Here is a 109352-nt window from a genome sequence, read left to right as displayed (position 1 = left end):
TACAGCCCACCTGGAGAAACCTGAGAGAAGACCCCAGTAATAATCATGAAACACCCTCATTCTGGGGTTTGCCAATTTCCGACTTACAAATTACTAGCCCAGATCTTTAACGATTGGGATAGTACCATTAATTAGACACAAAAATTATCTGAGGCTCATCCATTGTAGGCTGCAACAAAGAAGATTCAGAAAGGTCAGAATATAGAAAGCTGATAGAGAGATTTACATTTGAGTTTTGGAAACCAACATGACATGCATGAGATCCTGACATATTATATATTGTTTTTTGAGTATGTACCATGGTAAAACCATGTTTTTTGGGACATGTACCATGTTAATACCATGTTTTTGGCATGAACCAAGGTAACAGTTTTGGACATGTACCACGGTTATACCACGTTGTTGTGAGCATGTACTATGGTACAACCACATTTTTTGGACATGTACCATGGTATTACCATTTTTTTGTGAGCCTGTACCATGGTTTTACCATGTTTTTGGATATGTACAAAAGTAATACCATGTTGTTGTGTGCATGTACCATGATATTTCCATGTTTTTGGACATGTACTCTGGTAATAACATGTTTTTGCGCGCATGTACCATGCAAATACCATGTTTTTTTGGAAATGTACCACAGTAATGCCATGGTGTTGTGCGCATGTACAACAGTAATACTATGTTTTTGGCATGTACTATGGTAATAACATGTTTTTGTGTGCATGCACCATGGTAATAACATGTTTTTGTGGGCATATACTAAGGTTATACCATGTTTTTTGGAAATGTACCATTGAAATACCATGGTATTACCATGTTTTTGGACATGCACTATGGTAATACCATGTTTTTGTGTGCATTTCCCATGGTAATACCATATTTTTTTTAGACATGTTCCATGGTCATACCATGTTATTGGACATGCACCATGGTACTTCTAAATTTCTTGTAGTATTGTAAAACAATGTTTTCTGGAGATGTACCTTGATAATACCATAGTTTTGTGCACATGTACCATAGTATTACCATGCTTTTTTGCACATGTACCATGGTAATACCATGTTTTTTGTTTTTTGTATGTTTTTTGTTGTTGTTGCTGTTTTCTTTTTTGACAAACCAACATATTCAGAGAATACTTCAACAACAGTAGAAAACATATAGCAAAAATACATAGGAAAGGCTGGTCAAGCAAGGCAAACAAGGAAAATTATTTATACTAAAGAATGAGGCAGGGTGATAACTAATGAGAGAACACCATTAACATTTAATACATTACAAATACGTTAACTGTAGAAACTTCCATGGTGCTAGGGTGTTTCTGGTGGTTGCCAGGGTGCTAACTATGCCACTGTGCGATTGCTAAGTTGTTCTGAATAGTTTTTAGCATGTTGCCATGTGGTTGATAGGGTGTTTTGGTGGTTGCTTCAAAAAAGTCAAAAGAACTCACCCCCAAGTCTCCATTATATTCTGGTCCCAAGAAATGACTGGGCCAGTCCTTCCATGTAAGTCCATTAGATTTTTTTTTTTGCCTTAGCAAGCACCACTATTCAAAATGACAGAATGTAAACAGGAATGTAATGGGGAGACAGACCTCTGGTGGAGAACTGAAGAATTTTCAGACCCTGACATGACAGCATTTGCTTTCATTCATTCATTCATTTTCTCTCTTCACCATGGGATCACATAAACAAGGCGTAATTTGAGTTCTGTTCAGTTTTTTTGTTCCAAACATCTACAAATACAGTAGATGGAGTGGTTTGCATGGCTTCAATTGGAATAGTTTGTGTGTCACAAGATAAGAAAAAATTGTTTTGTTCCGCCTGTCTAGGCAAGAGTGGCTGATTTTGATCTCAACAGGACTTGTTTGCGGTCTACTTCCTGAATATACAGGTGCATCTCAATAAATTAGAATGTCGTGGAAAAGTTCATTTATTTCAGTAATTCAACTCAAATTGTGAAACTCGTGTATTAAATAAATTCAATGCACACAGACTGAAGTAGTTTAAGTCTTTGGTTCTTTTAATTGTGATGATTTTGGCTCACATTTAACAAAAACCCACCAATTCACTATCTCAAAAAATTAGAATACATCATAAGACCAATAAAAAAAACATTTTTAGTGAATTGTTGGCCTTCTGGAAAGTATGTTAATTTACTGTATATGTACTCAATACTTGGTAGGGGCTCCTTTTGCTTTAATTACTGCCTCAATTCGGCGTGGCATGGAGGTGATCAGTTTGTGGCACTGCTGAGGTGGTATGGAAGCCCAGGTTTCTTTGACAGTGGCCTTCAGCTCATCTGCATTTTTTGATCTCTTGTTTCTCATTGTCCTCTTGACAATACCCCATAGATTCTCTATGGGGTTCAGGTCTGGTGAGTTTGCTGGCCAGTCAAGCACACCAACACCATGGTCATTTAACCAACTTTTGGTGCTTTTGGCAGTGTGGGCAGGTGCCAAATCCTGCTGGAAAATGAAATCAGCATCTTTAAAAAGCTGGTCAGCAGAAGGAAGCATGACGTGCTCCAAAATTTCTTGGTAAACGGGTGCAGTGACTTTGGTTTTCAAAGAACACAATGGACCAACACCAGCAGATGACATTGCACCCCAAATCATCACAGACTGTGGAAACTTAACACTGGACTTCAAGCAACTTGGGCTATGAGCTTCTCCACCCTTCCTCCAGACTCTAGGACCTTGGTTTCCAAATGAAATACAAAACTTGCTCTCATCTGAAAAGAGGACTTTGGAACACTGGGCAACAGTCCAGTTCTTCTTCTCCTTAGCCCAGGTAAGACGCCTCTGACGTTGTCTGTGGTTCAGGAGTGGCTTAACAAGAGGAATACGACAACTGTGGCCAAATTCCTTGACACGTCTGTGTGTGGTGGCTCTTGATGCCTTGACCCCAGCCTCAGTCCATTCCTTGTGAAGTTCACCCAAATTCTTGAATCGATTTTGCTTGACAATCCTCATAAGGCTGCGGTTCTCTCGGTTGGTTGTGCATCTTTTTCTTCCACACTTTTTCCTTCCACTCAACTTTCTGTTAACATGCTTGGATACAGCACTCTGTGAACAGCCAGCTTCTTTGGCAATGAATGTTTGTGGCTTACCCTCCTTGTGAAGGGTGTCAATGATTGTCTTCTGGACAACTGTCAGATCAGCAGTCTTCCCCATGATTGTGTAGCCTAGTGAACCAAACTGAGTGACCATTTTGAAGGCTCAGGAAACCTTTGCAGGTGTTTTGAGTTGATTAGCTGATTGGCATGTCACCATATTCTAATTTTTTGAGATAGTGAATTGGTGGGTTTTTGTTAAATGTGAGCCAAAATCATCACAATTAAAAGAACCAAAGACTTAAACTACTTCAGTCTGTGTGCATTGAATTTATTTAATACACGAGTTTCACAATTTGAGTTGAATTACTGAAATAAATGAACTTTTCCACGACATTCTAATTTATTGAGATGCACCTGTATGCCATGAATAGATGCCCTGTTAAAATATTTACACTATATATATATATTCAAACTAAATGTCTAATGTAATGTTTTTAATTATTACCCTTATACAACTGCATACAATAGGGATGATGTGAAATATGTTATCAGAGAAAAAAGACATCAGACATAATCAACATACATATTAAGTCAACTTGAGTGGTGATTGAATGCCCACCTGTCATAAATCAAACAGCAGAGTCTCTATTCTGGTAAACATGGTTTCATGAGTGCATGCATGAGGAGTCATTGAGGTCCTTACAGGTAGACAACTTCTTTCGACCATTGTCCTCTCTCCTTTGGACTAATCCCCCAGTGCCTGCATGGAGACACCACAACAGAGACATCATACGTATGAGATGGGTCATTCCTATTCATAAAAATGGGAAAAATTTAAACAGTGAATATGATGGTTGTAGAAATAGAAGTCCCACTTTACAATGAAAAGAGCCGGCCACCTCACAACGTCTTTCCGTTTACTCAAGAAAGTGCATGCGCATAAGCTGGACGAGCCTGAAAAATATAATTTTTGTATGTGATTTGAGCTAAAGAAACCCAATTTATGAACGCTGATTTGAAATATGTTGTTTGAACGTAATCTTGACCAACAGTTGTTGAGATTTTGGTCTTTACTCATTTAAGTAAATATGAGCTGTACTTGCATGACCAGAAAATAGCTTTATTTAGAAAACAGCCGAACCTATGTCGAAACTCTCTGATCCATTTTACTGTTATTTTTAACAATATAATCACATGAGAAGAGAGCAAAGAGGAGAGGCTTTGGGACATTTCCAGTGCTCTTATCCTGCTGCTTACATGTGTAACGGTAGCCAGCTGGTAGGTAGCTGTGCAGTGTGTAAACCTCACTCCCCTGGCCTCAAGAGACGCACTAGCGACTGGCCTTAGAAGCTATAGACTTTAGCCTCCTTGTTAGTGCGCCTGCCTCCCATGCCGGAGACGCCGGTTTGAATCCCGCTCAGAGTGGGTCAAGCAGGACTGGTTACAGAGGTGCCGTGACCCGTATGGGAGTGAGGTTTAGGGGGGTGAGTGTAACGGTAGCCATCTGGAAGGTAGCTGTGCAGTGTGTGTAAACCTCACTCCCCTGGCCTCAAGAGGCGCACTAGCGACTGACGCCAAAGGCTATAGCCTTTAGCCTTCTCGTTAGCACGCCCGCCTCCCATGCCGGAGGCGCCAGTTCGAATCCAGCTCGGAGTGGATCGAGTAGAACCAGTTACACGTGCACACAAATTAATTTTTAGATTTGGTAAGGAGGATTTCCTAGACAACACATTTAAAGATTACAACCACCACTACGATAGTTATTCTGGCTCGTATTGTTATGGTTATAACCAGGGCTGGGGAGTAACGGAATACATGTAACGGATTACGTATTTAAAATACAAAATATAAGTAACTGTATTCCACTACAGTTACAATTAAAATAATTGGTATTTAGAATACAGTTACATTCAAAAAGTATTTTGATTACTGAAGAGATTACTTTGCATTTTATTGTCATTTCTTTCATTTAATATTTAGTCCTTTCAGATGGAAAACATTTATACATGTAAATGATGCGATCCAAAGTGCATTTGAACAGCGGTGAAACACTTTCTTATGATGTGTTACATTCATACGAGCAGACAGAGAAGTACGTTTGAAGTAAGTTTGCAACAGAAGAAATAGAAATAAACCTTGTGTAAATCGTCAGCTTTATGCTAAGCTAAAATGCTATTTCTAGGCATTTTACATGCACAAGTTACCAGACACGATCATAGTTTTTTTATCAAGAAAATTCACATTGGATCATAATTTCTTTTTTCTAGTAAGACCTTTGATATTAGGGCAAAAATCGTATTCTTGATGATAATTTTTATATTGTTTTCCTGTAAAAATATCTAAAAATCCTTAAAACAAGATCAATTTGATTTATTTTGTTTTAGAAACAACACTGCATAAGATATTTAGATTTTTCAGAGAATGTATTTTTAACATGTGTATTTTGTCTTACTGTACTGGCAGAGTTTTTATAGTCAAAACAAGTGAAAAAATCAACCAGTGCTGAAGAAGTAATACAAAGTATTTAGAATATGTTACTGACTTTGAGTAATCTAACGGAATAGGTTACAAATTACATTTTACAGAATGTATTCTGTAATCTGTAGTGGAATACATTTCAAAAGTAACCCTCCCATCCCTGGTTATAACAGTGATGTGCACAAATGCTGAAGTTAAGTTTTTATCCTCAACTGGACTGGGTCTAGTCTTGTGAAAATGTTATACTTGTGTATAATGTTATGACTTGCACAGATAGAGCTTTTAAATCTCCATATCCATAAAAAGCTGAGAATAAAAGGGAACTGCTGAACTCTGATCACTTTTAATATAGTTATTTTATTTATGTAGCATTTGGTCTGCTGTAAAACTAAACAGATTAAGGGGATGATAAGTGATAATATATAAAAGTGTGGGTGAGAAACAGGTCAATATTTAAGCCCCTTTTATTATAAATCTCCACTTTCACATTCTTCTTTTGTTTTTGGCAATTCACATTCTTCGTGCTTATCGCCACCTACTGGGCAGGGAGGAGAATGTATAGTAAAAAATTACTTAAATTGATCTGTTACTCTCCCACTCCTATCATATCACTTCTGAAAATATGGATTTAATGCTTTTTGGACCTTCAAACTTCTGGCCACCATTCACTTGCATTGTGTGGACCTACAGAGCTGAGATATTCTTCTAAAAATCTGTGTTTGTGTTCAGCTGAAGAAAGAAAGTTATACACATCTAGAATGGCATGAGGGTGAGTAAATGATGAGAGAATTTAAATTTTTGGGTGAACTATGCCTTTAAGATAATAGCGGACATGAGGAATAATGATCAATCAAATTGTCCTTGATATTTTGACATACAAGAGGTCATTCTACAAACTGTAAACATATAAAAACAAACGGTAAATTTCAGAATATAAAACTATAAAAAAAGAGCATTTCATGACCTCTTTTACCAATTCAGTGGTATACACTGACAGTATACAATATAGTAAGATCTTTGTCCCCATGTGCACTTGCAAACTGTAGTCTGGAATTTTTATGGCAGTTTTGTAGCAGTGGCTTCTTCCTTGCTGAGCAGCCTTTCAGGTTATGTCGATATAGGACTCGTTTTACTGTGGATATAGATACTTGTCTATCTGTTTCCTCCAGCATCTTCACAAGGTCCTTTGCTGTTGTTCTGGGATTGATTTGCACTTTTCGCACCTACGTTCTACTCTAGGAGATAGAATGCATCTCCTTCTGAGCGGTATGATGGCTGCGTGGTCCCATGGTGTTTATACTGTGTACTATTGTTTATACAGATAAGCATGGTACCTTCAAGCGTTTGGAAATTGGTCCCAAGAATGAACCAGACTTGTGGAGGTCCACAACTGTTTTTTCTGAGGTCTTGACTGATTTCTTTTGATTTTCCCATGATGTCAAGCAAAGAGGCACTGAGTTTGAAGGTAGGCCTTAAAATACATCCACAGGTACACCTCTAATTGACTCCAATTAGCCTATCTGAAGCTAAATTAGGCTTGACATCATTTTCTGGAATTTTCCAAGCTGCTTAAAGGCACAGATAACTTAGTGTATGTAAACTTGTGACCACTGGAACTGTGATGTTGTCAGTTAAAAATGAAACAATCTGCTGTAAACAACTGTTGGAAAAATTACTCGTCATGCACAAAGTAGATGTCCTAAACGACTTGCCAGAACTATTGTTTGCCTATATGAAATCTGTGGAGTGGTTTTAAAAAAAAGTTTTAATGACTTCAACCTAAGTGTATGTAAACTTCTGACTTCAACTGGATACAATGACTGTAACACCAGTGTAATAGGCCTACTGTGGCAGTACCATGGTACATAACATGATGGTATCAGATTGTAATACCATAGTACTTCGATATATAAAGTGCCATTCAAGAGTTAGGACACACTTGACGGAATTTGACTTTCTTGAAGTTAGTTTGGTAGACAATAATAAACTGGACCAGATAGCGAAGCCATTTGGAAGAATGCCCATTGTGGCAGGACAACTCTGGAGAAGCTATAATACAAGACAGTTTTAATTTGTTAAACATTTATGGTCACTAAATATTTCCCATACTCCCACCTTCACTAATACCATGGTGCATGGTAAAAAACAAAACAAAAAAAAAACAAACAAACATGGTAGTACCAGAGGTTGGTAGTTGGCCTTTGCAATGCAAGGACAAACAAATGAAGCTGCATGCCACAGTCAATGGGCCGTCTAAATTATGTTGTGTTATTTTATTATATAGTCTTTTATTTTTAAAGTCAGTGTTACGATGCATTTGACAATGTTTACTTCCAACGCAAGCACACACGGAGAGTGAGCGCAGCAGAGTGACGCGCTGGTGCACGTCCGCAGCTCTCCATCCCCATTCAGCCCGCACCAGCAGGAAGTGTGCTGAATACGCCGAGAAAAAGACGGTGGAGCCGCCCGCGGAAGAGAAAAATAAAAGAGTTAAAATAATCATGGCGAGCGACTAAACGTGCATTATATCCAGAAAGAGCACAAACCCCCATCCCTGATCTTTGTGCACGTCTGTAAGTCGGTAAGTGGTGTTTTTTTAATTGCACACAATGGCCACATTTATTGAATCAGAGCTCGAGAGCCTCCGGATCTTTGTGTCGCTCGAGCGCTAGACGACTAGCACTGACATTACGGCCAAGCAGAGACCATTTCATGAATGTACATGGTCGGGTAGGGATTTTAATCGGTTAAATCACACCCAATCTGGTATATTTATCTAAAAACCCTTATTTTCACTTCCAGCCTTCAAATGCGCTTATTTTCTGTGAGACACCTCAGAGGGAGGGAACATGTTAGCACGGCTAGTGCGTTAGCTGCGGGGGGGTTTGTCGCTGTCAGACGAACTGGCACATTAAAATAATCGATGCTTTTGCGTACGAGCGCGGGATGTATTCCACGCATAAGGTAGACCGAATATGAGCGTGAATATTCGAGCAAACGCGTTTGGCGCTTCGGGAAATAATCGTGTTTTCCTCTCCTCAAATACGAAATGGCTGCGATAGCTCACCAGCTAATATTTGCACAAGGCGCATCATGTGAATAACATAAACGGTTTGGGATGTGCACAATAAATAGTCTCCCTTACAACAATATACACACATTGCATTCTATAAACGCAGAATGATATTAAATTGATACTAATAGTCATTTTCTCCCGATCCGGGGGCCTGTCGTCTAATTTGGTGAGTCTGGGGATGAAAAATGACACGGAATGTCGGGCATCTGCTTTTGTCCGGATAAAAAGCGGGTGTGGGAGCTGCAGGCCAAGGTCACATAGAGCCATTGTTTACATAGATTTGATTTAAAACACAGTCCGTTATTTGCACTTAACGGTAGTGAATATTTTAAATCCATAATATTTTGGTGGGGGGTCTGTAGACGTTGTTAGGCCCACCCTGATTGTTTCTTTGTAAGCTGCGCCATTGTGGAATAACAAAATACAAGGCATAACATCATATTTCAGTGTAATTCTGTTTAGAGGTTTAATATTTAGATGAAGAGAAATATAATAGAAAATGTGTTACAGGACATTTTAGGGGAAAAATTAGTGTTTTATGTTCTTTTTCACCCAGGTGGTATTTACTAGGGGTGTAAATCGGACGATACGATCTTATATCGATTCTCTTGGACTGCGATCCGATATTTGCCGATACTTCAAATCTGCCGCGATATGATTTGGATTTGATTTGATTCGATTCAGGGTTCTGCGATTGATATTCTGATATTATGTGCCCATTTTACACATTATATTAAAACATTTTTGCCCTCAAATGCAACCAAAATATAATCTGAATATTTTATTGAGCTCTCTGAAAAGTGCAAATTCAGTATCCACATTGGGAACAAAATAAGGTACTTAAGATGTTGAAAAAAATTATACAGACAGTAATATAAAAAATAATAATGTCACACACAAGTGATCATCACTCATGTGATGACAGCTAATTTTTCAGTTTCATCCAATTCAAAGTACTTACATACCCATGACTTGTTTCCAACTATCTGTGCTATCCGCAGTTTTCTTGGCTGCAGCTTCTACAGTTGTAATGAAAAAGTATGTTACAGTTAATTGGGATAAATGTTTGTAAGGGTGTTGATGTGTAGATGTTTAAAGTCTTATAACTGATGCTGGAGCTGAGCAGGCATTTCTCTTTCCCACATTAGTGCTATTCAGAATGTTGGCGTTGCACGCGCAACGATATCGATGGAAGCCCGAATTATTCGTGTATGTGAGCCGCTCTGCGCCCGGTTGACTGATCCTGTCACTGGTCTGGAGCTCGCGTTTCGCAGGAAGCTCGGTTGACACGGACGCACTGGATAGCAGAGCACAATTTGGCTTCACAGACCCCTTTGCACATCCTTTTTCCACATGAAAAGCGTATTTAGCACTCATAAAATGAAATTAATGTAATACGGTTGCTTTATTGCCTGACGGATTAAATTAAAATAATTTTTTTATTAAAATAAAGGTGCATCTTATGCAAATATTGATAAAATGTCTATATCGATATTTACGTGTTGTATCAATAACATTGGATCATTGGTTATTGGATCGATGCATGGTTACACCCCTAATATTTACACCTCATGGAGCCACCATCTTTACCTGTAGTTTTTATAAAATAACTGAAGGTCTGCAAACTAAAAATTGTTTAATTCCTAAAATGGCCATATTATATCACGAAGAAGAGTTATCAGTACAAAACAATTAATGTTTCAGATGTTTTTTATGGACACAATAGCATGATAATTCAATAGTATTCTGTGGAGTACCATTTAAATACCATGGTGCATGAATATGGGAATCATTTAGTACCGTGGTATATATATCAAAATACAGTACCATTGTATTACCATATAAAACCATCACTGTACCATGTTACCGCCACTACTTTTTTTGTAAGGGTTACCCTTACAAAACGTATGCACTTTACTTGCAGTTACACTGTTTTTCTTATTGTTTATATTTTTCTACCATTTTCTACCATTTTTCTACCACAAACACCTAATTGGATTATTCCTGTTCCTTGTAGAATTGCCATGAAGTGATCCCCCCCCACTGCTATCAAAGAAATAGTTCACCCAAAAATTGAAATTCTCTCATTATTCACTTACCCCAATGCCATCCCAGATGTGTAGGACTGTCTTTCTTCAGCAGAACACAAATGAAGATTTTTAGAAGATAGAGCTCTGTCAGGTCCTTATAATGGAAGTACACGGATGCCAGCACTTTGATGGTCCAAAAGTCACATTTAGTCAGCATAAAAGTAATCCATGCGACTCCAGTCGATCAATGAATGTCTTCTGGAATTAATTGATAGGTTTATTTAAGAAACAAGTCGATAATTAAAGCATTTTTAACTTCAAATCGGCGCTTCCATCCAGGGCTCTGATGCTGTTTGAAATGGCCTAACTCTCACGTGACATTCGTTCTTCTGTTGTAAATAAGCGCCGCCTTCGAATTCTCGCGTGAACTCGCCGACACGCTTACGTCATACTTCGCGTCAGCTGCTGGCTGGAAGCGCTTTTTAAAAGTTAACCCATGGACCCATCTGGCATTTTGGAGCATGGATCTTGACAGCCTTGATGAGACTAATACATCCAGATGGTCTTGAATCAGAGACCACTGGTTTGTATATGTACTCTAAGGTCATACAATCTTAACTCAATTCACAGATGTATGACTAGATTAATTCCACATACTGCAGACTGGAATGCATGAGTGATCACATCATAAACACTTAGTCTGTAGATGAAATTATAGCACAAAACGTACTCACAAATATTGACTAGAAAATTTCACATTCAGTGAAAAAACAGTAGTGAAAGCTCTAAATTAGTTTTTAACCATTTATATCACACAATATTTGTTAAAAATGACACAATTCAGAATATTTGTTCATCTCTGTTATTGTCTATATAATTTCATTGAAATTGAAGTATTGTGAATTTACGGTAAATTGCGTTGGTTTCAGACAAGTAACGTTGTAGATTATGGGACCGTTAGGCTGAATGGAAAATTCCTGCTTGTTATTTCACGACAATATTTTTCATTAAGTGAGCACGTTTACAAACCAATTGTGTTTAATATGCAGACAACGTGTAAGGTTCTGTTAATGCCTTAAACGACATTCCTTTATCAGGGTATGGTCATAAACGGTTTAAGAAAAAATGTATGTGCACAGGTAGATTTTCGGCCATTACCTGATCTCGCTCAGCATGTAAACACCTTTACCGGTTTATCCAATGTGCTCAAGTTTTGTGTGCATTCCTGTTTATATTTTGACGTCAAATGCAGGGAATAACCTGACGATTTCAAATCTCATGTAAATGCAGATTTCTTGAATTGTTGGTTTTCTTAAATAAGCAGATTTTTTATAGTTATCTGCGTATTGCTGTGCATGTAAACTAGTGGTCGACCTATATGGGTTTTTTAATGGCCGATGCCGATATCCAGAGAGCAGGATGGCCGATACAATGCCGATATATCACACAATGTGGTAAATAAGCATAAAATTGCAAAACAATAAATCAATATTATTATTTAGCACTATATTTACTCAATCCGCACTCACGGATCCATCTCCTGACAGTTTAAACGGCCTGGATCGCCTACTTGGATTGTCACAGACAGACCGTCATGATTTGTGAATGAGAGGAGCTTTTGATCCTGATCTTGAAGTTTTTGATTACGGCTGATAGAATACGCGCTTCAGAGGAATATATTAGATGAGCGCTCGACGGGAAGAAAACGCTGGATTTTCGTGAGGTCTGTGAATTACATCTTTTTAAACGGAATATGTGCATATTTGCAGATGGCATATGATATTAGTTTTATTGATATTTGCCTTTTTATCATTAGACAAGACAGTTAAAAGTTACAGGGAACTGTTGAGGAGAGAGAAGGAGAATGAAACAGGCGAGCACTTAAACATTATGAGCTGAAACGCATCTGCCGCGGCTCTGATATGCGGACCGTTTAAATGACAGTGTGTTGCACACCGGTCTATTATTGTAGTAACATGATGGCATGTAACAACAAAATGAACCATGACTGGTTGTTAACACGTCTCAGATGCTTCACATGCAAGTAGGTGATTTTCGGCACCCTCAAGAAAAAAATCGTCCAAACGGAAAAATGTATCGGCCAATGCGATAATAAAAAAAGTCAGAATATCGGCCGATTTATCGGCCTCGCCGATATAGCGGTCACCCACTAATGTAAACACGCTCAGTGTAATTTAAATCAATCATTACAGCAGTGTAATTTTCTTTTTACCTGACTTTGTATTCATGGGTAGTGTCCATCATACTAGTTTTGATTATTTGCCAAGCTGCAAAGAAGTGGTATGATCTGACCCATTCTAAACAAAGGAGTTAGCTTACTTAACCCAAACTATTTTTATATTTTTATTTTATTTTTTTCCAAAATCAGTTGCAGATCTGAACAAGACTGATCTTGCCATAATGGCCCCTTTTCTCCTACCAAATCACTTTACATTGAAAGGTTTTGATATCAGACACACATTGTCTGAACACAGGGTTATTGTTGAGCTTGCTTGCTTGAAGTTATTGTACTGACGGCAAAATAATGGCATACAGCAGATTTGAGAGGAGGGAAAATAAATAATCCAGTTTAGTTTTCTAGTGTTTCAGTGTTCTGATGGCTATTGTGTGTGGTAAAGGAACACTATTTCAGGCTTTCTAATTGTGTGGAAAACAGAATTGTTCCCCAATGTGGGGACAAGCCTAATTGAAGCAAATTTGTGGTCAAGCATTTTATTCAGAAAAGTCTGCTTAAATTATTGCTGTGTGATTTATGGTTTATTGTGAATGGAAAAGTTGAGGCACTAATGGCAGAAATACATAGTTTGGTTGAGCTCAGACTCAGGTGTAGCATCTAAAGAAATATGTTTGGTTTTGGAGTGCAAGTTGAAAGTAACCAACTTTCATTTGCTTCAGTGATGCCCTTGGCAATGGGACACAGGTTAATTTAAGGAAAAGTTATTTTGCAGGCAGTACCAGCACTTAGTGACCACTGTAAGGAAAAAATAAAAATAATTGTGCATGTGCTTTGAAGAGCGCATCTGCTTGCTGTTAACCTCTTTGAACGAGTTGAAATTTAACTTTTGAAAGGACTAGTGTAAGGGTAAGGGTAATATTCTGTTTTAAAATAGGGTTCATCAGTTCACAAAACCATTAAATGTGAAAATGAAATAGAATCTTGAAGACTAAATCAGACCGCATCACACGTGGCTTTGAATAAAACATTTTTTGCTTGTAAACCAACTGTCGTGCCAGAATTATTAGTAAAACAGCTGTAGTATGAATCTCAATACACATATGGAAGGTGGGACAGACCATATTATTGGAGCAATACTTTCTCCTTTTCACCTTTTAATTTGGTGGCTGGTGTAGCCTCGTTTAATAGCAATCATTTCAGCCAGGTGTTTTCTGTATCTTTTAATCAGTTTTTCCCCTGATTTATCTGTTGAGTATTGAGTAGTTTGAAAAGATACAAATGCACATCCCTATTTGAAATATTTTGACCATTTCTTGTTTAAAAAGTGCTTCAGGTAATTAGCGTTCTCAGTGCATGTTATAGGCGGACCGAACTATTGATCTTCTACATCTGAGATGGAGTTTGTGTGGAGCGAACACATATTGCACTGAGCAGCGCATCACGAGCCTCTGCGCGTATTTATGTGTGTGTCGGTAGAGCGGCACTCGTTCAGTAAAGCATGGTGCCAGAGACTACTTAGCTGTGCATGCTGACTGCAATTCACAAAGCTTTTGGACGACTGTCAGAGCCTGAATAAAATGCACGAATTATATGGACTACTTTAATGGTGATTTGAATGTTATTTAAGTCATTATTTGAGCTTGACTGTAACATCAATGACCAACATGCGGTATCGGATTTGGATCGGGCTCGTCGGACCGATACCCAATATGGGTAAAAACGTCAGTATCAGATCCGATACCGATCCAGGTATCGAATCGGTGCCATCCCTAACATTCACATAGTCTTTTCTGCTGTGTAGTTTCATTGGCCCCTTAGGGTAAAACTACAAAAGCTTATAATGTGTTGACCTTTGTTTTGTTTTTTTCGCAATCCATTTTTCCTTCTATTTTAACAACATTCCTAGTCGCTGCGGATGAAAAGCGCCTCCCCACTTCTTTTGTGCCATCCTCCAATACATGCCAGTGATATGGTTTACTGAGACACCTTTACACTATTCTCAGCTAGTGTATGTATCTACTGTGATTTTAAGTGATATTGACCCCTCTGTGGCCACTCTTACAAGTCTTGCTGTTTATGCAAAGAGTTTTGTGGGTTGACATTCAAGTCTGGGTAGTTTGATGTAGCCAATATTATGGACTGATAACATTGAAGTGGAGATGGTGTAGTAGTGAAAGAATGTTCAGATTCAATCAGCAGCATTTGTGGCATAATGTTGATTACCACAAACCTGTTTTTTTTTGGCTCATCTCCTTTATTTAAATAATTTAAAAAAATGCAGTTATAGTAAGGCACTTACAATGGAAGTGAATGGGGCCATGCCTTAAACTTAAAAAACAAACTTTTTCAAAATTAAAGCCATAAGACGTAAATATTGTTAACATGATTTTAGTGTGATAAAGTTGCTTACTAACCATACTTTCCTTTCCCAACACAACACAAACATTGAGAAATGACTTTTTTAATTCAAGAAAAGGGGGAGCTCATACCATAAACCATTGTTTTACCAGCAGAGAAGAAATCCATCTAAATTTTGAAAACATCTTACAGCTGCAGTTGGCTTTGGAATGCCTTGCTAGCAAGTAATGAAATTTAACCTGGTTTCCTTAAATTATGTATTGCATAGGTACTCTACCAAGATAGCCTTAGATTGTACCTTACCTACACTCCTAGCTGACAACCTTTTTTATCTGGATATAATAGCTGTTGTTTAGGCTTTCATAGACTATACAGGTAATTCACTTACCCTAGGTAAAGCTTTGCTAATGCTGGCTTTGTGGCTGTGTAAACATAGACAGCAGAGTTATCAGCAGTGCTGTGTGCTGTCGATGTCAAATGAGTGATGTGCAGGTACACAAAGCAGACTAATTTTTAGCTATTTTGAACCTGTGCGGCTGTCATGTGACCTAAATGTGAGATCAAATGTGTCTCCACATAATATGGCCACATGGCTATCACAGACAGTTAATGCATTTGTCAAAGGCTGTGATTACAATCTCTTAATTAACAGCTTTTTAACTACACAAGTCATTTGGACATTTGGATTTAGACTTGTTTAGAAAAAGCAATAAAGCGTGGGAAAGATGTTTGACTGTTCAATTATAAAATGTTATATAATTATATAATTACAGTTATATAATATTTTTGTCTTTTAAAAAAGTGGTTTCTTTTCAAAGGTGCATAAATAACAATACATTGATAGATTACTTGGGTTAAGGATTAATGTACTTTCTTTTTGTATCTTCTCAGCTCTCATCTGGTGCCCTGCAACTGTCCATACCCTCTCTGAACTGGTGCGACCGAGTGGAATTGAAAGGCTGATTGGAGAGAATATCTGCCACCCAGGTAAAATGGCTGATTCTACAGAAGCAGAGAGCTGAACATCACACATTGCCCCCTTTTCTTCTTTGTTCGAGGATCATTTTATGTGGACATTTCCCCTTCCATTTCAAATTTTTCATCATGGCTATGCATGATATGAATCGTGCCAAGGGTTTCCCTTGCAAAGAATGCGACATGATTTGCCCAAGTACACCTAGCCTTCTGGAGCATATGAAAGCACACTACCATCAAGAAGAGAATGGCAGATTTGAATGTGAGCAGTGTGGACGCATTTTTAAGCATGCCAGTAGCTTGGCTTCTCACAAAAAAACTCATGAGATGGGCTCCTTCCAATGCCCAGTGTGCACCAGAACGTTGCCCAATGCAGTGGCACTAAAAAACCACCTCCGCATCCACACCCTGTCTCCAAGTGCCCAAGCTGAAGAGGAGCACGATGACAATGCCGATGAAGACAGGGATTATAATCTAGCACACGATCTGTCTGACGCAAATTTCAGGAGTCACATAAACAACAGTGGAATGCTGCCTGGCCATGATCCTGATAAGCAAAAATCTCCAGGATCTGAAGATGCCTGGGACAGACCATTTAAGTGTGACCAATGTGACAGGACGTACCGACACCATGGCAGCTTGGTTAATCACAAGAAGTCCCATCAAGAGGGCACATATAAGTGCAATGTCTGTTACAAACAGTTCAACAATCTCGCGGCCCTTAGTGCTCACGAGCGCACACATTCGAAATTTAAACTCCCTGGAATGTCCATGGGGGCCCTTGTTCCTGAAGCAGCATCTGACCCTCGCCCCCCAGGGCCCCAGAATGATGACATGACACCCAGCTTTTGCCACTTATGTCAGGTGGCTTTGCCTAATAAGAATGACTTTCAAGAACATATTTTGTTACATAATGCTGCATCATCTTCGTTGGGGCTGCCACGTAGTTTCTCCAGTATAGTGTCACATAATCTTAGCACTGTTCGCTCCCCCACAGTCAATTTGTATACACCTGCTTTAGGTGACCCTCTACCGCTTCCTCCATTACCAGACAAGCGTTACGACCCAATGCTTGGGCCTCCTGTTAATAGTTCCATATACACCTGTGCGTATTGCGGAACAGGACATCGTGACTTAGAGAGTCTCAAAATTCATTATCTTACCCATGACCCACACACCACAACACATGTGCATGGGAGCCCTGCTATTTTAAATTCAGATGAACTGGCTTCAAATTCGCAACAATCGGTATCGTCATCCAATGGCGGGACGCGATCTCAGAATGAGTCCGCGGCCATTGATGATGCTGAACGTAGATTTAAGTGCCAAGAGTGTGGGAAAAGCTATCGACATGCAGGGAGTCTAGTTAATCATAAACGCTCCCATCAGACAGGTCATTATCAGTGCACTGTTTGCTGTAAGCAGTATCCACACTTAGCCGCCCTTCACAGCCACCTCCGCAGTCACAAGACTCGGCCGAATTCGCAGTCGATGGGCACAGAGGGAGATTGGCTTTCCTCTGAGCCAATGACAGGGTTAGACTCTCAACAAGGCTTTGTACATTCTCAGGACCAGGAGAGTAGTGCTACAACACCTATTTCGCTCCCTGGTAATCTTGGTGATGCAGCCCACTTTGTCCCAGACGGTGGCCATAACAGTGGCCTAGATTCATTGGAATTCCATGACCGATTTGACGGCACTCTCACTCAAAGCAGTTCTGGCCATTCCCCTCTTCCACAAAATCATCGTCAAGCAAATAGTGTCAACCAGGGCGCTATGTCCAATGGTTACCTGGGTAACATGAGCTTCCATAGTGCAGGTGGTGCCTCCCTGCCAGCAGGGAGTGCCAACCTCAAAGAAAGTAGTCGACAGCGGCGTGGTCACGAACAGATGCCTTACGGTGGAGGACAGGCTAACTCCCTGAGCAACAGTAAGAGAATGGATAACAAAGACGATGATGATGATGGAGAGGTTTACCAGTGCACCATCTGCGGAAACCATTACGCCAGCTTGAGGGCGCTTCGTAGCCACTTGCGAAGCCATGGGGTCAACCAAGGGGCGGGGCCCTCCTCTACCTTCTCTCCAATTGGTGAGCAAGAGTGGAGGAGGCGACAAGAGGGTATTGCAGCCGGTCTTTTGATCTGTAGCACCTGTGGCCAGAGCTTCAGCAGAAAGCAGGACTTGCTAAACCACCAGCTGGTCCACGGACCTGCCAGGCCAGATGGATCTGCACAAGACTTAGGTGGTGCTAGCTCTAATTCTAATGGCAAAATGGATGGAAGGAACCACATTTGCGTTGACTGTGGCATGTTCTTTGCAGATCGTCATCAGCTGATCACTCACCTGTGTCCAGGCAAGGCGAGAGCAGGGGGATTGAACAAGAGCTTGAACGGAGCTAAAGGGATGACGGGTAGTGCTGGTACCAGTGGTGACGGGGGCACCGTAGACCCTCGGCAGATGCCAGACTCTGATGATCGGCCCCACAGGTGCGACCAGTGTGGCAGAAGTTACAGGCACCCCTGCTCCCTGCTCAACCATAAGAAATCTCACAAGACTGGGGTCTTCCGCTGCCTTGTCTGCCAAAAACGCTACTACAACCTACTGGCTCTCAAGAACCACCAGCGGACTCATTTTGACTTAAAGAGGTTAGCCAGCATTGCATGTGCCCTTTTCTACTCTAACTGTTTAGTTCTCTTTGTATACTTTGAATGCTTATGTGTTATCATGAGTTCCCACTCATGTGATTACCCAGGTCATCACTGAATTAATAGATTTTAATGAAATTCTGAGGGTCAAAGCAGTGTGCACTTGTGATTTCTTTTCCCATTAGAGAAGATGAGGGCAACAAGCATAACTCATACTGATATACCCACATACATGCAGTTGAAATTGAATTTCATAACATCTGTACCTCATTTGAGCATTGTGTAGTCTCCCTCTGTCTGTTTCTTTAGTTTTTTTTTGGAAGTGTATTTTAACACCGCTTTCTTATCTTTTAGTTTTTGTGTGTTTTGTCTCTTCACAGGCACAAGTGCGAGGAGTGTGGGAAAGCCTTTAAGATTCAGAAGCAGTTGATAAATCATCTGCGCTTGCACGAAGAGCACAGAGTGAAGACTGGAGATCAACGAGACCAACAGGTTCAAGGCATGTCTCATCCCAACGGTGCCCACTATGAGGGAGGCCCATCACAGCTCCAAGCTATGAGGATGGGGGAACCCAAAATTCCAAACCCTCCCATGAACACCAATTATGGTGAACCTCAAGGTTACAAGAAACCATATGCGGGGGCCAGGGCTCAGCAAGTTGATGATGGCAGCGGCCGCCGCCCCTTTGCGTGCGATCAGTGCGGACGCACTTACCGTCATGCTGGCAGTCTGGCCAATCATAAGAATCTACATAAAATTGGTGAATACCACTGCAACGTGTGCAACTCCACTTATCCGAATCGACTGGCAATGAAGAACCACCTCCGCATGCATTTCGCTCTTAAGAAGTATACATGCACTGATTGTGGTAGGGGCTTCAGGAACCAGCGGCAGCTTGAAACGCACACCAGCAACCAGCTCTGCAAAGATCTTCCTGGCCCCCTTCCTGGTCCCAGTGTGCAGAGCGCTCCTCCTCCATCCGAATATGAATGCGATGGGTGCTCGCAGATCTTTTCTACAACCACAGACTTGGCCTCACATAACTGCAGTTCCCAGCTTCCATCTTCCTCGGCCTCCCTCAACAGCTCTAGTATGAGCATGGAGACGGGTGACCTGGGTTCTCCAGAGCGTGAAGAACGCCCTTTCACCTGTGACCTTTGTGGCTGCTCTTACAAGCATGCTAGCAGTCTGCTCAACCATAAAAATACACACAAAATAGGCAACTTCAGCTGCTCGTATTGCGACAAGCCCTACTCCAACTACATGGCCCTGCGCAACCACATGCGCATCCACACGCAGAAGAAGCGCCATATCTGCTCGACGTGTGGCAAGGCTTTCCGGTTGGCCCGCTTCCTACGGAACCACCAGAGAGTCCACGAGGAGGGCCACACACGTTTTGGCTGCCCCACCTGTGGGAAGAGCTTCCAGGGTCGATCTGGGCTGGCCAGGCACCGCTGCGGGGACAACCAGGTAGGCAGAGAGGGCGTGAGGAAGGCCACTTCAAGCACAAGAGAGGAGTGCCGGTTCACGTGAGTTTACGTCTGTTGTTCGTGATTTTTGAAGTGAACTAGTAAAGATCACAGGTTTCTACATGTCTATTACAGGTATATGATCTCCAATCCGGCTTCCTCGGGACCATACGCGTGCCGGAATTCGGATTTTTCTGAAGTTTGGACAGTATGATTAGTGGAGACCAGATAAGTTACCCCCCTTTGCTTTCAGTTAGCAACATTTTCAAGATTGTTAGGATTGTCATGGTAATAATAGGTACATTTTGATTTAAAATGTGTTTGTTTTGTGCTAAAGACAACCAAATCATTGATTCCCTCTTTGTTAATGTCTGATTGATGATAATATTCTATAATGTATGGTATAGTTTTACTGTTGTTAGCATTTGAGCATTCATGAGCACACATACTGACCATTTATTTTCAAATTAGTCATCTTGCATCAACTAGTGGTTCCAGGAATAAATACTGATTTGGGCCCAACAGCACTGAGCAAACCATGTCATGGGACTTTGAACCATTTATTAAATGTATGGTTATTAAATCCAATAAATATAGCTACAGTATGTTAGTTATTATGGTACAGCCTAAACAACCTCAAGACAGAAAAAAAAAAGAATAAGCATTTTAATGTACAAACATACTAACACAAAACTACAATACTAACAAATTCCATTCATAATCACCCCAAATATTTATAAAGGAAAAGTTGACAAATTCTGAAAGAAATGTTCTTTCCCCACATGTGCTTGATGCTGTTATACATGATTCTGGTCAAGATTTTGTCAAATCCTAAAACATTATATGCTGTACAATTATTTATGCATCTTGATAGGCTTCATTGAACTGTTTAATCTAATTTTAAATGCCAAAAGTTTGAAAATGAACATAAACAGTAATATACAGGAAATTGCTCATGAAATTCTCATGACCAGGTTTGTCCTGCTGACTATTACAAGTTTGTGCATCAGCAGTTCATATATTACCAACATAAATTATATAAACTAATATACCACTGCCTTTTTTTAAACATTTAACAGAATTGTTTGATACTTAAATTATTCATATTTAGTTTATTCACTGCCTTCGGTGGCATGTTATGCAAGATATCTTGTCCACATTATTTTGAGTTTTGGCAGCTGGATTCAAGATCATATACCTGTATTTGTGTATCCGTCAATGCAGTTACAATCCAAGTCAACTGCATATTGTCAGGTTACTTTCAGAATAATCTAGGTTGCTAACTAATGAGGGGTTAAATAGGACAATGGGCAGATGAGATTTACTTTTCCCCCTCTTTGTCTCTGTCTTCACAGATGTGACCAGTGTGGCCGTTCCTATCGGCATGCCAGTTCACTCCTTAACCACAAAAATACCCACACCGTCGGCATCTACCACTGCGCAGTGTGCCTCAAGACCTACTCCAACCTGCTCGCACTCAAGAACCACCGTCGCATTCATTCTGAGACTCGGCGACACCGTTGCCCTGAATGCGGCAAGGCTTTCCGTGTCTCTTCCCAGCTACACAATCACCGCCGTGTGCACCAAAAGGAGCGTGAGCTTGCCTGCACTCTGTGCCAGCGGAGCTTCCCCACCCAGACTAGCTACCGGCTCCACTTGGAAATGCAACATAACCATGCCCCGAAATCATCGCAGCAGCCTGGGATTTCGTCCAGTCGCTCTGATTTGAGTTGGAGCTCTGGGCTTGACCTTACGCTGATGCAGGCCCAGGGAATGGATCCTAATGGGCTCCCAAAGCATAACACATCACACCACGGTCCCAGTGCCAATGGCTCATCTGGGCATCAGCAACAGCATTTACCTCAGAGTTGCAATGAGGCAGGGTGCAAGTCGCATGTCTGCGATCAGTGCGGCCGTGGTTACCGGCATGCCAGCTCGCTTCTGAATCACAGGAACAGCCACAAGATGGGCACCTATTTCTGCAGTTCCTGTCAGAAGGAATTCTCTAACCTCATGGCACTCAAAAACCACAGACGTATCCACACAGAACCCAAACGTTACCAGTGCCCGGACTGCTGCAAAGCTTTCCGTGTTTCCACCCAACTCATCTGCCACCGACGCATCCACACCAAGGAGAAGCCTTTCTCGTGTCAACAGTGTGACAAGTGCTTCTCCAGCAAGTCCAACTTAAGACACCACCAAAAGGTCCATTGGAATAGTTCGGCACCTTCTAGTGGCCGGAACATGGGCGCCACCAACTTCTTGGGTATGCCCTCTGGGCCTTTTGTATAAATGGAAGCAGAACTTTTGGTTTGTTATGGTGGTTCATGCCAAGGTTTTTGGAGGTGCCAACCCCCCCCACGTCCCCTTTTGCTCTCACCCATCTTCATCTCTGTTGCTGTGAGGCTTCTGTTGAGCAGGTTGTTGCTTAGGTTAAGAGAATTGTCCCTGCATGTAAACATTTGATTAAACAATGGACTCAAAGTGGGCCGTCACATCATTTAAAGACTGTTAGTTTTTAGGTCATAACACATTTTCCAACACTTACCACCGGTGACCTTAGTTGGATTTTCATAGTTCCCTTTGGGGGTGGGGGACACTGAGGGCCCCTGCCTTCATTTTCTGATAACAGCCTTTTAAAGTAGTGCAAACTATTCAAAATAGAGTCCTGTTTTAATGGACTCTATGCACGGAACGAAGCCTACGTATTTCCTGTCAAATCTCAGGGGGCTAACAATCTTCTGGTATCGTATCCAGCTAACGCTAAAGTGTCAAGAGCTATAGCAAACTAATATTCTTTCTAAAATAAAGCGATTTATCACAACAAATGTGATTTTATTTAGTAGAAGTATAAAAATGATCTCCGTAATGAGCTTCAAAAGTGTAAATACATATGTTTTAAAGCTTGCAGTATGGCCAAGCTCTACTATACCGTTGTGTAAGGCTTCTTCTGTGTGCAGAGTATTTACATCCAGTGATTGTACAGTGATTTGCAAGTGAGAAATACAGCAACAAGCGATTCGAGAGCACAAACAATCACCTGAAGACGACGTGGGACAGTTGCTCTGTTACTCAGCTTAGGTTTTAGCACCATCTGCAGGGTGACAAAACATCACTGAGAACACACACAGTACTGATTTCTTTGTAAATTATTATATTTTCCCTCTATTCAAAGCATGAGTTTACACATGAGTAAAGCACTGCTGAGAAGAAAAAAAATGTACAGTTGAGGATTAATTCGTTTTTATTCATATAATCTATAATATCACACCACAATATTCAAAAATATAAGGACTGATACAATAACACAATTGGTAACACTTTACAATAAGGTTATTTGTTAACATTAGTATTAGTAAAATACTTTTACAGCATTTATTCATCTTAGTTAATGTTAATGCCAACATATTAATAGATTTAAAAAATCAAAAGCTGTTAACATTAGTTAATTAATGCACTATGAACTAACAATGAACAATTCTATTTTTAACTAATACTGACAAAGATGAATAAATACTGTAAAAAATTTATATTATTAATTGTTTGATCATGATACCTAATACATTAATGCATATTAACGACTGGAACCTTATTTTAAAGTGTTAACACATCATTTAGTCTATATTTATTGGGTCAAATTACTGCGTCATTGTCAAATGTACTTTTTTTTTTTTTTTTGCAAATAAAAGGAAAAAAGGAGAATAAAATGTTCACTTCTCAAAAGCATTCGGCCATCATCAGTGTTCTCTTCAGTTCGGCAGATCCCTGCACAGGCACATGACAAGTCTCTCAGAAACGGGACACGGTTTTTATTAATGTAAATTTTACTGAAAGTGAAAATGATATTATGCTGCATAAATACAATACAATAAACTAATATTGATCACTATTAGACAAAATGTATGGTTAAAGTAAGAGTCACTATGTTAAGAAATATATTACCATTCACTCCAGCATTTGATGTGAAGCTGGAGCATCATCAATTATTATATTATATTAACATATAAAATCACAGACTTTATCTAGCAAAATAAATCAAATTAATTACATATGTAATACAGTCAGAAACAGGGACCATGCGAAGCCTGTGCTGGTCTATGGCTTGTGAATATTCACCCTCATTTTGATCGAAATATCTTAAAATGCACATTGTTAAAACACTTCTTTTTACTGGATGGAGCAACAGCTCCGTGTCTCAATGTGCGATGGATATTGTCCAATGTCATCCGCAGAAACTTGTAAATAACGCGTGTGAAAAGTAATTTTCCTCCGAGTCGTCTTGACAGCATTTATCAGCGTAGGAAGAAATAGTTAAGTGTGGTAAAGTAAGTAAGTTCGGAAGTAAGTGTACCCCATGAGGCGAAACGCGGAAGTGACCGTGCATAGAGTCCATTCTTAACTTTTAGATGAGGCATTTCCATTTATATGGGAAATAACCACCGATTTCCACCGGACTCATATTAGATCAGAATTGTTTTTGGGATTTCACAATGGGCAGGCTAAATTATAGCGATTGTATAGTGACTGGTTCAAGATTAACACGAAAAAAGCACGCCTGAAAAATCAACCATATTGAAATCATACGTTTCATTTTATGTCCAGCTACCCCTTGAACCAGCCTTGAAAGCATTCACAATTTCCAATCCTAGACTATACAAAGAAAACGTGTTGATTGTCCAATGAATTAACAAGTAGAAGTACAGTAACTGTTTAACAGTGTATAGAGCGTATTTGAAAAGTCTTCAGTTATTGGAGGCAACACATCTCTGTGTTGTGCAGAACTGTCCACGTTCTTTTATTTTGTATTTTACCCCCGTTCTTTTGACGTTCTAACTTTTCTAACATGTGGGTTTATTGCAGCACGGAGATGAGCTGCAAACCTTATTATTCAGCAGATGACAGCATTGCGCTTACTGGGCATCATTTGTTTGTTCCCTTTTATAATTTCATGATGTTGCTCAGAACCCATGTTTTAAAACTGCAACTAACTAGCTAGTGTATAGAAATGATAGGTTGTGCTATGAAAAAAAAAAATGGGAAAAAACAAACGGGGGGGAAAGATGTATATTGATAGGCTTGTTATTGCATTTGGTTTTACCTTGTATTGTATTGTACCTCTGACTGTATTATTTACAGGAAAACTTTTATCAAAGATCACTGTAGTATGCATTTTATTTATATTAACACTTGTAACTGAAAATGCTAGTTTTAGAACTTCCCAGTTTTAGGGTCTCTTGTTCCAAACCCTTTTTGATTCGACCCTTCCATTCTCCAGAGGCTATCAGACACGGAGTCAGAAATGGCAGGACTCCTAAAGAACACTTGTTATAGTGTATATCCTTTTTCATTGCCATTATTTGTTATGCTTTTAAACGAACATATCTGTCCCTTGTGCAATAAACAGGGAACTGTTATAATGTGTGTTTTGATTGCAGTACAATGAGTGTAAACATATCACTGTATTATTATTATTATTGCCTTTCTCACGTATTGTCGTGACAGTCCCCTACGCTCATGTCAGGATTAGATGTGCCAGTTTCACTTTGTAAGCTCACACGTTAAGAAACGATTTTGTGATCAATCAGCACGGCAATCTTATTCTAACTTCTCAGTTACACCGTTATGGTAACCCATGTATTTATTAGAATTTTGTTTTGTCTTTTTTATTTAATTGCATTTTAATATTTTGAGCGTGTTTTGTACCAATATTACCTTGGAGCACTGGTGCTAGTAAGTCATAGTATTCTGAGTGAAAATGAAGTTGTATGTGATTATGATCAGAGCTTGGGAAGATTTTATATTTATGTATACTCTTGCAAATTCTGCGCAATTGGATAATTAAAAAAAAAAAAAGCAAAATTCTTCCCAGGTGCACAGTTGCTACTTTGGTGATGATTGAACGATTCAAAATATAAATGATAAAAAATTGAATATTTTTTTCTTCCTTGTTTATATATATATATATATATATATATATATATATATATATATATATATATATATTAGTTTATATATATGCACACACTCACACACACACACACACACACACACACACACACACATATATATACATACAGTATATGTGACTGTACACTTTTTTTAAACTACATTTTGATAATTCATTTCCTAACAGAACATGTTTGAATTATAACCTCAATGCTCTCAAATAATAATAAAAAAGAAATAGTTGGAAAATGAATGTAACATTCACTTCAAATTTATGTGTATGTCACTCATGGTTGATGTTCTGAAAGAGTCAACGCCCACCATCTGGTTTCAATGCCATGGTATCCTTGTTAGAGTCTTTGTTTGTTCTGATGTTTTTATGAATTGTTGGACATGCGTAATGCTTTTGATTACAAGCTCAAAAAAGTTTCGACTTTAAAACATACCTAACAGCTGGGGTAAGTAGTATGTTTATGATGCCAGACCAATGATGATTCTTGGAACTCTAGAAGTTCAAAAGATATTAATGGAGTATGAGAACAGATTCCTTCACTATTACTTATTGTATACAGTTAAAACATTTCATGTATAGCTTTTGAAAGTCCTGTCACTTGATTTCCCAAAGCATAAGAATAATAAGACTCTTCTATAAGCTCTTCTATTCAGAGATAAATATCTTGGTATCTCTCAACTATATCACTTGGTTCATGACTCCCTTATTGTATCCATAATGCTGAAGTCTGCTTCACGCTCAACCTCCAGAAACTGTCCAACATGATGCTTTTGATCAAAGATCCAATGTTAAAATTGTGGTTGAATGCAGTTTTGTCAAGTTCTTCGTTTTTCTTTCCTTTTTAAAGTACTCGCCTCCAGATCCAGAGATTTCGCCATTCTTGCAAATTTGGAACATTCTACAAGTTTCAATGCAAGTTATAAAACATTTATTTATTTAAAAAAAAACATCTTTTGATACACGGTTTTAAAATGGACCATGACTAAACTGAAAATTAAGAACAAAACCTTAAAACGCCCATTTATATTAATATGTAATGAGTCATTGATGTTGATTGATGCCATTGGTTCTCATTAATTGAGCGTGGTGTGCCAGTTCAAATAACAGCAAATGAGATTTCAGAGCTGCAGTAGAGGGAAAGATTTTCAGTGAATAACGACTTATATATTGGCCTGTTTCTCACACAAAGCTATCGTATGGCTTTCACAATACTTGGAATATAGAGCACAAGTAATATAGACTACTTTTATGATGTCTTTTGAGATTGACTGTTGTCTACAAACTCATTGAATGGAAAATAACTGAAGTTTCACATCAGGAATGACATCAGGCTGAGTAATTCATGGCCATTTAAATTTTGCGGTGATCTATTCTGGGTTCAATACAAGTTAAGCTCAATTGATAGCATTTGTATCACAATGCCGATTTACCACAAAACCTAATTTTGACTTTCCCCTCTTTAAAAAATAAAAAAATAAATCTGGGTTACAAATAGTGAGGCACTTACAATGGAAGTGAATGGCAATCTGTAAACGTTAAAATACTCTGTTATATATACCCCGAATTTTCCTTTAAACAGATTAATATAGGTTACTATCAATGCTAGAATTAATGGATTACACCATTAATATAACTGAAACATGAAGCTTTAATAAAAGGGGAACTGAATATCTCTCGATGATGCATCTGTTCATGTTAGGCAAATTTCCACACTTATCTCCAGATGAATACGGTAATGTTCAGGTACTGTAGCTGTAAATAACGGTTAAATTCCCCTCAACAGACCTCTCGTGCCTGTTCTGACATGACGTTGGAAACCTTTCATATATATAAATCGAAGACTTTATTTTCCTCATAAATATATTTTGAAACGTGTCATATTGTGAAAATGTGACAATTTAGTGAGACCATTCATCCAAAATTTCTCAACATTTTCAGATATGTTTAGTTTTGTTAGATTTGCGGTTCAGTGTCTTGTTGTGTGACACATTCACCAGCTACAACGGTTTTCTATTTTCTGTGTAGTTATCGCAGTTTTACAAACTCATATTAATTAAGAAGGTACATTAAATAATTGTACTTTAAAAAATCATTTGTGTCACCACCACTGGACAATTTAAGTAAACTGCACAAAGACTAAACGGTGAACTTCATTTAAAAAAGTAGCCTAAATGTTAAACTGTCCACTACTTTACTTTTTTTTTAAAGGAATATAAATTTTTTATATTTTAATATAAATTTTTTTTGGCTTTAAACCTTCCAAAAATTGGCCCCATTCACTTCTATTGTAAGTGCCTCACAGTAACCTCGATGTTTGCTTTTTTTATTTTTTATTTTTTGTATTTTTTTTTTTTTTAAGAAAAGACAGGACAAGTTGAAATGCATTTTTGTGGAAATAACATTGTGCCACAAATGCTGTTGATTGAGCTTAACTTGTACTGAATATTGCTTAATTTCTTAGTGTGCATTATTTGTTTACAAAAGCAACAAACGAAGACAGCACAAGCATATTCAACTTTTTATAACCGCAGTGAAAAATGGAAAATTCTTCTTTTACATACTTTTTTTTTTTATTTATTTTTTATTATCACTCATTTAAACTTATTAGGCCCGTTTGCTCAATATAGTGAATTTCAGATTCATATCATATGAACTTTTCAATCAGATCTTCAGATATTTCACAAATAAGTTTACAAACCTTTTCCTGCTCCATGATGCTTTTTGGCTACTAAGAAATGTTGGTGTGAGAGTTCAAGATGTGTGCTTTAAAATGACTGTGATTCATAGGTGAAGACAGCAGAATTGGCTATGAGTTCATTGGAGGTCTTGTAGTGTCCACTAGAGGGTGAAAGATACTTTGGGAAGTATTCACCTTGTCCATTTGACTAATGCTCTGAAACCACATATGACATATTTAGTTAAAGGAATATTCCGGGTTCAATACCAGTTAAGCTCAATCGACAGCATTTGTGGCATAATGCTAATTACCACAAAAAATAATTTCGACCCATCCCTCCTTTTCTTTAAAAAAAATAAATAAATCATAAATCGAGGTTATAGTGAGGCACTTACAATGTAAGTAAATAGGGGCCAATTTTTGTAGGGTTTTAAAGGCAGAAATGTGAATCTTATTATTTTATAAAAGCACTTACATGAATTCTTCTGTTAAAACTCACCATTTTTACAGTGGTTTTAGGGTTTGTTGAGATCGTCATGGCAACAAAGTTGTAAAATTGGCTATAACTTTACACAGAAAAGGTTTGTAAGTGATTTTATCACACTAAAATCATGTTTATAAGCATATTGTTTATGTCTTGTGGCTATACTTTTGAAACAGTGAGTATTTTAACGTTTTTGGATTGGCACCCATTCACTTCCATTGTAAGTGCCTCATTGTAACCCAGATTTTTAATGCTGTTGAGTGATCTACTTGTATTGAACCCGGAATATTCCTTTAAGACCCCTTTCATTCATTTGATTTCAAAGAAACTTCGTTTCTTTGAAATCAAATGAATGAAAGGTGTCTAGTTGTTTGAGAGAAAGACAATGAAGAATTTCATCTTCACAATGCAATTCTAGGTGAGACATTTCTGTGTCCTTGGGATTCTCCATTTTCCAATGCATATGATTTTATTTACAACTTAAACCTGTTTTGAAGCTGTGAAGTCCATGTTTCAGATGATTCAGATGATTTTCCCTTTAAGTGTAATGGTTAAGGATTTGGGCTTCTAACTCATGTTGCAAGCTCAGCCCTGGCTTTATGCAACTTGATTAACACCAATAAATTAAATATAGTTATAATACAGTTCTTATATACTTTGCAAATACATTCATCATTCAGGGTGTTATGTGCATGCATATTGCATGGTCTGTTTAAAAATAAAAAAAAATGCATTCTTCAGAGGAATATCTCAAACTCAGGAAAAAAATATTAGTGTATAGCAGTGTACAGTGGCTGAATTATTTTTAAAGACAATTTACAGCCTGTTGCTTAGCAACTGGAAAACCTGCCCTTCATACCTGCCAAGTTTGGCAAGTTTTAACTGGAAGGACTAAATTAATTAATTTAGAGTAATGATAATCTTTGCACAAGTCCCAAGGCATCTACTGGAGCAATCAATAACTGTAATTGACCAAAACCCCATTATCTTTCTGAATAACTTTATCTGCTTTGCACACAAGGGTCTGGAGGTGAATATGGCTTATAATAGTTAATTGAAAGTGTGTCCAGACTATTATAGTAAAAGAAACATCTTTAGCACTATTTGGACAGGATTAATTTTCCTAAACAACATTCGAGTTGCAATTATTAACAAATGACCTCTGTCATTTCATGTACTGATTTGAACAAGGTTTGGATCTCTGTAGTTCTTACTAAGGTGGGAGTTTATTATCTGGATGTGGGCATTACAGAAAGTCGTGCTGTGGATGCGTGCATCATAAAAACAACTGAATGATAAAAGATGTCTATATGGGATTAATTGTATAATAAAAACATTAAGTATATAATTAAAGGAATATTCCAGGTTCAATACAAGTTAAGCTCAATAGGCAGTATTTGGGGCATAATGTTGATTACCACAAAAATGTATTATGAACCCGGAATATTCCTTTAAGGGAAGTACTTAATGAGAAAATCATACCTGATGCGACGACCGAACATTGCACAATTTCTGGGACTCTTCTTATTTATTTAGTTTTCTTTAAAAAATAATTCTCACAAATTTCTCAATTTTAAAATTTTTTTTTTTAACAAAGGTTGTGCGAGGAAAAACACAGATGAGGAACTGAACACAAAGTGAGCCTGCAAAACCAAGTTTCCTGACCTTCTCACAGAAAACTAGTCCTGTCCATATAGAGCTTTTGTCTACCAACCCAATACATGAAAACAGTTTTATAGCCAACTATAGGATTTGACTCCAATTTAATAAGAGTACAAAAATAATATACATGGAAAAACTAAAATTAAAATACATTCGTTTTTCTTTAGTTTTATTTACACCCCCTAACCCCCATTAATCTATGTTTTGAGCATTTCAGTAGATTGAAATGTGAAAGGAGAAAAAGTAGAGAAGATGACTACAGCAGTTGTACACTGGACAATCGTTTTTCTTTATTTTTTGTTTCAGTTCATAATATCTGTTTGTTGGGGTTTTTCTTTTTTCATTTCAACGTAAAATTTTGACACACTTATAAAAGACAGCATCTGCATAGAGTTCTCATCTTAAAGATCCATGGAGAAAAGGGGGTAGAGAGATCGTGAGAGAAGGGTGGAAGATAGCAAAGGGTTAAGGAGAGGAGAGGAATACTGGTACGCCACACTAACCAAACAGAACAGCAAACAGTATTACAAGAGAGAGGGGAGAGAGGGACAGTTAGGTTGTTTGTTTGTATCTTTTTCCTTTTTTTTACAATACAGTACACACATACACACACAGAAAATAAAAGACAGAGGTTGCAATTTCAGTCAAAGTTGCAGAAATCGATTAGATTTTTTCCTTCCTTCCCATCCTTGGTGCCCATCGCATTGTGGATTCTGCCCTGATTGCACTTTCAACTTAGATCCTAGTGGGGCAAGAAGACGTTTGGCGACACATAAAGCAACGGTTGGAACCACGGTAAGTGGCTGCAGTTTCCCACAAGTCAGCGTCCATCAAGTGCTTTCGTATGCATGTGTGAGAAAGCCCTTTTCTTTGTATTGCACAGATGAGTGTTGTTCTGCTTGATTTATTGAGCATTTTTCATTGCTGTCTTATTCTATCTTCATGTTCCAAGTAGTTCAAGACCGAACGACATTCTTTGTATACGACCAGAGCTCGTTTAATCATCTCCTGCCAAAGATAAGATGCTTAACTACATCAAAGCTTACGAGTTTGTCATGCTACTATCGATGCACTCAAGGTTTTTCTAACAGGTATCGACAACACTAACCAAAACCAATTGCAAAAGTGTCCTAAAATACACCACGCAATGGGCCTTAGTCAGAAAACACGAGCGAATTTCCAGATGTAAAACCATTCTTACGTTTACGTACGAATAGATTTCTGAACGATGAACAAGGCCCAGTGTACATAAATTGATATACATTTCACAATACTAATGTGGTTGACCTCTGCAATGGCATTAAAGGCAAGAAAAAAAAAAGCGGTCAAGGAGCCTGGAAGCTACGGATGGCGACGTGTGCATTTGACCTGTAGACCTATCAATGGCGTACATGGAAGGAAGCACTTTTGCTCAGAGTTGAACCGTTAACGGCTCACTGAGTTAACACATTATTTTGTATTGAATCTGATGGTAAAGCGTTTTTCCACTTTTCTCCGTAATAGAGCATCCTTGACATCATCAAAAACGAAAGATGTTGCTTTAAGATGAGCGAGCGGTCAATAGTAAAGAGCTGACCATGGCAAAGAAAAAATCAATCAACCTCACAACTTTGACAGGAACTATTTTAGTAGTTTTATACATGGACATGCAAGTCATTTTTTCCCTCTTTGAAATATTTACAATAATTACAAGACAAAGATTCAGTTCAGATTGACAAAATCGCGAGCATTCAATATTACTACTAATATAACACAACTTCTCGGGATTCTTTAAATCATCGTAGTTATATTATTTGATAACGTTATAATTCAATTATGTCATCCTTATCCAATCAGCCAATGTTTACGGTGTCTTCCCTTGCTTATTTTAATAATATATTCATCACATCATTACAGGTCATCCTTTGTAATGACCATGCTGATGATCATTTTGCTGAAATCACAGTTTGAGCACCATCTCTACCAACCGTTTCCTCATCCTAAATCTAACACTAAAACAAGAATACTGGTATAAAGTTCAATGGGACTATACATCAAAGGAATGACACAAAAGGGCATGAAATTAAGGAGGATTGTGGCTGGGGCTGTTGAGAAAATCACTATCGCAGGTTGATCATTTTCATTAGCTGTGGACGAAGAAGAAGAAATTTGTTTGTCATAACGTAAATGTCTTTGAGAGCTGTCTGTCGGGTGCGATATTTTGCCAAGTAAAAATTGGTTGCGTCACGCGAGCGAGTGAACTAGATCGTTCTCGTCATAATCAACGGAGCTGTTAAGTCGCATACTTGCAGAGTAGACATCTTTGTTGATTATAACTGAAATGTTCTAGCTTTTGTCGCGTCACTTCGCTCGCTTGCAGCGTGTAAGGGATTTTTCTTTACCCGTAATATTGCGGCACTCAACAACCCCACCCAAAAAGACTATAATGCAGTTAAGCTCTAAAAGATACATAGTTTTTCTCTTATATATAATTAGTTTGTAATTATCACTCATTTACAAAATGCCTTCTCAATGTGCTGTGTTATGCCAGTGCTGTCTGGTCATATCAGTGTTCGTGTGACGATGAAAAAATGAAAATAAGACAACTGAGAAAACTTTCATCCAGATCTGTGCCCATGTTATTATACAATTTTTATTTCATTTAATTTTTTACCAGAGCTGACCTAATGTCTACGTCTAATGTATTGCCAGCACAGAGGAAGCAATGCAAGTGAGTTCAACAAGTGTATATGGCAATATAAACAGCATCATTTGGGGGTGTGGGAGGGGAGGGGAGGGGCAACATACACACAAAATTGGAACATTGTTGGGAGATATTAGTTTTGTACGTAGCTGATTTTTGAGAAAGTGCTTTAAAACGAACAAGCTTGTGTAGTATACATTACACATATATTCTTCAAAACGGATAAAAAAGAACAAACTCAAAACCTTTATAATGAGAATGCAGTGGATCTGAAAACATAATAATGTATACGCAAGATTGTTTACAAGATTTATGGGCGGGAAGGACTATACAATACAATTGACTGTAACATTGTGCTCTGTACTCGCATAACGCTTTGGCTTTTTAGTTTTATTACTTTTCTTAACATTTGAATGAAGTCGGCACAAAACTGGAACGCTATAGCTGCATACCATAGACCTGCGGACCAGAGAAAGCCCTTGCGCCGGACACGGTGATCCGGTGCGACCAAGGGCTCCAACAGCAAACGAGCACATACACACACAACCACACACACACACACAAATGCTCATGCTCACATATACAGCAACATATACGTAAAAAAGGAAAGTTGCGGAAGGGACAGGGCACGCACACATGGCCTTTGAGTTGCACAATTCGACACTGCAGCACACGACTCACGATAAAGAATAGTATCTTTACAAAATAATTCACATGTCATCACCAGTTAAGCACAACAATCAAGATGGGAAAACATCGGGAAATGAAGAAGATGCGCAAAAAATGGTTTTACCCAGAGTGTTTCTGGGGGTGGGGGGGGGGATACAAAGTTTTACACCATGGACGTTGTAAGGAACAAAACACCTGGCAACAAACAGAGATTTTGTATTCATGTACACATCCACCGGGAACATATTCATGGGGACTACAGTAAAACTCCAGCATTGTTAGGGTAATGATAAAATAGGCAGCAGAACTATTAAATAAATTCAATCCCCCCCCTTCCAGCCAACCCCTAGTGATCAGTAATAAATAGTCATAAATAAAAAACAAACATTAAAACGAAACAAAGAACAGTACAACCCAAAAAATATGGCGGCATAAGACATTGTTTTCTTTGATTGTAAAGTGCACACATGATCGAGAGCCATGCAAACTAACAAAGCGAAAGTTGCATGCGTTAACAAATAAGGGCCTTCCAGCAATATCTTCTACTAAAAACAACACCGACATACATATTTACCTCATTTTACCATACATGTAAGTGATTTGACACTAAATACACAGAAGTTTCAAAGAAAACATGCTGGACGTTACTGGAATGATTAAAGCAAAATAGTCCCGGCCCTCTGCCTCAGGCTTTGTAGAAAGTGTACAGTATTTATCCCCAATTAATTCTTGTTTCCTACTACTTTGCTTTGGGTAGGTAAAGGGGTGGTGGGGCGGGGGGGCTCCTGTTATATATTCTGTGCTAAGCAGTACGTGGGAAATAAATTTAATAGATTCTGTTTTTAAAAAAAGGAGTGCACTTTCAGAGTTGGTACAGTTGTACATGTTTTTTAACGGAATGAGAATGAGGACAAGGGCTAAGTGTATAATCTCGCAAAGTCTGAGACTAATCTGAATCAAGCGAAAAGGGATTCTGAACTTGTGTAAATGGAAACAAAAAACAGAGCTAAAATTTGGTTTAGAATTTTTAGCCCTTGAATTTCAATCAAAGCAGTACATAATTAACTCAGCTGGCACTTTCTGTCCAACAAAATCATAAGAAAAAAATCTATTGAATAATACAGCTGTTTGATTTGTATTTCAACAAAATCTTTGGCCAAAAGCATGGCAAAATCTAAGCTTCTTATTCTAAGCTAGTGTTATATCCCATACAAGATGTTGTCTCCCTTTAACGGATCTGCTAGGATGGGCGTTCAGAGCTAAATTTGAGTTTGAATTTGTTTTATGTAATATAAAATTTGTCTCCATATTTAGTCACTGTATAATACGTGTTTTTGATCAGTTCTTGTTGAACATAACCATAGATAAACCCTACTATACACACGTTTCTTCAACTGAACTGAAGAATGCACAAGTGCCCACTGAAAAATATTTAGTCAGATTGCTCATCAGGGTCTGTACTGCCCCAGTCTAGTGTTTCATATATGTAGTATTAAATAAAGGGACCTTAGAGTATCTATCTTGTCCCTAATTTCAAAATGTATCATTTTATGAGCCTTTCTCCATGAACTAGCACCAAGGTGAAAAACATCAAGCAAGATCTCAGATGCAGTCAATCTCTTATACCCAAAACTGTCCTGTTCAAGCCTTTCGTTTATATTGAAGTAAATATAAATAAATATGCAATTTATGAAACAAAGCAAATGAAAAATGTAAAATCAAATGTTGAGCTGTAAACTAAGAAGATTATTTCAGCAGAACTAACCACCTTCCAAAATGTAATGTTTAGGCTAGGCATTGCTTCAAGTATTGAAATTTCCCCTAACCCTAACCCTTATTTTAAATAAGAAATCGTGAGAACAGTGTAGACAAATAAATGTTGTCTCTGAACTGTCTCATTCTTAATTCTTCCCTCACTATTAGTTCCTCTAGCGCAATTTCATTAAAAAAAAAAAACGGGCAAAACACAATCAAAACTGCATAGTTTAACAGTTTGCACAATGTCATGCTATCCCTCCCATTGTAACTTTTTAAATGCGTAAAAGTGTGGCGACATTTAAAGTGAGAAACGTCAGGTCCTTCACTGCCTACTATCTAAAGTACAGTAAATGACGATAATGGCAGGGCCACAACAAAAAATAAATAATCATCTTTATGTACAATCTTGTTGGCGTCAGTAATTAATTTATGTGCTTCTTAGTGTTCTTTTTTCTCTGCTTGTTTATGGTTGCCCACAAAAAATTATTACGACTATGAGGTTAATAGTGCTGTTACACTGTAGCACTCCAATGTCACTGGATGTTAACGATCTGTAATAAATCGGCTAACAACGTAATAATGAGAGATTTCATTTGAATGTAAGCAACCACTTTAGGCCATTGAAATCTGACTGGTTCTACAATCTATAACTATCTAGGTACTGTAAGTATTCTTAATGCTATTATGGTTTGCCAAACACCAAGTTATGCCTGAACGTAAAGAAATTTAGCAGTTGCTGGCACTGTCTTGGAAGCCCCCCCAAAAATGAAAGCAAAACAAATTATAATAAAATAAATAAATAATAATAATAACAAAAGTTGATTTTTATTCCTTTACAGGTAGTAACCCATGTGCTGCTTTTATGTTCAATACATTTACATGTACAGTTTGTAAATATTATGTTTATTTGTACCCACTTTTGTATATATTTAAATCAGCTAGTACGTAACATCTCCTTTGTTATTTGTTTTTTGTTTGTTTTGAATATTCGATTTTTTTAACCCTACCCAATCTACGTTTTTAGACAGTTTCCTTATCTCATGTGTTAAGTGGATAAAACACTCAGCTTTCCAAGTGTTAATCTGTCTTCATGTCGATTAGAAGCCCAGGGTTCCTCCGATAGTGGATGCCAAAACCACTCCCAAAATTACACAGCAAATGATGATCATAATTTTCTTCTGCAGAGGGAGAAAGAAAGAATGACAGACAGACAGACAGACAGAAAGAAAAGATTTGTAAACAACAAGCTAACAGAACAATAGTCTTGTTTTGTTCATCTAGCTACTCAGTTATAGGTTCTGGGCTATATGGCTATTAAATCAAAGATCATTTTTCAGATGAAAATGTTATTGATCAGAGGTTTCTCTTTCATGGCCCAGGAGATTTAATGAGGTTCTCGGTTCTCTTAAATATAAGTATCAACTTGAGCTCTATAATAAAAAGCCAAACAGAATTAACATTAATTTGAAATGACTGTTGATACTATTAAAAAGCTGTTGATTGGTCATGCCGCTTGGTCATGCACGCAGACATAAAACTGCGTAAAAGGAAACATGCAGATTTGGGTGGCAATCAGTAAGCTGTAATGTATCCAACATTCATGTTGTTTCAAATTCCAATTAAACAATCAGGTTCATTCTAATAACTGACTTCCTGGATCTGTGTATTGCGATATTTGGTTTATGAAAGGAAAAAGGTACAGTAGATTGCTGTAACAATTAGCAAAACAAGCTGTTAGGTACAAGAAAATGGTGGGCCAATGTCCTTAATGGAATAAGCAATGGATGAATTATCTGGCACTGATTTTGTCATAATGTTTACCCAGTGGTTCACTAAAGGGCAACCACACTAGATCTGCAGTTTGACTCAAGTCAAATGGAAAGCATAGAAGTAGGTGGGACCATCTCTGCAATGGCCATTTGCAAAAAGCAACAAAACTGTCCTAGGGGTTCTGGGAGCTCACCAGCAAATGTTTGCTGGGTGCAGAGAACATCTGTTGAAGAACTTTTGAGAGCCAACTACAAAATCTAGTTTTTCTTGGCATGGTTTATGTCTGGTTCTCAATTGGTTTTGCTTCCATCAAGTGGCTACCCAACACAGAACCAAATTGGTAACCTGTATATACAGTGATATATATATATATATATATATATATATATATATATATATATATATATATATATATACAGCTATGGAATAAATTAAGAGACCACTGCAAAATTATCAGTTTCTCTGGATTTACTATTCATTTAGAGCATTTATTTGCAGAAAATGACAACTGGTCAAAATAACAAAAAAGATGCAGTGTTTTCAGACCTCGAATAATGCAAAGAAAACAAGAATATGAACAAGAATATGTTTAAAAATGAATATGAACTTGCTTCCTTTGCATTATTCGATATATAATATATAATATATATATATATATATATATACTGTATATATACAGTATATGTGTATATTATTTTTTATTTTTTTGCCGTGCATTGGATGTGGGCACATAATGCATCTGCTAATTTTGGCTAGGCTCTACCAAAAGATTTAGTGAATTAGTGCCATAATAGCATAGGGTTTGATTGGAAGCATAGACTTTTGACGCCAACAACAAAAGATATGGGAAGCGTTTTCTCCTCCCTATTATTGCGCAATCTTAAATGCACAATTATATGTTTGGTTGCTTTTCATTATTCGCATTAAGCATTGTTTTTCCTAGCTGTCTACTACCCTTTCAGAACAGACCTGTGGCTCAGTTTTGGGTTGCAACCCACCAGTTGAGAACCACTGGTTTAACTCAAAGTTAAACCGTGTTTAGGAATAATTTCAAAATGCTCCTCTTGTTTTTGTTAAACTTGGTATATGACAGCTTATGACTGAGCTCTTGTATATCCTCTAAGTACTGAAAGCATGAATCATTGTACATAAAGGGCATATAAAGACGTCAGGTGTAACAGCTGAGAGGAACAGCAATTTTCATGTCTTACCTTGCGTGCCTGACTCTGGTATTTGACAGCCTTCTTGGTGTCAGAAACTGCTCTCTCTACATAGTCCACAGAGTGTTCCACGTTATATTCAATTCTGTCAATCATCTCTCCCTGAAAATGACAAACACAGGTACATGAAAAAAAAAATGTTGAAAGAACATAATTATATTTAATTAGTTAATTAAATATTTAGGCTAATCTGATTATGCCTTAAACTCGCAAATAATAGTGTAGTACTCTCAGCTGTTTAACACGTTTTACCATGTTTACCGTGGTACCACATTTCCCCTCAAAATCAATGCAGAAAATGTGCAAAAGTCTACAGATTTCATCTGGGCCCACTCATCCCTTTCAATCTTTGTGCTTGATGTACCCTAAGAGTTACTACTCTTGATAACCAAAAAGTTGCAGGTTCGAACCAACCATATTCTATTGTGCTCAAGGATCACCCTTGAGCAAGGCATTTAACCCCAGGTTGCACCAGGGGAACTGTCCTTGTAACTTAACATAATGCCATTCATAATGTCACGTAAACAATTTCCAATGGCCTTGCTTACAAAGATCCTGTAAGCATCACTGTCCCCTATAGACTGAATCTAAAGGGTTCAAGGCATGGCAGTCTTATTGGTACACCCTATACGAAGACGTCACTGATAACTTATTTTAAATGGGAATGTTACCCTGATGATATAGCTGCAAAATTTGTGTTTTTAGCTGTTAAGATTGTTGTGGCAATAAGTCGCAACATTGCCCGCCCACTTCTTCAGCCATCTTGGTTCTGGAAGTATGTTTCCCATTCATTTTTTTCATAGGGATTTCATAAAGTAAAAGAGTTTTCCGAGGTGAATCACAACGTTACAAACTTTGACTTGAGGCCAAAAAGTATTTGAAAATTAAACAAAAAGACAAATGAGTCCCATGAATCCCATGAATTATGTAATCAAATTATAAACTTTGGAAGAATATAAAACTGTTGAGTGTAAAATATTAAGATATACAAATATATATGTGATTTGAGAGTGTAGGGTGAACGACTCGATTGCGTAATTCACAGCACGTCATGGGAGTGGGCGGTCGCTGCAGAGCTCTTTTGCCGCAGTTTATAAGTGGTGATTCTGTGATTGTTGGATTTTCCCCCTCAGGCTCATGGGTAGTGTAGTACTTCACCAAGGATTCTGCTATTAAACACAATTTTTAAAAAACTGAACTGAAGCATATACCATTGATCAACATCCTCGGAGCTCACGGCAGATCTATCTTTAAAGGTTTATAGGTTATCGTTAATAATCAACTCTACCATGGAAACAATAAATGGGATTTTTACTTCCAGAACCAATCTGTTGTGGTCTATAAAAACTTGTCATAATAACTTACCAACGGTTGCAAGCTTGCCCCAAAGTCTTACATTTTAAAAGGCCGGTCACACTACACTTCTCGCTCTGTTCACTCCCATTCAAATGTTTCTGAACGATGGTGACTGGAAGCGCAAGCTCATGCGAAGAAATTTTGCAATACTCTGCAGAGGAAAGTTCAAGTTTGTTGAACTCTGAACTGCGAATCCATATGACGAGAGGACGTGTGACCAATAGAAGATCGAAAAGTCACATGCTGACCTCTTGGCTCAATACAAAAAAATACATATTTCAAAGCTGCATGTTTTATTGTTGCCAGAAAGTGAGTAGGCAATTTATTTTCTGAGGTAATCGACAGTAGGCCACAGATGCTGTTGATAGAGCTTAACTTTAAAGGAATGTTCTGGGTTCAGTACAAGTTAAGCTCAATCAACAGCATTTGTGGTATAATGTTGATTACCACTAAAATCAATTTTGACTCGTTCCTCCTTTTCTTTAAAAAAAGCAAAAATCGAGGTTCCAGTGAGGCACTTACAATGGAAGTGAACATGGCCAATTTTTGGAGGGTTTACACAGAAATGTGACATTATGCCACAAATTCTATCGATTCAGCTTAACTTGCATTGAACCCGGAACATTCCTTTAATTAAGCTTAACATTAACTTTAATTAAACTGCCTCAGGTTTTGGCGTGGAATAGCCAGCAATGAAAACATGATCACAAAAGGCAAAATTACTTTCTTAAAGTGACGATCCTTTGCTAACAGCCTGGTGGAAGGGACCTTTGTAAAAGGTTTCCATTGCTTACTTGTGTTTTAAAAGACCTTACGAATAGCCCTTTCCGCAGTGCCCTTCATAGGTGCAAAAAATGACATTTGGAAATCGCTGTATTTGACTTTTTTAGTTTTACCTGGCTCTCCACCAGCATGGCCATGTCCACGAACATGTCGTGCAGCTCACGGATGCTGTTCTCCAGTTTAATGATCTCAGTGTGCCGGGTTTCAATCTCGTTTAGAGCCTGCTTGGTCATCTGGGAGTCCATTTTGATCTGTTCAACAGAGAATTTGAGAAACAGGTCAACAGCAATTCAATTCTGTGTTTTACAAGTAACTGCTATTAAACAGGCATTTGCACAACAAGCAAGGATGGTTCACTGCTAGAAGACCATTTTTTTAACCGTACAGAATATAATTCTGTTGCAATTACAGTAAAAACAGACACCAAATCATGAAATTTGCTGATTACGATTCCATGAAAATATACAAAGGTCAAAGTCATAGTATAATTAAAGGAATAGTTCACCTAAATATTTTTATATTTTCATTATTAATTCACTTTCAAGTCGTTCCTACCTCACATTATTTTGTTTTTCGGTGAAACACAAAATGAGATGCTCTTTTTCCATAAAATGAAAGTGGAAAGTGACTGTTCCTCACACAAAGCTATCTGAAGACTTGGAATATTGCACATAAGTCATATGGACTACATTTATGATACATTTTATTATGCTTTTCTGTCCTTTTTGGAGCTTGGCAGTATGGATTAATATTCACTTTCCTTGTATGGACAACAGACGCTCTGACATTCTGCCTAACATCTCCTTTTGTGCTTCATGGAAGAAAGAAAATAATACAGGGTTAGAACAACATGAGCCCAAAATTTTCATTTTTGAGTTTACTATTCCTTTAAATTTGAAAATGTTTTTGTCAACTATTTAACTTACATCATCAGTGAAGATGGCAAGCTTCCCACTCTCCAACATGTCTTCCAGTTCCTCATTGGTAGTTGTTCTGCCAGCTAATTAAAGGTATTAGAAGTATATGGTATCATTATGTCGCATACTGGGGTATTTTAATAATGTGTTTAAAAGGTCTTAAACATACTTTCCAGTAATGTGGAGGATACTTTTTAGCCTGTATTTGTGCGTGTGGGTGTGTTCGTGCTTGTGAAACTCACTAATTTCCAGTTGTCTCTGAATGCGATCCTTGCAGCGATCCCTATATTTGGACTGCGTGGTGTTGTACTCCGTCATGACTTCCACAAACTTGCGTGACAGCGTGGAATGCTGTGGGAATATGGTAGAGGGGATTAGGAATGTGAAAATGTTGCTGTTTTTTATGGGGGGGGGGTCCATTTAGCAGATCGGGATGTGAGTGTTCTCGCGAACAGTACGCAGCTCAGGATAATATTGTGGGCTAAGTGTGATCGCAGTGAAAATAGGGTCCTGTTTTACTGCAGTTTGAGAGGCTATCATGCTTGTTCTCGTTCTAAACAGCAGATGGCACTAAGGAGGGTGTTTCACAGCTCTGCTCAGTGGGAGGGCAGAGGTCACAGGAAGTGTGATTGTCTCTGCCTTTCAAAGAACATACTGAATATCCCGAAGGTCAGAGTTTTTAATTAATTTTTATTTATTTTTTTATTTCATTTTAGAGAATCACAACATGATGACTTTTATAAAACTTTCAAAGTCATGAATATTCCTTGACCACATCCTATATGATTATTCCCAAGTGAATAACGTTTTGAATAGATATTATTTTTCCCTAATTTCAAAAGTAGAGAACTAAGCAAAGCAACTGAAAACACCCCTGATGCCACACATACATCACCCAGACGTCTATTTGACGTGTGTGTTTGCATCTGGAAGATGTATTTTTTTTACATTGTTTGCTCATCTGCAATACATCTCTTAAGACGTTTCCTCTCAGATGTCAATAAGACATTCAGTGGATGTTTTTGAGACATTTGTGATTTACAATGTTTGCAAATCTGATCTTTTTAAGATGTTTAGCAGATGTTAATTATATTGTGATGCTTTCCAGATGGAACGCTCGTAAGTTGCACAATATATAATAAAGATGCAATATATTTTCACATTTCTTAGGCTTTGAAAGTGTTACTTTGTACATTTGAGGCTTTCTTTTCACCTGTTACACACTGATTGTTGTGTGAAGTCACAATAATTTTATCAATGCATTGTGAAGTAGCTAGGAATATTACTTTTAATTACAGCGTCAGAAATAACATTTTACATTAAGGGACAATATTTCCCTTAATTTTTTTAAGCATTTCTTTTTTTTTACCTTTAACCATTTTTAACCATTTAAAACAATCTGTGTCTCATCCGTTTATGTCAAATACCTTAATTTATTAGATTCATTAATATAAACTCTCAAGTTTGAGAACGTATTACCTCTTTTCCTTTTATGCCATAATGTGTATAGGACTATAATAACATATTACGAACTCTAACAGAGAAATCCCTTACGAGGGGATTTTTTGCCCCCACAGTGATTTTTTTTTATTTTTATTTTTGACTGTTACCATCATCGTATTTTGCGCACCAAGTGTTCAGGTCTGCGTGATTAGCCCTGTATCGTGTTTCTATTGCCATTAAAGCAAGGTGATGTTGTCTAATAGACTACATAGCATGCATTAAGCTGCCCTGTGGAAGGCTTTCGTGTGTCATGTGGTACATGACTAAGTACGATATATAAGCATTGGAACGCTAATATGCTTTTAAAAACATGGCTTAATTGAGTGCTACATTGTTTAAGTAAAATGTACAAACAAATAGTTAGTAAAATGAACTAGTGATGGGAAGATCGGATCATTTTACTGACTTGGATCTTTGAGTCTCGTTCAGCAAAATGAACAAATCTTTATTCAAGTCATTTCGTTCATTTGAGCAGAATTAAATCAAAACGTTACATTTTCAATAGCCAAATCCCCCCCCAACACGTCTTCTTACGCAAACTTTGATTATAGTACCAATAAGGAAAAAATGGTAATGCAGCCAAGGACAAATTATGAGAAACAGAAAGATTAGTTCACCTCTGGAATCTTCTTGTCCAAGTCGTTCGTTCTTTTGTCACGTGACAGCCGTATACGCTATCGTATATGGCTGTCATGTGACAAAAGAATGAACGACTTGGACAAGAAGACTCGAGAGGTGAACTAATCATTTCTGTTTCCTGTGTGAGCAATGCATAGTGTATACGGCTGTCACGTGACAAAAGAACGAATGACTCGGACCAGGTGAACTAATCATTTCTGTTTCCTGTACAGCGCCTATGCGGTTTTCACGTAACAAACGAACTGTTCATGAACGACCCATCATTATAATGAACATGAAACAGAGTATTGCAAAGTAAACTTTGCTTTTAGAATTTCTACTTAAAGCCACCATGAATTGTGTGTAGCCTTTACTTGAAAAATACGGTCTGTAAAATTTACTAGCTATTTCTGCGTGGAAATTGTTTCCTAGGTTTTTTTTTTCCACAACACACTCTCGCGGCAAAATCTTTAATCACGACTTTTCTAAATTGTGGAGTGGTGATGGCATAGCGGGCTAAAGCACATAACTGGTAATCAGAAGGTTGCTGGTGTGATCCCCACAGCCACCACCATTGTGTCCTTGAGCAAGGCACTTAACTCCAGGTTGCTCCAGGGGGATTGTCCCTGTAATAAGTACACTGTAAGTCGCTTTGGATAAAAGCGTCTGCCAAATGCATAAAATGTAAATTTGGCTAATTCCTATCATATCGTACGACTGCACTACAACCAATGATGTCGCTGGACATCGTTTCCATCTAATACGCGACAGTTACTTGCTTCTGTCACACACAACAGCTTCCTATCATGTTTGCACACTCTACTGATTGGTTAGATTTAAATAAGGGGTTTGGGTAAGGGCAAAATATTAATAAGTATGTCCTTAACGCCTCATACGTGGAACTTGCGCTTACTTCCGCATTAGACATCCAGGCATTTGCACGTGATGAAACTGTACGATTTTATACGAACGAACTCGTACGAAATCATACGAAATAGCCAACTTGTAAAATATGTACAAATTTTCATGTGATCTGATTGCACTGATTTTTTTCAGTGCACATTTTACATTTTAAGGGCATTTTTGTCATTTTTGCTGGCATTTATGCCCTGAGCCCCCCAAAATTCTGACCCTGTTAGATTCACATTAAAATTTTCACATACCTGCGTCTTGCGGATTCGCAAATCTGCAGACGATCTGTTCAACCCCTCCTCCTGCTCGATACTTTGTTCGATTGCTGAAACACAGGGAAAAAACTGTTTTAGCAAATTATCTTCAGTGTTCCTACGCCAAATCTAAGTTTATGAATATACTGTAAGCATAGGAATTATTACCTACTCAACACACTCTAAAGATTGGCATATCATATAGCAGCTGTCAAAGCATGGTTACCAGGTTTCAGCAGTTACTAAGGTTGCAAAGCAACTACCACATGATCAAATTCACTGATGACACAAAAGCAATTGGTCGACTGAGCTGTTAGAATGATGCATACACATAAGGTGTCAGACAAAATTGTCCTAGTTGTAATAACAAGTCTATTAATCTCAGAAAAACAATAGATCTCACTGTCCACTTGAGGAGACAATAGGGATTCACACCTTATTCACTTGTGATGGAGCAGTGTGCACCATTAAAAAAACGAATGACTCGCAAATACACCAAATCGCAGTCTGTGGACATAGGAATTTTCCTGCTTTTGTCGCCAGATAGATGAAGCGCAACAAAAGTAATTTAATACACACAACTAAGTATCGACTAATCGATACACCCCCCTAATATTCAGCTACTTGGCCCGCCCTGATGAATGATAATATGATCTATGAGCTTGTAATGCTGATACGATTTATCTGCTGAACCACTCCATGCTGCCAGTTTATGTAATAGAACAAATTTTTAATTTACTCATACTGTCAATGTATTGGTTAATACAATTTTGATCTTGTTGTTGGGGTGGGGTGCAACTTTGAACGTTATGTTGTTTCCAGGGTGACTAGAAGGAGAACACTTCAAAAGAGATTAGTCACACCCCCTACTTGTTGAGAATTTTCTATTGCATAGCTCACTTTGCCTCCCTTGCATAGCTGCTTTATGAATCAAAGATCATGTCTAAATTAGCACTGCCTACGTGAGGAACGTTTTAGGAGCTTTAGATGACTTAACTTCATTTACACTTTCTCTCACATTGAATTAAAAGAGTAAAATATAATTTAAAGAACATTTACCCTCTCATATCTGTGAGATGTAACAAGGTGACATTTTCACTGTGTGCGTGGAGTGCAACATTATTAGATCTTAAAGGTGAAGTGTGTAATTTTTACGATGTTACAATACTTTCTCCTACCTCAGCTTAATATGCAGAGACAACTGTAAGTAAGCCATGCGTAGGTTGATATCCCCGAAAAGTATAAGCACTGGGTCTCTGTGGTGCTATCAAAATGTTGTTTGTTTGAGCATTCCAACCAGCCTAAAATTGCAATACTGACTCAACCAATGCTGTGCGCTTGGGGCGGGACGATCTGTTTGACTGACCCACAGTGTTAGGTAAGTTACTACAGAAAAGTAATTCAATACAAAATACTAATTACTACTTTAAAATTGTAATCAGATTACTGACTTCACTGATTACTTTATTAATCACATTACAAGTACTCTTACAGTACTTTCTAAAACACTTTTCACAGAAAAGCATTTGTTTTTCTGCTCAATGAATTCAAAGGGGGCGCACACCTTTCAGCTGTAACAGAAATGCAAACAGATGTACTATGTGCAATGAATTACTTTGCAATTAGATTACACCCAACACTGCCCACCAATTGCAAACCTAATAGAAAACAGACGTTCTATATGCATTTCGATTGTTGCCGCAGAAATTACACACTTTGACCTTAAATGTTTTACAATATTGAATCTATAACTGCTCAAATGCACATAAATATTCACTATTGTGGCTGTTTTTCTGAAATAAGCATACACTGTTATAAAAGTGTTAAAATTGCTGGTTTTATACCTTTTAATTTAGAGCGCACTTTATTCGCTGTCTTCTTAATGTCAGCTGTGAGGTCCTCCAACTCCTGCTTGGTTTCTGTCGAACAAAAATACAAGGGAATACAAAAGAAAAGTCTTGTAAATACATATGATCTTAAGTTTTTAATATTACAGTAAAGAGCACTAGTTACATTATATATTGAGTACAAAATCAGGTGACAACACACTGTCACCATATATGCATTACTTTATATAATTAAACGTGTGCTAAATCAACTTCCTCATAAACCTACTGGTGTCATTTTAAATGAGTCTAAAACAAGTGTTTTATAGACATCTGAGGGGTTATGGAGCCAGTCAGATGACAACCTATAGTTTGAAAATGTTTCATATGTCAAGCAGATAGATAGAGAGATAGATAGATAGTGATCAGATGTGAATGTACAGTGGATCATTAACATTTTTTAATACTTTAACCTTTGAAAATATCACAGGCTATGTTCTCATTCTTTAAAATAGAAAAATGAGTCTTCTCCGGTAAATGGTGGAAGTGTGTACAGACTGAGAATGCAGGCTGCAGTCATATGTTGATTGATAGTTACCGCAGTGCCATTCACTCCTTGGACACCAGCTCAGCCTTTTCAACTCCCCACCTACACACTCCCTTTCCCTCTGACTAATTCAATCCCTTGCTACTTTCTCTCATCTCTCCAGCCATGAAAGTTTGATGACCATGACATTTCTTCCTCTACGAGTATTAATGCCAACATCGCTATATCACCAGGGAGCAATCATGCATTTATTAATAAGTATAATAGAATAATGCACTTACAAATGACGATTGGGTGAAATATTATTCTCAAGTTTTGTCAAAATCACTAAACGAACATGTTTTAGATGTATTTCCTATTGAAACAGGAAGTTGCTGAAGGATATAAAATATTAGATGGCTCGACCCTTTTTTATAGGGAAAAGGCATCAAAATTAGCGAATAACTTTCAGTTCACTTCACAGCTGAAAACCATGATTTGCTACTTGCTATCGCTAGTCCTCAATCTAGACAGCATTGCATTAGACAAAAATGTGGATATGCCCGTGAGTGCATGATGATGTCATCAATGTTTTTTGTTCGTTTTCTCCGAAAAGAAAGACTACATTTTAAATGCGTATATCTATTAAAAGATACTTTCATCAGTTTTTTAGAGTAAACTAGCATATTGATGACACGTACTAAAAGCCACTCCAATTTCAATTTTGTGGACTTAAAGTTATATAATACATGTACTTACAGATAAGCTCTAAACATGGGCAGTAGCAGTCAAACGATTACATGATCTAGCTCATAATGATCATAAGATCTGTGAAAAAACAAATGAACTCACTCTGCCCTACTAACTCTCTGAACCTTTTTTGTCATGCATATTTAATTCCCTAAACTGCATACAACATTTGGAAACACATACCACCACAGAAAATGATTTAAGATGATAAGAGTTGAGGATTTAGTAATTATACGAGCCCCACACTTCAACACGTCTATGCCTGGTCATCAGTATTCTGACTCAAACTGATCACTTTCAAGGGGTTTGATGGTGGGCTGATTGTGGGGGAGGGGTGATAAATTATACATCTACACATTGTGCACTGTAATCAATCACACTGATTGTCATTTCAAAGGATATACTAGTGTCAATTCATGTTTGAGCAAACATTTTCTTGGGTATTCCTCTGACCTAGGATTTTTTGTCAAATATACAAGCAGAAATATATATATATATTCTATTATAACACCGCTCTCAGGAATCTTGGGATTCTGATTGGTCAATCACAGCATTTTTTTGATTAGATATTTTTGTATGAGTGCTAAACTGCATAATATACCACTGTTCAAGGCAACCGATTTCTTACAGTAGCTGTGCTGCTTTTACTTCTCTTGTATCACTCCTTGCTTTCTTCTCACATAATAAATATCTATTTGTATTGTTCATTTATTTATTTATTTGGTAAGTAGCCATGTAATAAGTAGGATAATGTACTGTCAGCCGGTCATTATCGCAAAATATCCCCCTTTAGGGTGATACAAGACCTGATCATCCTGTTGGGGTTTAATATCGTAAAATGACTGGCTGAATGCATTACACTGAAAAAAAAATGAAGTAAATATAGCAAAAATTATTAAGTACTTTTTACATTGAATACAAAATGTAGACAAATTAAATGAATGAAAAAAAAAAAGAATGTTCTAGCTTATATGTAAATATAATTCATGATTGTTTGTTTTCTTTACAATGCATCATCATCTATTAATCTTAAAGTAGTAAACCTTGTGATATGTATTCTCTAATTGATTTATTTTTTTACAGGTAAATAAAATAAGCAAATGTTCCTTTGCTTGAATAAATTTGTTTGCAAGTTTATTTACACCATTTTTATTGTTGATTTTTCTGTTATGTTTGGTACTTCTTGTGTTGTGAAGTTCATTTTATACTCAAAATTTATTCAAAATAAATTTCCTTTTGATTGTTACCGTCATCGTGTTTTGTGCACCAAGTGTTGAGGTCTGCGTGTGCAGCCCTGTATCTTGTATCTATTGCCTGTTATGCAAGGTGATGTTGTCCAATAGACTACATAGCATGCATTAAACTTCCCTGTGGAAGGCTTCTGATGTCGTGGTACATGATTAATCATGTGTTTATAAGGAAAGTTCAAAATGTAAATTGTTCCAATAAAATGTTTATTTAAATTTGACTAAATGTACATCAGATGTGTTAGTAAAAGTTACTGTGTTAAAAGAAATGCTTAATCTAAATGTACTCACTCACTTTAATCAATATTATGTTATGAAGTTAAGTAGATTTTACTTAATTTTATACCATTAAAATTTACTTAGAAAAACTGTGCAAAAAATTGCGAAATAAAAATTAAGTAACTAGTAGTTTATTTTTTTAGTTTCTCCCCTTTTTCTCCCCAATTTAGAATGCCCAATTCCTAATGCGCTCTAAGTCCTCGTGGTGGCGTAGTGACTCGCCTCAATCCGGGTGGCGGAGGACGAATCTCAGTTGCCGTCAATCCACGCATTTTATCATGTGGCTTGTTGAGCGTGTGGAGGCTTCACGCTATTCTCCCTGGCATCCACGCACAACTCACCACACGCCCCACTGAGAGCAAGAACCACATTATGGTGACCACGAGGAGGTTACCCCATGTGACTCTACCCTCCCTAGCAACCGGGCCAATTTGGTTGCTTAGAAGACCTGGCTGGAGTCACTCAGCACGCCCTGGATTTGAACTCAAGACTCCAGGGATGGTAGTCAGCGTCTTTACTCATTGAGCTACCCAGGCCCCAACTAGTAATTTTTTTAAGTGTACATACAGTGCATCCGGAAAGTATTCACAGCGCTTCACTTTTTCCACATTTTGTTATGTTACAGCCTTAATCCAAAATGGATTAAATTCATTATTTTCCTCAAAATTCTACAAACAATACCCCATAATGACAACGTGAAAGAAGTTTGTTTGAAATCTTTGCAAATTTATTAAAAATAAAAAATGAAAAAAATCACATGTACATAAGTATTCACAGCCTTTGCCATAAAATTGAGCTCAGGTGCAACCTGTTTCCACTGATCATCCTTGAGATGTTTCTACAACTTGATTAGAGTCCACCTGTGGTAAATTCAGTTGATTGGACATGATTTGGAAAGGCACACACCTGTCTATATAAGGTCCCACAGTTAACAGTGCATGTCAGAGCACAAACCAAGCCATGAAGTTCAAGGAATTGTCTGTAGACCTCCGAGACAGGATTGTATCGAGGCACAGATCTGGGGAAGGGTACAGAAAAATTTCTGCAGCATTGAAGGTCCCAATGAGCACAGTGGCCTCCATCATCCGTAAATGGAAGAAGTTTGGAACCACCAGGACTCTTCTTAGAGCTGGCCGCCCGGCCAAACTGAGCGATCGGGGGAGAAGGGCCTTTGTCAGGGAGGTGACCAAGAACCCAATGGTCACTCTGACAGAGCTCCAGCATTTCTCTGTGGAGAGAGGAGAACCTTCCAGAAGAACAACCATCTCTGCAGCACTCCACCAATCAGGCCTCTATGGTAGAGTGGCCAGACGGAAGCCACTCCTCAGTAAAAGGCACATGACAGCCCGCCTGGAGTTTGCCAAAAGGCACCTGAAGGACTCTCAGACCATGAGAAACAAAGATTGAACTCTTTGGCCTGAATGGCAAGCGTCATGTCTGGAGGAAACCAGGCACCGCTCATCACCTGGCCAATACCATCCCTACAGTGAAGCATGGTGGTGGCAGCATCATGCTGTGGGGATGTTTTTCAGCGGCAGGAACTGGGAGACTAGTCAGGATCGAGGGAAAGATGAATGCAGTAATGTACAGAGACATCTTTGATGAAAACCTGCTCCAGAGTGCTCTGGACCTCAGACTGGGGCGAAGGTTCATCTTCCAACAGGACAACGACCCTAAGCACACAGCCAAGATAACAAAGGAGTGGCTCCGGGACAACTCTGTGAATGTCCTTGAGTGGCCCAGCCAGAGCCCAGACTTGATCCCGATTGAACATCTCCAGAGAGATCTGAAAATGGATGTGCACCGACGCTCCCCATCCAACCTGATGGAGCTTGAGAGGTCCTGCAAAGAAGAATGGGAGAAACTGCCCAAAAATAGGTGTGCCAAGCTTGTAGCATCATACTCAAAAAGACATGAGGCTGTAATTGGTGCCAAAGGTGCTTAAACAAAGGACTGAGCAAAGGCTGTGAATACTTGTGTACATGTGATTTTTTTTGTTTTTTATTTTTAATAAATTTGCAAACATTTCAAACAAACTTCTTTCACGTTGTCATTATGGGGTATTGTTTGTAGAACTTTGAGGAAAATAATGAATTTAATCAATTTTGGAATAAGGCTGTAACATAACAAAATGTGGAAAAAGTGAAGCGCTGTGAATACTTTCCGGATGCACTGTATACATTTAATATATCAAGTAAGATGAATTCATGTAAATGCCTCCATATAATTTAATGAAACATATATTCATAAAGAGCTAGACCCTTCTTCATTGGGAACACACTCCATTTTCTTAAACCACATAAAATAAATTCTAAATCAGTGTCTTACAATATCTAGAAAACATATTCTCTTTTTTCAGAAAATAAATGTATGAATTAGTTGTTCAATTATTTTATTAATTTAAAAACGCTTATTAGATTTCAACATTTATAAATGTCATTTGGAATGTTTACTGTCCATTTTAACAAAACAAAAATGGACAGGAATTGTGTTTAAATAATAATAATAATGATCATAAAATGTAGATGGCAACAAAATGGTATAAAAAGCATGTTGAAGGCTAAGTTTCTCTGTAAAACAAATGATCTACACTAAAAGTGCTGTAGTCTGGGTGTGGCCATTGATTTAACAAAAGTGAAATGTATCCTGTCACTAAGTTAGCATCCTAATATTTGCACACTGCTACACTGTTGTTGTCCTTACGGCCGGCTAAATGCTGTACCGCTCTTTACTGCTGTATGAAAACAAGACATTGTCTTATGTCAGCTCTTTTTGCTCATGTGGTCGAGAGATCGATCTGACCAACAAGGATGTTTCTTGTCACACCCACTATTGAACATGACAGCTATAAGCAGCACTTAAATAGCTAATAAATATGATTTTATTTGTCTCTGTGAGCAGCTGCCACGTATAACTGAATTGCCTCTAGTGTGCACCTGTGTGACCTGTTTAAAGACAAGTTTTGGGACACAATATTGTTATTTAAAATGCATGAAGAGAAGACTTTTATCGGCTAGATGAAACTGTTGATAAGTAAAAAGGAAAGTCAATGCTTGAAGCAGCAGTTTGTAGAGATCCAAAAAGATTGCATAAACCATTGGTATATTATCATATATATATGTATATACAGTATAGTATGATAATATTATATGATGTATACCACATAACGGTATAACAAAATATACATGTTGCTACAAAGTTCGTTGAAGACATTGACATATATAATGTGTGTGTTTACATGCACAATCTTTCACTGATTAAACTTAATAAGCCAACAATGTGTAAGGTCATGTAAATGTCTTAAACCTTTTTACTTTTTTGTTGTTAGGTTTTAACAAAACTCATTGGCACATGTAGATTTTTGCCCATTTCCCCAGTTTTGCATTGCATGTAACCACCTTTACCGGTGTTTTTAGCTGCTTTTCCATTGTGTGCAAGTGTTGTGTGCATACCTGTTTACGTTTTTAAATTAAAAGCAGAGAATAATCAGATTATTTCAAGTCTCATCATGTTTTCTTGTATAGACTGATTTTTTTTAATAAGGTTTTTTTAACAGTTATCAGCGCATTGGTGTGCATGTAAGCGCACTCAGTATCCTACAAAAACCTGAAATCTTACAGATCCTAAAGTGTTTGTTGATATGCACATAAAAATGTATGTAATTTCTTCAGGTTTAAGTGGTATTTTTGGCCACATATCACCTCCCAGTGGTAAATGCATTTAACGTTTAGACAATCCAATTAACTGCAAATACACATATACATTTGAAAATTAACACTTATAGCAACACTTATATGTTGCTGAAAAATGAGCATAGAACTATGAACATTACATTTTTACCAACATCACTCACTATAAAGAACTTTTGGGGTGGCAGTTCAGTCCATGCTGTAATTTTGATGGTTAATTTAGTCATTTAAGCTGATTGGGTGAAATGCTTTAATGAACTATAGCAAAGAGGTAACCATTAGTCACACGGCGAGCCAACAGAGGTTACATTTCTTGCTCAAGGTCACAACTGTAGCTGTTAAAAAGTGAGGGATTTGAAGATGTGCTTTGCTTAGATCTTGTAGCAAACTGTCTTTTTCATATGCATTGCAGAATATTTAGCTTGTTACAGCAGCATATACAGCTAAATGTAACTGATTAAAAAAACTAAAACCTCAGCAAAATGGTGAGCCCAAAAAATGTTTCAGCTTTGGTGGTGGTACACTGGAAAAAGTGGGAACCTAATTGTTACCTCAATTATCCATTTCTACTTGATCTAACCCATAAAAATTACTTTCGCTTTTGTAACTTAATTTGTCAGGTAAATTGATCAGATTAAAATAATTTATTAATCGAATACAATTATCTAATTTAGATGTTACCACAAGAAGCATTTTTAAGGTTACCTGACAAAGCATTTTTTACAGTGTAGCTTGAAGTCAACGTGAAATCCAAACTGTCTCTATTGTTCCCAGTCTTTTTGTGCACAATTCATCAGTTCAAATTATTCCAAATAAAACAAATGCTTGTAATAATAATCTTTTATTAAAATATAATGCGCTGAATAATTAGTAACCTGTAATTGTTACCATAAAGGATATATTTCTACTCAATCTAACCTATAAAAATGACTTTTGTTGGTGTAAACTAATTTGTGGGGTAAATTTAGTTAAATTAAATAACATTTTTATATTGAATAAAAGCAGTTAATATAGATGTTACACATGAGTCACATTTTTTAGATTACCTCTCAAAACATTTTTAAAGTGTAGCTTAAATTCAACATGATATCCAAACTGTCCCCTTTAATTTCCTAAAACCTTGTCTTATTGTTCACTATTCGTCAGTACAAATTATTCCAAATGAAACAAATGTTTGTAATCATAATCTTTAATCATAATGTAACTTGCCCCACCTCTGAAACAATGTTCTTTTTCGGGTGACATCACAATCCCTCTTATTTTTCAACCCCTATCCTCCATCCACCTGCCTTCATTCTGGCATGTTACACCCCCTTTTCATGATCCAATTAATACCCAATGGATAACATCAAGTCCCGCCCTTCATTTATTTTTCTCATTTAATATCATTTTCCACCTAAATACGTCAGATTGCGGAAGTAAAATGGGTCAGAATGACCTTTCATGTTGACTTTAATGGAGTACCAGGGCTGCTAGCATGTTGTGGATTACCCTCTATAAGCAGTGACCTGAAACTGAAGCGATACCAAGATCAAAATAATGCTAAATCACTTGGAGGTAAGGGGGGATGGTATTACACTCTTAGTTATGGATCTAAAGCGGTAACGCAAAGAATGTAACTTTAATCCCAAGTAAGGGTGACTTATGAACTTGCAAGTAACTGAGATAATTTTCCTGCCATTGAACACTTAAGCAAGGCATTCAAAAGGCAGCTACTAAATTACAAATGGCAGCACAGTGTCTATCTTTTCCTTTTTGTATTTATTATTTTGACTGAATTTAAAGGCTTCAGTAGGATGACAGAGAAATGGTCCTTGGCAATAAGCCTTGAATGGTTTTACAAGTTATGCAATATGTATGCATAAAAACCAAGCACAATAAATAACAAAAACACAGTTTCTACACACGAACGCACGACATGAACTGCAACTGGAGGAGAATAAAATGAGGAGAAGAACTGAAGTAGGTAGCTGAAAGACATTTAAGAATTACTTTCTAAAAGGGACAGTTCAACCAAAAATGAAAATTTTGTTATCATTTACTCACCCTTATGTTGTTCTATCATGAATAAACGATGACAGAATTTAAGTTTTTGGGTGAACTGTCCTTTAAAGACCCCATTAGATCAAAATTGGAGGTTTTTTGGGCTTTTATTGCCCATGTATGTTAGTCTTGAAGCCTTATGCTTGGACAATCTAAAAGTTGCTAAAATTAACTTAAGTTTAACAGTCTTTTTCTTCTGGGCAAACAGACCAACTTACGGGCACATCCAAATTTTTGTTCAATGAAATCTTCTCTAGAATGAGAACATCCCTCCCTCTAATACCACCTGCCTCTGACTAGCAAAAAGCAAGTTGCAAATCATTGTTTACGACTGTGACGTAAACTTAAGGCTATTGGCTATTTAATAAAAAGAACACGTTTTTTGATATGTATATATGTATATTAATGGGGTCTTTAAATATGTTTTCCTCCTCATCTTCTCTTCAAGTATCTGGCTCACACTGACACAGATATTGAGACAGACACTCAACTTTAACAGGTTTCCTTGGACGATTCCTTCATGCAGCATGATGAAAACAGACAGTGGGAAAGCAAAAGAGAGGAGAAAAGAAAGAATAGAAAGAAAATGTTCTTACATAAGCATGCAACAACAAAGAAACCATGCATTGGAAATAAAATAAATAACATACAGGATAAAACCGTAACTGAACCGAAACAAAAGTGTCAGACACAATGAGACTGTTAAAGATTCATCCATAGCAGTTGAGTCAATCCTGTGAATTTCTTGAACTAAGTAAAGCCTGTCTAGCCCCTCTACACTGCCTTAATGGAAAATAAAAAGTGATATCGGAAAATAGATATCATAATTGTAATTGAGCCAGCATGGAAATAAAGTGCAGAAAAAAGTTGTGAATTTTTTTGGGTCTTTCGCCCTGGAAACAAAAAATGGACCTTTATATAAAGCATTGTAGTACAAGAGTACTATAGTACAGAATGATGGAATCAGATAGTAATACCTATACCATTGTACCAACCTAGTCTCACAGAATTAAAGTTACTCTATAAACATTTTTGCAAACTGACTTTAACGTGCCAAATTCTACGTTTTGCTGCCATTTTTCTGGTGAAATGAACACTAGAGGCGCTACAACAACTGTGCGTTTTATTCACTTTCACACAAATCACGACTGCAACAGCTGATTATGACTTATTTTTTGCTCTATTACTCACACACTCATGTTATGATATCGAAACACTTTTACTCTAAATTATCATTTGAAAAAAAGATCAATTTTAATGTTTGTATTACAGACTCGCTTACATTTACACACTTATTCCAATGTGATTAGCTTCCGCAGTAGCTCACCTCATAGAGTGTTGGACTTTAGACTCGGAGGACTGTGGCTTGAGACCAGCCAAGCATGCAAGCTGACATGTGAGATGAAAGTGAGAGACATGAGATGATATGGTTGCTTTAAAAAAATCTGCTTTTCATGTTGTATTTCATTTTACAACACTATTGGTTAGGTTTAGGTGTTGGTTTAGGGTAAGGATGTCTGTTTTGTTCAACTCTCATTTGCTTTTTTAAAACACTATTGATTAGGTTAAGGTTAAAGTTTTAGATTAGCGCGATACATTTTACTTATTAAAACCCCCGACTAATATTCACCTGAAAAACCTCGACTGATTTCGACACCATTTTACTCGCTTTTGGCACCCCCTGATGGACATTACACTAGGAAACTGCAACTAAATGTGTAATGAAGCACGTAATTTCATTTTGCAAACATGTTACCACAGTCACGTCCATGAGACCAGGCTGCATTGTACTGAATGATTACCATATAGTTATACAATGGTATGGTCAAGAAACCATGGTCATACTATGGTATTGTTTTGTAGTTTTTATTAGTGATTAACCCCAGGTTAACATTCTTAGACCTTCTAACTTCTAAGGCCACATCCACACAAATACGTTTTTGCTTCAAAACGCATACATTTTGTCACGTTTACGGCTCTCATCCACACCTGAACTAAAAATGGAGACTTTCGAAAATGTTCTCCACAACCGCATACTTTGGAAAACAATGTCGTTCAGAAACTGGAAACGGAGTTTTCAGACTTGAATGAATTAGTGTGAATGTGGCCTAAGACCTTCTAACTTCTACACTTGCTTTATTTTCCACACATAGGGTCTGTTCCAAAACCTCATGAGCTGCCTATGTAGACAGCATTTTATGGTATCGTAGATGCACTCCTGAAGTGAATGTTGATTCAGTAGAGCTGTTCTGGTTCCCTCTGGTTTTTCCTATGCATTTTTTTAATGGGGTTTTTCCTCCCCCCATTAAATTGCATACTTTAAAAAACAAAACAAAAAAACATGCCAGCTTCAAAATTCACATTTGAGGTACACTGCCTGGCCCCAAATAAAGTTGCCGTTTGGATTTCAATAAGCAGATACTTAAGAGCCTATGATTGGATCATTATTGCAGTGATTAATATGTTTCAGCTGGCAACAATTCTTTTAACCCTAACTGATGCAGTGTGTAGCTTCTCATTTTTTTAAACAATCATGTCGGAAGACGTATCCCGTGGTCGTGAAAAGATGTTACCGTGTTTCAGAAGGGGCAAATTATTGGCCTGCATTAAGCAAAGAAAACAACTAAGGAGATTGCTGAAATCACAGGAATTGGGTTAAGAACTGTCCAATGCATTATTAAAACCTGCAAGGATAGTGGTGAACCGTCAGCTTTGCGGAAGAAATGTGGTCAGAAAAAAATCTTGTATGATCGTGATCGGGTATCACTAAAACTCTTGGTGAAGAGTCACATTGTAAAACATTGACAGTACAACTCACAGACTATGTTTAATAGTGAAAGTAAGAGCATTTCCACATGCATAATGCGACGAAGACTAAACAGTTGTGTAGCCACAAGAAAGCCACTTGTTAGTGAGGCTAATCTGAAAAAACTACTTCAGTTTGCTAGGAAGCATAAAGATTGGACTGTGGAACAATGGAAAAAGGTCATGTGGGTTGATGAGTCCAGATTCACCCTATTCCAAAGCGATGCACCCGTCATGCATAGTGCCCACGGTACAAGCCTCTGGAGGCAGTGTTATGATCTGGGGTTGCTTCAGTTGGTCAGGTCTAGGCTCAGCAACGTTTTGCGATATGCTGACTACCTGAATGTACTGAATGACCAGGTTATCCCATCAATGGATTTTTTCTTCCCTGACGGCACGGGCATATTCCAGGACGACAATGCCAAGATTCATCAGGCTCAAATTGTGAAAGAGTGGCTCAGGGAGCATGAGGAATCATTTTCACATATGAATTGGCCACCACAGAGTCCTGACCTTAACCCCATTGAAAGTCTCTGGGATGTGCTGGAGAAGACTTTACGGAGCGGTTCGACTTTCCTGTTGTCAATACAAGATCTCGGACAAAAATTAATGCAACTCTGGATGGAAATAAATGTTGTGACGTTGCATAAGATTGTCGAAACAATGCCACAAATAATGCGCCATAATCAAAGCTAAAGGTGGTCCAAAGAAATGTTAGAGTATGCAACTTTTTTTGGGCCAGGCAGTGAATGAAAGTGTGTAATTTATGTTGTAGAACAAAACATGTTCTACAAAAAACCCAGAAGTGAATTCGCCCTGGGTCTCCTTAGGATTTTCCTATGGATTTTTATAATTTTATCCCCCTCAAAGGTGAATTTTGATGTCATATTGAATTGCATACTTAAAAAAAACCTGGTGGCTTCAAAATACACATTTGAGGTATGAAACTGTGTAATTTATGTTGTAGAACAAAACGTCCAAGTATCGTCAAGTACTGTTTACCACAGACCTTATTTTACTCATAAGTTGAAAAACCCCATTATAAAAACCCATAGGAAAATCCAAAGGGAACACATGGCGAATCAGCCTTCCGAGTTCACCTACAAATTGACGTAATGGCTGAAAAGCTCTATAATGCCACCTTTTAAGATACCTCATTTTGGACATGGCAGCATGTATCCTTTGCTGAAAATGCAATCCCATTTGTCATTTATGAGGTTTTATTTTTGTTTAAGATGCGAACTTAGGGGCCATTCACACCAAATGCATATTTGCGTCCACGTGCGGTGCTTTTTAATTGTTTTCCTATATAAATATGTGCTACACAGATGTCTTTGACTGCTGCTCTGCATCTTGCTGTATTGTCAGCACCTCACGCAGGAGCACCATATTTTTAGACACTATGTCAAGTTAAAAAGAGATTCAACTGTTAAAAAATGTGTCTCGAGACAACTGCGTTCAGCTACATTTGTGGTGCTGCATTTAGCTTTTATGGGAACAGCCCCTTCACAGTAGGCAGTAGTCAGCAAGGCAGCTCACTAGGTTTTGGAACAGAGCCATGATCTGTTTCATAATTTGAAACTTCTTTCAAGAAGTTTGAATGATTATATATATATTTAATGTAAATTCAGAAGCATGTTTGAGTATATCCTTAAATACAACTAGCAGTAAAATAACAGATTCAATGTAAAACATCTCGGCAGTTAAACACCGTTGTAGCCTCATGATTTGACAGTTGACTTACTGCAATTGAACAATTATAAGAACAAGTTCTAAAGAGTTGTTTCATTAGAATGACCTCACACATTAGTCACAGAAAATCCAGTAATTACTTGAACACTCAGTTGCCGTAATTAAAGATTGTTGCTGGGGAAAGTTGAGGCGAGCAGGATTTTTTAGCAACATTTGAGGACTGAAGAAACAGAAGCACTATAGATGCAGTGTGGGTTGGTGCACTATGAGGTGTGTGGGTTGGGTCTTACACACACTTGGAGCGATGTGGCAGCAGCAGTGGCTTTTAAAGTGTGGGAGGCACAAATACAAGGTATTGGAGAAATGCCTGAATACCTTGTCATCCGTTGAGGTCAATATATCTTACCACACAACTGTGAAGTCATTTTTCTTTTAGTCATTTGCTTTCAAAAAACCCGAAACGTCTCTATTCTTGCATTGCAGAGTTTGCAAGTCACATTTAAAAATGTAAGGAATTTATTTAAATTAGACAACAAAATATCAAATCAAATGGCATCTTTATCTGTATCCTCTAGCATCTAATAATACTAATACTAATACTAATAAAGTCAGTTTTCCTCAAGTTCATAAAGGTCCCAGATAGCAAACGTACATCTCTGAGATGTCTGGTTAAGATCTTTTCATCTGGAAAGCATCACAATTTAAATAACATCTGCTAAACATCTTAAAAAGATCAGATTTACAAACTTTCGAAATCATAAACGTCTCAAAGACATCTGCTGAATGACTTATTGGCATCCGAGACATCTATATTGACATAAGTTTTATAGACGTATTACAGATGAGAAAACAACATAAAAATACTTCTTCCAGATGTAACAACCACATCAATTAGACGTCAGGGTGATGTAGGTGTGCTATCAGGGGTGTCACAAGTAACCACAGGTGCAGTTCATCACATAAACTATGAACATGTTCCACTTGCGTTTGATTGTTTTATCATTTAAAACCTAAGAAACATCTTTTTGTGAAATGTTAAGCTTGGAAACTGCTTGCTTGTGCTAGATTTCTTTAAAATAAATACAACTTTTTTATCTAGTGCAATGAAATGTGGCTCAAGTGTCCTAATACTTTTTTAGGCCACTGTATATTTTTTCTAGTGTATTTTATTGCCTTTAATATTGTCGAGTAATGTGGGTGGAGGTGATCGTTAATGTAACAATTTGTCATCTAGCTCTGAGATATAGTTATGCATGCACAAATGTGTGTATGTGTGTGCATGTGTTTATGCATATGGATAAATAGACACAGTAAATCCTGGAGGGAGATATGGGGGAGGTAAAACATCAAATTTGCATGTTTTCATTGCAGTGCCTGAAAGTCTCACTGATGAGGTGTCACATACGTTCGGCTTATGAACTTTACATCTCGCTAAAAAAATACGTCTGTACTTTGTGAACTCACTTTCATCAGGGTTGGGTGCTGCTAGAATGGCACTGTGCTGCTTCTTGACCTGTTCTACATCCTCTGACAGCTTTTCAATACAGCCACGGATCTCCTCCACCTGTCAAAATAATATACATTAAAAAAAGTTTCTATAAGGGCTAGAAAATTGAACAAGTTAATTTCTGCGATTAATAGTTGACTGTTTAACACATAAAAATTATGGCAATTCATTTCACTTCCTGAAACTTCACTAATGTTTTCCCCAATTTCTGTGGCTAAAATTGGTATATATAAATTTCCAGGAGGAACATGCTCGACTTGACTGCACACCCTAGCACAGAAACTGATTTTATGGAGCAGTGCATGCTTTTTCATTACCCGCCACTCATGTCCTGGGTATAATAAACACAGGAGCAGATTTACTGTATAAGAATGGAGACTTCCCCCGCAAGCGGTGAGCCAGGTCGGAGAGATACAGGCAAGCTGCTGTAAAACTCACTATAATCTGAATCAGTGTCAAAAGCAAAACTGCGCGAAAGAGACCAATCATGTGCGCGATAGAGAATGAACGGCAGCCAGAGGAAATAATAGTTTTGAGATTTTAAACTTCAGCATTTAAATTTGTTTTATATCTGTATGTATAGTCACTAATAATGCATTGGCAATGTACACTTAAATTTATCTTGCCAATAAAGCTTGATGTAAATTAAATCTGCCCATTTAATAATATTATTAAAAAGTCCACTGGAAAACGGCAGAGGATTTTGCCCAACTTTTAATTACAGCATGTCCACTGATTTTATGAGATGTAAACATACTTTTATCATACTTTAACTTTTTAAGTAAAATCAAATTGGCTGGTTATAACCTGCAGTGAGAAGTTCATAGCACTTTTCTGACCAATTTAAATTAACTTTTTGAAACTGTATTTTTTTGCAATGAACTTTGACACCACTTTGATTTTACTTATAAAGGTGAGGCAGCAATTAAACGTTTTTCTTTATATACTGTATATATATATATATATATATATATATATATAGCTGTATATAATGCACTGATTAGACAAAAAGTGGGTTTAGAAGTCAATATATTGTTTATTTTATTCCCATATCATTGAACATAAGCCTACAATCAACAGCAATCTATTTTTCAATTGAGTTCGTCAATCTGTCCTGTTCTCCAAAGACACGTTCTTGCGTTCCGTCTGCACTATTTTTAATGTGTCACACGGACGTTTTTGGAGTGTCTCACTGGTTCTCCACGTAAACGCCACATTTTAAGATGCTGTTAAGTTAAAAGAAGTTGAAACGTTGAAAATAATGTCTTGAGATCCCTGCATTCTGTTGTGCTTTGTCCAGCTGTCAAGAACACATCCTGTGTGACCGGTTCTCATTCTGTGGCTGCTAAGCTTGTGAGATTTGTTGAGGCGCCTGTCTGCTCCCTGCTGACAGCGTTTGTAAAAACACAAAGTTACATGTACTTTAAGCATGAATAGCTCCGATGGTTGGAAAATATGCACTTTTATTACATAATTTGCGTATGGGTCACGAAGGATGATTAAAACTGAAGTATATAACCTTTTCTGTGTTTAACTTTCTTTAATCCCAGCTTAATATGCAGAAATAACAATAAGCCATTCATAGGTTAATTTTCTCAAAAACTGTGAACACTGTGTTTCTGTAAACAATTTAAAAATTCCTGTGTTTGTTTTGAGTGACCCGCTTAGACCCGCACCAACAACGTTATGTTACCCAACCAATGGCATGAGTTGGGGGCGGGACTATCTGACTGTCTGAACAACAGCAGACAAGGGGCGTATTCGGAAAGCTGTTTTGAAAACAATTTATTTTTGCAATTCCATTCGGTGGCGCTAGTGTAGCAGAAATTACATACTTCAGTTTTACTTGTGTTAATTTTTTTCATATAATTAAATCGCATTAAATTAACGTGTTAAATTGACAGCACTAGAAGTAACATAAACAAATAATGAACAATAGTATTTTCAGTGGCGAATTCTCAGGGCCAGCAAAGCCTTCTCTGCTGGCCTAACATGTCTAAAGATAAAAATCCTAATTCATCTAAAAACGAATAGCAAACAATGAATAGTTTATCCAATCAGAATTTATTTCTTGATGCTTACAAGCGAAGCGTGACGACTGGTTAACAAATCGCATGCCCAAAGCGAGTGCATCCGAAGCAGCGTGTGAGTCTGAGCTCCACCCCGTTAAGCCTTCAGAATTTCTACAGAATCCCGCAACAGTGCAGTGAATAGGCATCTAAAGTAAGATTGTCAGATTCATCAGCCAATCAGATTGGTTTATTTGTTCTTGCTGGGTGTACTCTTTAGGATATGTCCCGGTTGAGCCTTCTAGCTGGCCTTGAGTGACGCAATCACGCTTTAAGTGATGTACGTAATTTGAAAGCGAAGAGCACGAGATCTTGCTGACGAGTCGGCTGTGACTGCCACATCATCACTGAGAAGATCCTTATGGATTTAAAAACCTGAGATGTAAACAGGAAAGGAGGCCTGATTTTCACTTCACAAATTGGTAAGTGCTTTCTACATTGTTATAGCAACATCAGGAGTTTTCTAAGTGCAAATTAGGCTGTTGGAGCATTCAGTATCGGATCAAGTTTTGAAAAGTGACCGTGTACCCTGACGAAACAAAAATTATTGCAAGCAACATTTAGATCGCAAATATTATTAGATAGCTTTTTCCTGGTATTAGACCTTCTTGGTTTTGGCTTTCGTGCATTGACATGTTTTAAAAATGTCAATTGGGATTATTATTTGGCTGCGATGTAATGTATGATGTCCAGAGGCATAGGGTGTCTTGTTCATTGTGAAACAGTGTTTTCTTAATGGCATGAATCGCACTGAAGGCCAAACCTTAAAATGCACAGGCCGCCACTGAGTATTTTGATAAATTAAAATTAAGCAAGATTAATAAATGCTGAAAATGTTTTTTTTTATTCTTAGTTGATACAGAAATGCATGTACTAAACAGAACCTTATTGTAAAGTGTTACCATATTTTTTTTTTACATTGTACCATATGAGAGACATACTGATGTTGGATATTTGTTGTTGTAATAAATGACATATTCTAAACTCTACTGCCTGAAATATTAAAGTGAACCTGAGGACCTTGTGGTCGGTTCAGGTGTATGATTAGAGTTGGAACTAAACTCTGACTTCCTTTATCTTGAATTCAATGCCAGTCCACACATACAAAACAGTGCTATCTTAGTAACTCATAGATGGATGCTTTAACATTTACTCTAATGTAAAGCTTACCTGTTCAAAAAATTCATCCATAAAGTGGTCTCGGTCAACATGAACGACTTCCTCATCATCGTCACTGTCCTTAGCCTGTAAAAAAAAAACAGTAGTTAGGATCTCTGTTTAATAATCTCCATGCAAGAAAAGTCCCGTTTTTTGAAGAATGTGTTAAAAAGCAGAGATCTAATAAAATCACAAATGTTGGATAACATAAACAGTTATTGGTAACTAAATAGGAAAATAGTAGGTGTATATTTACATTTATCCATTTAGCAGACATTTGTATCCAAAGCAACTTAGAAATAATTCCTACTCTGAATAATGTTCTTTCTTAAACCACTGATGCTTATGTTGGCTTTACTCAATGGCTCACCCAAGAACACAACAATAATGGGATAATGGACCAAAAACACTTGATATCAATATTGCCCTACAAAGCTAAAATGCAGTAGCTACACCAACACTGAAACTGAGAGAATGGCTTTAAAAGTTTTGGATTGTCCAGCCAAATGTGGATTATGAAATAGCCTCACTGTTTTCTCTGAATCTGAGCATAGTTGAACCAAACTCATCTGTCACAGGACAGATCATAGTCATAATAATATCTAGTCATAAATCAATTTTGACATAATGTGTTACTGCGTTTGACTTCGCAAAACAGTGAAGCCCATGCTGTTCACAGAATGGCATTCATATTTAACACATCCAGAATACTTCTGTTTCTCATATAAGATAAATTAGGGCAGCCTAATAAACTAAAGCAAATCACATGTTTTCAAATGAGCCACATTTGATTGACTTTCACATATTGGGATGAGAATTGGGGATAGCTGGAGGGCTATCTCAGATTAGCGGTATGGCCAGTCTATTCTAAACAGAACAGGAAGTAGTTTCTCCCATGTGTCTAGCCATAAAGACCACCCTCTTCCCCAACCTCTGCACCTCTCCTGGGAATCAATAGCTCCTCGTTTTAGGCAAACCATTTGCCACTCTATAAAATAGCTTTTAAACAGAGAAAACATACAGTAAGGGGGTCAAGATGGAATTTGATCGTTTACTGGAAGACTCTATGGGCCTTCATTAAAATTCAACAACTCACAATGCAAAATGCCCACCAAAAATCTACCCAGTTTACTCAATTAATACATGACTTGTATTGCTCATAGCTAACTGGTAATAGCATTATATTCATGCTGTATAGTTAGAGGGGAACTGGCTTTTGCAGCTGAGCCTGGCTTCTCCTAAGGTTTTTTTTTTCCCTTCTTTCTCCACTAGCTAACACCTTATGGCATTTTGGCCACAGCTGCCTTTGGCTTGCTCACAGGGGGCCTAAAGACAAATCATTTTTAAGGCATGATTTTCAATGATCTTTTCCAATGAAACTGCTCAATGTTTCATTTTTAAGATTTTAATCTTAGAGGGAAAATGGAACATCTGACTCGCAAGCATTACTGATTGTGCAAACGCAATTAATTCCTTGTTTCAACGCAGGACAAGAACCCGGATCTCCTACACAGCTGATGCAGTGCACTCTCTGTTGTGCCACAGGAGAAGGTAAACATTTGAACTGGTGCAAAAATGTCTGATGGGATGTGGCACTTGTCAGTAACTCGGCATAATGGGGCCAATGTCAGGGTACTGGAACATTAGGTAGCAACATGCAGACTTCTGAGTGATGATGTTTTTGGTGACGCTAGTGACGCAGAAATTACACCCTTCAGCTTTAATGTTGTGAAAAAATCAAGTCACGCTCTTTTGTGTCTACTCAGTACTCAGGTACTGCTCATCTCTACTGTTTAATGCATGAACTTAAAATTTTTAACCTTGGATATTTTTACAGTAGGGCTTTGCAAGAAATAACGCTACTGTGAGTCTGCCAGTTGAGTGATGGATGCATCAGCATGCTTATCTGCAACTAACGTCATTTAATTCATGCAAGGTCTATTTTCACATACCTGTCATCAGATAATAGCAATAAAGTCCCTTCCCCCATGAGCAAAGGTGAAATTTCCGTTTGTCTACTTTTAGCTTACTGACAATTGTGTATTGATTCGACATTTTAGCTCCTCGATTTTATTTTAGCTGCCTGATTCTATGCATTTCCACACAACAAGAGGATTGCATGTCAAAGCACAATGACATAGTAGCAGAAAGCTGCTCTTTTGTTGTCTCATCAGCCTTGTTAATGTTTACTTGCCTGCCTCTCTCCTTATCTAGCCGCTCCCTGGCCTCCCTGCCCCCTCAGCATCTGGTTTCATGGGGAGTGGCTTTGCCATTGGTCCCCTGCGCTGTGCATGTCTAGTACTGCAGTATGAGTCGCTAATGACCTTCACAAAAAAAAAAAAAAAAACTTTCTATAGCAACAGATTTCAGCACCACAGAAAATGCCCAATGGATTTCTAATTTTTGAGGTCGGTGTGTGGGTGGGTCATTCTATAAATTTCATGACATTTGTTTCCCACATATATGTGTAAAGTCAACATTAATAGCTAATGACTAAATACTGTTCATATAGACATTTTTCTAAACATGTAAAAAAAAAAAAAATCCAATAACTTGTTAAAAATATTTTTTATTATATTTCTTTACATTAGTATTATATCTTGTAAAAAAGTTATATATTTTTTTCTATCATCTTTTGTGCATTTTTTGGCCTGCCCCCACCCTTCTCCTTGATTATATGCAAATATGCTACTTTTAAAATGCAATCTGTTACAAATACTGATTGATTAGTAAAAATGAAATCAGTAACCTACTCCTATTCCCGTAATATGAAAGTAATGTAATCAGATTACTTTTAATTACTTTTGGATTACCTTAAATTCACATATGTGAGATAAATTCAAGAGAAAAAAACAATATGATCTCGAAGACTTTTAATTATGCCTTCTGGATGCAAACAGCACGTTTGAATAATGTTATAATGTAGCTGTTATGAAGAAAAAAAAGATGAAAAACAGGGATACCTTCTCTTTAATAGTACAACAGAATATGTTCAAATGTAGAACTCAGTATTTTTAAACAAATTAGGTGAGTCCTCTATCTGCTACAGAAAATAGAGACAAAGAAAATGGCTTCTTTTCTCATTGAGCAAATACAATTAGAACAGATCCACTGAATTCAGGGCTCCAGACTGCGACTAAAATGGTCGCAAATGCAACCAAAAATAATTGATTGCGACAATAATTTAAAATCTAGACGCCACTGGCGACAGTCGGGTTGTGTGCGTTCATATGCGGTTTCGTCAGATATCATCTTGTGAGTTATTGAATAAACTTTTAGAACAAATGACTCTTTTCATGAATCACCTGAAAAGGACTGAGGGTTTGAACTCAGGAGCTCAGGTTAGCAGTTTGAATCGGATTCGCTTTCTCAGCGAATCAGCGGTCAGTGAGCTCACAACTGGGAGCACATACATTTCAAAATAAGAGTCCCATGTGTATTTCTGGCTTTTTTATAATTAAAAGTCCCATATTGCGTACCACTTTATTTTCTTCTGGTAATTATTGATTGGGATTGGATTGGAGTAGCACAATAAACTGCATCTGGGATTTCATTCAATTTGCACTCTTGTAGTCTCAGTGTCTGGGGCCATCTGGTAACAGTAAAAAAAGACTAAGGCAATATTTTAAAACAATATATATATATCAAGCTTTGACACTTAGGACAATTGAGGGACTTGTACGCAACTGTCACACAAGGCGCAAACATTCACTGATGCTCAAGAAGACAACACACTATATGCATACAATACTTTATGTAAATATCTGTAATGTACATTCTGAAGGGCAGTCCTAAATAAACAAAAATATCTTATTTCTTATATTTGTATAAATTATAAAAGGGGTGTGAACATTTATGAGACAAAAGGGATTGCAAACTTATCTTCTCAACTATACACCGATCAGCCACAACATTAAAACCACCTGCCTAATATTGTGTAGGTCCCCCTCATGCCGCCAAAACAGCGCCAACCCGCATCTCAGAACAGCATTCTGAAATGATATTCTTCTCACCACAATTGTACAGAGTGGTTATCTGAGTTACCATAGACTTTTTCAATTCAAACCAGTCTGGCCATTCTCTGTTGACCTCTCTCATTAACAAGGCATTTCCATCCACAGAACTGTCGCTCACTGGATGTTTTTTGTTTTTGGCACCATTCTGAGTAAATTCTAGAGACTGTTGTACGTGAAAATCCCAGGATCAGCAGTTACAGAAGTTCTCAAACCAGCCCATCTGGCACCAACTATCTAATCAGCCAATCGTGCAGATACGGGTCAGGAGCTTCAGTTAATGTTCACATCAACCATCAGAATGGGGAAAAGGTTTGGACAGTGACATGATTGTTGGTGCCAGATGGGCTGGTTTGAATATTTCTGTAACTGCTGATCTCCTGGGATTTTCACGCGCAACAGTCTCTAGAATTTACTCAGAATGGCCTTGTTGATGAGAGAGGTCAACAGAGAATGGCCAGACTGGTTCGAACTGACAAAGTCTACGGTAACTCAGATAACCGCTCTGTACAATTGTAGTTAGAAGAATATCATCTCAGAATAGAGGGTTAGTGCTGTTTGGCGGCAATGAGGGGGACCTTCACAATATTAGGCAGGTGGTTTTAATGTTGTGGCTGATCGGTGTATATACTGTTTATTAAACCTCTGATTAATGGGATATCAGCTGTCTTCCGTTTCTTCAGCTTTCTATCTTGAATCTAAACAGTATTTTTTTTTAGTCTGGAGCCCTGGAATTAGGTCTTAATTTACATTAAACAAAATCTGACTGGATATACCTCAGATTCAAAAACACTGCAAAGTTTTATTCTGCCTTGAATTGCAGTGTTAGTGTGTAGATTAATTGGCACCATTCTGACTGCAATAGATCACAGGCTATCATCATCATCATCATCATCATCATCATCATCATCATCATTATTAATGCAATGCCTCCAGTGTCTTCCTCTGCTTGCTCATGATCCACAGTCAAACATCACCAGCTAACGTTTATGGGTAATTCTATGTTTATGTTTAAGAAAAAAACAAATTCCAAAAAGAGATAGATTTAAAGAATAGATTGAAAAAACCTTTTTAGTGTCTAATTTATTCCTACTTTCTATGAGTTCAGAAATGTTGCATTTGCCAGAATTTCTCTTTCACCCAGACTTTTCAATTGTTCTCAACAATAAATGTACAGTATCAAAATCAGATCAATTGCACTTTTTCCCAAAGAACATGTTCAATTTATTTGTTATGTGTAAAATTTGGATTTTGTAATAATGTAAAAAGGAAATGCTGTCCCTATTGCTGTTGTCATTACATTACACAAGCATTTCAGAGAACAACTTTAGAGTTATGACTAAAGTTATGATGGAAATGAGAAGTGAAGTGACAGTGTAGTCTCAACAGTAGGCGTCCCGTAAAGAAAATAATGCATTTTCTCCAGTGGCCATCACGATGAAACAGCTCTTTTAATGGCTTGACCTTGTTTGCCTTGAGAGTAGAGTGGTGATGTGAGACAGGTGTTACAGTATTTGCGCATGAAGAGATGTCGAGCACATCTGATCATATCTGTACCACTCTAAAGTAAGCAGCGTTCTATATCATTAATGTCAGGAGGACCTTTTGTTTCTTTTTATATCAATAAAAAACTGTAATCCTGCTAGTAATCCTAATTTTTACAAAATGTAACTATAATCTGATTATGTTGTTTCTTTTTATGTAACTGTAACAGATTACCGTTACACCATTTTCGTATCCTGATTATGATGCACAATTTGATGAAAACAAAATATATGTAAATTAAAGCAATTTTGTCTTTCTCTCTCTCTCTCTCTCTCTCTCTCTCTCTTCGATAGACAGACAGACAGACAGACAGATAGATAGATAGATAGATAGATAAATATGAAAGATAGATAGATAGATAGATATGACAGACAGACAGGCAGACAGACAGGCAGGCAGACAGACAGACAGACAGACAGATAAATATGAAAGATAGACAGATAGATAGATAGATAGATAGACAGATAGATATGACAGACAGACAGGCAGACAGATAGATAGATAAATATGAAAGATAGACAGATAGATAGATAGATAGATAGATATGACAGGCAGACAGACAGACAGGCAGACAGACAGACAGACAGACAGACAGACAGACAGACAGATAGATAGATAGATAGATAGATATGACAGACAGACAGACAGATAGATAAATATGAAAGATAGACAGACAGAATGATAGATAGATAGACAGATATGACAGACAGACAGGCAGACAGACAGACAAACAGACAGACAGACAGACATAGATAGATAGATAGATAGATAGATAGATAGATAGATAGATAGATAGATAGATAGATAGATATGACAGACAGACAGATAGACAGACAGATAGATAGACAGATAGATAGACAGATAGATAGATAGATAGATAGACAGACAGATATGACAGACAGACAGGCAGACAGGCAGACAGGCAGACAGACAGGCAGACAGACAGACAGACAGACAGACAGATAGATAGATAGATAGATAGATAGATAGATAGATAGATAGATAGATAGATAGATAGATAGATATGACAGACAGACAGACAGGCAGACAGGCAGACAGACAGACAGACAGACAGATAGATAGATAGATAGATAGATAGATAGATAGATAGATAGATAGATAGATAGACATACAGACATACAGAAACTTTTCTCACCAGGTTTTCTTACCATCATATTTTTCCCTTTATAAAGTAATGAACTATTCCATAAATCCAAAAACTTTTTTTCACAGTGACATCTTCATCCATTTACGAAGTGAACTCTTCAAAGACGACTTAAAGCATCCTGTAGTATGTTTTGTTATGTTTGGCAGTATAGGGGACGATCTCAAAGTCAACCCTTTTGCTGTTGATTGTATTTTAAACAACTTAGAATTGAAAAGTGGATATTTGCAGAAGTAGAGAAACTACTTCTGTTTCACAACCTTGAGCACAAGGTTCGTAATGTCAAATTAAACTCTATAACTGTCAATCTTGTTACCTTTCAGAAGTCATAATCATATTGCCACAGATAACATGTCTCAATTTAGCTTGACATGGTACATTGCAATTTATTAACACTTAAACATTATTTGACTGATAGGATGCATAAAAATCTCCCAATTCAAACTGTAAAATGCAGATTTTAGAAAGAAACATTTTATGTCTATGAAGCTGGCAAGCACAGATTATGTCTGGGGGAAGAATTTAGAGACAATAAATCTCTTACGCCGTTAGACAATGGTCACAGTGGGATACCAGTAAACAATTCATATCTCTTTGAATCTCTTTTGTATTTGAGCATCAAGAAGGGATTCTTCACCAAAACAAGTGTAGACATTTAAATAATTATTTCAGCAATATATTTGGTGCTTCCCCCTAGTATGTGAAGCTGGAAACAACCAGAACAGTATGGAACTATACATTGGCTTGTTATTAAGTAGCTCAGGATTCATTCATTATAAGAATGAAGGGCAGGACAAGTTTATCCATGGAGGGGCATACTCTCTTTAAAATTCACAAAACAAACTAACGTCCTTTATGGTTCAGGGTAGGTGTAGGACAAACTTACATTTCTACAGCAGCCCAAATACAGATATTTTAGAAAATCTTGATTGTGTTCTTTTTTCATATTATGCATTGGCTTTCTTTCTTTAAAAAAACAACAACAAAAAAACAAAACCATGCCGGAGGATATGTCACATCTACTCATTTTCTGCCTTATGACAAACCCAAGGTCATAATAGTCTATTTGGCGACAGAGCTACAGTAGTGGCTGAGATTGGTTTGAATAGACACCCATCCAAGCCAATAATGAATGTAACTGTAAGACCATCATTCAAAATGATATGTATGTCGGTGAACTGCATATTTTATGACAGTTTTATGTGTATTATGTTGGTATTTTCAAAGTAACTCTAAGTAAGTATTACAGAGAACAAGGGATTTCTAGTACCAGCTCGGCCTACATATCTGTTAGGAATGGGGTAGCACATAGAATAATTTTTTACTAAGGTTATACATTTACATTTTTATATTTGGCAGATGCTTTTATCCAAAGGAACTTTCAGTGCAGTTATATACATTTTATCATTATGTGTGTTCCCTGGGAATCAAACCCATGACTTTGGTATTGTTAGTTGAGCTACAGGTTATGCTTTCCAACATAAAAATTCAAAGCACAGCAGACCTCTCAGTACCCCATATGGTATACAAGCTCAGTTACATGATTGATACTCCAGGACAGAAGACTCTTTGGAAGAGTAGGTCACAGTTTGAACCCTTATCCATCAGGACACGCTTTCATATATGTCAAACTCACACAAAGGGCATGCTTATGGTTTGCGGTAGGTAGAACATGTGGATAAAAGCCAAGAAGCATACCACATTTGTGCAAGGTCAGCATGATTACATTTTTGTACATTTGCATAGACATTAAAATGTACAATAACTATTTTATTTTATTCATTTAGTAGACACTTTCATCCAAAGTGACTTACAAAATGAACAATGTAGTGACAGCTTCTAAAACCTAAACGCTGTTTAATTTTGAACAACTTTAGAGAAGTACAAATGTTTATGAATCCTTTAGCGTTCAAAGAATCTTAAATTTCGCATCAGGAAATTAGTGAAACACATTGTTTAAGGTGTTTGCAACATTTTACATTTTTAAATGCTGTGAATATACTGATATCCAAAAACGTACGTATAAATGTTATTATGTTCAAATATCTACAAATACTAGGCTAATAATCACTCTGGTCTGGTGTATTAACTGCACCAACCAAAATCTGGAAAGTAAGGTAAAGGCGCGTTCACATTTACCTTTGCGCGGCGAAATCCTGTGGACGAAATATAGTAATCTCAATGGGAATCCATATGAAATTTACGATCACGCAAATTCCATTTGAGATGACTGTATTTGGCAATTGTTTTTTTGCTGATTTTACACACGCTCAAAATCTGCCCACTTCCTTCTTCACCTGCAAATTTTGCCGTGCAAAGGTAATGTGACCGCGCCTTTAATCACTAACCACTTTAAAGGCGCGGTAACACATACCTTCGCACTGCGAAATTCCGCGGGCAAAGAAGGAAGTGGCCAGATTTTAAGTGTGTGTAAAACCTGCAAAAAAACAATTACCAAGCAGCCTTTTCAATGCTGTCCTTTAACTCTAGGAGAGTGAAGTAAAAAAAAAACAATTGTCGCTAAAATGATATCCTTGTCCATTGTGAATATTCAATGTAGCTGAGTATGAAGCACTGCCCACACAGAGGTCACTGCCAAACCAAGCAACATCCTATTGGTCAACGCGGAGAATTCACCTGTCAAAGTTCACCAAACTTGAACTCAGCGTGAAATCAACAAGGAGAAATTCTTCGCCGCCGGAAACCAATCGTGTGAAATTCAAGGTCAAGGACTTTTTTTCGACCACAGAATTTTGCTATGCGAAAGTATATGTGACCGCGCCTTAAGACGACCATCCATCTTTTTGTCATTTGTCATTTCGCCAAATGGACACAAAGTATGGAGGCTGCTTTACCATTACGCAGGTCATGTTGCATAATTCTAGCCATGTCTGAGGAAATATGTTGAGCCTTCAAATGCAGCCAAGGTAGGCCCAAGTTGCTAACACATTTTCTGTTTGATCTAGTTGGACTGAACACTGTGCTAACTTTTGGTCCATTCTCTCAATGCGTGCTTTGTCAGAGTGAAAGAACTTCCTGTTTAGGATGGAAAAGTGGCGAAGGGAGGTAAAACGATTTGAAAATTGATTGTGAACCAATGAAAACTGATAAATGTAAGAGGGTTATGAGATAATGAATTTATTTGCAGTGTTTCCAGCACCACCATTGAGCAGCAGTGCTGCACTACTGCTGCATCTACAGCCCCATGACAAAAGAAATTATATTTTGTAAGCTGTGAGCATACAATCTAAATTAATTGTGATGAGATAAAAATATATAAATATATGCAAAATAATTGAAAAAAAAATTATTTTCTCTTTCTATTGCGTTGTATTAGCTTGCTACACACAAAACATAAAGTGTGACTAGTAAAGTCCGATTCCCAAGCAAAAATTGTTGGGAAAGTTACTCCAATAAAAATGTATAATTACTTCTAAACGATTGCTATCAGATTACTTTACTGATTATTCCATTGATAAAGTAATCACATTACTAATCACTTTAAAGTAAGTTACTTTCTAAAACACTGTTACAGAAACGTAAAGAGACTTACATATAAATATAATCCATGTTTTAATTTCTACATAATTCTACATATAAACCCTACGCTTCAAACTAATGACTCTTACAAGCCGGTTCTTTTTTTCATTAACAATTTTTTATTGATTCCATACTCATATTTAAACAAACAGCACAAGACCAGTCTTATCAATTACGTGCCACCCCACCCACCCCCTGCTCAAGACCTCCCAAATAAAATTCTGAACCCTCGACCAAAACTCTTGAATCTTAGTACAGCACCAAAAAACATAGGCTATATCCCCATCCTCCAACTGGTATTGCCAGTAAGTAGGTGTGTCTTCACAATCTAGAGGGAGTCCAGTAAGAACGATGCAGAATGTTAAACTGAATGAGGCGCACCCTTGCATCCCTAGACATAGACTTGACATTTTTTTAAATCCTACCCCATTCTCCATCTTCCAGTACTAAATTCAAGTCTCTCTCCCATAACTTCTTAAGAGACTCTGAATTAGCCAGGAATAGTACACTAAAGCTTCATGACCTTTTCTAAAAGCAGCAAGTACCATCTCAAGAGTGTCTGTCACTTTAGGGGGCTGCGTACTACACCCAAAGGTAGTACAGAGTAGATGGCGCAGCTGTAAGTACTTAAAGAATTGAGATCTGGGAATCCCAAACCGCTGTATTATATTTTCAAAGCATCTCAACGCTCCATTTTCATACAGGTCATCCAGCGTAGCAACACCTTTCTCAATCCATTCTGTCCAGCAGCAAGTGGACTTATTAATGCATAATTTAGGGTTCAACCAAATACTTGCATCAACGTTTAGGTAAATGTCCGAACTGAACACGTAAGAAACTTTTGTCCACACTAAATGCATGTGCGAGATAACGGGATGTGTCTTTACTTCTCCGGGCAGCTTGGTAGAAAGAGTTTGCAATGGCAAGATAGGGGCAAGGACCTCCTGTTCAATAAAGAGCCAGGGACAAACCGGTTCTTTTAATGAAACACTCCAAATGACTCTCAAAGTTTTCAGTTTAAATCAATCTAATGCATCCTTCACTGAATTAAATTGAATTCGTGAGAGAGGTTACTGAACCGCGAGTTATTACTTTCAGTCGTATTTGAATCAAAATGAACCAAGAACTGTTTGATGTACTGATGTAAAAAAACATTGAACTATAAATAACATTCAAATTCAGTAACACAAAATAGTATTTTTGTATGTTTTTAATATCTTTTTAATAAACCAATTATGGTTTCAGCAATGTTCATCATAAGTTTATTTTTATGCAACACTATATTTATTGCAAGGCTGCTGCAAAAACAGAATTCTGTAGGATGTAGTGTACCACAGTGAGGTACATGGATACAACAAAACAACAACAACAACAACAACAACAACAAAAAATGCCTTTATATAAATGCTGCATATAGAGACAATTTATACATTTTAAAATCACCATTATGTAGGGCTTGTACTACTATGATTTCTCAATCAGATTGTGAGAAGTCCCAATGGCACTCTGTTGCCCTATTTCACCAGAAACCTCAGGAGGTAGCTGGCTTAGGTAATTCACTTGCCTACACAGAAAGCCAGGTATGTTTCCTGAGATGCACAACTTGGTGTAAATCAGAATCAACAGATTGGAGAACAGATCCTATCCTGATATTTACCTTTAAATAATTAAAGAATCCCCTTTTATGCTGTCAAGATAAAATGAAATTTCATGTCTTTGTTGTCACCGCTAGTTACCATCTTATTGTGCTGATTCTGCTAGACTGAGTCTATTACGCCACTCGTGAGATTTTGTGACCCAGAATTTATAACCTACTCCAAACCACCAGGTGTGCAATTTCCAAAAATTCAGGTCATCTGACATGCTGGATATCACATAATATGTTGTTTTATTGGTATATTTTAAAAGCAGCTGTACCATTACTAGACAGGAAGCCATTTTGTTGTAGTGGTTTTATTGGCAATGTTAAAGTGTGGTGGGTGGTGTGTGGTGTGCGGCAGTGGGGACATGACATTGTCCCTGCAATAAAACTGTCCTCAAAATATACTGCAGAAACAGTTGTGCCCACAGAGTGATTGGAATACAAACACACACACATGATTTGGGTATTTATGCAGCTAGATGTTCATGTGAAAACGTCTGCGCATTACACTTTTAAGTCACTTGTGTAATCTTTTGGTTTTACTCTTAATAATTATTGTGCAGGAACATCTTTTTATATGAAGATAAGTTATTGGAGGTCTTCTAAAACCTAAGAAAAAAATCTTTTTAAATAAGGTGATAATGTTTTGAAACCTAAGATGGTACTGCTTTTAGCAATTATACCCCAATATCTGAAACTTTCTTCCAAATGAATTTCCAAACGTACGTTCGGGAGGAGCTTGTTCATCTAGGCCTGACAATCATATCACAAGGATACAGTATATAAGCAGATGCTTCCCTCTCACCATTGAGGATCTCCACCTTTAGATTTTACTACGCCTATACCAGTTATTATTCAAAACTGTCTTTACATTTACATTTATTCATTTAGCAGATGCTTTTATCCAAATCAACTTACGCTTTATCCAAAGAGACTATTTCTTTCTTCAGTCAGATAGTCCAGGGGTGGGGGGAGGGGGATCTCAGAGCTCAAACCCAGTCCCGTGCTCGAGCTCCTCACTTGTAGACAGCACGCCATATCCATTTACCCTAATTAGCTCCAGGAATATATGAACCAGTGTTCTCGTGAATTGAAATTAGACTCCAAGCATTTACATCTACATGCTGCTTCCAAATGTTCATGTGTACTAAAATTGACCCAATTCTGCCGAATTACTGACAAGTGCCTTCCCCCGTCAATCACTTTTGCATCAATTCAAACATATTCACCTTTCCCTTTGGTCGTACAAATTCCAAGACACGTTTAAGTCCCATGGAAACCAGGAAGTAGACTAATTTACATTAACATTGGTGGCCGCGATTCAGAGGTTGCATTTTCATTGTAATGTTACTTTTTTTCTCTACCGACGGTTAGGTTTAGGGTTGGGGTTTAGGTTAGGGTTAGTAATATACACATTTCTTTATTACATCATTTACAACTATATATACAACTCTCTTTTGGTGCCACCCTGTGGACATTTCACCTGAAAAAGGGTCACAACACTTCCAGCTTCGGCCACTTTGGCAGTGGTTCGAATTTCGGTAAGCACAGACAGATTTCAGCAGCAAAAATTTCTACCTCCTGTCACCAAATTCACACTGAGATCAGTCTGGCTGCTATTTTTACTGCTATTATGTGGTATCCAATGCTGCAATATTTAATAAAAATAAATAAATAATAAAAATAATAATAATACATAATAATTTTCATGATGATTATCGATATTTATGAATTTTTTAAAGATATAAATAGGGCTGCTCATTGGACAATAGTTTTTGTCTCTTCAAACATATTTCTCAACACAACTTAAATTAAAGGGGACCGCACACCGGACGTATGACGTGGGGTGTTCTAAATTGAAACAATTATTTCCTATGAAGGTATGCACACACGGCACACCTACGGCATACCTACGACTCCCAGCTACAAATCCGGGGGCTGCCCAATATTCTGGAGCACAACTCACATAGTTTTCCATTAAATTCGACGAAATCATTATCTAAGGACAAAGATTATTTACTCTAGCCATCACTAGAGGACATATTGAGTATATGTATCTTTCATATAGCCCACACAAGTATGACTTATTGTGGTTTTACAGCTTGAATAAAACCTCTTCAAGGCTACATACAGAGAAATTGCATATCCATTTCTAATTGTTCAGTTTGCGCAGTTACACCAGTTTTATACACTAACCTACAAACTCATCAATGTCACTTTGTTCATTCTTGAAGAAGAACAAAAATCTTCATAACTTTTGTATCCGGTGGTCCTCCATCCACACCTCGATTGACCTGGCTGTGTGGCATGGAGCATTGTCCTGCTGAAAAAACCAATCCTCAGAGTTGGGGAACATTGTCAGAGCAGAAGGAAGCAAGTTTTCTTCCAGGATAACCTTGTACGTGGTTTGATTCATGCATCCTTCACAAAGACGAATCTGCCAATTCCAGCCTTGCTGAAGCACCCCCAGATCATCACCGATCCTGATTATTGGTTTTTCCAGCAAGACAATGCTCCATGCCACACAGCCAGGTCAATCAAGGTGTGGATGGAGAACCACCGGATCAAGACCCTGCCATGGCCAGCCCAATCTCCAGACCTGAACCCCATTGAAAACCTCTGGAATGCGATCAAGAGGAAGATGGATGGACACAAGCCATCAAACAAAGCCGAGCTGCTTGAATGTTTGCGCCAGGAGTGGCATAAAGTCACCCAACAGCAATGTGAAAGACTGGTAGAGAGTATGCCAAGATGCATGAAAGTTGTGATTGAAAATCAGGGTTATTCCACCAAATATAGATTTCTGAACTCTTCCTAAGTTAAAACATGAGTATTGTGTTGTTTAAAATTGAATATGAACTTACTTGTTTTCATTGCATTGTTCAAGGTCTGAAAACACTTCATCTTTTTTGTTATTTTGACCAGTTGTCATTTTCTGCAAATAAATTATCTTTTGGAATTTGGGAGAAATGTTGTCAGTACTTTATAGAATAAAACAACAATTTTCACTCAAACACATACCTTTAAATAGAAAATCCAGAGAAACTGATAATTTTGCAGTGGTCTCTTAATTTTTTCCAGAGCTATATATATATATATATATATATATATATATATATATATATATATATATATATATATATACACTATATTTCCTTTACTAATTTCTAAAAAGTCTAAGATGCAGATTCTACATTCATTCAAGTTTTAAGTGCACTCTGAATTGCTTAAGTGGGGCTTTCCGTGGAGTAAATGTGTGCCAGTTTCGAGTTTTTTTTTTCTTTTTCATAATTTGATTTATTTACCCACACAGCAAGTGAAAAAAAGCCCTTGGCAGGGATGGAGCAATAGTGAGTATGCTTAGGATGAAAGCGAGCATGTACGAGTGTGTGGCAGGGAGAATCAAGAGAAGGAGAAATGTGCAGCTGTTGGGGGAGGGGTCAGGAAAGTGCAATGAGGGGGATGGGGAGACATCCAGAGAGACAGACCTCCACAGGGAAAGAGGGAGTGGTGGGGGAGGGAAGGCCGGAATGATGCGGAATAAGTTGTCATCGAAAAGGACATTTAAAAAAAGTATCTTGTTCTAAGCAGGTTATGAGGATGTTCGCCAATGGATACAGTGCCTATAAATGTATAGCCTACTCTGTAAAAAATACTTTTCTAAATCAGTAATTTTGTCTAGTTCTCCAATAAAAATGTCTAAACATCCTTAAAACCAACTACATTTACTTGTAATTTTGCTTCTTCTGAAGTAAATGTATCTTTTTTTTTTTTTTTTTTTACGATATTTTAACTGGAAAACGAGACAAAAATACTGAGTAAGAAAACAATTTTTGCAGTGTACCACATTCGTGTCTCTCGGAATAATGCTTTGAGAAATCAGGTGCAGGGGTGATGCAGAAATAATCCTGCATCCCTGCCGATGGCCCATCTGCGCTGTGAATGGCCATTGACCACAGGCATCAGAACTGAAACTGTGTTTATACCATTAGACAGTAACCTCCTTTAGCCTCATAACACTGCATTAGGTACTGTTGACAAACATGCGGAATGGCGAGAAATGGTGGAAAATGTGATTATAATTCTAAAGTGGAAGTAAATCACATTGATGCTCTAACCCATGGGTTCTTTCACCAGAATGGAGCATTCTAGGATAGATAACATTTGAGAGGTCACAATAAATTATGCATCTTATCTCACACTGCAACACTACACTGCGAAAAATAATTTTCTATTGAAGTATAAATATCTATACATCCTTAAAACAAGATAAATTCAGTCGAGAAGAAAAAATAAAACTTTTTTCTCAAAGAACTTGCTCTTGAACAAAGATTTTGAATCTGAACTGATCTCATTGTGAATTTGTCGACAGTAGGTTAAAAGTTCTGCCTCTGAAATCGGTCTGTGCTTACCGAAATTCAAATCACGGCCCCCAGTGGCTGAAGCTGGTAGTGTTACAGTGGAAGTGTTGTAGAACATATAGGCACGAGTGAGATCAAGTTTCTGGGTGAAATGTCCACAGAGAGGCACCAAAAGCGAGTTGTGAAGCAAGTTGTATTTTTAGTTGTAAAATATGTAATCTAGTCAACGGGAATGCATATTTTACTAACCCAAACCTAACTGTCCATGGGACCAGATCCCATGGCTCTGAGGTTGCTCGAGCAATGCGCTATCAGTAGCACCACAGGAAAATATAAAAACATTTGTGATACAAAAATGTCTGATGAGAGATGACACTTGTCAGTTATTCGACAGAATCAGGTAAATTTAAGGGTATAGGAAAATTCAATGGGGGTAAAAAAAATAAACATCATTCAAGATATATTCTATAAAATAAGTCGTAATATCTCATGCAATTTTGCTTCTCAAGTAAATTTAGCCTGTTTTAAAGATATTTTTTCACTGTAAAACAAGACAAAAATATCGATTTAGAAAGCGTGGCTGTAAAATTAGAAATAGGCGAAAACTGAGTATGACCAAACGGATGACCAAAATGCATTAGAGTGTGTTTTTTCAGAGATATGTGTTGTCATTCAGTAGTGCATGTCATCTGTTCTTTTCCACCCAAGGGACGGGGTTATCCCCAGTTCAATTGTGCTATAAACTGAGGCTAATAACCAAAGAGAAAGACAGACTATAAACGTCCTTCATCAAAGAACCCGAGAAAGAACTATATACTGTATACGATCAATTAAGGGACCTCTAGAATAAGAGGATGTCAGAAATCAATTGTGGCAGACGTTGTATGAACTAGTCTAAATAAAAGGCCTTAGAGAAGGGTTTCACAGCAAAAAGATGTATCAAACATGGAGAGCCAGAACTGGTCATCTAATTATTCAATGGTGGATCCAGGTACCGATATATAGAGATATAATGACATTATACAGTATATATGATGTAGGCTCATACAATTTAATTATAGCAAATGTGATTTAGGTCCACCAGTTTGTTGAAATTAAATGAGCAATTATTTTACAATATTTACTCAAAACACTAAAAACAGACGATCCAGCGAGCCGATGCAGAAAAGCTGTTTAATCGCAACCTGCATGATACTGTATATATCGGTGTATTGGTAATCAAGTCATTTAACAATAAGGCAGCATAACCGCTTTATTAAATAGACAAATACAGGAATACAGATTTCAGAGCATAATTAAGTGGAAAATATTGAACAAAAGTTTCCTATGTTCAGATCATTTTAGGGTTTGTTGTAAAAATTAATAACGAACTCTGATGCACTGAGAAGACCTGAATCATTGACCTTTACAGATAAAAACAGTGTCTGAAAAATATTGCTCTGCATTGAGAGAGAAACTTAGAAAAGACAGTAAAAAATAAATCATAATGGAAAGCTATTACAAAAAAATAAATAAAATAATAATAATAATAATAATAATAATAATAATATATATATATATATATATATATATATATATATATATATATATATATATATATATATATATTAATTATTTTGCCAATAAAACAAGTGATAGTGCTTATGTGACTTTGATTGTTTAAAAATTTAATAATTTATCAAATTTTTTCATCAAAATGAGTCTTTAATAATGGCAGAGTAAAAATATTAGCAAATTTGTAAAATGACATAATTAACCAATACAATTTTATCTTGTAACCTATGTACGGTATGTTGTGTTTCCTGAATGTACAGTAAGTTTAAACTAAGGAATATGATATATCACTCAGTCAGACACTGAGAAGATTTGAGTTCAAATGTAATATAAATGTTACTATGTAAATTGGTATTAAACATGATGTAATATGTTAAGGAATGGCAAAAATTAAACATGTTTTAACAATCAAACCTAATATCAAAAACATAAATTATACAAACATAAGCCAAGAGACAAAAAAGGATTCTTTTGACAATACAGTAGAAATGTTTAGTATAAAGAAATTTACCAAACAGCTCAACGAAATGCAGGAATCATTCAAATAAAAACGTCAAGTTTTGAGATAGTACTGGGGTTGACACCTTGACCCCATGCCACTACTTATAAAACCGTTTCCTGTCTCCCCATTGGAATAGCCACTGCTTTTTCTCATTACTCATTAATGACTCGACTATGAAAACACTATCTGGTTGAAATGACAGCAGGCCACTAGAGAATAAACAACATACTTGCTGACTCATCCACAGTCTGCAGTCAATTTAAATAATTATTCCTCCCAATAACTTTTAAATCTTATGAGACTTTGCAGATCTATTAAAATTACCCGTCAGTGTAGTGTTGTGTGGGCATGAATAAATGGAACTAAATTAAAGCTGGTCAGAAAAGAAAAAGTGTAATTCATTCTTAATGTGATCTATAACCTTTGGTTTAATTAACCTAACCTCAGTCTAACTGGCTTAATGTTGATGCTTGACGTGGTTAATAATAGATTTCTATGTTGTACTATGAAATCTCCATTAGGTGGTTTGAAAGAAGTACCTTGTAAAAGATAGACAAATCTTCATCATACTGTTTATGGTGCTCCCAGCTACAGGAAGTTTAAGAAAAAAAGAGTATAGTGTATACAGAGTTTATAGAGTATAAATGGGAAATCAGTACTATACCTTGACAATGACTATGCAAGATTTATGTCACATCTAGATTTCAGTGAAATATTATTTAGTATATGATATACAGTGGCAGCCAAAAGTTTGGAATAATGTACAGATTTTGCTCTTATGGAAGGAAATTGGTACTTTTATTCACCAAAGTTCCATTCAACTGATCACAATGTATAGTCAGAACATTAATAACATGAGAAAAATTACTATTACAATTTGAAAGAAAATGTTCAGAACTTCTTAAACTACTTCAAAGAGTTCTCATCAAAAAATCCTCCACATGCAGCAATGACAGCTTTGCAGATCCTTGTTATTCTAGCTGTCAGTTTGTCCTGATACTCAGGTGACATTTCACCCCACACTTCCTGTAGCACTTGCCATAGATGTGACTGTCTTGTCGGGCACTTCTCACGCACCTTACAGTCTAGCTGATCCCACAAAAGCTCAATGGGTTTAAGATCCAGAACACTCTTTTCCAATTATCTGTTGTCCAATGTCTGTTTCTTTGCCCACTCTAACCTTTTCTTTTTGTTTTTCTGTTTCAAAAGTGGCTTTTTCTTTGTAATTCTTCCAATAAGGCCTGCACCCCTGAGTCTTCTCTTTACTGTTGTACATGAAACTGGTGTTGAGCGGGTAGAATTCAATGAAGCTGTCAGCTGAGGACATGTGAGGTGTCTATTTCTCAAACTAGACTGTAGAAGACTGTAGTGTACACCTTTGTATGAAATCTTCAGTTTTTTGGCAATTTCAAGCATTGTATCGCCTTCATTCCTCAAAACAATGATTGACTGACGAGTTTCTAGAGAAATGTTTCTTTTTTGCCATTTTTGACCTAATATTGACCTTAAGACATGCCAGTCTATTTCATACTGTGGCAACTCAAAAACAAACACAAAGACAATGTTAAGCTTCATTTAACAAACCAAATAGCTTTCAACTGTGTTTGAAATAATGGCAAGTGATTTTCTAGAACCAAATTGGCAATTTAGCATGATTACTCAAGGATAAGGTGTTGGAGTGATGGCTGCTGTCTAGATTTGATCAAAAATGACTTTTTTCAAATAGTGAAAAAATTGCTGTTTTTTACATCAGTAATGTCCTGACTATACTTTGTGATCAGTTGAATGCCACTTTGGTGAATTAAAGTGCTAATTTCCTTCCGAAACATCAAAATCTGTACATTATTCCAAACTTTTGGCCGCCAGTGTAAATGTATATATTCATCTTCATTACTTTACATCTTTCCCAAATCAGGTCCATGTTTACATAGATGATATTGCTGTCAATATTCTTTGTCAAGATTTTGCTTGTAGTTCTTTAGAAGGCAAAAGCAAAGTAAAATGGATCAATAAAAGAATGGATCAATACTAATTAAGTTATTGATGTTATTGACTGGTACTTCCCCCCTCCCAATTCCTCCGTAATTGGCAAGACTGGAAAACTGTTAATGGAAGGGCAACCATAAACCGTAAAAAATCTGTTTACTCCAATGGAAGCCCAACATGAACATTTCAAGTAACATGCAATTAAAACTTACCCTATTCACATGCTTAATAAATGTTACTTGTCTTATTCAACAATAAATTGGTGGAAGTTATTCCAAAGACAAACAAATTACTCGTAATCTATCATCAAAAAGTAATAACTTGCTTTAAAACTGCTTTGCTTATAAAGAACTTATAAAACAATAGGGCTGGGAATTGCCACAGACCTCCCGATTCGGTATTACAATGATAGTTCCTAGCCAATTCGATATGTTTTGCGATATTGCGATTCTTTAAGTATTGCGATTTGATGTTTTGATATAAAAACATCTTAAAAAGATTTTAAAAAAAACGTTGTCCATTTTTAATCAAAGAAATGTCTGTTGAAGAACAGTTGTGTCTGAAATGACAATTGTTTATACTCTGTAATATATAATTTGCTGTAAAAGGTACGGATGTGCAAAAATACCAATTCAAAACTACCAATCAACCAGTCAGTGCCTTGTCTGAGCTAGCCGACTAGTTAGTGCTAAGGAACACAAGGCTGCATTATGCCCATTTGCATTCAAAATATATAGACAATATATCATTTTAACTTATCAAACTAATTTTGTTATTTTAGAATATAGAATATAACATATATTACCATAGGCTATTGCTATTACCATAATGATAATTTTGCAACATACAAATGAAGGCTAAAGAGTAAACTTGTCCAAGAACAATTTCTGGGACTGTAGTGAATTATGACACACACGACAAATCACCTGTAGTCCCAATTTCATTGCATGTTATTTGCATATGCATCCTGAGATAGTCTGAGATCCAATGCAGCGTTCTCATAGACAACATTATTCTTACAAACTGTTCCAAGAAGACTGACAGAGAGAACTCACAATTTTCCTGTGTTCCGCAAGACATGATCAAGCTGCGCGCGTTGGCACCAAAGCTCAAATGAACTTCTGCACAACACCTCTCAAATTAACTTTTGTATTATGCATAACAACAGGAACATTGAACATAGCAGAGGATTTTGACATCAGACTGTGAACAAATGCCGCTTGATGGCTGCAACAGCAGTGCATTAAAGGACTAAACTAAACTAAAAGAATTAAAGAGACAAAACTTCTCAGAAAGAAAACCTGTTAATACGGAAATCTGCACAAATATAGCTTCCTTTATTTATCTATTAATCATTGTAGCATAAAGATAAATAAATATATATATATATATATATATATATATATATATATATATATATATATATATATATATATATATATTAATAAAAAATAGATTTCTTATCAGGGAGATGATTTTAAAATTGTTTGCCTCACAAATCGTGATTTGCCACAGAACTGATTTTTTCCCCCAGCCCTATAAAACAAGTATAAGTACTTGTCACTAGAGGTTAGGGTTTGCACAACTCCAGATTTTTTATAGTCAACTAGTCGAGCCCATTATTCGAGTTGAATTCGACTAGTCGTGCCATCGCACTCCAACTTGAAGCGCTTTTCTTATTGTTGCCGAATCGTTTTCTTTAAGGAGCGAACAGCAACCAGGTCAGATGTCCAATCACACATGGTTATTCTGATAATGTTTAAAAATAACTAACTACCGCTAGCGGGTGCCTTTTTAAAATGTTTATGCATAGCAATATTATTTCTGTTATATTTAAAGGCCACTTTGCATATATTGGAGGTTACTGTAGCATCGGTGTAATCTTTATCAAAGTACATCAGAACAACTTTGCTCTTTCAGTGCAGAGCCATCGGCCTCCACACACTTTGGCAATTTCCGAAACATCAGATGGGAGGGGAAGAGTAATTTATATTCATGGTTAAAGCGATAACTGATTAGACGATTCAGAAATATTCGTCGGGAAAGCACTACCTGATTGGTCAGAGAAACTATAAGCCAACCTAATTCTAAAACCTAATTCTAAAAAAAGGTAGAGCTTTCCTTATTAATATGAATAAGTCTTCCCTTGCAATCCTACGTTTCGGAAATCCAACACCTGCTGTATTTCCTACAGACGCGTTTTGTAAATCACTAGTGACTTGTCGACTTCAGGCTGACAATGTCGACTACATTAGTTATAGTCGACTAGCCTATGCAACCCCTACTAGAGGTTAGGGTTAGGGTAAGCAATTGTTCTCGCATTGCCAGTTCACTGAGCACATTTTTATTACTGAATGTGTTGGAGTTCCTACAAATGTTTAAATTCATTTAATAGCACCAATTGCAACAATAAAGTCTTATAAACAACTATGTAACTTTCTTGCTTGGTTATGGGATAGACTACACTCTCTTAAAATGGAATACAAAGACAATAAATTAACGCCAACTAAAGCCCTCATCGAACACTTCATCTACGTGCACTTCCACAGTCAATTCGGGATGGACTTCAAAGACCCTTAATTATTAATCTTACAATTCATACAAAATCCTTTAGCTTTAAAAATTGCCCACCAACATCTACTCAGTTTACTCACATAAAACAAGACTTGTACTACACATACAGTGGTGTGAAAAAGTGTTTGCCCCCTTCCTGATTTCTTATTTTTTTGCATGTTTGTCACACTTAAATGTTTCAGATCATCGAACAAGTTTAAATATAAGTCAAAGATAACACAAGTAAACACAAAATGCAGTTTTTAAATGAAGGTTGTTATTATTAAGGGAAAATGAAATCCAAACCTACATGGCCCTGTGTGAAAAAGCGATTGCCCCCTAAACCTAATAACTGGTTGGGCCACCCTTAGCAGCAACAACTGCAATCAAGCGTTTGCGATAACTTGCAATGAGTCTTTTACAGCGCTGTGGAGGAATTTTGGCCCACTCATCTTTGCAGAATTGTTGTAATTCAGCCACATTGGAGGGTTTTTGAGCATGAACTGCCTTTTTAAGGTCATGCCACAGCATCTCAATAGGATTCAGGTCAGGACTTTGACTAGGCCACTCCAAAGTCTTCATTTTGTTTTTCTTCAGCCATTCAGAGGTGGACTTGCTGGTGTGTTTTGGATCATTGTCCTGCTGCAGAACCCAAGTTTGCTTCAGCTTGAGGTCACGAACAGATGGCCGGACATTCTCCTTCAGGATTTTTTGGTAGACAGCAGAATTCATGGTTCCATTTATCACAGCAAGTCTTCCATGTCCTGAAGCAACAAAACAGCCCCAGACCATCACACTACCACCACCATATTTTACTGTTGGTATGATGTTCTTTTTCTGAAATGCAGTGTTACTTTTATGCCAGATGTAATGGGACACACACCTTCCAAAAAGTTCAACTTTTGTCTCGTCAGTCCACAGAGTATTTTCCCAAAAGTCTTGGGGATCATCAAGATGTTTTCTGGCAAAAATGAGACGAGCCTTAATGTTCTTTTTGCTCAGCAGTGGTTTTCGTCTTGGAACTCTGCCATGCAGGCCATTTTTGCCCAGTCTCTTTCTTATGGTGGAGTCATGAACACTGACCTTAACTGAGGCAAGTGAGGCCTGCAGTTCTTTGGATGTTGTTGTGGGGTCTTTTGTGACCTCTTGGATGAGTCGTCGCTGCGCTCTTGGGGTGATTTTGGTCGGCCGGCCACTCCTGGGAAGGTTCACCACTGTTCCATGTTTTAGCCATTTGTGGATAATTGCTCTCACTGTGGTTCTCTGGAGTCCCAAAGCTTTAGAAATGGCTTTATAACCTTTTCCAGACTGATAGATCTCAATTACTTTCTTTCTCATTTGTTCCTGAATTTCTTTGGATCTCGGCATGATGTCTAGCTTTTGAAGATCTTTTGGTCTACTTCACTTTGTCAGGCAGGTCCTATTTAAGTGATTTCTTGATTGAGAACAGGTGTGGCAGTAATCAGGCCTGGGTATGGCTAGAGAAATTGAACTCAGGTGTGATAAACCACAGTTAAGTTATGTTTTAACAGGTGGGGCAAACACTTTTTCACACAGGGTCATGTAGGTTTGGATTTTGTTTTCCCTTAATAATAACAACCTTCATTTAAAAACTGCATTTTGTGTTTACTTGTGTTATCTTTGACTAATATTTAAACTTGTTTGATGATCTAGTCAATGTTTTTTTGCATGTTTGTCACATTTAAGTGTAACAAACATGCAAAAAAAAATAAGAAATCAGGAAGGGGGCAAACACTTTTTCACACCACTGTAGTTAACTTATTTTGGCATTATATTCATCATTTATGGCCAGAGGTGAACTGGATCCCCCAGCTGAGCCTGGTTTCTCCCAAGGATATTTTTCTCCATTAACTAACATGTTATAGAGTTTTGTGTTTCTTGCCACAGTCGCCTTTGGCTTGCCTACTGGGGGCCTAAAGACAAATATATTTTGTTAGGCATGATTTTAAAATGCTTTATTCATTTAAACTGCACAACAAGGATTGTTACAGAACATTTTGAAATGATGTGTGTTGTGAAAAGCACTATACATTTTAAAATTACTTGACTTTCTTGGTACAAAATATATACTTTTAGTATTTAAAAAATCAGCCAATTTTACAGTGAAAGTGCAATATCATATTTCTGAGAGTTTGCCAGACTTAGCTTATAGTACAGCAAGCTAACATTTCTAGCAGATATTTTTGCATACTGAGTAGCAAAATAATAAGTGCACAGACTCCACATAAAAAAGCTGCAGCAAGATTTACAGTCCAAACACTTATATTTTTTTGGCTCAATAGCATGAATATGCTGCACCCATAGCCTAACACCATAGCCACATTTCTGCTAAATTATCTTCACTGATAATCTTTCTGCCATTATTTTCACCATAATATGACATTACTGTTATATCAAGTCCTTCCCATGAGAACATTCACTGCAGAATTGCTTTGATGGCCTTTTCGTCTCACAGTTACCATGAAAAACATGGTACCAAAAGCTGTGATACATCTCTCTATATTTTTCCTCTTATATAAAGTCTAAGAAACGTTATAGTGGATTTTTTATTCTGCTGTTTGAGTAAAAGTGAAGCAAAAATAATATTTGCTCTTGTCAACCATTCAAGGCTATAGAAGTTTACTGGCTGTAGTTTACTTCCATTTAAAACCAGATTCAACTTTTCAACTAATTCATTAAAAGTCAAACATCTCTGAAAAAAATAAATAAAATAAAAAAAAACTATACAGTCTTATTGAAAACATTCAGTTCTCAATTTATTCTCTGAGCATCCTTGCTACTGTACCTACAGCTCAGCTTTCTATGTGCCCAAAGAACCAACCAAATCAGGTTATGCTGCCGACCCAGCTGTAAAGTGTCAGGACTCTAAATTCCTTTTATAGTATTAGAAAGCAGTTTTACCCAATTCTTGCGCATCAGCAAATCTCCCCTCCATTCATTTACAGCAATAACCCCACAACTGAATACCTAAACATTCATCTAGCTCCTGACAAAATGGCTTTATGATGCCTCTCATTCATCATCCATCTGCTATAGTACCTGTGGCCACCACTGCTTCTTGCTCTTTCCTCCTTTCCTCCTTCACTTCTTTTTCTTCTCATTACTCTTTCCCACCTCTTCCTTTCTCACACTCTTTCTATCTGAGATTTTGGGAAATTCCGCATTCCACATCTCTCTCTTACCCACCTCCCATTACTGCAGTTTCATTGGCCGACTATAAAATCTGGAGAGAGCTATCCATCAGAATTTCCCATTCATCTTAATGCAGTTGCTCGGCTGGCCACAGGAAAATGACGTCCTAACGAGACAGATTGGCTGATGGCAATGCGAGAATATGCACTGTTCCAAGCCCTTCCCCAGCATGGTATATTAGAACTCCTTGCTCAAGGCTAGAGCATGAGCTGTGACATCAAAAGCAGCAGACAGGGAATGGCATAAATGTTTTTCATGCTTTTAAAAGCTCCTCAAAAAAATCAACATGATCACACAGGGAATCGACATGCTTCCAAATGTTTATGTACCCTAAAATTAACCCCATTCAGCTGATTACTGACAAGCAGCATCCCCTATCAGTTCAGACGTGATCGCTTTTCTCTCTAGTGCTACAGAGACATGGGTTCTGGCCCCAAAGAAACCTGGAAGTAATTGCGTTCACATGCACAATGGTGAACACGATACTGATGTTGCATTTTCACACTACAATTAAATTTTTACTCCACTGACGGTTAGGTTTAGGGTTGGGGTTTGGGTAAGGGTGTATGGTTAATAAAATATGCAATCTTGTTGACTGTATTAAAATACAACTTTTTTTGCCGCCACTCTGTAGTAGGGGTTTAACAATCCATCGATCTGGATCGATGCATCGATCAAATAACCAACAATGCAATGTCATCGACGTAACGTGTAAACATGGAAGTATGTTTTTTAAAGATGCAACTTTATTTGGACACTCTAATGCCAGCCACGTATGTATGCATTTCTGTCAGGCGATGCAGAAACCTCATTATATTTTATTTTATGTATTTGGCAGATGCTTTTATCCAAAGCAACTTACAGACCTACTTATTACAGGGACAATACCCCCAGAGCAACCTGGAGTTAAGGGCCTTGCTCAAGGACACAATGGTGGTGGCTGTGGGGTTATGCGCTTTAGCCCACTACCACCACTTATTATATTCACTTCACTTTAGAAGCATGTTTCCCCCTCTGTAGCGATCACTGTGGGGGCCCCCCGGAAGTGTGGGGCCTGGTGCAACCGCACCGGTTACACCGCCCTAGGGACGGCCCTGACAACATCAATTATAAGACTTCATATCAACACTCATACTAACATTTATCACAGTAAACTTTGAAATAATTTTTTAATACAACTGTGGAAGTTGTAGTCAAGAAAATACACAGATAGCACATACTCACCTGTTGGAAACACACTGTGAGAATGTAAGTATTTTTGTAGAGATGACAAATTGTCACTGTAGTGTTTACCTCATTCCACAAGGCAATGAGCTGTCATCAAATGACTGATGATCACATGTTTGTGATTTTATTTTTTATATTATTTATTTTTCTGTATAATTTTTTTCCAACAACTGAAGTACCTCATTTTCTTGTGGATGTCCCAGTGTGGATACTGGATATGCACTTTTCAGAGAGCTCAATAGAATATTCTAATTATATTTTGATTGCATTTGTGAGCTAATAAATGTAATTGATTGTGTAAAATAGGCACATAATATCATAATAGCGATCGCAGACCCCTGAATCTAATCGAATGGAAATCGCATTTCGTGGCATACTTTGAGGTATTGGCAAACATCGGATCGCTGGCTAAGAGAATCGATATAAGGTCGTATCGTGATTAAACTTGCGATTAACACCCTACTCTGTAGACACTTCACCCAGAAACTGGAGCACACACATGGCCACATGTTCAACAACATTTCCAGCTTCGGCCACTGGGGGTCATTGATTCGAATTTTGCTAAACAGACCAATTTCAGCAGCAGAACTTTCGACCTGTTGCCGAATTCACAGTGTGATCAGCCTGAAAAAAACTGGGTACTGCTGAAACATCTGCCATAATGTAATGAAACTTTTGCTATTTATACGTTGCCAGCAACAACTATATATATATATATATATATATATATATATATTACTGTAGATTTTTTCAGTTTGAACCAGTCTGGCCATTCTCTGTTGACCTCTCTCATCAGCAAGGCATTTCCGTCCACAAAACTACCCCTCAATGGATGTTTTTTGTTTTTGGCACAATTCTGAGTAAATTCTAGAGACTGCTGTGTGTGAAAATCCCAGGAGATCAGCAGTTACAGAAATACTCAAACCAGCCCATCTGGCACCAACAATCATGCCACGGTCCAAATCACTGAGATCACATTTTTCCTCCATTCTGATGGTTGACATTAACAGAAGCTCCTGACCCGTATCTGCGTGATTTTATGCACTGCACTGCTGCCACATGATTGGCTGATTAGATAATCACATGGATGATTGTTGGTGCCAGACGGGCTGGTTTGAGTATTTCTGTAACTGCTGATCTCCTAGGATTTTCACACACAACAGCCTCTAGAATTTACTCCGAGTGGTGCCAAAATCAAAAAACATCCAGTGTGTGACAGTTCTGTGGACGGAAATGCCTTGTTGATGAGAGAAGTCAACAGAGAATGGCCAGACTGGTTCGAACTGAAAAAGTCTATGGTAACTCAGATAACCACTCTGTACAATTGTGGTGAGAAGAATAGCATCTCAGAATGCTATTCTGAGATGCGTGTTGGCGCTGTTTTGGCTGCACGAGGGGGACCCTCACAATATTAGGCAGGTGGTTTTAATGTTGTGGCTGATCAGTGTATACACTCACTGGCCACTTTATTAGGTACACCTGTACATCTACTTATTCATGCGATTATCTAATCAGCCAATCGTGTGGCAGCAGTGTAATGTATAAAATCAAGCAGATATGGGCCAGGAGCTTCAGTTAATGTTCACATCAACCATCAGAATGGGGAAGAAATTTGATTTTGACCATGTTATGATTGTTGGTGCCAGACGGGCTGGTCTGAGTATTTCTGTAACTGCAGATTTCCTGGGATTTTCACACGCAACAGTCTCTAAAGTATATAGAGAATGGTGCAAAAAAACAACCAGTGAGCGGGAGTTCTGTGGACGAAAACGGTTACGGTTACAATAACTCAGATAACCCCTCTGTAAAACTGTAGTGAGCAGAATAGCATCTCAGAATGCACAAAATGTTGAACCTTGAGGCAAATGGGCTACAACAGCAGAAGACAACATTGGGTTCCACTTCTGTTAGCCAAGAACAGAAAACTGAGGCTGCAGTGGGCCTACCATTTGTGTACTTCAGCAGAAATCCAGATTTGTCAGACCAGGCAATGTTTTTCCAGTCGTCTAGTGTCCAGTTTTGGTTAGCCTGTGCCCACTTCAGCCTCAGTTTCCTGTTCTAAGCTGACAATAGTGGTACCCGGAGGGGTCTTCTGCTGCTGTAGCCAATCCTCCTCAGTGGTTGACGTATTGTACATTCAGAAATTCTTTTCGGCATAGCACTGTTGTAATGCGTGTCTATTTGGGTTACTGTCACCTTCCTGTCAGCTTGGACCAGTCTGGCCATTCTCCTCTGACCTCTGTCATTAACAAGCCGTTTTCACCCACAGAACTGCTGCTCGCTGGATGTTTTTTGTTTTTCGCACCATACTCTTTACACTCTAGAGACTGTTGTGTGTGAAAATCCCAGGAGATCAGCAGTTACAGAAATACTCAGACCAGCCTGTCTGGCACCAACAAACATGCCATGGTCTAAATCACTGAGATCACATTTTTTCCCCATTCTGATGGTTGATGTGAACTTTAACTGAAGCTCCTGACCCATTTCTGCATGATTTTATATATTACACTTCTGCCAAACGATTGGCTGATTGGATAATCGCATGAATAAGTAGATTTACAGGCGTACCTAATAAAGTGGCTGGTGAGTGTGTGTGTATATACACTGGCGGCCAAAAGTTTGGAATAATGTACAGATTTTGCTGTTTCGGAAGGAAATTGGTACTTTAATTCACTAAAGTGGCATTCAAATGATCACAAAGTATAGTCAGGACATTACTGATGTAAAAAACAGCACCATCACTATTTGAAAAAAGTAATTTTTGATGACACCTTATCCTTGAGTAATCATGCTAAATTGCTAATTTGGTACTAGAAAATCATTTGCCATTATATCAAACACAGTTAAAAGCTATTTGGTTTGTTAAATGAAGCTTAACATTGTCTTTGTGTTTGATTTTGAGTTGCCACAGTATGCAATAGACTGGCATGTCTTAAGGTCAATATTAGGTCAAAAATGACAAAAAAAGAAACAGCTTTCTCTAGAAACTCGTCAGTCAATCATTGTTTTGAGGAATAAAGGCAATACAATGCTTGAAATTGCCAAAAAAAATGAAGATTTCATACAAAGCTGTACACTACAGTCTTCAAAGACAAAGACAGAAAGAGATGTGGAAGGCCTGATGTATAACTAAACAAGAGGATAAGTACATCAGAGTGTTTGTGATATAGACGCCTCACATGTCCTCAGCTGACAGCTTCATTGAATTCTACCCGCTCAACACCAGTTTCATGTACAACAGTAAAGAGAAGACTCAGGGGTGCAGGCCTTATTGGAAGAATTGCAAAGAAAAAGCCACTTTTGAAACAGAAAAACAAAAAGAAAAGGTTCGAGTGGGCAAAGAAACACAGACATTGGACAACAGATAATTGGAAAAGAGTGTTATGGATCTTAACCCGATTGAGCTTTTGTGGGATCAGCTAGACTGTAAGGTGCGTGAGAAGTGCCTGACAAGACAGCCACATCTATGGCAAGTGCTACAGGAAGTGTGGGGTGAAATGTCACCTGAGTATCTGGACAAACTGACAGCTAGAATGCCAAGGATCTGCAAAGCTGTCATTGCTGCATGTGGAGGATTTTTTGATGAGAAACCTTTGAAGTAGTTTATTTTTTTTCAAATTGTAATAGTAATTTGTCACATTATTAATGTCCTGACTATACATTGTGATCAGTTGAATACCACTTTGGTCAATAAAAGTACCAATTTCTTTCCATAAGAGCAAAATCTGTACATTATTCCAAACTTTTGGCTGCCAGTGTGTGTGTGTGTGTGTATATATATATATATATATAGTATATAATAATATTTCATCAGAATACACTGTTACATTTTCACCATCAGTGGTGAAACATGCTTTTGCCTGGACAATGGTGTAGTTATCTACCAGCCAAACCTTGAACCCCTGTTCACCGTAGACATTACCGTACCTCGGCCATCCTCTTATCATTAACTTATTGTGACCTATCTGTTTCATTGGTTGTCGGGCAGCGTCCAACTTATTATTCGTATAGTACCCTTTACTTATCTCTCTCCTAATTATTATCTACCTGTTCCGGTCCCGTCGGCTGACAAGACACCTACTGTGCTCACTTTCCCCATGAGCTCAATTCTTGCTGCAAAGTCAGCTGCATCGTCACTTGCTGCTTATCATTCTGATACTTTCTCTGAGAGTACCGTCGTCTGCCAGGGTTCCTCCCCTGCTTCTATTCCATCTGTCCAGAGAATTACTCCCCCACACAAATATTTTGAGTATCTAACAGGTAAGCAGCTGATCGACTTAAAGAAGTCATGTATAAGCCATAACTGTACACATATCACCTATCCTTTTGATACATTATATCAAAAATACTGTGTGAGTTGTTAATGCAGACACAGAGCAAAAGAGCCTTTGCCAGTAAGCTGAGAGTTCTTAAACAGTCTAAGGACATACAGTACTTGGTGAAGATGAATTATGTAGGCTATGTTCGGAATGTAATACTTGCTTACTACTTACTGAAAAAATGCACAGTGTACACTGTATACTACCTGCTATTTTTATGATGGCATCACATTGAATATGAGTGGTGTCCAGCTATGATCTTGGAAATTAATTCATTTTTAATTTTGAGTAAAGATGATTTAACTTCTGGCAGTCCGATAAAGGTTCAATCATAAAAGTAAATTCACAAAGGCTGAGTTCAGAATGGAATATAGATATGGTGGATATGGTAATAGTAGTATGGTAGTGTGCCATTCTGAACTCTGCCATACTGTGCACAGTAAATATTTTATAATTATATACTGCAAAAATAGTAAGAGTAATATGTTAGTAGGCTTTTCTGAACATAGCCAAACTGTCTATGTGTTCAATTAACACTCAGTTAGGATCAATTAGAACAATGTGTCAGACCTCTGATTCTCTGGCCAAAAAATTGGCCAAGATATGTGATGATGTCACTTAATCTTGCTTTCCTTGTGCTTCAAGAGAGTAAATTAAATCTTAGGTTGCCAACCTTCTACGTCATACTTGCAGTTTCTCGCCAATTTATGATCCAGATATCATAATAAATATAGTATTTTATACAAAACTGTATGTTGATAAGGGCTGCATCGGTAAAGGTTGAACTATGACTAAAATAATAATTATCTAAAATAATGCGGGACAAGAACAGACATGTATTTAAAATCTATGAGATAATCTATCCTTCTCTTTAAAAGATGCAAAACATACCAAGATAACTAAACTCATTCTTTATGCCATCTTCTCCAGCATGACTATCAAATGCATCACTCAACAACAGTCAGTTCCAACACAAATATTAATTTGGGGCAAAACTGACTGGTACTTACTCATTTGCATATGTATTTTCATGTTATTTCGCTTGCTTGTTTCTTTATTAATTTTGATGCAGTCAACATCAAACACATCTATGCCTAATTTTTCCTGTTTATTCTCACTTATTCATTAGCCAGTCTCCAACTGGATGCAATATACTTATCATGTCGCAAACTATGCCCTATATTTAGCTGATCTGAGTTCATCAGCATATGAGTAGTTGACATATAACATGTCTATTAACTTTTTTTCCAGTCAGCATCAAAAGTTTAGTTTGAAATTGTTATGTTTGCCCATATTAATCACCCTTTTGCCTTCACTAATTCATTTGGACAAATTCATTTATAAAAGCACAACTATTCCATAGAGTCTCATAATTAATATGGTCAAATAAACTGCATGCAAAATAATTACAAAAGATTTAGTTAAATGCTGTATAAAATAGTTTTAGGTAGGGTATAGCAAGTTACATGTCAACTACCCATAATCATATGGCTAATAAATATTTTAATATTCGCAAATCAAACCAGTTCACTTCAATTTGATATTTTAACTATGGAAGCTATAAAAGCAGCCAACAACATCCAGGTCTTGTAACCTGTTCTGACTTTCCTTGGGTCTGGCAAGCATGTCTCACTACATGACAGGCTGACAGATTACTCATCTAACTTATTCTTAATATACACCATTCTGAAGGCACAACAAATAACTAATAAATTGTTCCACACTCAATAACGCAAGCATAGTTCACTGCCTATAGTATTTACATTTAGTGGCTTAAATATGAAGCCTGTTAGCTAAGAGGGAAAGAAAGAAAGAAAGAAAGAAAGAGAGAGAGAGACAGAGATATTCAACCTGGTCTCTCTCAAGGACAATACTGAGCACAGTGAAGTTCATTGCGCATGTTTATTATCACAAGTGTATTTAGAACAATTTTGTTCAAATGTCATGCTTTTTAGATAATATCTGTTGCCTTGCTTTATCACACTATTGCTACAATGCTTACATAAACTGACAGCAGTGGCCATCACTCATAAAAAAGACTTCCTTTTTGCAGATCATATATATATATATATATATATATATATATATATATATATATATATATATATATATATATATATATATACATAAAGATACAGAGTTACACATTTGAGTTCTCACACATTAACATTTATTCATTTGGCAGACTATTTCTGTTCCCTGGGAATCAAACCCATTGTTCGTGCCATGCCCTACCAGTTGAGCTACAGGAACTTGTTTAATATACCTCCTATTACATACTTTATATGGTATTATATATTATGTAATTTTCCAAATAAAATATATAATCCATTTTATGTTCAGCATGTGATTCATATGCTGTCAGGTATGTAATCATTAGAAAATAAGTTCTCAATAATCTTCATTTGCAGTGCTGAAGAAATCCATTATGTTATACAGGTCAATGCATGAGTGAACACGGTTTGGCCACCTTGGAACAAAATACATCCCCACCCCAAAAAAATACTTCTGGCAGCAATTATCTCCTTCAGTCTTTCTTATTCATTTAAAGATCTTTCCCTGCACGCCATAAAGATTGCAGTTACTGTTTCAGATGAAAGGTAATATTGAAAAGGGCAAGGTCAGTGCTTGTCTGATTTATCCTTGCTTGTCTCCGTTATGCATAGACACGATCGCCCTGCGCACGCCCGCAGTCCAAGTACCATACACTTCCCTCACCGCGCGACCCGAACGTCACAGTGATGTTGACGATTACATAAAATGTGATTATTGCCCAATCATGTCGCATCAGATTCACGTTGAGCTATTAACACCGTTATAAGCTAGACAAATAATGCATCTATTTCTAAAAGAAGCCAGCCTGCACGTCTATGACACTAGCATCACGTATAATTGCGAATTCTGGAAATCCAGGTATGCATCTGATAAGCAAACGCTGTAATCAGATGCTTCGGGTCTGCAGTGGTCTCCAGGGGAAGTCTCGGACCTATTCCGGTTGGGGTTTTTGTACTAATGACTTTTAGAAGCAAGTGGCTCACCGAAATCTCACTCAGTTCTCACCCCAGTGTCAATACGGTGGGGATGTTGCATGTCTTTGTACTAGCGTATGAAGTTGCATTCATTTGTACAAACATGTTAATGTATATATAATGTGTGTATAACGCACCCCCCGCCTCCCCCCCACCCCTCGCGAGCGCACCACACACTCGTGCGCACACTGATGAGTGCAGTGCATTGGGTTCAGGCGTTTCCTTTAAGATATTTCATTGATTCATATAGCCTGTTCATTTAAAAAAATAAATAAATGATGAAGTCCACAAATAGATATACTTTGGCGGCCATGTTGTATTCATATAGCTCAATCGGGCGATACATGCAACAATATTAAATCAGTTTCGTATTTTATTATAGGGCCAAATAACAGAACAATGCATGCTGCAATAGTTGCATATCCCACCCAATGTTCCAAATGCGTCCGATGGAGATTACATGCATACAGGGATAGCTGATGGAGCGTTAGTGGAGGTACTCAAAATACACTGGTGCAGAGCCCTGTGCAATATCTAATAGAGTTAAGAGCGTATGGGACAAGGATATCCGGGGCAAATGGATGTTGTTTTCGTTTAAAAAAAACAAAACATTCTAGGTATTAATAATTAATCATGCGGTGGTCATAGAATTGGATATTGAGATGGTGCGTATCAGTGTAAGGATACAGCCTATAACTGTCCGCAGTAGTCTATACCCTAGATCACACTCATGGACGACATGTAGCCTATCAAAAGGTAGTCTGTTTCTATGCATGCTAATGTGGTGGGCTCTTTTCGCGAATTACAGCATATAACCCGATTTGATCGATAAATCGATACACCGTTCATCACACATGGAACGCGGCTCGCGTAAGTAGCGATATTTAAACCCGCACATATGTGCGGTACGCTAAACAGATGCATTTTTAATTACAAATAAATACCAATAAAAATAAAATAAAATGGAAAAAATTAATTCGGGGAAAAATTAAAACAGTAGCCTACCATGCCCGTAAACGCTCAACTGTGAGCGAGCGGCATTGACATGTCAGCCGCTGACGCCCGGTTGCGGTGAAGAGACGGAGAATAAGGGAGGAGAGGAGCAAAAAGGCATCATGGAGGAAAACGGTACAAAAAAAAAAAAAGACTTACACTTCGTAGTTCCTGCGTACGATCCTTCATTTTTCACCGCCGTGCTGGCCAGAAACGTCGCTTGAGATTTCCGCTGCGTTCGCGTATTTATTATAAAGTGTCTGGATCCTTTTAATTTTTGTTTCCACAGATTCAGGTGGCTTTCAAAAAGGGGACGCCCTGTTATCCCCCTCTGCACTATTTCACGCCTTTTTCCTCTTCCCTATTCCTGGTTCAGTGATGGTGCGTCTCCGTGGCGGTGCAGTAATGCCCCGCAGCGCGCTCTGACTCCAGCACACGAATGCGATTCCGAACGCGGTACTGATGCTGCAAAAAAAAAAAAAAAAAAAAAAAAAAAAAAAAAAAAAGAAGTGGAGGGGGGAGGGGAGCGATGCAGAGGGATGGAGCGCTTCTGCGCACGCGTAGCCGTCTCCTCTCCATCCCTTTCGCTTTACCTGTCGCCCTTCCCCCACTTCTCTCTCTTTCTGGACTGTGCGCATCCGCAGCGCGTAATAGCCTGACGCTCCCCAAGCTGACCAGGGAACTGTAGTTTGTTGTAGGGGACATTCCTGCTATGGAGTACTTTTTGTACTCTGTAACTTTTTAAAAAATGAACATGATTGTGTTGTGATTTAATGGAGTAGTTCTATAAAAATGTATATCAGACTTTCAGAATGATGCTTTGGTCAAGCTTAGGCACTTAAATTCGATTAATTACAGCTTGATTATTTCAACAATGGCAAGAAAATTAACAGTATAGGAGATAACATACTTATGTTAGCATTTGCTTGTTTGGGTTTGATAGTTCAGAGTGTCAACTTGAATATAGTCTTTTGAAGTCTGGACATCATCAGACCATTTTCTGTCATTTTATCATACGGGATGGAATGCGAGTGAGACAAACCAACTAATGCCACAAAACACAGAATTCATAAAACTCATGGCTGCTGTTGTTTCCCCATCAAAAATGATGTCACCTCCTGGAGGATGATGTCACTAAGTAACTGGCTTTTGTAACTTAAAGGAATATTAGACCTTCAAAAGACAAAAGAATGGAAAGTGATATTGAGGATGTAGCTATAACGATATAAAAACAATATTCCCAATAAAACAATTACAGATAGGAGAAAAAACTAAATTTAAAGGAATATTCCAGGTTCAGTACAAGTTAAGCTAAACCGACAGCATTTTTGGCATAATGCTGATTACCACAAAAATGAATTTCAACCTGGCCCACCTTTTCTTAAAAAAAAAAAAAAAAAAAGAAAAGAAAAGAAAAAAAGAAAAAATCTGGGCACTTACAATGGAAGTGAATGGGGCAATTCCGTAAACTTTAAAATAGTCACTTTTTCAAAAGTATAGACACAAGACATAAACAATATGCATGTTAACATGATTTTAGTGTGATAAAATTGTTTACTAATAATTTCTGTGTAAAGTTATATCCACTTTTACAACTTCGTTGCCATGATGTCGCTACATGCGCAGTGAACCCTAAAACGACATAAAAATTACAATTTAACAATTTTACAGCTCAAATAATACACAATTTTTTAACGAATAATTAATATAAGTGCTTTTATAATATTATAAGCTTCACATTTCCACCTTTAAACCCTCCAAAAGTTGGCCCCATTCACTTCCATTGTGAGTGCCCCACTGTAACCTTGATTTATTAAAAAAAAAAATTAAGAAAAGGAGGTACGAGTCAAAATATTTTTTTTTTTTTTTTGGTAATCAACATTATGCCACAGATGCTGTCGATTGAGCTTAACTTAACTTTAAGTTTTATTCATTAAATATTGTTAAACACAATTGAATTTTGATGGAAGTTTGTTATGAAATTGATATGCGTAAATCTTAAAAATAGGCTAAAATATTGTTTTGAGTGTAACTATGATTTCAGACCTGATGAAAGCCTGAGGGTCGATATGCATGTTTTTATTCTGATGCAGGGATATTTTATTCTGATAAAGGGTTATGTTGCATTGAAAATCATGCTGCCTCAATACATCTATAAACCTATAAAATGTAAACACCAAGGACTAGTTTTGAACATGTACAGACAATGACAGGATATTTTTAAAATATTTTTTTTCTACTCCCACCACACTAAGAGTTTTAGACTTTTCCATTGTACACGCAGAAGTACTAAAAGGTTAAATATACACTTGAGCAATTTTGCTTGTTTTGTTTTCAATTTATTTTTTTTGTAAAGACAGTTATGTGCCTCATACTCAAAATATTCTTTCACTGACATTGCAGTGTCAGTGAACGATGTTTTAATGGTATTCAAGGATGTTCTTCAGTCATCTGTGCACCACCAGTGTCCACTAATGCAGGAAATACAACAATAGCACACTACTTGCTGTTGCTTTAGACATTTTGAACACAAAGACTTTTTATTTTAGATGTATTTTTATAGGGCCATGACAGTAATTCTCACAAAGCAAATCTAGCAAGGTTTAGACCTAAATCATTGAACTTAAAACAGCTGAGGGCCTCATTTGGTTACTTCCTGGATGAGGCAGGGTTTCTCCTACAGAGGGCGCTGTGTTGCTCAAAGGAGTGTCTTCCTATATTATGTTACATAAAAATGTCCCCATCCATAATGCATTTGGAATATTAAGAAGCACATGTCAAAATGTGTCAGGTTAGGTGGATCAGGGTGTCTGAGGACCCACACTATTCAGAAAACTTGAAGAGAACAAGACTGATCCCAGGCAAAATCATGTGTCCAGATCCCACACAAAACATTAGCGCTTTGCCCCTAATCATGTTAATATATAAGCAGCCTACAGACATTTTTTTTTTTAATTGCATTACTAGAGGCCTCGGAATAGAAATACAAAGTTTGATCTTTGATATTTTTGACCTTTTTTACATAGAGAGACATGATCACCCATTTCTTGTTGGAAAGATGTTTTTTAATATAGATTTTTTATTTTTTTTATTTTTTTACAAAACATATTTCCAAGATTCCAAAGTCAAGACATTGAAGTATCAAGTTGATCCCATCTTATGAGAACTGAACAAGATTTCCAATTGATAACATGCTTCTAACGTCCTCCATGAAAAATGTTACACTACCAGTTATCTGTTTGGGTTTGTTTGATTGTATTTTTCTACAATGTGTTGTTGCTAGGGTCAGATTGACCCCAAACAGAAAAAAACTTTATTGGACCAAAGTTAATTCTTTGAAAGGTGAATGTCTATTTGTGATACAACAAGAAGATTAACACTTCAATAAAACCTATCTACTGGGTCTTGATTTGGTCTGAGGAATATAATGAAAGAATCTGAAGGGGAAATAATTGTATTCATTTTCAAAATTCCGCTATTATTTTTACACGTACATCATTGGGGCCTCAGGGACCCCGAGCATGATGAACGTTAAATCAGTCTCAACAGAACACGATGGTTAAAATAGCCTGAGATGGTTTGCTGGTCTTAGCTGGTTTAAGCTGGTCTAGCTTGTCTCCCAGCCTGGCTGAAAAGTGCCAAAACACCCTAAGACCAACAAACTAGCAGCTGTGTTCAGCAGTGTTGGGGGTAACGCGTTAAAAGCAATCAGATTCGTTTTTTGAGTAATGCAGTATTTTTTATTTTAGACCATAATATCTGAGTTATTTTTTAAAATAAGTAACGCTTTGCTTTTGTACACCTCTCCTTTCCCCGTATTGTGATTAATCAGGAATAAAAGTGTGCAAACTTCGAGGAGGGCCATGAAGGGCATTGTAGTTCTAGAGAGTATGAGCCATGCTTATCGCCATGGGCAGAGCACAACAAGTCTTCATTTAGCCCACCCTGAGATTTATGTTTTTAAAATGGCAAAATATTGCTGGTAAAGGAATGTAAATCTGAACGCTTCAGTGGAATCCAGTTGTACACGTCATTTGCAGCGGTGGATTTTTTTGGTGCACTGGAGCTTAAATGAGCAGCTATCATAAACTTTGCCATTGTCAAGACAATCACAGCAAGAGTTAAGAAATGTGTTCTCATAAGGTAACATTTTCAAAAATGTAATATTTGGGTACGTGATACTTTGATTCTCACGACTGATTCATGTAGGCTGCATTTAAAAGTGTGTAAACACACATTTTCATGGTATAATATAGCACAGGCATAAGCCGGAGAAGTCTTCCCGTGGCCACGGCATGATCATACAGATACATACAACGTGGAATGATCGCTGACTTTTTGTGCATCCGAATTGCTTTGTTTTAAAGCTGCCCGTAACTACTTCTCTAGGATCAGTTTTGCATCCGAAATGCTGTGTTAAAGCATTTAACATTCAACATTCGGTTGAGTGAAACGCGATTGATTCATGTGTTAATACACACTGCATAAAAAAATCAGTAAACGCGTTTAGGCAGAGGGATTATAAGACTAGCCTTCCACTGGCCATGGCATGATATACAGGGTGAAATACTCGCTCAATTCACTAACTTATGCAGCCGAACTGCTCTGTGATCAGCTCCCCTTAACTGGAAGAATGGGATGAGAAAAGCTGACTCTGGATCAGCAGCTGCGAGCAACGTACTACATGGTTTGTGTACGCAGACAGAATGTCTTAATTTCTTAAACTATTCGACATTTTTGTTCTATAATAAACAAGTAATTTGATTCGTGAAACATCAAGTTTTGAAGACATTTGGTGGCATTAAAAATGAAGTTGTATCAACATGCACGTTTGCAGTTGCATGTGATCAACCGGTGGCGTCTGTACGCACCATGAATCAGTTCAAAACAAGCATCCACTGAGATGACTTAAGTGAAAAATATTAATTTATTCATCAGACTTATTCCTTGAAAATGTTAGGCTGGCATTCCCCACTGAATTTTATCCTGATATTTGAAAAACATCTTAAGTTGACACTGGCATTGTCGATGGGCACAGCACATATGATGACATATATGATGCAGGTTCAAGTGTTGGACTTTGCTGCTTTAGGTAACATAATGTTTATTCTTCATTATTCATGTTGGCTGCATGTTAATGGAAAAAAACAAATCATGCATATTCCAGTTATTGAGTCTTTATTATAAATATGACATGAAGACCTACTGATTGTACACTTTCTAAATATCTGTTTGTTTAGTATGTTGTTTTGACATGAGGATTGTACAGTAGCTAGCATGACCTGTAATGTCTCTACATATCTCTTGTATTTGTATTGAATGCATAGCAGAAAAGAGAGTGGCGGTGAGAAAAAAGTAACGCAAAAGTAACGTAACGCTTTACTTTCCATTAAAAGCAACTTTCTAATTAATTTAGTTACTTTTTTAAGGAGTAACGCAATATTCTAATGAGTTACTTTTAAAAGTAATGTTACCCAACACTGGTGTTCAGCAGTGTATTTTATGTCTTTATTATCTCTGTACTGTATGTACGCGGCCACCCACTTCGCAACAAGTGCGTTCCGTAGATAGAGATGAAATGGTTGTACGTCGCCTCTGACTTGCTGTCGAATTTACCAGGAAGTGCTCGGAGTGAACGCTACATTTTTTGGTCAACGGAGGATGAGAATGAAGATGAAATCTGAGATGAGAGTTGAGCAAAGACTGTGTGTTGTTATTTGGAATTTTAGAAAAAGAATATTAACCCGATAGTTCAACCAAAAATGAACATTTTGTCATCGTTTTGTAATCCTCATAAGTTCTAAACCTGTATCAATTACTTTTTTCTGTGGAACACCAAAGGAAAAGTTTTAGCAGAATTTCCGAGCTGCTCTTTTCCATGCAACAAAGGACAAATAGGCAAAAAGTATTTAAAAGAAATACACAGTCTATACACAGTCTGATCTCATGAAAATGACCGTGGCAACATTTTCCAAAATGACATTTCGTGGTTCATTACACGTATCACGGCAGTTTCGAGGTGAAATGTCCACTGTGTGGCTCTAAAAGCAAGCTAAACATTCTCCCAAACAAATTAGGTTTTAAGGTTAATGCTTTATTTAGTTATCAACAAAACCTTAAACCTAAACCTAACTGATAGTGTCATACTGTAAAATCACAATTGCAACCACGTCATTTTGTGTTGCTTCTATGAAACTTTTGGTCATACAAGTGCAACGCTCTGTTAGTTGAGCTTTCGCGCAACTTCATCACAATGGAATAAGCTTGTAAATGTAATTGATTTTTGTAATGCAAATGTTAAAATGTATCAAAAGTTTTGATGTCATAAGATAGCACTGTGTGAGGAACAGAGGAAAAAGTGAGTGTTTATGAACGGATAAACTGGCATTTTACTCGTGACTTGTGTGAAAGGGAATAAAAGTCATTGTTGTAACGCCTCTTGTGTTCATTTCACCAAAAAACTGCTGCAATACGCAGAACAAGCCATGTAAAAATGATTTTGCAAAAATGTAGGAAATGTTATGTGATTCTATGAAATATGGTCGCATTGTATGGAAAAGAGCAGCTTAGACATTCTGCTATAAATTCCCTTTGTGCTCCACGGAAGAAAGAAAGTAATATTGTTTTCAGTAAATTTGGGAAATTATTCCTTTAAAATTTGAAGTCGTAGATATAAACAAATGCCCCCAAAACCATGCACACACACAAACATATATACCCAAACTTACGAGTAATAGCAACAGGAGAAGGTATGGCTTGTGAAGGAGTACTTGTCTTGAGATCCATGACTCTTGGCAAACCTCGCTGACCTCGAATGAGTGCTGCCAACTGCCACGAATGGCACACTTAACCCCATCTACCAGCTGCCGCTGGCTGTATTGGTGGTGTCTTTAAGAACTGAGCTGGCTGACTCATACACTTTGGAACTGAGGCTGTGACGGCATTGCACCTTAATACGCCAGTCAACCACAGAAGCAGGCAGCTTCTGTTGTTCACTGAGCAGTTTGTCGTGCTCTCCTCCGGTCATATAGTTTCGCACATCCACCACGAAGGCTCCGGTGGTCTTCATTCATACAATGTCAAAGCCCTCTCCCACCAAATAATATAAAAAGGGGAGCCATTTGCACTGCAGGCTGAGAGAGACAAGGGATTAGAATAGCGTAAGACTTGTTTATTATTCTATATCATTTATGTATAATTTTATATATGCTTTTATAATTTATATATAAGCTTATATGTCATTTACTCACCCTCATGTTGTTCTAAATCTGCCTCAGTGACCATTCACTTTCATTGCATCTGTTTTACATACAATGAAAATGAATGGTGACTGAGACTGAACATTCTAGCTAACATCTCAATGTGTGTAACACAGGAAACAAAGAAAGTCATATGGGTTTGGAACAACATAAGTGTGGGTAAATGATGACTGAATTTTCATTTTTGGGTAAACAATTCTTTTAATAATTTATCTTAAAAATTCAGAATGAAGTATTTCTGATGCATCTATTTCCAGTTTAATTGTTATCATCCTACAAGCATCAACACTGGGCTATTAAATAATACAGTATATGCCATGAAAAGAGCTTTAAAAATGTAACTTATTTAAAGTAATATAAATCATAAATAGTATAAATAAATAACAAATTTATAGTTAAATATGGGTAAAATTACAAACAACAGCAATTTACACTCTAAAATGTATCATGGCAACAATTTTGGATCAAATATTGCAATCTTCCAAAGAAATATTTGACCTGTAGCCTAATATTCATTTAAATTCCCAATGTAGCCCATTACAAGTCATACTTGTTTTCAAATTCAATGGAATTACTTAAAGATTGAAGTAACACAGCAGAATTGTTGCTACTTAAAGGTGCTGAAGAAGGTACATAAAATAAGCCACCGAACTACTTAATAAAGATGAGCAATCTAAACATTAAGTCTAACCTGTACCACACACAGAATTGTTTATTCACCTTTTCGTCTTTATGGATATAAATGAATAATTCAGGACATCAGCCTAGTCTCGTAGAAACATGCAACTACACCTACGTTTTTTTCTAAATTATTTTACGTGGTTCATTGAAAAAGCAATGACTTTTTATCATTTTCACACAAATCACGAGTAAAACGGCAGATTATCAGTTAATAAACATTAACTTTTTGCTCTGCTCCGCACACAAAGCTATCTTACGAAATGTAAACACTTCGACTATAGTGCATGATTTGTAAGGTGATACATTTTACAGTTTACATTACATACCCAACTACATTTACAAGCTTGTTCAAGCACAATCAAATTGCACGGTAGCTCAACTGATGGAGCGTTGCACTTGCGATGCAAAGGACCAGGGTGTGAGTCCTGAAGAGTGAACACATAATCTGAAAGTGTCACTGAAGCGCCACAAATTTATGTGGTTGCTTCAGCAATTGCGTTTTATGTCACATTTGCTTTTTATTACACGATCGGTTAAGTTTAACGTTTCAGATAGGGAAGTAGGTTTTGTCTATTTAAAACTCGATAGAGCATTAATCTTAAAAATCTATGGAGCCATTTACAGGACAGGGAGGGAATTTGTTTCTGAAATATTTTGTGTGCCCTTTGCAAT

The 109352-nt window shown here is 37.3% G+C and overlaps 2 protein-coding genes across 6 annotated transcripts; one reads left to right on the top strand and one right to left on the bottom strand.

The window, feature by feature from the left end:
• The first annotated feature begins 7931 nt into the window (after positions 1-7931).
• On the top strand, positions 7932-26213 carry LOC127424877 (zinc finger protein 646-like). Of its 5 annotated transcripts, none has more exons than XM_051670391.1 (5): positions 7932-8113; positions 16085-18410; positions 18489-18813; positions 19194-20342; positions 21638-26213. In XM_051670391.1, the coding sequence occupies exons 2-5, from the start codon at positions 16298-16300 to the stop codon at positions 22572-22574; spliced, it is 4524 nt and encodes a 1507-aa protein (XP_051526351.1). In that variant the 5' UTR covers positions 7932-8113; positions 16085-16297; the 3' UTR covers positions 22575-26213. The 5 variants fall into 5 exon arrangements, with proteins under 5 accessions (XP_051526351.1, XP_051526353.1, XP_051526352.1 ...); XM_051670393.1 differs by adding an exon at positions 20418-20511 and having other exon boundaries at positions 16085-18813; positions 19194-20283; positions 21637-21772; XM_051670392.1 differs by adding an exon at positions 20418-20511 and having other exon boundaries at positions 16085-18813; positions 21637-21772.
• Positions 26214-31329: 5116 nt separating this feature from the next.
• Positions 31330-101188, bottom strand: LOC127424880 (syntaxin-1B). The gene is made up of 10 exons (XM_051670397.1): positions 100900-101188; positions 65111-65185; positions 61829-61928; positions 47352-47426; positions 45505-45578; positions 42463-42571; positions 42230-42303; positions 41417-41554; positions 39156-39266; positions 31330-37352 (listed from the first exon to the last, which is right to left on the bottom strand). The coding sequence occupies exons 1-10, from the start codon at positions 100927-100929 to the stop codon at positions 37272-37274; spliced, it is 867 nt and encodes a 288-aa protein (XP_051526357.1). The 5' UTR covers positions 100930-101188; the 3' UTR covers positions 31330-37271.
• Between the last annotated feature and the right edge of the window lie 8164 nt (positions 101189-109352).

Source organism: Myxocyprinus asiaticus, chromosome 34 (genome assembly GCF_019703515.2).
Source record: "Myxocyprinus asiaticus isolate MX2 ecotype Aquarium Trade chromosome 34, UBuf_Myxa_2, whole genome shotgun sequence".
In the NCBI taxonomy this organism is placed as follows: Eukaryota; Metazoa; Chordata; class Actinopteri; order Cypriniformes; family Catostomidae; genus Myxocyprinus; species Myxocyprinus asiaticus.
This window is presented reverse-complemented; position numbering and strand designations above follow the sequence as displayed.

Bases quoted from the DNA above. Each gene is read 5' to 3' on its own strand.
- LOC127424880 (XM_051670397.1), bottom strand. From the start codon at position 100,929: ATGAAGGATCGTACGCAGGAACTACGAAGT. The intron at 65,186-100,899 runs GTAAGTCTTTTT...TTTTTTTTACAG, and splicing joins GTACGCAGGAACTACGAAGT to GCTAAGGACAGTGACGATGA. The intron at 61,929-65,110 runs GTAAGCTTTACA...TTATTTTGACAG, and splicing joins TGGATGAATTTTTTGAACAG to GTGGAGGAGATCCGTGGCTG.
- LOC127424877 (XM_051670389.1), top strand. From the start codon at position 16,298: ATGGCTATGCATGATATGAATCGTGCCAAGGGTTTCCCTTGCAAAGAA. The intron at 18,814-19,193 runs GTTAGCCAGCAT...GTCTCTTCACAG, and splicing joins ACTCATTTTGACTTAAAGAG to GCACAAGTGCGAGGAGTGTG. The intron at 20,343-21,637 runs GTGAGTTTACGT...CTGTCTTCACAG, and splicing joins AGAGAGGAGTGCCGGTTCAC to ATGTGACCAGTGTGGCCGTT.